Genomic DNA, 144,179 nt, shown 5'->3' with positions numbered 1-144,179 from the left:
TATACCTTTTAATTTGGAAAAACTTCAGATGTACAGAAAAGTTGCAGAGCGTATAGCAAGTTCTTGTATATGCTTCACCAATTTCCTACTAATGTTTACATCTGTAGTGGGCTGGACTGTGGCCCCCAAGATATGTTCATATCCTAAGTCCCAGAGTCTGTAAATGTGACCTTATTTGAAAATAAAAGGTCTTTGTAAATGTAATTCGGTTAAGAATCTCAATGTGACATTATTTTGGATTGTACACTGTGGGCCTTAAATCCAATGACGAGTATCCTTATAAGAGACACACAGAAGAGAAAATTCTGGAAGAAAAGGGAAAAGGCTAGATTTTCTACTGATGTCCCTTTTCTGTTCTAGGATCCAATCCTGGGTAGTACATTGCATTTAGTTGTCATGTCTCCACAGTCTCCCTGTGGTCCGTGATAGTTTCCTAGTCTTTCCTTGTTTTCCATGATCTTGATAGTCTTGAGCAGTACTGGTCAGGTATTTTGAAGAATATCCCTCATTATGGGTTTGTCTGCTGTTTTTCTCATGATTAGACAAGGTTGTGGGTTTATGGGAGAGAGTATCACAGAGGTGAAGTACCCTTCTCATCACATTATATTAGAGAGTATAGTATACCTATCCACATGACTTATCACTGGTGATGTTAATCTTGACCACTTAGATAAGGTAGAGTTTTCCAGTTTTTCTTACAGGAAAGCGACTATAGGTTGAACATTTCCTAATCCAAACATTCAAGATTCAAAACACTTCAATATCTGAAACTTTTGAATGAGAGTATGATGCCACAAGTGAAAAATTTCATATCTGTCCTTATATGCTAGGTCACGGTCAAAATGCAAGCACACAACACACAGCTTATTCAGCATCCCAAAGAGAAGAAAGATACTTGAGCCCCCTTCAGCTGCAATATATATTTTCTTTACATGCCCAGATTCCTCCATGCAAGCACACAAAAAAAGCATAATAAAATGGCACATGTGCAGGCCAGACTTGCCACTGGCAGTTTCCCCCACAATGCCCTATGTGAGGCCAAGACTTATGTGCATTCCTTACTGTATTGTTTTGCCTATTCTATGCTCTGTGGTGTGAAGATATTGTTGAAAATGTCAGAAAAGTCTGTTTATACCCCATGGGCAACAGTGGTAAGGAAAAGAGAAAGCATTTTTACTTATCCATAGCACAAAAAGTCAAGCTGTTGAAGAGACCAGGTAGCAGTATAAGCTTGAAACATTTTACAGAAGAGTATAGTATTGTAATGACCACCACATATGACCTAAGAAACAGAAGGATAAACTGTTGAAGATCTATGTGGAAAGTGATGGACAGAAGTTAATGAAAAATAGAAAAACACTGCATAAAGCTGAACATGAAGATCTTGATCATGTATGAACACAGTGAATCCATCAGCATTGTAATGAACATGTGCCACTTAGTGGTATGATAATTAGGAAACAAGCAAAGATGTATCACAATGAACTGAAAATTGAAAGGAACTGTAACTATTCAACAGGCTGGTTGCTGAAATTTAAGACATTTAAGAAAAGACTTGGCATTACTTTTTTTTTTTTTTTTTTTTTTTTTTTTTTTTTTGAGATGGAGTCTGGCTGTGTCGCCCAGGCTGGAGTGCAGTGGCCGGATCTCAGCTCACTGCAAGCTCCGCCTCCCGGGTTCACACCATCCTCCTGCCTCAGCCTCCCGAGTAGCTGGGACTACAGGCGCCCGCCACCTCGCCCGGCTAATTTTTTGTATCTTTTTAGTAGAGCCAGGGTTTCACCGTGTTAGCCAGGATGGTCTCGATCTCCTGACCTCGTGATCCGCCCGTCTCGGCCTCCCAAAGTGCTGGGATTACAGGCTTGAGCCACCGCGCCCGGCCGACTTGGCATTACATTTTTAAAGATTTGTGGTGATAAAACATCTGCTGCTCATGAAGCAGTGGAGAAATTCATTGACGAGTTTCCAAAGGTTGTTGTTGATGAAAATCTAATACTAGAACAAGTCTGTAATGCTGATGAAACATCACTGTTTTGATGTTATTGACCCAGAAAGACACCGACTACAGCTGATGAGACAGCCCCTAAAGGACTTAAAGATACCATGAACAGAATATCTGTGCTGGGATGTGTTAATGCAGCACGCGCACATAAATGTAAACTTGCTGTGTAGGCAAAAGCTTTTGTCCTTGCTGTTTTCAAGGAGTGAATTTCTTACTAGTTCATTATCATGCTAACCAAAAGCCTGGATCACCAGGGACATCAAAAGAAGCTCTCAGTAGGGAAGCTGGACTGGATGATGACTCCAAGTATTATTCCTTGACAACTGTTCTGCTCAGCTTTCGGCTAAAATTTTCATCAAAAGTAATGTTGTTTATGACATGTACTTTTCTCCAAATGTAATTTTATTATTTCAACCAGGCGACCAGGGTATCCTTAGATCAATGAAAAATGCATTTCTTGAACAGCATGGTTGTGTGGTGAACAGAAGCATGGGTGTGGAAGGTTTTCAAAAAGAGTTTAGCATGAAGGATGCTGTCCATGTATGCTGTTACCAACACTTGGAACACAGTGACTAAAGACACATTGTATATGCCTGGCACAACCTCTGGCCTGTGACTACGTTTAGCGGTGATGGCGAACAATGTGACAACTTCGAAAAATTCTGTATGTCAAATGAGAAAAAAAGATCTCTGACCTCTTTACATATGCAAAAAAATACCTTCAGAGACCATCAGCAAGCTGGAAGAAGTGGATATTGAAGTTTTTAATATTGATAATGAGGCTCCAGTTGTTCATTGATTGATTGTAGCTAAAATGGTTCTGAATGAAAGTGATTATGATAATCATAATGATGATGAAGATGATGTTGTTAACACTGCAGAAAAGTGCCTACAGACATGGCAAAAATGTGTGTTGGGCTTATTGAAGGACTAGAGCAGTCTGCACTCATTAGAGAACAAGAAATCATGTCAGTTTCTAAAATTACAGACAGACTTTTAAGACAAAAACTGTGGTTAATGAGGCAGATGACTTTGGAGGAAACATTTCTTCTTCTTCTTCTTCTTCTTCTTCTCTCTCTTTTTTTTTTTTTTTTTGAGACAGAGTCTCACTCTGTTGCCCAGTCTGGAGTGCAATGGTGGCATCTCAGCTCACTGCAACCTCTGCCTCCCGGGTTCTAGAGGTTCTCCTGCCTCAGCCTCAAGAGTAGCTGGAACTACAGGCGCCTGCCACCACGTCCAACTAATTTTTGTATTTTTAGTAGAGATGGGGTTTCACCATATTGGCCAGGCTGCTCTCGAACTCCTAACCTCATGATCCACCCACTTCGGCCTCCCAAAGTGCTGGGATTACAGGTATGAGCCACTGCACCTGGACCTGTAAAAGCCATTTGGCAGAATGCTTCCTCCTCCCTAGAGGACCCAGTTCATGGTCTGTCAGCTACTTCGGATGTTTCTTCTCACCTAAAAAAAAAAAAAAGAAAAAAGCAGGGGGGGGGAACAGTAACCTTTTAATCAAAACACAGCATCGTGGGTGGAGACTGAAAGCCTGTCAATGTTTGTTGTTGCTGTTGTTTAATAGAGGACACAGGTATTCTGGTGATGCTCATGTGCTGCTTAGTTACTCTGAACTTATTAAATTTTATGCTGTATTAATGTTATATCTTTTTTTATTGGTAAGTACTATGCGAATAAGTGAGAGAAAATGATTGCTTATTGGTAGCATATAAATTTAGAGTCAGGGATGATGATGATGCCAAACAACCACAGATTGTCTACATGGATGGTTGAGGTAGTGACACGTTTGCTTTCTGATGGTTCGATGTACATAAACTTTGTTTCATGCACAAAAGTATTAAAAATATTGTATAAAGTTGCCTTCAGGCTATGTTTATAATGTACACATAAAACACAAATGAATTTGTGTTTAGACTTAGGTCCCATCCCCAAGATATCCCATTGTGTATATGCAAATATTCCAACATCTTGGAAAGATCTGAAATCTGAAACACTTCAGATTGCCAAGCAATTCAGATAAAGGATACTCAACCTGTATTTTCCTTTTACATACTCAGTTCTTTGGAAGTCAGTCTTTAAGTTCAGCACATACTGTAGGAGGTAGGAGATTAAGCTACACATCCTTTGGGGGAGGGTGTGTGGAGAGAATATCCACATTATATTATTTACAATTTGTCTATAAGGAAAAGGTGTCTTTCTTTTTTTCCTCTGTCCCTCCCTTCCTTCCCTCCCTCTCTCTCTTTCTTCTTTCTACCCTTCTTTTCTTTAATCATTTATTTTATCCATATTAAACAATATTGATACATTTATGTCAATATTGATGCAGTCTGTAGTCTACTTCTGCATTATAATCTAATCCAACATTATCTTGTTGCCCAAATTGTTCTATCATTTTTGCCACTTTTTTTTAAAATTACATTGGCTTAAGATTTTTTGTTCCCTAGCCTATTAGAGTTATCTATTTGTGTGTAACAAATTATTCCAGAACTTAGTGGTGTAAACAATAGACATTATCATGTCATAGTTTCTACAGATGAGGAATCTGGATGTGACTTAACTGGGTGCTTCTGGCCCCTCACAAGGCTACAATCTAGTTGTCAGTAGGATCCTCATTGGAGAGGATCTGATTCGAGGCTTATGCACGTGGTTGCTGGTAACCCTCAGATCCTCACTGTCTATTGAATGGAGACATCGGTTCATTGCAATGTAGACTTCTCCATAGCACAGCTCACAAAATGGCAACTGGCTTTCCTCAGAGTGAGAGAGTGAGTGAAAGAGGGTGCCCACGATGGAAATCACAGTCATTTTGTAACTGTACCTTAGAAGTGACATCCTATCACTTTTGCCATGTTTTATTTGTTACAATTGTGTCACTAGTTCAACCCACACTGAAGAGGGAGGGAATTATAAAGGGGAGGGAATTGTAAAAGAGCATGAAGATGAGGAGGTAGGAATCACTGAGGGTCATTTTAGGGGCTGCCCACCACATCCACTATTCTGTAGTTATATCCAATCACTTCGATTAATTAGAATGAGGAAAGGGAGAAGAGGGAGGTTTTGAAAAACAAACCACTGATGGATTAAATGTTTTGTTTGCAATACCTTTTGACATGATGCCACATATTTCATGATGTCACCTCTTACACTTACTGGTAATTTGTACATTTACTTATTCATTTAGGAGTATATTACATGTAGCTTCCAAGCCAAATGTGACTTTTCTGACCCCAGCATGTGGTCTACCTGAGAGTTTTGGAAAACCTTTTCTTTCTTTTATTAAATAGCACCTGTTGCACTTATAGTTTATTTAGGTCCAACCATCTAAGCATCACTTCCACCAGCTGTCATGTGAGCAGAAGTTGAACAATTAGTGACTGTAATAGAAGCTAAATGTAATTACTTTCATAACTTTGAGTTGTTCATATTGAATTCCATAAAAATTATATTATATAACTGGGGAATTATAAAGAACTATTGATGAGAGAATAAATATTAACAATTCCACTTGTATTCAACTTGTTTAAAATTAAGTCTAGCTACCTTTAAGTAAAATTATTTATTTGTTTCTTTTAGTTAAAAAACTAATTTGTGTTCTCTGCAGGTCACTTAAAAAGGACTCAAACCCAAAGGAACACAAGAGCCACCTCAAATTATACATCTTATTGTTAACATTTATTTTTATTTTTACTTTTTTGTTTTTTTACTTTTTAGTGCTAACATTTGGATGCAAAAAGCTTCCACATTATTTTATACATGTGTTATGTATACATATCTTTAACATACATATGTGCACACCTGCATACATATTTATATATACATATATTTAACAAAATTTGTATCAAATTTGTGGAATACCTAGAAATATATTCTGAATATTTTCTCAAGTAAATCCCTCTTTTAGCAAGGACCCTCTTAACCACTGATTGTCACTGGAATTCATGTGCATGTGAGTTTTTACTTTGTGGCCACCTCTGGACTCATCCAGTAAACATATATTGGCTGCTGACTATTGGCGAGGCACTGTGCTGATGGCTAATTTGACATGGTTCTTGGCTTCCCTGCATTATAAGCTCCTGTTATCATTATTCCCCTTTCATCATTGGCTTGACAGGGAGCCTGGCACAGGGGAGAGTACCAGCCAGAAATCTGGAAAACTCAATTTTTGTTCCAACTCTGCTACTAACTGGCACAAACAAAAACTAATAGATAACATATATTGAACATTCACTGTGTGCCAGCTACTGCGCAAAGCCCTGAACTTATGCTCTCATGTATAATCCCAACAACTCTGTGAGGGAGATGCTATCATAACTGTACTCATTTTACAAAGGAGGAGACTGAAGCCAGAGAGATTGAGAAGCTTGCCCAAAGGCACATAACTACTAAGTAGTGGAGCAATGATTTAATCCTGGTAGCTGATTCTAGAGTTCACGTTCTTAATCACAATGGTACTTTTGAAGTGACTATGAAGAGATTGTCTCTCTAGGCCTTCATTTCCTCATTGCAAAAATGTAGAAGCTACCCTAGAGTAGACGATATCCTTTCCAGGTCTAAATTTTTGAGTTAGTCTGTATTAATTTAACCCTATTATTTTAATTTGGGATTGCTTGTTTGCAAGTACAATATGATTTCATCACATGCATAATTAACTTACTCAACTCCAAAGTTTCCCCAAATGAAAAGTGAGAGAAAGCCAGTTAGGGAGAGAACTAGAGAAAAAGTGGAGGCAAGAGTAAGAAAATTTGAAATAGTCAATAGTCAATACTCAAGACATCTTTGTCAAGACACATGGAAATTCGTGTATAAATGATTTTGTTTTAAAATCATTTTGTCACTGAAAACAGAGAAATGGACTGCTCAGGTGACCAGGTGAGTTAATGATGAGATATTTGCCTACGTTCTTGATGAAAATGAAGTATTGACTGGATTCAATGGTAAAACTTTCACAAATGATAAATTAGGAGAACCCATAAAATCATCTTGCAGAGTTGTAAAAAATGCACACTATACTTTTTAAGCAATGTAAAGCATTTTAAGGATAATCTTTACTATATGTGATTTTTTTCACTTACTGACTTTAAAACCAAACCTATAAGTAAGTTGTAAATCCATTTTACAAGGTACCTATTCAAATTAAAATTTATTGGAAAGATGCAGGAGTATATCACAGAATCCGAAAGCAAATATTCATCCAGCTTTGCAAGAGACGGGGTCCATGACCAGGAAAATCATTAGGATCGAAGATAGCAATTTTCTGGCTCTTTTTCTTTATTCCTCTGCCCTGTCCCTTCCCAAAATACTATATAGGAGAACCCGCTTCATTCTTTTTCTCCTTTCACACAAGCTTTCTTTGCTTCTCCATGCATGGGTGGAAAATGGCCACCCTACATAATCTTCCAGGCCAAGCATTCAGTAGAGAGTGACCAGTGTTTCTGAGACTTAATTTGAAACGTTTGAGAGAATGTGCAGTCTCAGGTCTGTGGGGCACGAGAGAGCAGGGCCCTGTGCTGCACTTTCTAGGAGAAGCCACAGGAAAATATCCAGATTCAGAACAGGAACTGCTAGGCAGTGCATGTTAGTAGGCCAGCCACTGATGTCCTGACAGAAGTTTCTGGGTCCCTCAAGTGAGACTCAGAGCATTGGAGAGAGTTGCTGGACTCACAAAGACCCCATAGACAGAAGTGAGGGTCTCTGTGGTGTTGAGAGAGGACCAAATAGGCCTCAGATGCCTTAGTATGTGACCAAGAGTATGACACTGTTGAATCCCTGGGAACTTAGACACAACCAAGGAAAGGAGAATGAGAAAGGAAGAACACCAAGCCAACAGATTAAATTTTCTGCCTTTTTAGTAAAATGGAGCTTGAAATAAAAGCTAAGCTGAATTATAGAAAAGTAATATTACATTGATGGCACACCTACTGTGTGGGCCAAGACTTGTATTTGATATAATGGAGACCTTTCTGAAATTGCTGGGATTCCTTATGCAGCACATTTCTGAATTAGCATTGCTGACATACTCTAGAATTAGGGCCAGGTCACTGGGAGGGCAAGTCATGGTCCTGTGCAGAGACAAAGTATGTGCTCAGAAGGCTTCTGTGATTTCAGGAAAACCAGTGGATTGTAATATGACCAAGTTGAAAAAAGCTCTACAAAAATGCCTTAAAGTTTTCGGGCAACCTGAGGAGGGTGGGCAGAAGGAAGAAAGGACAAATGTAACCTGAATAAAGTCTATGGTTGGATCTGAGTTTTATGCATGCTAGGAAAGTAGTTAAAAAGGAAGGTGCACAAGATATTCTTTTTAAGGCTTTTTTCTTAGACTCTGAATTTAGAATGCACTTTGAAGAGAGAGGAGTGGTTTCAGTAGCAGTGGCTCAGGGCCTGCCAGATGACACAGCTAGGCACTTATCACAGCAGGTCTTTTGGGATGCCCTGTTTGTAAGGCAGCTTCTAAGGTGGAAAGATCCTGGTGCCCTGACAGATGGGTGTCCCCTTAATATGCTGTGGATTGATGTGGTGGCCTGGGATGCAGTCACTCTCTTGGGAAAGGAGATGGGACTACTTAACAAGCTTCAAAAGAGCACTGCTCTGCATGGGAAGGTGGACATTTCTAAGACTCCAGTGAAGCACAAGCACACCCCTATTTTGTTTAGTTTGTAGGAAAAAAGAAACATTTTCACAGCAACTTTTCTTTATAGGAAATCCTCATCCAGGAGGAAAGTGTCTCAGAAAATGGAACAGATCAGAGAATGGAGTCATTTGCACTTTAAGGGTCTGAGCTCAGTAAACCCCCACGATGGCTCATTCTGAGGATCTCTGAAGTTCGGAGACATTGTAGCTTTTGGATATGAGGAAGTTCTGGTGGAGATTGAGGTTAGGTAGCCTGCTTACAACACCTGCCACCTTATTTAGGTCACAACAGCTTCTCACTTCTCAAGTAAAGTGGGTCCCTCAAGGCCTTCTCTCAGTTCAGTGGAAGTGATGGGTGAGTTTGAGGGATGGATGATGAAGGCACTATTTGTGGGAAGTGGGTGAATTTTATGGGTAATCTCAGATAAGGAGCATTACAAGGGGAATAATGCAGCCAAGGTCTATTCTTATTTATCTCATCTTTGGGGAACGTGGAGAAAACATCACTCTGGCAGTCAGGCTGCTTTGTGCACAACAGTTCTCATCCTATTGGGATTTGGACCCAGATTTAGAACAGGAACTGAAGTGTGTGTATGTTTGCAAGGGGTCATTTGGGGAGGGTGAGGATGACACCCAGATGTGAAGTAAGTTTTCCTTGCAGGGATGTAAATATTTAATTCCACAGGAGACTATGATGTAATACCATATTTGGGATTTATTTTTCACTTCCTTTGGCATATCGTTTCTTTCCCAATTGGAGCAGATGGGCAGCTCTGAGCTCATCACCTTGGGGAAGGGAAGTGACAGTGTAGAAAGAGTCTCTCCAGAGTTGTGTTCCAAAATCCTAGGTCCTTAGATAACTAAGAGTATTTTGGGAAGGGACAGAATATTTAAAGAAGCAGAAGGAAGAGAACAGGGCTTCCCCTAAGATTAGAGTAAGATCCCCTGGGCTGGAGAGTGAGAAGAACCAGCTGAGCTACTGGTAGGTCTCAGAGAAGGACTCTGAGCCGTGGTACCTGAATGCTATTCTGGAGAAATGGCTTTATGGAATGCCTCACTAGTGGGGCCACAGACGACCTCTCAGATATTCCCATGCACCAGGGTGGGGTGAGGGGAAGCAGCAGACAGTTTCCTACACTAAGATCTCCAGACCTTTACCTTGTTCAACTTGGTTCATGGTCTTCTGTTCATGTGGGTCTTTACCAACTCATTCTTTACAGTGAGTGATCTACATGACCCCTTCCAGTCAAAGGAAGGGATTGGAATATAATTATTTGATTGTTCATGCATTAGTTCCTTGTGTGCCCCTGGAGACAGAGGTGAAGTTAACTCCATCATAAACACTTGAACTGAACAAGGAAGAAGTTAGTTTCCCAGAGGAAAACTGGGGTAATGTGATCTGGAAAAAGGTGAATGGATACTGGGTGGAAAAATGACATTCTTTAAAAAGTTAAAAGTGTTGGACATTCCTAGGCAGAAGAATGATATTCCACAGAGTACATTGTAAAGCCTTAGACAATTGGTGACCGGGAGGTAGGATGAAAGGAGAAGTCAGATCAAAGGGCAAAGGGCTAAGCTGAATGGAATTAAATCCAAAGGACTAGGGAAGAAAACACTTGGGTCAAGCCTAGAAGTGACATGGATAAAGCATAGAATAGGTAGGCAGTGAGGAAGGCACTAACTTCTGGGAGTCTGAATCTTGGTGTAAAGTTGTCTGTCCATTAGTCCTAGGCCCTTCACTCTTCTAGAGTGTTCACAGAGGACCTGAGACTTTTGAGGGTAGCTAACTAGAAGACATACTATTTAGATGAAGGGTTTTACCTAAGTACGATAAGAAGTTTCCAATGACAATTCATGCAGTAATAGTGTGTTGTACCTTGCTCTCTTTTATTGTCTCTCTTGTTTCCTGCTTAGGGTAATTATTATTTTTAAAAATAATTTAATTTTTAATTTTTAATGTTTGTAGGTGTATACAGGCATACAATGTGTAATAATCACATCAGGGTATAGGGTAATTATTTGAAGACTATGTAGAACAAGAGTAAAATTAGTTTCCCTAAAAGATCACTGGAGTTTTCTCCTGTGATTTTTGCATCACACATGTGAGATTAACTGGAAAATGACAGAATTGAAGTTGTGTTTCACTTGCTTTAAGCAAAGGCCAGCTTTAATATACAACATTTGTGGGTCCTTCCTTCTGAAAATAATTATGAGCCGATTTATGTATTACAGAATCTAATTCTTGCTTTAAAGCATTAAATTATTCCTACAGAGCTCCTGAAAAAATTTGTGAAAGACATAAAAACAAGAATATTTAACATTTTATGTATTATTAGATGACTATTAGTCTTTCAGCAAGTCCTATATTGTTATTGGATTTAGAAATATATGTTATTGTTATTGTTTTGAAATTGGCAGTAACTTGGACTGAAGCGTTTTATTAGAAAAATCAAGAATGAAAGCATGTTTTCTATGAGAGTGCTGGTTAGCCTTGCATTTGTTTTGGAGATTTAATAGTTGCCATATGTTAGAACTATTAAATGAATGATGTAATTTAGGCTGCCTGTTGTCCTGCCAACTGCTTCATGCTGCCTCCTCACTTTTAGTGAGCATTACTCCAACATGTGCATATATCACCCAGCAGTAGTTTCTTATACAATCCTGTTAGTCCTTGGGTTCTTAACCCCATCCATCATCTACATAGGCTCTATCTCCTTCCATCCAGAATTTCAACTAATGAAAAACAATGGTAGATCTTGGCAAAGAGTGTGCTTGGAGGATAATAATCAAGCTAATATTCTGACTAATAGATATAAAACCAATGATAAAGTTGATGCTTTAGGACAAAATCACAATGGATGATTAAGAGAATTCAACTTTCTCTACAACATGAATGACAGATAAATGATTTTTTTGTATGAAACATTAGATGGTACATTTGTTTATTAGAATGATACAATAAGAATGACTAGAGCAAAAATAAAACTCATATGTTGTGTGCCCCTTGCTTGTGCCATCTCTTATGACTCTTACCTAGGAAGATTAAAAGTTTCACCTGAGTATCTCAGATATTTATGTAGCTATAACATATATATATAAAAAATGTAGTTATAGCTCTCTCTCTCTATATATATATATTCCACTTTATAAATAAGGAAGCAGAGGGCCAGAATTAATCAATGACTTGTTCCAGGTTGTCATTTATATCAGTGTTGGTGATAAGGAAATTGCTAGGTATTTCATTTTTTAAAAAATTATGTTAGGAAAAATCTATTATCAATGATTCAATAAAATGAATTGAAATGTATTTATCAGTCTAGGTTTCACAGTGTTACAATCATCTACCATCAATCATCTACCATTTTTACCATCATTTTTTAAAGAGTAAGTCAGTTAGTGAGACTTTTTCAGCATTATAAGGAGATCCTAGGATTTGCCACTGTGAAACTTCAAAGATCTTAAAATGTCTTATATATTATTTTATTTTAACTCAATACCTTAATATACTTTCAATATGGCAGATTTCTTTTTCTACTTTATATTTGAATGTTTTCTTTTTTTTTCCTTTATACCTAGGGTCAGAGAGATAATTTTATTTAATTTACACCTTTTACATGGTTCAGCAGGACCTAAAATTAATCCTTTCCTTTATGGGGAGTGCATAACAGTTGTACTCTTATGTAACCTGTTGGCTCCCACGTGTCATCTTAATGAACTTCCCCATTTCCTACTGTTTTACAATCTGTCTTTTTGGCATCTTAAAACTTCCTGCACTCTTCTTCCTTTGGTGGGTGTATTAGTTTGTGAGGACTGCCATAATAAAGTCACAGACTGAGTAGATCAAACAACAGAAATTAATTTTCTCACAGTTCTGGAGGCTAGAAGTCCAAGATAAGGTACCTGTAGGGTTGGTTCTTTCTGAGGGCCACGAGGGAAGAATCTGTTCCGGACCTCTCGCCTTGGCTCATAGATGATTGGTTTTCCCTTGTGTCTTTACGTCGTCTTCCCTTTCTGTCAGTATCCAAATTCGAAAAGACCTTATCTCCAAATATGGTAATATTCTGAGGTACTGGGTATTAGGATTTCAATAAATAAATTTTAGGGGGTGGGGACACAATTCATAACAGTGGGAAAGAAGAGCACAGAAATATTGAATGTTACATGGCATTTTTGGGTTATTGAGATTTTATGCAAAAATATAAATCTTAATTATCAGGCAAGAAACATATGGATAATCAGTTACGTAGTGATCCTAGTCTTCTGATGGTTAAAATGCTAACTCTGGGGAGGACATATCCCCTCCTCCATGTGAAGAAAACAACACGAGCTGAGTTTGGAAATGTGTGGAGAGTGGGGATCCAAAAACAGAAATGGGAAAACAGATCCTTCAGAGCCTCCCTCCACACCAAGTGGTGATGAAATTTAGATATTTTAAATCATGTAGCCATGTTTTTCATTCAGGTTACAACACACATACAAGACGACACTCACCCTTCCCAAAATTTCAGCGTGGTATTATATTGAATATATGCTGTTTCATGGAAACATATTTTCTACTATTTTTAAGCCTTCAAATATAGGAAGAAATCCCTAAATAATTAAAAAAGATTGCACAATAATTTCAAAATTTTCAAATGGATCAGAACCTATTTCTCTGGAGTCATTACTAAACATAGAAGTATGTAAAGAATCATGTATTACTATTAATAGAGGGCAGATGAGATCAGAAGCTCTGTAAGTACCTTTTGACTTTTAGTGCCATGGTTTCCTCCTCTGAACCAGAAAATGCAATTACACTAGAGATCTGAATGTTTTTCATTATTATCTAGTGAAAATGACTTAGAAAAGACTGGTGGGTGGTGAAATTCTAGAGATGGAAGTTAGCTTGGTGGTCAATCCTGGGGATTATTGTCAGATCAAATCTAGGTCTGTCTGCTGTGATCAATGGGCTTCCAGGTTAATTCTGGGTACAGTTCCTAAAGTAAGGTCTAGTATAGGGGAGGAGAGAGTGGAAGGAAGATGCCCTCATCTTTTTCTCCCTGATAATTGACCTGGCCCCTTAAAGTGCTGCTCTGGATTAAGGACGCCAGACCAAAATCTGTTAGGGGCTAGACCTACTTCCTACACAGTGATCACATTCAGAAGAGGGCAAATGAAGGGAAATGGGGGAACCAATACCTCCACTCAACTGTTTCTAGTAAAGGTTCTCAAAAAGGCCTGCATGTCACATTCAAGCTTAGCATGCTCCTTGAAAGCACACATTTCTGTGTGCTGCCCATTGTGCTTCAATTAGTTGTGGATAAGGAGGATTACATTATGTTGGAGTGTTTTTAGCAGGGTTTTAGCAGCAGTTTCTTACATTAATCTGCTTGCAGTTCTTTAGAGTCACATTTTTGAGTCACACGTAAATTAGGGTGAGTCTACCCTAGAAACAATGGGGATTACTTTCAGGTGGTGTTTTTTGTTGTTGTTGTTTTTGTTGTTCCTAAGCAGAAATTTCTGGAGCTATTATAAAGAACAGTGCTCACTAATATGCTTAAGTCTAGAAATTGCTGTTTCATTAATAAGTAGAAACTGAACAGCTTATCCCTTTTCTCAGAAAGTATTAGTGATTTCCCATGAGAGGCAAAAAGTAGGAGAAAAACGCTTCCTACACTCTTCCCTAGTTTGTATGTTATTTTCTGTGGCCTAAAGAGACATGCTTCCTCTTCTCTTTTCCCAATTTATCACTTTCTATCTTATGTTCAATCCCAGCACACCCACGGGGACTAATTCTCACCTCTGTGATTTTTGTTGTACATTTCATCATTTCTACAATTCTTCCAAATTGTAGAAATAATTTGGGGGGACTCCAAAAAGTGAATGTATATGGATTCTTAGAGCTGTCATCTCACTTGTTTTTAAGTTACAACACCAAACGGAATTTTAATCAACCTTCCTGAGTCAGTTAAATACAAAGTTTGGATGTAGTCCAAGACTTATAGTTTCTGTTATTTATTGAGTTTTCTGCAATGGACATTTTAATAATGGGGAAACAATTATAGTGACTCATGACAAGTCTTTATCTTGCAGGTGAGAGAGTAGAATGATTTAAATGCTCTCTTCTGTCAGTTTCATCTGTGACATGAGTAGATCAATGTGTATGTTCTTCAGATTCTGAAGAGTCTTGGTTCAGCAGAAGGACTGGGCTTTGTGTGTGTGTTTACTGTCAGTCATTGGTCAAGTGGTGAATATCCTGGGCTCTTGTACTGACATTTTGGGAACTTTCTTGTCTTTTTTATTTTTAAGCAAACTAAGATTTGCTAGAGTTAGTGCTTATGTTAGGCTACACAATTTGAGAGGAGAATTGGTAAGATTTGGAAAGGATTTTTTAACGAAAGCCTCAGGAGAAGTGTTCACTTATCTTTTGGAGCGTGGACTGAATGGATTAGTCAGAAAGTGGTCGGAAAAATAAGCGCTTATTTTTCTTAGTGCTTATGTGAGGGCAGAGGACTGAAAGCAAGAACACAGGCATGTTGCCTAGGATCCAATTGGAGCATACTGCTAAGCATAGACTGTTTTTGATAAATGTTAACAATCCTCAAGATGATAAAAAGAAAAGGAAGATAAGCAATATTCTTTCTTTTTATAGGACCAATCGATATCATTTTGTATTTCAACCAGTTAACATGCAAAGAGGGGATTCCAAAGAGATATGCAAATATGTTTCCACAAAGAAATCCAACTTAGAAGCAAGAGATTTTAACGTCCTTGCTGGTCATGAGATCAGGGTTGTATCTCCAGTCAACTGTATCAGTTAGTATTGCTCTATATGTAAAATGACCTAATTAAAAAAACACACTTCCTTAGATGTGGAAAAGGACATAAGTAATGATTCAAAGAGGCTTTGAAAAGTAGGCAAAGCTACTGTAATCCATCAGAAATGTATTGATAATTTAGGGTATATTTATCATATCTTCTTTTCAAATGAGCTAAGGAGCCACAATGTTGCTTGGACTGTAAGGAAGAATTTATATAAGGTCTAATATGTGAAACTTGTCTTGACATTCAAGTAAAAAGATGTTTAAGGCAAATGAAAGTGCAGGCAAAAATAGGACTGGGGAAAGGGATGAATCACACAGCCAGAGCTGTAAAGACCGTCAGAAGAACAAGATGGATGAGGGCAGCTTGAGAGCTAAGTTGGGAGCCTTGGAGTCAAATGGGAGATGCTATTTCTCACCCAAGCATCCCAGGAAGGATTAAGAGTCCAGGATTGGAATCATAAAAGTCTCTAAGTATGATACAAGGTCAGTTAAGAATGAACTAAAACTTGGGCAGGGTGAATATTTGAGTATAGACGTTGAGGGTGGAGATAGCAGAATAAGAACAAACTGCAGAAAAACTACCCAGTGATTTTTGACAAAAAGTGGTGACAGTACTATGAATACCTGGCAATGAAATAAGCAAACCTGTGAAGCACGTTCACTGTGAACTGGATATCAGCTTGTCTGAGTCTGGTGAGACAAAACACACACACAACATGACACATGAAGCAAGTTTATTACTTACAGATAGGCAGGAAGGGACAACAGAAGTGTAGAATTCATTGCAAGTCAGTCAGTCCCCCAAGGCTTAGGAAAGCTTCCTGTGGAAGATGGAGTCTCTACTTCATGTGCCCTACTTGTACTCCAGCTAAGGGACCCAGGAAAGCAGCCCTCACTAGGTTTTATACCCCAGGGTTGCTAGACTCACTGGGCTAAAGCACTGAAGGGCATCCTGTTTCTGGGGGACTGGAACAGAGCCCAGGATGTGCTGGCCAGTATCTCCCTATTTCAGGATGTTACATTCTCAGCACACTGTATCGCTATTTTTGAGAAATACAAGTGAGAAAGGAGGGACCAGCACAGGGCCAGTCCAACGTGCTGAGAGCTGTCCTGCCAAACCTACCAGATCTAATGGACTTACCAACTTGACTCTGTGTCCACATGAGTGTGAACCAGGAGGTAGGTCCAGCATTCAGTCTCACCATCAACTGGGGTGTAGCCACACCCCACATGCTGGCTAAGAAGGGAGACCAGGAAGTGGGCATGGAAACTATAGCCCTTGCTTACTTCACACTTCCCTGGAATCTAAGGAGCATGATAACTCTGTGAGCATTCTTGAAACTGGAATTTCGTCAGGATGATATTTGTTAAACTTTGTTAGTTTCCAGTAGTGAAAATTGTTGGAAAGAAAAAGAAAAGCATCATTTGCTTGTTTCAGGGACAGGTAGTATGGGAGAAGTGGGGTAGAGCAGGGTGTCTGTCTCAGTCTATAGGGAGAATAGGGGGAGAGAAGTGTCTACAACAGTGATTCTCAATGTGGGTGTGGGGTATTTTCCCCATAAAGGAACATTCAGTAATGTTTAGAGACATTTTTTTATTATCTTGACGGTGGGAGGACATGCTACTGACATCTAGTGGGGAGAGGCCAGGGATGCTACTAAGCTACACTGCACTGGACTACGCCTCCTATGGACCCAACAAAAGATTACTGGGTTCGAAATGACAACAGTGTGGAAGTTAAGAAACCCTGGTCTAGAGGAAAGTAGATAGTTGAGCTGAAAACAAGGGAAGTGAATGAGTCTCACCACCAGGCCTGGTGTGAGAAATGGGTGAACTGGGACCCAGTGGGAGGGGAACTGGTACAAAGAAAATAATGTCCCAGGGGTGGGAGTAGGGTGGTGTAGAATGGAGTGGGGAGTATTTGGAGGAACATCCTACATTCCTTAACAAATGTATCTGGAGGAGAAGCCAACATATGTTACTTTAGAGGGGGAGTTAATCTTTTCCCAGTTCCTTTTCTGGAGAGATTTGTGGTCAAAATAATTCTTGTCTACTTAGCTTGCTTTTACCGTCTTCAGAGCCAGAAGGAAGAGATAAGATCTACTTTTTCTTTTAGTTCTCCTCTATCTTGAGCAAAATCTTTGATTAACACTGTTCCTCCCTTTAGCTATGTTTGCTTCTGTATTTCCTTTAATGGCCACTGAGTGTTTTATGCTTAGTGCCTCTAGTTTCTCCTAGCACAGTCTGTCCTTACCTTTCCACTCAGCCTATTCACTGAAGTTCATCGCCGTTCTCCACCCTGCTCCACCCAGGCTCATTTGAATAGTTCTTACCCTGATTGCTTCTCTTTGGCAGTTGGCACTGTTGTTTACACTTTTTTTTTTTCTTGAAATTCTTACCTTTCTTTATTTATCTACACCCTTCTTGCTCCTCTTTTTCATCCCCAAATCCTTCTCTTGCGTCTTTCCTCACTCAGTGCTTACTCCTGGTTCCCATAGCTATAGCTCCTGTCCTACTTTCTTTAACATATTTTGCTGGCAATGTCACTACTTCACCCTCCTCCATCAACTCATTATGGAAAATTCTTTTATCTAAAACCATTAGTCCTGTTTTTCCTAAGTTACAGACTGTTAGTGCCAGCCTACTGAACAATTCCACTTCACTTCCATGCCATGATATCAATATATTTGAGTACAAAGCTTATCATATCCTTTTTCTTCAACTACTGGAAAGTTACATGATACCTTTATGATGACCCAGAGAAGGGCAAACATAGCAGCTCCTGCCTATAATTCCAGCACTTTGGGAGGCTGAGGAGGGAGGATCACTTGAGCCCAGGAGTTTGATACCAGCCTGGGCAACAGTGAGATCTCCGTCTCTAAAAAAAAAAATTATAAATTTAGTCAGGTGTGGTGGTGCATGCCTATAGTTCTAGCTACTCAGAAGGCTGAGTGGGAGAATGGCTTGAGTCCAGGAGGGTCAGGCTGCAGTGAGCTATGTTCGTGTCATGGCACCCAGCCTGAGTGACAAAGTGAGACCCCTTTTTAAAAACAACAACAAACAAACAAGCAAAAAGATGCCCCAGAGAAAAACTCCTCTGACTTATATCTGATTTCTTTCCTTGGCACATGCTTTTCCTGTATCTCCTTACTTGCTTTTATCTCAAGACTTTGTTTTTCTGCTCCAGTAGGAAGATTCCTTTTGTCCTGTTAGGGAACACCCATTACTCACCATGTTACTTCTGCACAAAGGTCTCCGTTTAGTGACACTGTACTTTCTCATTTCACCCACACAAGTTTATTGTACATGAAATTTCCACTTTGGTTAGTCTGGATTTTGCAGTCTCTCACTATTGTGCTGGCTCACAACTCTTACAAGGTCATTCTTTTACTTTTCACTTAAGCCTTGCTATGCTATTATCTTCTAGGTAATATTGATGTTTAGGCAAGAGTCTCCACTTCCTTGGGTCAAAGGGTGTAAGCTATGGAAATTTCTGCTCTGAAGTAGAAACTAGTGGGAAAATTTGGGGGGCATGGAGGCCTTTTGGAATGTTCAAAATCACATCATGCTGGCAGCTGCCCCGTGTAAGCTTGACCATAGCACACTCAGTGCTACTTCTGTTTAAACCTTCCGCTTTGTATGGCCATTACTACCCTACCAAGCGGGAACAGTGAAGTCTTGAAAGCTTGTCAATTAGGGCAAGAGCAAAGGATGGGAGATGGAGAGAAGTAGAAGAAAATTAAACCAAGTGCCAGGGTTTCCTTTTTCTAGCTATTGTGCAAATAATTTAATAAGCTTTGTGTGCTTTACTTTAAATACAGTTTCGAAACTTGCAAGAAATGAATTTTTGCAAATCAAGTTCTATTTCAAACATAGTATTTAAAATTCACTCTGGTAAATTCCATTAGGTTGCAAGGAGAGCTTAAAAAAACCACACTTTCATTTCAGAAAAGCTGTTCCTTTTAATATCAGGTTTGTTTGCATTTACTCCACATTTGATTTCATAATCACAAAGCCAAGAAAATAGTTTCTGTTCTGCCACTGGTCAATAGCAATATTAAAACTGCCTGCTTGAAGCTGGCCCAAAAAGAATGTAATAATCTGATATTTCTTCTGCTTACTTTTCTGTGTTGAAAGCCTTGATGAGCAATTTAGGTTAAAATAGTACTCTGTAGCCCAAATTAGCCACACTATACCAAATCCATAGCAGATTTTCACTTCTCTTTGTGTCATTATGTTTTATTCTTTAATGCCATCCAGTTTCTTTTCTACTCAGAAAAAAAAATTATTGGAAGCTTTTTTCTTTTTTTTTTTGCTTGACATTTCTAGAGGTAAGTAAAGGAAATTACTGAGTGCAATGAGAACGATGTGATATGTGGGATTGTATTTAGGATACAGTGGGTAGGCATTTACCTTTGTGTTTGGTTAGTTCACGAAGAGGGTTATGAACAAAGTCAGAAATTCATATAATTTAAAAAAACACATAATTTCTGTTTTTCCTGGCATTTTAACTATGTTTCTTGAAACACTAATTATGGGGGGGGGGGGGATCAAGCTAAAATTTCTTAGCTGGTGACAACATTGGGTTTTTCTTAGAATTGGCAGAAAAGTTTAGTAAAGATATTTAAAACATCTATAGTAATTCAGTTTTATTGAGATTTTAATGTTATAGAATGTCAGAGTAGATCCTGTTGTTTCTGTAGGTTGATATTTGGCAGGAAAAATCCCCACCACATTTCACCAAATGATATAATAAAATTAGACACTTTTTGGTTTGATTTGTTTGTTTTCCACTTCTGTGGCATATCAGTGTTAGAGGTAACATTTTATTCATCTCGAAAAGTGCTATTTAAAAGGCAGGTGAAATTCCATTACTGCCAATTTATAGAAGCATGAATTTCATAATGGCAAAAGCAAGGCCTAATGCAGCCAGCAGGGAGCCCTGTTTTCTGGCTCTTTCATCTTGCAGATAATGTCACCAAAGTATAATTTTGCTCTTTTGCTTAGAAATTATGTAGTGTACTCAGGGAAAGTCCACAGAGTACAGCATGAAGGCTTGGGATACATTTACCAAGGTCCGTAAAACAAGTGAAAAGAAATGCCATCCTGAATCATCAGGATTTGTTTCATCCTATATTTTAAAATTATTATGATAATAGCAAGCCTTCACTTGCATAATAGAGACATAGGTGATTTTCACATGGGATTTTTTTCTAATGTGAAAAGTTCAACTCTCAGTTTCAGAACTGTTCCTTTTCAGGTGCCCGTGAAAACCTCTGTGGGTAATTATTTGCCAAGTGCTGACAGATTTTCTCATTTCTCTCCCTTTCAGTCCATTCTTCTTACAGAACACCAAATAACCTTTTAAATATTTAAGTCAGCTCCTGGCATTCTGATTAGAAACATTTCAATGGAATTTTGTCCCATTCAATTTAGAATAAGAGTCACATTCCAAACCATGCTCCACAATGCTCTATACCAGCAGTACTCACTCATTTTGATTTCAGGACCCCTTTATATTCTTAAACATTATTGGGGTTCCCCAAAGTACTTTGTTTACATGAGTTATATCTATTGATAGTTATTATATTAAAAATTAAAGCAAAATTTAAAAATATTTGTTAATTCACCTAAAAATATCAGTAATATACAATATACATAACATAGTTAATAAAAAACGACAATTTTCAAAATAAAAAAGTATTGAAAATAATAGTATTTCCTTACATTTTTGTCAACTTCTTTAATGTTTAGCTTTACAGAATTTGGGTGAATTCTCACACCTAGTTTTTCATTTAATTTACTGCAATCCCATATGTCCTTTGCCTTGAATGCTCAGGTCCATTTCACTCAGTCTCCGCAGATGGGTCTCCCTTTTCCATTCACTTATGTAGTCACTCTTCTTTCCATTACCCTGTTTTACTTTCTCTATAATATTTAAAACCATGTAAAATGATATTATCTGTATTTATGTTTATCATCCATCAGTACCCACTCAATTGTAAGCTTCACTTAGGCAAGGACCTTGTCTTATAAACCGTTGTGTATTAGTTTTCTATAGTTGTCTAACTACTCCCAAATTCAGCAGCTTAGAACAGCAGAGATTTATTATCTCCCAGTTTCTGTGGGTCAGGAACCTGGATGTGGCTTAGCTGGGTTCCTCTGGCACAAGACCTCTCCTGAGGTTGCAGTCAACTTAGAAGGAAAGATTTGCTCTTGAGCCCATGCCTGCAGGCTTAGATGATCTGCTTTCAAGCTAATTCACATGGGCCAGGGATGCCTGCCTATATGGTAGCAGACTTTCTCCAGGGTGAGAGGGCATCCAAAATGGAAGCCACAGTATTTTCATAATGTAATCTTGGAAGTGACACCCCACCCCTTTTGCCATTTTGTTTATTAGAAGAGTCACTAAGTCTAGCCCACACTCAAGGAGAGGGGATTACAGGATAAATAATAAGGGACAGAGGATATTGGGGGCTGAAGTGCTACCTAACATCAACTGTATCCTGAGGACACATATAGCATCTGGTACATAGTAGGTGCTTAGTAAATACCTGTTGCATGAGCATAGTGCCCATGAAGTGCTCAGAAGGTTTGGTTTGGCTTTCTGAGCAGAAGTGGGTCATTTGCCTTGGAAGGCTGTTAAAATCTATGGTATTATTCAGGGTTTCTCTAGTATGTTGTGTTATTTAGGTAGTTGGTATAAGCTTATATAGAAAGGAAAATACTAATTTCTTCTATGGGATAAAAAGACTTGTTGCTGGTGCCTTCTGAGACTTAAAGTAAGAAAATGGTTGAATATATTAGTACCAGACTGTGATGTGTTCCTGCAAAGGAAATAGAAAGAATAATATTCGTTTCACCCATTCTTCTTCTTATATAACATTTTATCATCTAGAGAGATTGCACTCTTGTGGGGCCATTGTTCTCTTCTGATATCTTCGTTTGACATCCCCAGGGCAAGGAATACATTGAGTTGTCCGGTTGGCTACATTTGTTCTAAGATGTAGTAGTTGCAAATTCATTAATGTTATACATAAATAATTGTAAGCATTTTCTAAAAAATGCAATATGGCTGAATTTTATTTTATGACATAGAACTGCCATATGTACTTTTATATTGTAATACTATTTTAGGTCTTTTGATGGAAATTGTAGCTGGTTTTCACTCTTAGTCACTATATAATAACTTTTCTTACACTTGTTTCTAGGACTGTACACATTGATCAATTTTTAGTATGAATCAGTCCTTCAAATGTTTTCCTCTGTGATGCTTAGCTGGGAGGATTTGATAATTTCAATAGAGAATGAGAATGAAGGAAAAGATACTGTCAGTGAATTAGAAGTAAGTCTGGGCTGGGTATCTGGTCAACAAAGGGGTGACCTAGGAACAATGTAAGCCTGAAAAAGGCAGGTTTCTAAATCAATCGAGAAAAAAGGGGCTGGAGTATTGAGAGACCAAATACATTGATTTTACTGTTTTGCCTGGGGGTTTTCAAGTGTAGATAATGTAGACATCATGGATAGAGGTTTTTTCTAGCAGGCCTCTTGTGATGATGGGGTGACCCTTTGGGATCTCTCCAAGTGCCCTAACTTAGGCAGAGTGATGTGATGTAAGAACACAGATTTTGGTGTCAGACAGATCCGGACTTAATTCTCTGCCCTGTCATTTTTGACTGTTAGTGGAGGACATAATTCCTATACTTTATAATTGTTGAAAAGATCATGTGGGAAAATACTTGTGACACAAATGCCTGACATATACACTAGGTGTTCAATATTTGTAGCCCTCTAGCCTCAGCTGAGATTTGGCAGAACCCACAAATCTCCCTAACATATTTTCAGTTAGAGAGTTCTTTTTTGTGGACACATTCAGATTTTAATCAAGCCTATATTTGCAACCCAACAAGAGCTCTCCTTAAAACAAAGAAGATGGCCAAAGTTGGGTATTATTCTATTTGCTACTTACAGTCTCTGTGTATTAAAAATATTCCCAGGGAGGTATATGTATGACAAAATCCAGAAAATCTCAGATTGCCCAGCATGGGTGGTCAACTCCACAGTTAAAGTTGTCATCAAACATCAGGCGTTTTCACAGATTATGGAAGTGTTTTGAATAAAACCTCTAAGTGCTATAAGGAGAGAAGTAGTCCCAGAGAGTGAGAATTGATAATATATGGACAAATTACTGAGAGTGTTGTGGCGTCTTCAGGCTGTCTCATTGTTTCAGCTCAGTGAATCTTTAAGTTTCATGAGACAGTGTTTTCCAAAAGTATTTTGAGTAATTGGGTTAGTCTTTATGCTATTTAACAAACATATTTATAATTCTTAGTTATAATATATTTTGAATATATAAAGAACAGACATCCATTTACTCACCCCACACTCAGATTTAAGAAATATTCACAGTTTGCCTTATTTTTATATTTTTATGGGCTTTTTTTGTTTGTTTTTTGAGACAGAGTCTCAGGCTATCACCCAGGCTGGAGTGCAGTGGCACGATCTTGGCTCACTGCAACCTCTGACGCCTGGGTTCAAGCGATTCTCCTGCCTCAGCCTCCCGAGTATCTGGGATTATAGGTACCTGCCACTGTGCCCAGCTAATTTTTGTATTTTTAGTAGAGACGGGGTTTCACCATCTTGGCCAGGCTGGTCTTGAACTCCTGACCTCATGATCCACCTGCCTCAGCCTCCCAAAGTGCTGGGATTACAGGCGTGAGGCACCGCACCCTGCCTGGGCTCTTTCTTTTTAAATTAAATTTGTGTTATTGCTAAAACTTCAGTCTCATCTCTTCTCCCACCACTTCACTACATTGAAATTACATGTTCTTTTCCATCATGTTTTTGTTTTGGATTACAAATGTGTATATCCATGAAGAATGCATAATATTACTTTGTGTGTTCTTTTAAAATTACATAAATGGTATCACATTACATATAGTATTTTGTACCTTATTTGATCCACAATGCTTTTTAAAAAACATTTGCCGTGTTATGGCATTATTTAATTTAAACTAACATGTAAATTTTATTATATGAGTGAACTATTATTTATTTCCCCATTCCCTACTGATGAACATAATTCCTTGCTTATTTATAAACAATGCTATATAAATATCCACCTATATGTCTCCCTATGCACATGTGACAGAGATACTTTAGGTTACATTCTTATTGTTTTTTTGTATCAATAAAGACTCAAATCTTTATTCCTCTGTAGAAGTAGTATACAGTCACATCCTTGCCAAGGTCTCATGGAGAGCAGAATTTACTTCCCTGCTCTGACTTTTGGCTTGGCCTTGTGGTTTGCCTTGGCCAAGAGGATGTTAGCAGATGTGATGCAAGCATTTGAAATGTGTTTGGGTATTTGAACATGCTTTTATGCTCTCTGCCATCCCCATGAGAGAATGCCTTGGGTAATCTGCTGAGCCCAAAATGAGGAAAGACAGATTTGGAACCCAGAACAGATTTGGAATCATCCCACAGCTTTATGTCAAGCCTGGCCATGCCTGGACTTCAGCTGAAGCCTCCTCACCTGCAGATAAAGGAGTAAGAAATAAGTGTCATTGTTCTATAACACTAAAATTTGGTGATTGCTTTTTCTATAGCAAAAAACTGACTAACACATATTATAAATTTTGTTAGGTATTACAGCATGCAATGTATTTATCAGTATTGTTCCCTACGGTCAAATAATTGTTTCAACCATATGAATTTTATCCATTTTTTGGTAAAAGAGAGATTTTAATTTCTTATTTAATATATCTTTTATAATGCATCTGGAAACCATTAGTTTTCTTTTATGGTATTTTATTTCTGCAAACCAAATATAGGTGTTCCAAAAAGAAAGTATCTAATATGAGGAAAGTTGTAATTTCTTCCACCAATAGTCCCATACAAAAGAAATCCAAGACAATTGTGGGTTAGGACCTAAGGATTGGCTTATATAATTCCTCAGTTACCTAAAGGTCCCAAGTATTTTTAGTTCATGACATAGTTTACTTGGCACAAGAACTAGAATAGCAAAGATAAACTCTATCCATATTGTGAAACTATTAATATGGCTAGAAAAACCATCCACTTTAGTGTGTGGTTGATGTACCTTTGGAGAGAAAAATATCATCTAGAGAAATTTTACGGATAAAAATATTTCTCATACCACAGAGGACAGTGTTTCTGAAATGTGAGAAGGCATTTTGAATACTGGGTTTCCTTCTATACATAGGTAACTGATGCTATCTTAGGGGCTTACAAGATGGAACTTATGTGTATTATAAGTATGCAATTACTTGCCTTTAGAAACAAGAGATTTTCACCTAAAACTATACCATTCAGACCAAGAAAAAGAAATAGATAGGTGAAAGCCATTATTGATATTGAAAATGGACTGAAATTGGATTAGCTACTTTTGGATTTCCTTACTAGAACTCATGTGAAAAATAGAAACTAAGTCCAATGAATCATAAGTCATCTAGGAGGCACGTTGTAAGGAATTTCTCTGAAGGGACCATTCAGGCCTGTGAATTCTTGTCAGTAAATCATAACTTCTTAGACACTTTCAGGTCAGAGGAAACTTGGTTGGAAAGAGATGAAGCTGATCCTGGTCATTTTTACTTTCTTGCTGTAGTTGAGGAAAATAATATTTGTTTAGGTGGCTGTCATAGTTTCATCTTTTAGACTCCTGAACTAATAATAATAGCTATCATTTATTGAGTACTTACTATGGTTCATGGCCCAGAAACTGTGCTCTTGTTTTTTTTTTTTTTTTTTTTTCAAAACATGATCTTCACGCTCAAAAGATAGTGAAACTGAGGCACACAGCAGTCACATTGCTGGTAAGTAAAAGAGCCTAGAATGAAGCCACATCTGTTTGGCCCTTGGCTGTCTGTACTCATTGCCCCCTCTGAATGGACAACATGAATTCAGTGTTTGTTACATGTGAAGAATTACATAATATTGTAAAATGTGCAGACCAAAAATGTCTATTTTTAGTTTTTTTTCACATTTATTTGAGAAAAATTACAGTATACCACTCTTTACACCTTTGAATTGAAATGAATATTTCTCTCTCTTATAACAGTATATATATGTGCAACTGCTTATTGTCTAAGAAGAAAGAGCCTTGAGTGTGGTGACATTACTCTTTAAAACTTTGAGAAGGAGATTCAGAAAGAAATTTGCTGAAGGGGATTCCCTGGCTTTTAATGTTAAATATAGCAGAATTGTTTATTGCCTGGATCCGAACTTTGCTTCCACCATCTCCAATTTTGTTCAGCTTTGAGGCAGAGAAAATGGTCTTTGGGAAAATGGGCTTATTTTCTGGCCTGGAGTGGTCATGAGGCTTGGTTCTGACCTGGGTACATTTCCTGGGGGAGCTTGGGAAAGATTTCTTTCCCCAGTGAGAGACAGCTATCGCTTCCTGTGCTTTTTGTCTTTGAAATTCTGGTGGAAACATGGTATTTGGAGCTTCTGCAGCCACCTTGAGATCATGAAGATCTAGAGAATTACAGAGATGCAGCTTAAAGTTATCTGATTATTGACACTGGGAGAGGGCTGGAAATGTAAGCTACTGATCGAGTTTGCTGTTGAACATGATCATTTACTTTCCCATTCTAGTTGTTGATAAAAACTATACCTCAACTCTGTTTCTTAGATGTTTATATAAAAAAGCTCCATCTTGTATTCATTCATATATCAAATTTGATTCTCTAGGTAACTATAATATATGATATATACATTTGCTATGAACTTTTGCACAATAACCCAATTAAATACTGTATTTATTGATAACCAGGTTATCAGACTTTTAGTGGTCTAATAACTGTACAATCTTATGTGATAATAAGTAATGGCAAATCATTTGATGTGAATTTTTCCACAGAGCTGGTATCCTAATTTTATTTTGGAATCTAGTCCCTTGAGTCTTACAACCAATTATGTTCAGAATTGCTAACTATGTTTTCAAGTAGTCTTGACACTACAGGAGCATACTTAAAGATGACCTCTCGACTAATCTCAGACCTGATTGGGACCCTTTGCCTTTTTAGGAACCAGCGCTTTGTCTTTGCCTGGGGAAGCTTAGGCAATAGTCAATACTTATTAAACAAAGTTAAGCAGAAGTAAACCCAAGCTCAACTTATGGAAGATATGAGTCATATTAGCAGATTTGGGGTGGGGGAGAGAGTATGTGTGTTTTAGATTATATTACTTAAAAGAAGAACCTGAGGCAGGGATCTCGGTATACGTGAGTTAACGAGGAAATGCTCCTCAGGAAAAATCTGTAAGGAAGTGAAGGCAGCAGAATTGGCAAAGAGGAGGTGTTGAGCAATGATATGGTCTTGGATAACATCCAGCCTTGGCCAACATCCAGCCTTGGCCTGATTCGCGGGGCTCTGGAGTATAAGTGGTTCCACCCGGAGCTGTCCGGTCTCCAGGCGAGAGGAACCTGCTCTGCACTCTGTGTTAGCCAATCATTGGCCATCCTCAGGGGTGGGCGTGGCATGGTGATAATGGTGATGTGATTTTCCAGGCATCTCCAGCTGAGGGAATGATCTAGAGATGGTCACAGGTATAAGCTATTAGCTAGAGCAATTTCAGCAGCTAGTTGGTGAGCTTATCAGTCCACAAAGGTTATCTGAGAGGGGCAACAACTTCTACTGCTGTTAGTTTACCTTTGGGTGTAAACCTCAACTTTGAGAAGAGTTAAATTCAATTAAAAACAAATTTGTTGGGTGCCTACTATGTGCAAAACAATATGTTGGGGCAAAAGAGGAACACAACGTGAAAGATCTGTTGCCCTCAAGAAGAAAAAACTATCAGCAAGGTATCTCTTCCTGAGGCCGGTCTTCCTCAGCAGGTTTGGTAAGTTGTGATTTCCTATGAAGCTCTACTCTCTATACTGCACTATTCCTATAAAGATAGTCAAATACATTTTAAAATACATACTTTAAAATTAGATATAGGTAAATTCTGTCCAAGGTTATTTCGACTGCTTGAAACTCATTATGAATATAAAAGAACTGACTTCCAAAGTTTAGACCCCTTCCACTCATGTAGAAAGGAAGACATTATATACAACAGCTAAAGGAAAATTGAAATTAAGCACAAATATTTGAGACCTTTATTTGGTTGTACCTTTGCTATTAGAATTACAAAAGCTATAAAAAGGAATCCTGTGTTTCTAGCGGTCAGCATTTGCAGACTGGGGTATTAAATGGAAAACAAATTATGTTTTCAGGCTTTATGAAATATAGTTTGACTTCTCAGCTTTACTGAAAATGAAGCCCCTGTTATTGTATTATTTTATTCATCAAGAGATGTATAATAAAAGCGTTCTAAAGAAACAAAATGAATGCCCACTTTAGTAAACATAGGAAAAATCATTTACAAGGTATGACTCTTTAATTCCACCTGGAATTCATAAATTCAAGAGAAGTATATTTAGAATTTATTTCTTGACAGAGGAATTTTTATTTGAAACAGACCTTTTAATTTCTTTAGGATGTGTTGATAACTACCCCACTCAGAAAAATACCTAGATCAGGGGATTCGAGGATTATTTTGACTGCCTGACAGAGATGACCTACAATCAGATTTAATTATCTCCTTTTCACCAAGAAAATGAAGTGGGTCTATCCCTGCTATTTTTGTTTCTACTTCTATACAAACCTTTTTTTCAAGGCTGCCTTTAGTGTACATGTGGCATCTACTGGGTGCTGGCTCTGTCCTAGCATCCCAGATCTAGCAATGGACAAAGAGGCATGACTGTCGTTATTGTGACATTGCTAGTGTAGTAGAAACAACAGGCATTGACTCATTTTCAAGCATTAATTTGGTGATTATAATTGTACAAAGTGCTGTGAAGGAGCTTGTGGTTTTGAAATACATGGTGCTCTTAATCTTAACAGTACAGAACAGGGCAAGCTTTGGCAGAGGAAGAGGAAGGATGGCCTAAAGAGAATTTGCCCCAATCTGAACCTTCCCTGGGATGGCCCTGATTACTGCATCCCTGTGTTGAATCGAGGAGTTTTGTTTGAAGAGTAATATTGGTTGTGTCTGTGACTGGGCTTCTACAAATGACATTTGGAAAATATGGGAATATCAGGACAGTGGGAATGGAGACAAGGAAAGCTCAGAAGTTTCTCGTTTTCATGCAGTAACCTAAAAAAAAAAAAAAAAAAAAAGTGAAATAACATTTCTATAATAAAACAGACTGTTCATGACTATTTTTACATCAGTATTTTAAAGACATCTTTGTTTTCAACCAGATTAAGGCTTTATACTATTTTGGAATTTCATTGAGAGTCAAGGTCAGAAATACTCAATTCTTCAAAATGAGAAAAAAGTAAAAAGTAACAATAATTTTTGTGTAAGGACACAGCTTTAATTATTTTGTCTCCCAATTTAGTTCTGTGATTTAAAGGTAACTGGTGAATTAGATGAGAATATGCTCCATTTAACCAGAAACCTAGTGTTAACATATTCAGGTACTAATTTATCTTCGTGTTTCTAGAGCCTTTGCTGCTAATTCAAGGCATTATAATCAAATCCTTAGAAATTTTGAAAGCATTAGTTTTGTACATTTTTGGATGAAAATGTTATTGCATGTTCAGTGTTAAAAATTTAGAATATTCAGAATTCACCATGAAAATAAGAATAACCTGTATTCATTTTTTTCTCTGCTTTTATATACCTGTTTGTTTGGTATACCATGAAAATCTTTGCAAAAATGCTATTAGCATGTAATTTATATTGGGAAGTGGTTTTAGGGAACAAGCGTGAGGGACTACGAAGAGTGAGACTGGGAAGGAGAAAGTGTCAATCAGGTGACTGCAATCATGTGTCACTTAATGGTGAGGATATAAGACACGTGTGTTAGGTGATTTCAGCATTGTTCAAATGTCATAAAGTGTACTTAAACCTAAATGGCATAGCCTAATACCCACCTAGGCCATAGGGTATAGCCTATACCTCTTAGGCCACAAATCTGTATAGCATATACGTGTACTGAATTCTGATGGCAACTGTAACACAATAATAAGTATTCATATATCTAAATATAGAAAAAGTATAGTAAAAATATGGTATAATAGATTAAAAATGGTATTCCTGAAACCATGTGCCAAATAGTTAAATAAATGAATGATAGACATTCTTGAGGCAGGATGGCAGAAAAGAAAAGATACAACTTGTTGAAACAGTGAAACTCTCTCCCTTCTGAGATAAAAGAACTGGCTGTAATTTGTCAGAACCAAGGTGGCTGACTTGAGTTTGTGCAGAACAAGCTTGTTGATGTTACAGCCTGAATTTACGCTGCATGTTTCTTACTAATTCCACCCTGAATTTGCACATTCAATCCATAAGGTAGCATGAAGAGATAAGTGTGCATACTTAAGGGCTTTCCAGACCTCCCCCTTCCTTCCACCAATGATCTGCTAATCTCAAAATCCACCCATTAAACCTTTTCTAATAAAATTACTGCCTTAAAGCCAACACAGGGAGACAGATTTGAGCTAGACTCCTGTCTCCTTGGGAGTTAACTTTCAACATAAAGCTTTTCTTTTCTCAAAAACCTGGTGTCATAGTATTGGCTTTGAATACATCAGGCAGAGTCCCTTTTGCTCAATAACAGATAATACACCTATGTAGGACACTTAGCATGAACGGAGTTTGCAGGACTGGAAGTTGCTCTGAGTGAGTGAGCGGTGAGTGAATGTAAAAGCCTAGGACACAACTGTACACTACTGTAGAGTTGATAAACACTATACTTAGGCAACACCACATTTATTAAACTTTTTTCAATGATGAATGAATCTTAGCTTAATGTAACTTTTTTTACTTTATAAACTTTTAAATTTTTAAGCTTTTCGACTCTTATAATAACGCTTAGCTTGAAACACATTGGACAGCTGTAGAAAACGTTTTCTTTGTATCCTTATTCTAGAAGATTTAAAAAATTTATTATTTTTACTTTTAAAACTTTTTGTTAAAAACTAAGATACAAGCACACACATTAGCTTAGGCCGACACAGGGTCAGAATCATCAATATTATCGTCTTCCACCACCACATCTTGTCGTACTGGGTCTTCGGGGCAATGACACGCATGGAGCTGTCATCTTCTGTGATAACAATGCCTTCTTCTGGAATAGCTCCTGAAGGACCAGCTGGAGGCCCTCTGAGAAGCTGGGAGGAATGTGCCTCAGAATAATCTACCTGAGGGTCAGAAAAGGAGAGCAATTATATCCCTTGGTTCCTATACCCCTATGCTTAGGGGCTTCACTATGGACTATTAATTCCCTCCAATTCAGGCTCCTTCATGCATCCAACAGACCACATGGGTTCAGTAAGTGTCCCACAGCAGCAGAGAAACCCTGGGGCAGACAATGAGCGATAACTCCTTCCTTTAAATCCACTCCATTACAGAAACTTCACTATGGCAGCTGGCTACAAGATTTCCAAAAGACTTAATAGAGGAAACTTAGTAAAACAAGCAGGTTGTTGCTGCCATCGTTGTTCTGAGCCTACACTGGGTATTTATCATCTCCCATTTCTACCACCTGTTCTTGTTTCTCCCAGCTTCACCCAGCGCTTCAGCAGGCCTAGGTTTTTATCAGATATAGTGATCCAGACCTTCATTCCTGAGGGATCTGAGTCTTCAATGCTTTGCCCTTATTAATGCTAGGGCCCTTATTGGGCCATAAATTTTTTTAGCTCAAATCTTATTTAAACCTCAGGTTAACCCTGTGAGATGGGCAATCCTTGTTGTATCAGTGTTTTTAATGTCATTTTAATGTTCACTAAGGAAATACCAAGAGATGTCCTAGTGGGTTTCTTGGGTTTCAAATATGCTGTTTCCAGTTCCCGTTGTATAGTGGCAACTCTAGCACCTTATGGTATTTAGGGCCAATTATCTGCACCCCATGGTGATTTTTTTCTTTGCCTGCAATGACAAAGTCCATATAGTTGTCAGAACTCCAGGTTCAGTGGAACCCCGGCCGGGTCTCTTGAAGGAAGTATCTACTAGAGGATAATGTTGAGGGGACAGGAAGCACAAATTCTGCAAATGAGTCATGGAGAGTAATGGTGAGAGACCAATCCTATTTGCATCCTGTTTTCTCTGAAGTATTCCAGTTATGAACAACCTAGCCTGCTATATTGATCATTGATTCCATGCATATAACTTCATCTGGGAGGATGGTGCCCTGACCAAATAGTCTTCTCCTAGAACTGGCCCCTTAGTTGAGCCTTTAACAGGATATGAAATGGGCCATTTCATTGTCCTGTTAGCCTGTGGACATGTGTCCATTGTTGTATCTCCTTCACTGCAAATTACTGCTTTGAATCTTATGCCAGTGAATCAAGAATCTGCCAGCTCTCGGACAGCTGTTTTATATTGACCATAGTTCTAGAAAACCCCTGGTAGAGATGAGGGACATGCTACATCTGCATGCATTTTTTTCCCACAGCAATGGCTGTTGGCCAAAGGTGGGTCATAAGGGTGTGATGTAGAGTATAAGATGTGTAGAATATACTCTGTGTGTTGTTTTGTAACTTGCGTGTTTTTTTGAGAAAGTTTGTGAGTTTTTTTATTGTTTTAACCTGACCTTATTAGTTCTACTCATTTTTGGTTTTTAAAATTCATTAATTTCTGGTTTTACACTTATTATTTTATTTCTTTTGCTTTCTTATGGGATTGTTTGCCTTTTCTAATCTATTGAATGTAACGCTTAGATTTTCTTTTTTAAAAATTAACAAGTATTTGAGGCTATATGTTTTCTTCACAGGCTGTGTAGCATATTGGAGTTTTCTTGGTAATAATTTTCAACCTTTATTTCATTATTGTCCTTTTAAAAAGAAAAAATAAATTTATCATTAATAAAAAATCGTATAGTAAAGAATAAAATTTTGTTGAATAGGGTTGAGCTTTGGTTGACCACAAATGATTTTAATGTCTAATATTTTTCACTTCCCAAGAACCAATTTTCACCTCTTGGGAGATAATATACTCCCTATTGGGAATGCATCATTTAATAAATACTTCCTAAGCACTTTCAAATTTCATTTAAGTCTCAGATTAGCCCTATGAAATAGGCACAATCCTTGTTGTAATATAGTATTTTTAATGTCATTAAATAAAGACATTCTGTGATTTTGGGTTTCTTTTTTGACTAAAAGTTGCTTGACAGAGAGTTTTTTTCTTCAACGTTTTATTTTGAAATAATATCAAACTTTCAAGTAAGTTGCAAGAACAAAGAGCCACCCTGTACTCCTGAGTCAGTTTCACTAATTGTTCACATTTTACCACATTTACTCTATTTATTTATTATTTATTTATTTATTTTTATTTTTATTTTTATTTTCATTTTTTGAGACAGACTCTCGCTCTATTGCCCAGGCTGGAGTGCAGTGGCCGGATCTCAGCTCACTGCAAGCTCCGCTTCCCAGGTTTAGGCCATTCTCCTGCCTCAGCCTCCTGAGTAGCTGGGACTACAGGCGCCTGGCTAATTTTTTGCATTTTTTTAGTAGAGACGGGGTTTCACCGTGTTAGCCAGGATGGTCTCGATCTCCCGACCTCGTGATCTGCCTGCGTCGGCCTCCCGAAGTGCTGGGATTACAGGCGTGAGCCACCGTGCCCAGCCTTCCACATTTACTTTATCATTTATCATTCTGTCTCTCTCTTTGGCACCGCCCCCGGCACCAATCACTGCCCACAATTTCTTTTCTGAACAAATTGAAAGTGAATTGCAGTCAAGATGCCTTATTTCCTCTAATATTCAGTATGCAGTTTTTAAAGTAATCACTATACAACCCAGATAATCACATTATAACCAACTGAAAGAGAAAATTAACATTGACACAATTCTGCCATTTAATCCAGAGACCCTACTTACATTTTGCTAATTGTTCCAATAATACCCTGTAGCAAATAGGTGCAAGACCTAATCTAGAATTACATGTTGCATTTAATTATCATGTCTCTTTAGTTTTGTTTGGTCTACAATAGTTTTAGTATTTTCTTATCTTTTGTGACTACAACGTTTGTAAGGTACACGTTTTTTTTTTTTTTTTGCTTTGGTTGAATGTCCCCTAATATAGGAGTTCAGTATTTCCTCATGATTAAATTACATGTATGAATTTTTGGCAGGAGTATTACACAAGTACTCTGTTCTTCATGATGTATCAGATCAGGAGGCATACAATGTCAATTTGTCCAATATTTGGTGATGTTAAATTGAATCATTGGTTTAAAGTGTTATCTGTCAGTTTTCTACTGTGAAACAATTATATTTTCCCCTTTGTAATTAGTTAAGTACTTTATGTGGAGATATGTTGAGTTTATATAAATATGTTTGTCAGCAAACTATCTCCTATTACTTTTAGTATCCATTGTTGATTCTTGCCTGATTCAATTATTACTATGATGGCTGCAATTTTTAAATTCTCTTATTTCTTTAATATTTATTAAAAATATATATTCCTGCATATTTCTATCAGCTGGGATGCACAGATTGTTATTTAATGGATTGGAACACTTTATGATCACTATTTATTTTGTTGCTGAAATTGATACAATTTTGGCCAGTAAGAACCTTCAAGCTGTTCTTGTGTTTTTTATGACAACAACTGATCATTTGTAGAAAATCACTTTTATTATTTGGCCAATGGATCCAGAAGCCAGATCAGACACCAGTTCAATGCCTTCTGCAAGATGTGCTGGTGTTTACAAAAACTATGGGAGGCACATAATGTCTGGTTGTCTCTATTTTTGTCGTGTGAACATACTATATCTCTTAATTCATTGAGTTCAAAAATAATCATTATGCAGTGGTATAGGGCGTAACAGAAAGGTAGAATTTGAGATAATGAATTAGTTTCTTACAATCTCTGAAGGTGACCAATGACTATTTTTTAGTATCATTATAAACTTATGGCTTAAATATGTTTGGTAGATTTCAATTCATGGCAATTATTGTGTTTATTGAAGCTCATCTTCAACCAGTGGAAGTCTCTCCAAGTTCTTGAATCTTTTGATGTGACCCTAATAATCTTTGATAGTGGCTTCTTATCTGGCATGACAAAATATTCCATATTTATTTTCTATATTTCTTGTTCTAGGCCTGTAATCAGCCATTTGAGGCTGTGTCTCAATCTCTCAAAAAATTATCACCCCCCAGAAAAAATTAAAACGTTTTAATTAAGCAAAAATTAAATTAATATCTAATAACTAAAATTAAAGTAAATTAAATACTAAGGAATAAGATTTTTTTCAGGTTGGGTTGAGCTTTGGAAGATCACAAACAATTGTCAGATTTTTTTCATCTCCCGTAAACCAATTTTCTCCTTTTGGGGGCAATGTCACCCCTATTGAGAATCGTGCTCTAAGAAGCCCTAGTAGAAAAGATATTTTAAGACCACAATCCGAGCACTAGAAATACCTCAGTGCTATAGAGCTTTTACTGAATCCTTTACTTGTTAATTACATTTGTATCTGCTTTCTTCCACACTGAGAATCCCATAATTATTCATTAACTTTATTCTACATTATGCCTAACAAACTCATAACAGCAATGCTAATACTGCTACTGCCAACATGACTCCTCCAAACAATTAAAAATTTTCTCAGAATATGCTCTCCCTACCCTTCCTGTCCCTCTTCCCCCTTTAAAATGATCGCACCATCTATGTTGTCTGAACTTACAGCCATCAATACTAAACTCTCCCTCTCTTTTAATAGTAATTCAGTTTTAGTTTTATATGAACTTAATCCTTACCACTTAATCCTTGCTGTACTTAATCCTTACCTATGCCTTATGGTAATCTCTGGCCATTCAGGTTGTGTGAAGTTTGTTCTTGAGTAGATTCTAGTAGAAAGGCTCATGGGAACACTAATTCCCTGTTTGTTTTTTTTCCTACATTGATATCAATTTGTCTATGCCCTTAACATTTGAATGTTAGTTGGGGCTGAATGACATCCTTGACTCAGTTTCTTTCTCAGAATGTCTTAGCTATGTTCGTTCGGTCGTTCTTTTTTTTTTATTTTTTGAGATGCAGTCTCGTTCTTGTAGCCCAGGGTGCAGTGCGGTGGCCCCATCTCAGCTTGCTGCAACCTCCACCTCCCAGGTTCAAGTGATTCTCCTGCCTCAGTCCCTCGATTAGCTGGGATTATAGACGCCCGCCACCATGCCTGGCTAATTTTTTTTTTTGTATTTTTAGTAGAAATGGGGTTTCGCCGTGTTGGGCAGGCTGGTCTCGATCTCCTGACCTCGGGTGATCCGCCCGCCTCGGCCTCCCAAAGTGCTGGGATTAGGGGCATGAGCCACTGCGCCCGGCCTGTTACCTCATTTTCTTGTGTAAAAGGAAATGTATAAGAATTATGTAAAACAATGCCTGAAGATGATAATTAATGAGATGGCAATTTAGTTTTCTTTCCTCTATAAGTCACTTGTTCTTCTTTTTTTTAAATGCCTAATGGATATTTCACTTTTTCTTTCTTTTTTTTTTTTTTTTTTTTTTTTTTTTTTGAGACGGAGTCTCACTCTGTCGCCCAGGCTGGAGTGCAGTGGCCGGATTTCAGCTCACTGCAAGCTCCGCCTCCCGGGTTCACCCCATTCTCCTGCCTCAGCCTCCGGAGTAGCTGGGACTACAGGCGCACGCCACCTCGCCCGGCTAGTTTTGTTTTTGTATTTTTTAGTAGAGACGGAGTTTCACCGTGTTAGCCAGGATGGTCTCCATCTCCTGACCTCGTGATCCGCCTGTCTCGGCCTTCACTTTTTCTTTAAACTCCAGAGATTCTACTAGCATATGTCTTGTTGTTAGTAATTATGAACCTTCATATGTAGTTTAGGGGATTTTTTTTTTCAATTGATACAGGGTCTTGCTCTGTTGCCCAGGCTGGGATGCAGTGGCATGAACACGGCTCACTTCAACCTCCACCTCCTGGGCAAGCAATCCTTCTACCTTAGCCTCCCAAGCAGCTGAGACCACAGGAGTGAACAATCATGCTTGACTAATAAAACAAAAAATGTTTTTGTAGAGATGGGGTTTCACCGTGTTGTCCAGGATGGTCTCAAACTCCTGAGCTCAAGCAGTCCTCCCAGCTCAGCCTCCCAAAGTGCTGGGCTTACAGATATGAGCCACTGTGCCCAGCTGGGAAAATTTTAAGTAAAGTTTTATTATAGTTTTTAGTAAATGTTCTCAAATCTTGCTTAGGTTTTCTTTTTTCAGGGACTCCTATTATCAGTATGAATTGTCTTTGCTTATGCTGAATGTTTACCACTTTCTCTTAAATCATTTTTAACTCTGTCTTCATTGCTTTTATATTTTTGTCTTAATTACCTTTTAATTTTGAAAATAATCCTCCTTTTCATCTTATAATTCTCATAAGACATTATATACTATGTCTATTTGCTTTTCTGCTCCTTCAAGTTTATTCTTCATTACTAAAATTGTTTTTTAAAAATTTATTTTGAATTATTTTTTGAGCTGTCACTTTATTTGAGTTTTTTAGATTCTGATGCTGTTCTTTCACATCTTATACAATTTCTTAATATCTAATAGCTCATTCTGAACTAGTTTGTCTGATATGTAGGCACATTTTTCTGACATGCTTTCATTATTGGTAGTGTTTTTCTGATGCTTAGTCTTTTTTTTCTTCTTATATCAAGGCATGAAATTTGGCCTCAATTGTTGTCTCACCACATTTTTATGAGAAATCAGTTTTTCTAAACTTTTAAAAGGAGGCATGGGCCAGGATAGTATTTCTAACTTCTCATAGTTTTCCCTATTGTTGTTTTCAAGTATACTCAAACAAGATGGTGTCTTGCTTTCTGAGATTTCCTGGCCTCTTTCCATAAGCCCCTTCTCCTCGCCCTGCTCAGTTTGATGTACCCCCAGGAGTTTCATCTCAATGTGGGGGTTCTGTCCTAGAAGAGAGCTACAGCTGATCACTTCTGAAAGCTCATAGATTGAATTTCCATTCAATTCAAAGCTTACAACATACTTAATTTCTCTCACCTGTTTTAGATTTGGAAACCTGGCTAGTTTCCGCCTCTATTCTCAAATTGGCTCTCCACGCTTTCCAGTGAATACTGGTTGGCTATTTGGAGGCTCTCCCATTCTCAGGTTCCTCCTTTGCTCTGTGATTATTCTTTGCTTTCTCCCACACAGATTTGATACCATGCAGGTCTCTGGTGAGTGTTGGTGACTTGTCCTTATACATTTCCATTTTGAGTTTGGGAACATCTTATCTACTTTTGTCCTAAGCATTGCCAATGGTTTTTGTTTATTTGTTTACTTGTTTGTTTTTTTGGTTTTTACCAATTAGTTGCCCTTTCTTTTTCTGATGCCAGCATTTGGGAGTTTAAAAAACTGGCACTGCTATTGCCATTATTTTTCAGAATTCATAAAATTTTTTTTGACAATTACCGTCCATCATGCAGGCTGTGGCAATATTGCTTCTTACCTGAAAATGAGAAGATACAAATGTACGTCACAGATCTTTTTTTTTGTAGCATGAAAACAGTATTAATCTAACCACTTTGTTTGTGATGAAGAAACCAAAGGCCATGTTGGTTACTTTAATTATCAGTTTATATTCAAAGAGATCTGATAAGGAATGCATTTGGAATTTAATTTAGCAGCATACTTGAAATACTTTAGGACCTCCATATATTTTTATTGTGCATACTCAAATCAAATAGACATTTTTCTATGTTCCCTGAATCCATGAAGTTTGTATTAAAAATATGAAGTTATGTTCTTATTGACCATAACTCAAAATATTCCACTAAGCTTACAATGAAACAGTTTTTCATTATTTAGTTTCCTTCAAGCTGAGCTTGGAAATAAAGAGCTTTTAAAGACAAGAGGAGAAACACTGAAATAAAAACAATAATTAATTTAAAAGCCAGTTAATGCTTGTTTTGGGGGAGTACATTTCTTTAACTGGAGGTTTATCACTAAAAGTTCTTCCAAGTATGGCCTGCCATATTTGTTCATTTTAACAAAATTAAGATAATTAGAATAATGTGAGTAAGAGTTTTCACTTTTTGGTTTGGAGAGAAAAAGTAATTTTAAAACATAAAGGTCAACTTGCTGTTTTCTTTTTATTCTTTTTGGAGAAATGTCTCTTGCTAGCTGAATTTAGAAAATGAAATAATTTATCATCATTTTAACAATAAGTTACCTGAGCCAAGATTTTGGAATGGACATAAAAATAATTTTCATGATTTATTTGTACTTTCATTCTTTTCCTTTTTTTTTCTTTGAGACGGAGTCTCGCTCTGTCGCCCAGGCTGGAGTGCTGGAGCGCAGTGGCGTGATCTCTGCTCACTGCAAGCTCTGCCTCCTGGATTGACGCCATTCTCCTGCCTCAGCCTCCCCAGTAGTTGGGACTATAGGTGTCCGCCAGCCCACGCCTGGCTAATTTTTTGTATTTTTAGTAGAGATGGGGTTTCACCATGGTAGCCAGGATGGTCTCGATCTCCTGACCTCGTGATCTGCCCGCCTCGGCCTCCCAAAGTGCTGGGATTACAGGCATGAGCCACCACACCTGGCCTGTAGTTTCATTCTTTAATGATGCCTACTTCCCAGTTGGGTCATTTCTATAGTTATATGGATAGTTATAGTATTACTAAGCCAAGAAGAGAGAATCTGTGCTGAGGACATATTTATTAATTGGTCCTGAAAGAGTCCACATTTTCCAAGGACCAAAATCTTCAAGGAAAATTATGAAAACTGTTAAATGACCACTCAAAGAACACCATAGTAAATAATATACAGTAAAAAGGAATAGAAGAAGAGAGAAAAAAAGGAAAAATACAGGGAGATGTAATTGTGGAGGTCATTCTCCAGCAGTTTACAACTATTGGGCAAAACTAGAATGCCATTGATGTACTTCCATATTTCTCTTCCACAAGGGAGAAACACACACACACACACACACACACACACACACACACACACAGACCCACACCCCTGGAGTGATCTTTCAGTTTCAAAGCCACATTTAGATATAGCTTTTACGTATATTTCTGAGGGAAAATTTGGGGTGGGAAAAAGGAGGGAAAGAAACCTACTGGTTATACTAGAGATAGTTTACTGGAATTTGGGGACATTACTTAGAATCATATTTTGGCACGATCACTATAGCTGTCATTGATCAGGTCTTCTCAACTCAGAGACGTACGGGATTTTCAATATTTGCATTTTGTATTGCACATTGAGTTGTAATTATTTATTATATTGAAACCTTCCACAAATCATGATGCTGAGGCCTTAAGAAGTCTAATGTCTCTGTAGTGATAATGAATAAATTAATTATACTACTTCTATTGAACTGTGTCATAGAAACCAAACTTGTACAAAGGCAGGCTTAAACTTTCAGATCACAAGTCTGTATCAGCAAGTGTACTTTGATTGCAGGTAACACGAAAGCTGAGGGAAGCAATAGAGGAGATTTAATGGTTTATGTAACTGGAAGTCCCAAGTTAGGGCAGACTTAAGATTGATTTGATTCACCAATTCAAAAATGGCATGAAGAGCCCATTTTCCTACCGTTTTCCTTTTCTGCTTTCTTGGTTTCATTTTTATACTAAGGTGGAGTGCTGAAAAGGATGTTGAAACACTACAAAATGTTATGACTGCCAGCTACTCCCAGGATCACATGCTTCCTCATCCAAATCCAGACAGAGGGGGAGAGAGCTGGCTTCTCAGGGCTCTCTCAGAAATGCGTCCATCAGTTATTTCTGTTATGTTTGAGAAATCACGATTTTTCTAACTCTTTTTTATTATTAGTTGACATTCTACCTCAAAAGTTTTTCCTTTCCTTCCCTCCTTCCTTCCTTTATTTTTTGTCTTTCTTCCTTTTTTATTTCATATGGATTTATAGATTATCCGATGTATTATCATCTGCTATGATCATTATTTTAATGTTTTTTATATTTTAATGTTTTGGTCATATTTTGAGCACTTCTTACTTTCTGAAACAACGAGATGTTCTCAGCTCATCTTGTACTTTTCCTATCCTAGTCTTGGAATCAGTCATTTCTCCAAGGGAGTCCTATTCCTTTGAGTGGAGAATAGTGTTTAGAAATTAAGATCTAGGTGGCCAGATGTGCTTATTGCTACCGAGTTGTTATTAAATCTAGGCCCTCTATCAGAAGGTGGAAGAAGGGAGGGAGGAGGGAGAGGACCAGAAAAAAATAACTAATGGGTACTAAGCTTAATACCTGAGTGAGAAAATAATCTGTATCACAAAACCCCATGACACAAGTTTACCTATATACCAAACCTGCACATGTACCCCTCAACTTAAATAAAACTTAAAAACATTCTAGGCCCTCTTAGAAACTTAAATAAGAAACACACACACTCACACGATTTCTTAAAAGATTGATGATATCTTAACAAAAGTTTTCAGGGTCAATTTGCTATTTAGTTGTAGTTGAAAACGAAAGGCAGTTAATTGAACTTATGATTCTAGTTTGGCAAAATTTATGTAAAATGAACCATTAAATACCTTTAACCAATAATAGAATTTGAGACCCTTGAATGATATGTCTGCACTTAAAAACTCAACAAATGACCTATTTGTGACCTCCAGTCACTAAAGAACTAAAGATGAGACCTGGGCCATCGATGGTAACCAATAAAAACAAAGCTTTGCCTGTATCTATGTATCTATCTATGTATCTATTTTGGTATGTGACTGTGAAATAGATTTGAAATTATCATGTCCATTTTACAGATAGGAAATCAGTTACAGTCTTACTAGGATATGCTTTCTGATCATTAGTTCAATTTGTGTTTCAGTCTTTGCTGCTTTGTGAACAATGTAATTTTCCAGGACAACCCCATCATTTTAAGCAGTGAATACTTTTTACACTCTTTCTTTTGGTAACTGCAAATGTCTTGTCAAGGAGTCTAGCTCACTGAGGCTTTCAGAGGCTAGTTAGTATACAAAGTTGTAAAAAAAAAAAAATCTAATCCTGAAATTTAGGAGACTATATGCATCTTCCTGATAGGTACCTTAACAGTGTTTGTCAAGTTTAGGGTCTTCTACATGGAGTTAGGAAGGTTTCATAGCTTTCTTTCCAGGAACAGTTTCTGATTACTCATTGGCCTAATTCATAATTGTGTGTTCCAGTTTTAAGCTATAGGTGGTGCTTGGTATCAAGTCACAGGACATGCCCTGTGGTGTTGAAATTTGTTAGGAAGTTAGATATGTGGTTCTGTGGAAGTAAGAAATGGCATATATGAGTGATAAAATTAATCACGGATGCATAGGCTTCCTTTTTGAGAGAATTTAAAATATTTTAAATCCACAGGTACTCCTTTCAGTACAGAATCAGTTCAGGATAAAGTTGTAGAAGAATTTCTTCACTCCCTGTGGAGTAGGCTTGGACAGCCTACCAGAGGCAAAGCTGGCTTCCTGTATAAAAGGGAAAATATTTTTCAAAGTCTTGTATTTAGATCTTAAGAATTACCCAGCTGAAACTTTTTAGTTAAAAGCAGGGAGTGAATAATGTGCAAAAGGGTGGTAGAGAGATCCAGGAGATATAAGAAAGGTAGGTATTTATAGCTTTCTTTATAAAAGAAAAAATGTAAACTACTTGAACACTCTTAAAACACTTCAATCTACTTAACTCTCAGCATTATATTTCAGTGAGATTAACTTAGAAATATTCTTAAGTTCTATATTCAAAAGAAGGAGGAAAAAATAAATACACGAATTATGGTTGCCTTGTGTGTTAACTAAATTCATTTAGGGTGACTCTGTTTAGTAAGTATACATTACATCTCTAACAGGTACTATTCACAAGACATTAACTTTTTTATTTTAATTTTTGTGGGTACATAGTAGGTGTATATGTTTATGGGGTACATGAGATATTTTGATACAAGCATGCAATGCATAATAATCACATGTAAAATGGGGTATCCATCCCCTAAAGCATTTTTCCTTTGTGTTACAAACTATCTAATTATACTTTAGTTATTTTAAAATGTACAATTAAATATTCTTGACTAGTCACCCGTTGTGCTATCAAATACTGTCTTATTCATTCTGTCTGTTTTTTTTTAATACCCACGAACCATTCTCACTTACACCCCCAACGCCCCCAATACCTTTCCCAGTCTTTGAAAACCACCCTTCTGCTCCCTATCTTCATAAGTTCAATTGTTTTGATTTTTTAGTTCCTGCAAATAAGTGAGAACATGTGATGTTTGTTTTTCTATGCCTGGTTTGTTTCACTTACGATAATGATTTCCAGTTTCGTGATCCATGTTGTTGCAAATGACAGGCTCTCATTCTTCTTTAAGACTGGATAGCACTCTTTTGTGTATAAGTACCATATTTTCTTTATCTACTAATCTGTTGATGGAAACATAGATTACTTCCAAATCTTAGCTATTGTAAACAGTGCTGAAACAAACATAGGAGTGCAGATACCCCTTTGATATACTTATTTTTCTTTCCTCTAAGATATACCAAGCTTTCCTTTGAGCTGGAGCATATGGCAGCTCTATTTTTAGTTTTTCAGAACCTTCAAATTTTTCTCCATCATGGTTGTACTAAATTAAATTCTCACAAAACAGTGTACGAGGGTTCCCTTTTCGTCACATCCTTGCCAGCGTTTGTTATTGCCTGTCTTTTCGATATAAGACATTTTTACTGAGGTGAGATGATTGCTCATTGTAGTTTTGATTTGCATTTCTATAATCAATGATGTTGAGCTCCTTTTCATGTACCTGTTTGCCATCTGTATGTTTTCTTTTGAGATAGGTCTATTTAAATATTTTTTGCCCATTTTAAAATCGAATTATTAGATTTTTTCCTATAGTTGCTTGAGTTCCTTATATATTCTGGTTATTAATCCCTTGTCAGACGAGTAGTATGCAGACATTTTCTCCTATTCTGTGCGTTGTCTTTTCACTTGGCTGATCATTTCTTTTGTTGTGCAGAAGCTTTTTAACTTGATGTGATCCCATTTTTCTGTTTTTGGTTTAGCTGTCTGTGTTCTGCGGTATTGCTGAAGAAAGTTTTGCCCAGAGCAATGCCCTGGAGAGTTTCCCTGTGTTTTCTTATAGTAGTTTCATAGTTTGAGGTCTTAGATTTAAGTCTTTAATTTTGATTTGATTTTTGTATATGGAAAGAGATAGGGGTGTAGCTTCATTCTTCTGCACATGGATATCCAGTTTTCCCAGCATAACTTATTGAAGAGATTGTCTTTTCCTTGGTGTATATTTTTAGGACCTTTGCTGAAAATGAATTCACTGTCCATGGATTTGTTTCTGGTTTCTCTATTCTGTTCCATTGATCTACGTGTCTGTTTTTATGCAAGTAACATGCTGTTTTGGTTACTATAGCTCTGTGGTATAATTTGAAGCCAGGTAATGTGATTTCTCCAGTTTGTTTCTTTTTTGCTTAGGGTAGCCTTGGCTGTTCTGTCTCCTTTGTGGTTTCATATAATTTTATGATTTTTTTTTTCTATTTCTGTGAAGAATGCCATTGCTATTTTGATAGGAATTGCATTAAGTCTGCAGATTGCTTTGGGTAGTATGGACATTTTAACAATATTGATTCTTCTAATCCATAAACATGGAATTTCTATCCATTTTTTGGTGTCCTCTTCAATTTTTTTCATCAGTGTTTTACAGTTTTTATTGCAGAGATCTTTCACTTCTTTGGTTGAGTTGATTCCTATGTAATTGTATTTGTGACTATTATAAATGGAATTACTTTTTAAATTTCTTTTTCAGATTTTCACTGTTAGCATATAGAAATGTTACTGATTTTTGTATGTTGATTTTGTATACTTCAACTTTACTAAATTTGTCATTTCTAATAGTATTTTGGTAGTGTCTTTAGGTTTTTCCAAATATAAGATTATACCATCTGCAAACAAAGATGATTTAACTTCTTCCTTCCCAGTTTGGATGCCCTTTATGTCTTTCTCTTGTCTGATTGCTTTAGCTAGGACTTCTAGTACAATGCTGAATAACAGTGATTAAAGTGGACATCCTTGGCTGGGTGTGGTGACTCACGCCTGTAATCCCAGCACTTTGGGAGGTTGAGGTGGGCAGATCACAAGGTCAGGAATTTGAGACCAGCTTGTCCAACATGGTGAAACCCTGTCTTTACTAAAAATTAGCCAGGCGTGGTGACGCATGCCTATAGTTGCAGCTACTCAGAAAGCTAAGGCAGGAGAATTGATTGAACCCGGGAGGCAGAGGGTGCAGTGAGCTGAGATTGTGCCACTGCACTCCAGCCTGGGTAACAGAATGAGAGACTGTCTCAAAAAAAAAGAAAGAAAGAAAGTGGACATCCTTGTCATGTTCCAGATCTTAGAAGAAAGGCTTTCACTTTTCCCCCTTTTAATATGATACAAACTGTGAGCCTGTTGTATATGGCTTTTATTATATTGAGGTATATTATTTCTATACTCAATTTTTGGGGGAGTTTTCATTATGAAGGAATGTTGAATTTTATCAAACGCTTTTTCAGCGTCAATTGAAATGATCATATGGTTTTCATCTTTCATTCTGTTAAGATGTGTTATAGTGATTGATTAGCATATATTGAACCGTTCTTGCATTCCAGGGATAAATCTCACTTGGCCATGATGAATGATCTTTTTAATGTACTGATGAATTTGGTTTGCTAGGATTTTGTTGATACAGGCTGGTATCTCAATATTCATCAGAAATATGGTCCTGTACTTGTTTTTCTTTGATATGTCTTTTTCTGGTTTTGGTATTAGAGTAATACTGGCCTTGTAGAATAAGTTTGGAAGTACTGTTTCCTCCTGTATTTTTCAGAATAGTTTGAGTAGGATTGATACGAGTTCTTCAAATATTTCATAGAATTCAGCAGTAAAGCCATTGGGTCCTGGGCTTTTCTCTGTGGGGAGACTTTTTAATTATGACCTTGATCTTGTTACTTGTTATTTGATCTGTTCAGGTTTTGGATTTATTCCTGGTTCAGTTTTGGTGGGTTGTATGTGTCTAGGAATTTGTCCATTTTTTCTAGATTTTCCAGTTCACTGGCATCTAGTTTGTTCATATTATCCACAAATGATCCTTTGCATTTCTGTGGTATCAGTTGTAATGTCTCCTTTTCCATCTCTGATTTTATTTAGATCTTCTTTTTTTCTTCATCTGGCTAAAGGTTTGTCAATTTTAACTTTTCAAAAAACCAACTTTTTGCTTCATTTATTTCTGTATTGTTATCTTCATTTCAAATTTATTTCTGCTCTGATCTTTATTATCTCTTCTGCTAAATTTGGATTTTGTTTGCACTTGTTTTTCTAGTTTTTTAAAGATGCATTATTAGGTTGTTAATTTGAAGGTTGCCTTCTTTTTTGATGTAGTCACTTATAGCTGTAAATTTCCCTCTTAGTAATTCTTTTGCTGTATCCCATAGGTTTTGTTTTGTTGTGTTTCCATTATCATTTGTTTCAATACATTTTTAGTTTCCTTAATCTTCTCATTGATCCCCAGGTCATTCAGAAGCATATTGTTTAATTTCCATGTATTTATATAGTTTCAAAAATTCCTCTTGTTACTGATTTCTAGTTTTATTTCATTGTAGTCAGAGAATATTCTTGATTTATTTCAGTTTTTTTGAATGTTTTGAGACTTGTTTTGTGACCCAACATTTGATCTATCCTTGAGAATAAACCATTGCTGAGGAAAGGAATGTATACTCTGCAGTTATTGAATGACTTATTCTATACATATCTATTAGATTCGTTTGTTCTATAGTGCAGATGAAGTTCAATGTTTCTTTGTTGTTTTTCTGTCTGGAAAATCTATTTATTGATGAAAATGAGGTGTTGAAGTCTCCAGCTGTTATGGGTATCTCTCTCCTTAACTCTAATAATATTTGTCTTATATATCTGAGTGTTCCAGTGTTGGGTGCATATATATTTAAAATTGTCATATCCTCTTGCTGAAATAACCCCTTTATCATTATATAGTGGCCATTTTTTGTTGTCTTATAGTCTTAAAATCTATTTTAGCTGATAAAAGTATTGCTACTCCTGCTCTTTTTTGGTTTCCATTGGCACAGAATATCTTTTTCCATTCCTTTATTTTTAGTTTATGTGTGTCTTTATAGGTGAAATGTGTTTTTTGTAGGCAAAAGATGATTGGATCTTCTTCTTTTTTTGATCCAGTCATCCACTCTATGGCTTTTGATTGGAGAGTTTAGTCCATTTACATTTAATGTCGTTATTGATAAGACTGACTCCTGCCATATTGTAATTTGTTCTCTGGTTGTTTTGTGATCTTTTTCTTTATTCTTTCCTTCTTGTCTTCTTTTCAGTGAAGTTGCTTTTCTCTGGTGATATGATTTAGTTTCTTGCTTTTTATTTTTTCTGTGTCCATTGTATGGTTTTTGGTTTCAGGTTACCAAGATGTTTGCAAATACTATGTTATAACCCATTATTTTAAGTTGATAACAAGTTAACACTGTTTACATAAACAGACAAGCAAAAAGAAAACTAATAAAGACTCCATACCTTAACTTTGTTCCCCCACTTTTAAACTTTTTATTGTTTCTATTTATATCTTATTGTACTGTCTACGTCTTGAAACGTTATTGTAGTTATTACTTTTGGTTTAGTGTATAGTCTTTCTACTTAAGAGAAGTTTACACACTACAGTTACAGTGTTAAAATTTCCTGTGTACTTACTATTACCAATGAGTTTTTTTTTTTTTTACCTTCAGATCATTCCTTACTGCTCATTAATGTTCTTTTCTTCTGGATTGAAGATTTCCTTTGAGCATTTCTTGTAAGACTGATTTGGTGTTGACGAAACCCCTCTGCTTTTGTTTGGGAAAGTCTTTATTTTTCTGTCATGCTTGAAGGATATTTTTTGCCAGATATACTATTCTAGAATAAAAGGTTTTTTTCCCTTCATTGCTTTAATATGTCTTGCCATACTCTCCTGGCCTGTAAGGTTTCCACTGAAAAGTCTGTTGCCGATGTATTGGCGCTCCATTGTATGTTGTTTCTTTTCTCTAGTTGCTTTTAGGATCCTTTCTTTATGCTTAACCTTTTGGAGTTTGATTATTAAAAGCCTTGAGACAGTCCTCTTTGCATTAAATCTACTTGGTGTTCTTTAACATTCTTGTACTTGGGTATTGATATCTTTCTCTAGGTTTGGGAAGTTTTCTGTTATACATTTGAATAAACTTTCTAACCCTATCTCTATCTCCTCTTTAAGGCCAATAACTCTTAGATTTGCCCTTTTGAAGTTATTTTCTAGATCCCACAGGTGGGTTTCATTGTTTCTCAGTCTCTTTTCTTTTGTCTTCTCTGACTATGTGTTTTCAACTAGCCTGTGGTCACCATCACTAATTCTTTCTTCTGCTTGATTACTTCTATTAAAGGACTCTGATGCATTCTTCAGTATGCTAATTGCATTTTTCAGCTCCAAAATTTCTTCTTGATTCTTTTGAATTATTTCAATTGCTAATTGCATTTTTTCAGCTCCAAAATTTCTTCTTGATTCTTTTAAATTATTTCAATCTGCTTGTTAAGTTTATGATAGAATTCTGAATTCCTTCTCTGAGTTATCTTGAATTTTTTTGTGTTTCCCTAAAATAGTTACTTTGAATTTTTTTTCTGAAAGGTCCAAAATTTGTCCCTGGTGCCTTACTTAGTTCATTTGGTGAGGCTATGTTTTCCTGGATGGTGTTGATGCTTGTAGATGTTCTTTGATGTCTGGGCATTTAAGAGTTAGGCATTTATTGTAGTCTTCTCAGTCTGGGCCTGTTTGTACCCGCTCTTCTTGGAAGGCTTTCCAGATATTCAACAGAACTTGGATGTTATTATCTAAGCTGTATTTGCTGTAGGGGGCACCCCAAGTCCTGTAATGCTGTGATTCTTGCAGACTCATACACATGCTACCTTAGTGGTCATGGTAAGATCCAGAAGACTTCTGTAGATTACCAGGCAGAGACTTTTATTCTCGTCTCTCTTGCTTTCTCCCAAATGAATGGAGTCTCTCTCTCTCTCTCTATTCTGAGACACCTGGAGCTGGGGGTGGTGTGACACAAGCACCCCTCTGGCCATCACCACTAAGACTATGCTTGGTCAGACCTGAGGCCAGCACAGCACTAAATCTCACCCAAGGCCTGCTATAATCACTACCTGGCTATTGCCTGTGTTCACTCAGGACCCTAGGGCTCTACAATCAGCAGGTGGCAAAGCCAGCCAGGCCTAAGTCCTTCCCTTCAGGGTGGTGAGTTCTTCCAGGCCCCAGGCATGTCCAGAGGTGCCATTTAAGAGCCAGGGATTAGAGTCAAAAACCTTAGAAGTCTACTTGGTGTTCTATTGCACTTCAGATGAGCTGGCACTTAAACCGTAAGACAATTTTTTCCCCTATTCCCACCCCTTTCCAAAGGCAGAGAAGCCTTACTCTGTGGCCACCACCACCACAGGCCCACAGGGAGTACTGTCAGACTACCACTGATGTTCCCTTAAGGCCCAAGGGCTCTTTAGTAAACTTGTGGTGAATTCTGCCTGGCCTGAGACTTACCCTTCAGGGCAGTGGTTTCCCCTCTGGCCTAGGACATATCCAGAAATGACATCCAAGAGCCAAGTCCTGGAACTGGGGGCCTCAAGGGCCCACTTAGTGCTCTACCCCACTGTGGCCAAGGTGGTACCTAAGGTGCAAGAGAAAGTCCCCTTTGCTTTTCCCTCTGGTTTTCTCAAGTAGAAGGAGTCTTGCCACATAGCGACCATAGCTGAGAATGTGCTGAGTCTCATCTGAAGCCAGCAAGTCTCAGAGTCTCACCCAAAGTCCTTGACATAGTACCTGTATATTGCTGCTGGTTATTCAGGGCCCAAGGGTTCTTCAGTTAGCAGGTAATTAATCTTGCCAGGACTGGGTTCTTCCCTTCAAGGCAATAGGTTCCCTTCTGGTCCAGGGTGTGTCCAGAAGTGTCATCCAGGATTTAGGCCCTGGGAAGGGTGCCTCACAACTTTCACCAGTGTCCGACCCTGCTTTGGCTAAGCTAGTATCCAAGATGCAAGACAAAGTCCTCCCCGCTCTTTCCTCTCATCTCCTTAAGCAGAGTGCAGGGGTCTCTTTTGGAGCCATGAGCTGTGTGGCCTGGTTTTAGTGGAGGGGTGATGCCAACTCTCCCTTAGCCTTCCCAGCTGGTATCTCAGTAAGTTTTGCGCCCCCCTAGTCCACTGTCTCTGAGCGCAATTCAGCACTAGGACTCACCTAGGAGTTGCAGTCCCTTTGGCCTAGACTGCCTTTCGAGTTGATTTAGAGCCCCAGACCACTTCAGCCTGCAGTGGCAAGACTTGCAGGAACTGGAGTTGGGACAGCTGGGATTGGCAATTTCCCTCTGGCTACGGCTGGCTTAAATGCTCCCTCTGTGGGCAGTCATCAGCTAAGTTTGATGTGGTTTTGTTTTCTTTTATGATAAGGCAGCACTGAGTTCAATGCCTTACAAATGCTGTGATCTTCCTCTTCCCAGCACACCAAAACACTCTCTGTACCACACCACTGCTGCCAGGGGATGGGAGAGAGGTGGTGTTGGTGAGTCAAGACTGTTTGTCCTACCTCTTCAGTGCCTCTTTTGGCAATATTAGGTTAAAACCAGGTACTGTGTCTGCTCACCTAATTTTTGTTTCTTTTTTTAAAAAATATTATTTGTGTTAACTTTATTTATTTATTTATTTACTGAGACAAGGTCTCACTCTGTCTCCCAGGCTGGAGTGCAGTGGCATGATCTCAGCTCACTGCAATCTCAGCCTCTCAGGCTCAAGTGATCCCCCTGCCTCAGCCTTCTGAGTAGTTGAGAACACAGGCATGTGCCACCATGCCCAGCTAATTTTTTGTATTTTTTTGGTAGAGATTAGGTTTTGTCATGTCCAGGCTGGTTTCCAACTTCTGGACTCAAATGATCTGCTTGCTTCAGCCTCCCAAAGTGCTGGGATTACAGGCACGAGCCACAGTGCCTGGCCTGATTTTTGGTTCTTATGAAGGTGATTTTTTTGGTGTAGACAGTTGTTGGCATCCTTGTAGGGGAGTAGGGGACACTCAGTGGAAGCCTTTTATTCCACCATCTTGCTCTGCCCCCAAAAGATAGTTTTAGAAGTAGAGATCTTACATTTTTATATTTTATTCCTTTTCATTTTTATTCCACTGTGAATGAGAAGTGATTGGCTGTACGTAACTCAGAGCAATTTATTATACTTCATTCTCTTTATTGCATATACAAAGAATATTTCTTCTGTGGACACTGCCTCAAATGTCTTGATGGTTCTATAGATGACATTTCTTTACATTGAAAATGTTGCTTAGTGGTTTTCTGAAAGAGTTCTGTCTGGTCATCTAAACTTTGGCTGAAAAGGTAAAGCATATATACATAGAATTTTACTACTAAATATTGTTATTGTAAAGATTTATTATTCTATAACATGAGAAAGTAAGAAACTGTTGTATCCCCCTTATTTTTTAAAGTTAGATTTCCTCAATGCTCCATCATAGTAGATTGCCTAGAAATTCTATCTCAATTATTAATAAGGCTCTTTCCCTACCACTCGAATCACCAAAATGCCCTGGGGATTCACCACAATCTACAATATTATGTTCCTCTGGTCTTTAATCTTCATTGCTCCTTTCCTCAGCCACATAGTAGCATTGTCACTTCTGTGCCAAGACAGGGCATATAATCTTTCCCCAAGGCACTCATGGATGCGATTCTTAATATTCTATGCTTGTCTCTCTTCTCCAGTTCACTTTTAAGATAGAAAGCAAGTCATTTTTTTTGGAGAGCGAATGCTGTCAGCACATCTCTGTGGCAATAAACTATGGTTCTCCTACTCTTCAAGAGAAGCTGTCCTATTTCCTTTTCCCCTACACCAAGTCCTCATCTCCCTCCTCTCTTTATCTGGAATGACCCAGTAATCGTTTTTATGACTTTAAGTATTTGGACATAAAAGCCAGGGAAGGATATTAACCCAATAGTTTCTGTTTTACATTTGAACATACCTTACTTGAGGCAAGGCAAGGGAAAACATAAGCTTAGAAACCTGCTTGGGATGGTGGGAGAAAATTCCTATGGGTGTGAGAATAAAAAAAATTGATATTTTGATAGGCTATTTAGCCTCATATTATTTTTCATTCCTTGAAATAAAAAACCGTAATGATATTTAATGTTTAACTATTAATATGCACTCTCTCAAAATATTTTAGGAATCTAAAATAGCTTTGTTGTAGTCAATGTGTCCTAAGCAGAAGAAAGTTATTTATGTAACTTCTTTTCTAAAGAAAGCTAGAGAAGTTGAGCAAATAAATCAGCTCAAGGTAGAAGTAAGAGAGTGAGAGGAAGCCTTCTCTTCATAATGTGTGGGCTTGTCAGAGCAGACCTGCCTTCTGGAGAGGACCTTAGTAGGACTAGCAGTGAGATTAGGTGGACACCAGAAAAGTATAACTCTTAGTCCCAGACCTGGACGACTGGGTTGGCTATTTCTACATTTATTTGGGTAATTCCTCTGGCTCTCTATCAACATGAATCTGTAGGAAGTGATATCCATGGAAATTCCAAGAAAGAATCTACCCTTCAAAGGAATTTAAGGACCTTATGAGACAACCATTTAAAAAATCAGATGATTTATAATATTTCTATGAAGTCTGTAGGGAGGTGACTATTATCTAAATAAGGCCTGAAACTATAAAAATTCTAGAAAAAACCTTCTAGACATTGGCTTAGGCAAAGATTTCATGACCAAGAACCCAAAGCAAATACCAAAAAAAAAAAAAAAAAAAAAAAGGATAAATGGGTGGGATTTAATTAAACTAAAGAACTTCTGTACAGCAAAAGGAACAGTCAGCAGAGTAAACAGACAGCCCACAGAGTGGGAGAAAATACTCACAATCTAGACATCCAACAAAGGACTAATATCCAGAATTTACAAGGAACTCAAACAAATGAGCAAGAAAAAAGCAAATAATCCCATCAAACAGCAGGCTAAGGACATGAATAGAAAATTCACAAAAAGAAGATATACAAATGGCCAACACACATATGAAAAATTACTAACATCACTAATAATCAGGGAAACGCAAATCAAAACCACAATGTGATACCATCTTACTCTTGCAAGAATGGTGCTTATCAAAAAATAAAAAAAAAAAAATAGATGTTGATGTAGATGGTGGTGAAAAGGAAACACTTCTACACTGCTGGTGGAAATGTAAACTAATACAATCACTATGGAAAACAGTGTGGAGATTCCTTAAAAAACTAAAAGGATTACTACTTGATCCAGCAATCCCACTACTGGATATCTACTCAGAGGAAAAGAAGTCATTATACAAAAAAATATGCTTGCACATGTATGTTTATAGCAGCACAATTCACAATTGCAGCATTGTGAAACCAGCCCAAATGCCCGTCAATCAACAAGTAAAGAAACTGTAATACATACACTCACACACACACACACACACACACACACACACACACACACACACACTACTCAGCCATAAAAAGGAATAAATTAATGGCATTTGCAGCAGCCTGGATGGGATTGGACACTATTATTCTAAGTGAAGTAACTCAGAAATGGAAAATCAAAAATCATATGTTCTCATTCATAAGTGGCACCTAAGCTATGAGGATGTAAAGGAATAAGGATGATACAATGGACTTTGTGGACTCAATGGGAAAGGGTGGGAATGGAGTGAGGGATAACAAACTACAAATTGGGTTTAGTATATACTACTCAAAGGATAAATGCACTAAAATCTCTCACAAAGCACCACTAAAGAACTTATGTAACCAAATACCATCTGTTCCCCAAAAAACCTATGGAAATAGAAAAATAAATATTGGGTGGATCACCTGAGTTCAGGAGTTTGAGACCAGCCTGGCCAACATGGTGAAACTTCATCTTTCCTGAAAATGCAAAAATTAGCCTGGCATGGTGGCATATGCCTGTAATCCAAGCTACTCGGGAGGCTAAGATAGAATTGCTTGAACCCAGGAGGTGAAGGTTGCAATGAGCCGAGATCATGCCATTGTAGTCCAGCCTGGGTGACAAGAGTGAGACTCTGTCTCTAAATAAATAAATGAATAATCACAAATGAATAAAACATGCAGAATTAAATTTTTGCTTTAGTTCTAAGTGTTTTTTTTGACATACCATGCTACTACTTCATTGCAAAGCTAGAGAAAGAAATGGGGTTAATAATTTTCTCTTGATTTCTAATTTTCATTTTTACGGAAAGGCATGAAAATCACTGAATAAAATCTGAGACCCACAGTGTAGAGATTGTTTACACATATGTAAAAGGAAAATATTACCACATACATAGAGGAGAACCCCTTATCACATAATTTCATTTTCTCTGTCAGTACCTTAAAGAATATATTTTATTTAAAAAATGAATTCTGCTTACTGAATTTTTTTTTTTTTTTTTTTTTTTTTTTTGAGATGGAGTCTTGCTCTGTCACCCAGGCTGGAGTGCAGTGGCATGATCTCAGCTTACTGCCACCTCTGCCTCCCGGGTTCAAGCAATTCTCCTGCCTCAGCTTCCCAAGTAGCTGGGATTACAGGCATGCACCAACATGCCCTGCTAATTTTTGTATTTTTAGTAGAAACGGGGTTTCACTATGTTGGCCAGACTGGTCTCAAACTCCTGACCACAGATGATCTGTCCACCTCAGCCTCACAAAGTGTGCTTACTGATTTTGTGTTCAACGCCCATTGGGCCTTCTTGGTGGGATAGGATTCCAGCTATGCTTACTAGATAAAACACAGCTGCTCTGCTTATCACAAGGCACAGTGTGTTTATATCCCAAGTCTTGTGATTTGATGATGCAACCGGTTCAGTACCATTCGGATGTTGCCAGCTAGTTGCTTTACATGATTATCCTACTTTACAATATAAAACTGGAACTGGAAATTTAAGAAGTCTTGAATTCATTGATTTCCTTGAAATATCTTGTAGTACCTTTTAAAATATACAGTTGTCTAAATCTCACTGAATCAGAATCTCCTGTTAGCAGAACCCAGGATCCCTCAGCAGAACCCAGGAACCCTCTAGTCTTGTCCGCTACTTGTCTTTAAGAAATGATACCACCTAAACCATCTGCAAACCACTTAGTAAAGTGATAGATGTGGGGGAATTCTAGCTTAACTTTTTATTAATATTTAATTAGATTTAAAATGTGTAATCAGAGAATTCTGAAAAGGGAAAACAGCCTCAAAATAAAGACAATTGAATTTTAAAGGTTTTCTATTTGCCAACTTGTTTTCATTTGGCACAGAAGATCTTGAAGTATTATGATGCTCTGTGAAGTCATTTATGACTAATTAGAATAGAACTGCTGTCCTCAGTTGCATATTCTCTTAAACTGCCAGCCACTCACTGTGAGACAGAATATGAACTTATCCTTCTGTTTGTAATATTTAATGGACTTTTTGGTATTAAGCAATACAAAATATCCACTAATTTAGATGAATAAATTCTAAACACTATCTGTATGTTGGCATCTCAGACGTCAAGATCTTTTTTTTCTGCTTAATTTTCTTTGATAAAGAATGTGGTAAAACGAAGTACAGGATGAAGATAAAGATTGACAGTGTCTTTTTTTTTATTATTATACTTTAAGTTCTAGGGTACATGTGCACAATGTGCAGGTTTGTTACATATGTATACATGTGCCAGGTTGGTGTGCTGCACCCATTAACTCATCATTTACATTAGGTATATCTCCTAATGCTATCCCTCCCCCCTCCCCCCTCCCCCCTCCCCACAGTAGGACCCAGTGTGTGGTGATCCCCTTCCTGTGTCCAAGTGATCTCATTGTTCAATTCCCACCTATGAGTGAGAACATGCGGTATTTGGTTTTCTGTTCTTGGGATAGTTTGGTGAGAATGATGGTTTCCAGCTGCATCCATGTCCCTACAAAGGACACAAACTCATCCTTTTTTATGACTGCATAGTATTGCATGGTGTATATGTGCCACATATTCTTAATCCAGTCTGTCACTGATGGACATTTGGGTTGATTCCAAGTCTTTGCTATTGTGAATAGTGCCACAGTAAACACACGTGTGCATGTGTCTTTATAGCAGCATGACTTATAATCCTTTGGGTATATCCCCAGTAATGGGATGGCTGGATCAAATGGTATTTCTAGTTCTAGATCCTTGAGGAATCACCATACTGTTTTCCACAATGGTTGAACTAGTTTACAGTCCCACCAACAGTGTAAAAGTTTTCCTATTTCTCCACATCCTCTCCAGCACCTGTTATTTCCTGATTTTTTTTAATGATTGCCATTCTAACTGGTGTGAGATGGTATCTCAATGTGGTTTTGATTTGCATTTCTCTGATGGCCAGTGATGATGAGCATTTTTTCATGTGTCTGTTGGCTGCATGAATGTCTTCTTTTGAGAAGTGTCTGTTCATATCCTTTGCCCACTTTTTGATGGAGTTGTTGTTTTTTTCTTACAAATTTGATTGAGTTCTTTATAGGTTCTGGATATTAGCCCTTTGTCAGATGAGTAGATTGTAAAAATTTTCTCCCATTTTGTAGGTTGCCTGTTCACTCTGATGGTAGTTTCTTTTGCTGTGCAGAAGCTCTTTAGTTTAATTAGATACCATTTGTCAATTTTGGCTTTTGTTGCCTTTGCTTTTGGTGTTTTAGACATGAAGTCCTTGCCCATGCCTATGTCCTGAATGGTATTGCCTAGGTTTTCTTCTAGGGTTTTTATGGTTTTAGGTCTAACATTTAAGTCTCTAATCCATCTTGAATTAATTTTCGTATAAGGAGTAAGGAAAGGATCCAGTTTCAGCTTTCTACTTATAGTTAGCCAATTTTCCCAGCACCATTTATTAAATAGGGAATCCTTTCCCCATTTCTTGTTTTTGTCAGGTTTGTCAAAGATCAGATGGCTGTAGATATGTGGTATTATTTCTGAGGGCTCTGTTCTGTTCCTTTGGTCTATATCTCTGTTTTGGTACCAGTACCATGCTGTTTTGGTTACTGTAGCCTTGTAGTATAGTTTGAAGTCAGGTAGCGTGATGCCTCCAGCTTTGTTCTTTTGGCTGAGGATTGTCTTGGCAATACAGGGTCTTTTTTGGTTCCATTTGAAGTTTAAAGCAGTTTTTTCCAATTCTGTGAAGAAAGTCATTGGTAGCTTAATGGGGATGGCATTGAATCTATAAATAACCTTGGGCAGTATGGCCATTTTCACAATATTGATTCTTCCTATCCACGAGCATGGTATGTTCTTCCATTTGTTTGTGTTCTTTTATTTCACTGAGCCGTGGTTTGTAGTTCTCCTTGAAGAGGTCCTTTACATCCCTTGTAAGTTAGATTCCTAGGTATTTTTTTCTCTTTGAAGCTATTGTGAATGGGAGTTCATTCATGATTTGGCTCTCTGTTTGTTTGTTACTGGTGTATAAGAATGCTTGTTGTTTTTGCACATTGATTTTGTATGCTGACACTTTGCTGAAGTTGCTTATCAACTTAAGGAGATTTTGGGCTAAGACAATGGGGTTTTCTAAATATACAATCATGTCATCTGCAAACAGGGACAATTTGACTTCTTCTTTTCCTAACTGAATACCCTTGATTTCTTTCTCTTGCCTGATTGCCCTAGCCAGAACTTCCAACACTATGTTGAATAGGAGTGGTGAGAGAGGGCATCCCTGTCTTGTGCCAGTTTTCAAAGGGAATTTTTCCAGTTTTTGTCCATTCAGTATGATATTGGCTGTGGGTTTGTCATAAATGACTCTTATAATTTTGAGATATGTTCCATCAATACCGAATTTATTGAGAGTTTTTAGCATGAAGGGCTGTTGAATTTTGTCAAAAGCCTTTTCTGCATCTATTGAGATAATCATGTGGTTCTTGTCTTTGGTTCTGTTTATATGCTGGATTATGTTTATTGATTTGCGTATGTTGAACCAGCCTTGCATCCCAGGGGTAAAGCCCATTTGATCATGGTGGATAAGGTTTTTGATGTGCTGCTGGATTTGGTTTGCCAGTATTTTATTGAGGATTTTTGCATTGACGTTCATCAGGGATATTGGTCTAAAATTCTCTTTTTTTGTTGTATCTCTGTCAGGCTTTGGTATCAGGATGATTTTGGCCTCATAAAATGAGTTAGGGAGGATTCCCTCTTTTTCTATTGATTGGAATAGTTTCAGAAGGAATGGTACCAGCTCCTCCTTGTACCTCTGGTAGAATTCGGCTGTTAATCTGTCTGGTCCTGGCCTTTTTTTGGTTGGCAGGCTATTAATTATTGCCTCAATTTCAGAGCCTGCTATTGGTCTATTCAGGGATTCAACTTCTTCCTGGTTTAGTCTTGGGAGAGTGTAAGTGTCCAGGAAATTATCCATTTCTTCTAGGTTTTCTAGTTTATTTGCATAGAGGTGTTTATAGTATTCTCTGATGGTAGTTTGTATTTCTGTGGGGTCAGTGGTGATATCCCCTTTATCATTTTTTATTGCATCTATTTGATTCTTCTCTCTTTTCTTCTTTATTAGTCTTGCTAGCAATCTATCAATTTTGTTGATCTTTTCAAAAAACCAGCACCTGGATTCAGTGATTTTTTGAAGGGTTTTTTGTGTCTCTATCTCCTTCAGTTCTGCTCTGATTTTAGTTATTTCTTGCCTTCTGCTAGCTTTTGAATGTGTTTGCTCTTGCTTCTCTAGTTCTTTTAATTGTGATGTTAGGGTGTCAATTTTAGATCTTTTCTGCTTTCTCTTGTGGGCATTTAGTGCTATAAATTTCCCTCTACACACTGCTTTAAATGTGTCCCAGAGATTCTGGTATGTTGTCTCTTTTGTTCTCATTGGTTTCAAAGAACATCTTTATTTCTACCTTCATTTCATTATGTACCCGGTAGTCATTCAGGAGCAGGTTATTCAGTTTCCATGTAGTTGAGCGGTTTTGATTGAGTTTCTTAGTCCTGAGTTCTAGTTTGATTGCACTGTGGTCTGAGAGACAGTTTGTTATAATTTCTGTTCTTGTACATTTGCTGAGGAGTGCTTTACTTCCAATTATGTGGTCGATTTTGGAATAAGTGCTATGTGGTGCTGAGAAGAATGTATATTCTGTTGATTTGGGGTGGAGAGTTCTGTAGATGTCTATTAGGTCTGCTTGGTGCAGAGTTGAGTTCAATTCCTGGATATCCGTGTTAACTTTCTGTCTTGTTGATCTGTCTAATATTGACAGTGGGGTGTTAAAGTCTCCCATTATTATTGTATGGGAATCTAAGTCTCTTTGTAAGTCTCTAAGGACTTGCTTTATGAATCTGGGTGCTCCTGTATTTGGTGCGTATGTATTTAGGATAGTTAGCTCTTCCTGATGAATTGATCTCTTTACCATTATGTAATGGCCTTCTTTGTCTCTTTTGATCTTTGATGGTTTAAAGTCTGTTTTATCAGAGACTAGGATTGCAACCCCTGCTTTTTTTGTTTTCCATTTGCTTGGTAGATCTTCCTCCATCCCTTTATTTTGAGCCTATGTGTGTCACTGCATGTGAGCTGGGTCTCCTGAATACAGCAAACTGATGGGTCTTGACTCTTTATCCAATTTGCCGGTCTGTGTCTTTTAATTGGACCATTTAGTCCATTTACATTTAAGGTTAATTTTGTCATGTGTGAACTTGATCCTGTCATTATGATATTAGCTGGTTATTTTGCTTGCTAGTTGATGCACTTTCTTCCTAGCATTGATGGACTTTACATTTTGACATGTTTTTGTAATGGCTGGTACCTGTTGTTCCTTTCCATGTTTAGTGCTTCCTTCAGGATCTCTTGTAGGGCAGGCCTGGTGGTGACAAAATCTCTAAGCATTTGCTTGTCTGTAAAGGATTTTATTTCTCCTTCACTGATGAAACTTAGTTTGGCTGGATATGAAATTCTGGGTTGAAAATTCTTTTCTTTAAGAATGTTGAATATTGGCCCCCACTCTCTTCTGGCTTGGAGAGTTTCTGGCGAGAGATCTGCTGTTAGTCTGATGGGTTTCCATTTGTGTGTAACACGACCTTTCTCTCTGGCTGCCCTTAACATTTTTTCCTTCATTTCAACTTTGGTGAATCTGACAATTATGAGTTGTTGTTCTCGAGGAGTATCTTTGTGGTGTTCTCTGTATTTCCTGAATTTGAATGTTTGCCTGCCTTACTAGGTTGGGGAAGTTCTCCTGGATGATATCCTGAAGAGTGTTTTCCAACTTGGTTCCATTTTCCCTTTCACTTTCAGGCACATCAATCAGACGTAGATTTTATCTTTTCACATAATCCCATACTTCTTGGAGGCTTTATTCATTTCTTTTTACTCTTTTTTCTCTACACTTCTCTTCTCGCTTCAATTCATTCATTTGATCTTCAATCGCTGATACTGTTTCTTCCAGTTGATCGAGTCAGTTGCTGAAGCTTGTGCATTTGTCACATAGTTCTTGTGTCATGGTTTTCATCTCTATCAGTTTTTTTTAAAGTCTTCTCTGCATTGATTATTCTAGTTATCCATTCATCCATTCTTTCATCAAGGATTTTAGTTTCTTTGTGCTGGTTACATAGTTCCTCCTTTAGCTCTGAGAAGTTTGATCAACTGAAGCCTTCTTCTCTCAACTCGTCAAAGTCATTCTCTGTCCAGCTTTGTTCCGTTGCTGGTGATGAGCTGCATTCCTTTGGAGGGGGAGATGTGCTCTGAGTTTTTGAATTTCCAGCTTTTCTGCACTGCTTTTTCCCCATCTTTGTGGTTTCATCTGCCTTTGATCTTTGATGATGGTGATGTACTGATGGGGTTTTGGTGTGGGTGTCCTTTCTGTTTGTTAGTTTTCCTTCTAACAGTCAGGACTCTCAGCTGTAGGTCTGTTGGAGTTTGCTTGAGGTCCACTCCAGACCCTGTTTGCCTGGGTATCAGCAGTGGAGGCTGCAGAAGATAGAATCTTGCTGCACAGCGATTGTTGCTGTCTGATTCTTGCTCTGGAAGCTTTGTCCCAGAAATGTACCCCACCATGTGAGGTGTCGGTCTGCACCTACTGGGGGATGTCTCCCAGTTAGACTACTCAGGGGTCAGGGACCCACTTGAGCAGGCAGTCTGTCCGTTCTCAGATTTCAACCTTCATGCTGGGAGATCCACTGCTCTCTTCAAAGCTATCAGACAGGGGCATTTACCTCTGCCAGGGTTTCTGCTGCTTTTTGTTTAGCTATGCCCTGTCCCCAGAGGAGGAGTCTATAGAGGCAAGCCCACCTCCTTGAGCTGCAGTGGGCTCCACCTAATTCGAGCTTCCTGGTGGCTTTGTTTACCCACTTAAGCCTCAGCAATGGCGGGTGCCCCTCCCCAAGCCTCCCTGCCACCTTGCAGTTAGATCTCAGACTGCTGTGCTAGCAATGAGGGAGGCTCCCTGGACGTGGGACCTGCCGGGCCAGGTGTGGGATATAATATCCTGGTGTGCCATTTGCTAAGACCCTTGGTAAAGCACAGTATTAGGGTGGGAGTTACCTGATTTTCCAGGTATTGTGTGTCTCAGTTTCCCTCCCCTAGGAAATGGGATTCCCTTCCCCCTTGCACTGGTTGATGAGGCGATGCCTCGCCCTCATTCAGCTGAGGTGAGGCGATGCCTTGCCCTGCTTCAGCTATTGCTGGTTGGGCTGCACCAGCTGACCAGCACTGATTGTCTGGCACTCCCCAGTGAGATGAAACCGGTACCTCAGTTGAAAATGCAGAAATCACCTGTCTTCTGTGTCATTCACACTGGGAGCTGGATGCTGGAGCTGTTCCTATTCGGCCATCTTGGGCATGCTCCCCTGACAGTGTCTTTTTATAGAATAAGGCCTTCTTTCATAGCAAAATAGTCTTTAAACATTAAAGATTTTATAATGGGGCCGGGCGCGGTGGCTCAAGCCTGTAATCCCAGCACTTTGGGAGGCCGAGGCGGGCGGATCACGAGGTCAGGAGATCGAGACCATCCTGGCTAACATGGTGAAACCCCGTCTCTACTAAAAATACAAAAAACTAGCCGGGCGTGGTGGCGGGCGCCTGTAGTCCCAGCTACTCGGAGGCTGAGGCAGGAGAATGGCCTGAACCTGGGAGGCGGAGCTTGCAGTGAGCCGAGATCGCGCCACTGCACTCCAGCCTGGGTGACACAGCGCGAGACTCCGTCTCAAAAAAAAAAAAAAAAAAAAAAAAGATTTTATAATGGGACAAATTATTAATTATGATGATTTTTTCCCTTTGAGTAATCAAGTCAGAAGAGTTACTTCATGTAGTTGTACCTTTTTGTACTCTATAAATGGAATCATTCTGTGTGCTTCTGTGAGTGCCTCCTGCTGCTCAACAATGTTTTTGAGATTCTTCTCTATTCATGCTCTTCGTATGTTGTTTAATTATTCATCTTCTTTGTGGATATTTCACAGTATAAATATGCAAGTTTATTTATCTGTTCTATTGATGGATATTTAGGTTATTTTCAATTTTCTGTTGTTACAAACACTATTGCTGTGACAATCCTTTTAAAAACACTGGATTGATATATAACTTACACACCATAAAGCTCATTCATTTACAGCATATGTAAAGTTCAATGGTTTTTAGTGTGTTTACAAAGGTATACGACTATCATCAAAATCTAGTTTACAACATATTATCAGCCTTACCAATTAGCAGTCACTCCTTCTCCTCAACCTTGTTTCCCCTATCCCTGGAAACCACAAATCTTCTTTCCATCTGTATAGATTTTTGTATTCTGGATGCTATACATTAATGGGATCATATAATATGTGACCTTTTGAGTTTGGTTTCTTTCACTTAGCATAATATTTTCAAGGTCCATATGTGTTCTTTGTGTTAGTAGTTCATTCTTTTTTTGTTGACAAATGGTATTTCATTGTATCGATACACCACATTCTGTTCATTCTTTCATAGATTGATGGACATTTGGGTTGTTTTCACTTTCTGGTTGTTATACATAATGCTGCTATTCAGGTACAAGTGTTTGTGTGGACTTAAGTTTTCATAAGTTTCATATGAAGATAACTAGTAGTGAAATTGCTTGGTTTTGTGGTAACTCTGTAATATTTTCAGCAACTTCTAAATTGTTTTCCAAAGTGGCTATAACATTTTACATTCTTATTCGCAATGTATGGGAGTTCCAATATCTATATCCTTGCCAACACTTGATTTTGTATGTTTTCTTGATCATAGCCATCCTCATGGTATGAACTGATATCTCATTATGATTTTGATTTGCATTTCCCTAATGACTAATTATGTTGACCCTCATGGCCTTATTTGTCATTCATATATCTTCTTTGGAGAAATGTCTGTTCAAATCTTTTGCCCATTTTATAATTTGTCTGTCTTTATATTGTTGAATTGTAATAATTCTTTATTCTGAATATAAGTTCCTTATATATAATTTGAAAATACCTTCTCTCATTTTGTGGGTTGGCATTTCACTTTCTTGGGGTGTCTTTTGAAGCACAAGCTTTTTAAATTTTGATAAAGTCCAGTTTATTTTTGTTTCCTTTCTTGTACTTTGACACTAAAGAGTTATACCTAAGAAACCACTGCCTATTTTGAAGTTCCCAAAAGATGTATACTGACATGTTGTTCTGATATCTTTATAGTTTTAGCTCTTACATTTAGGTCTTTGATCCATTTTTGAGTTAATTTTTATATATGATGTGTGACAGACAGGGGTCCAACTTCATTCTTTTACATGTGGATATCCGTTGCCCCAGCACCATTTGTTGAAAACTTCTTTCTCTCTTGAATTCTCTTGGTGTATTTGTTGAAAACCAATTGAATGTAAATTTAAGGGTTTATTTCTGGACTCTCAATTTAATTCCATTTATCCACATGTCTATCCATATGCCAGTACCACACCATCTTGATTACTATAGGTTTGTACTAAGTTTTTCTAAAATTGGGATGTATGTGCTTTTTTACACTAAATATGATAACATTTATTTTATCTAAAAAGTTTTACATGTTAATAATAGTATAAAGCTTGTAAATATGAAAATTAACAAAAAATAAATATTACTGATAATTTCACCAACCAGAATTAGTATTTTAAGACCTTCTTTTGATTTCTTTTTACACAGCAGTATGAAGTTGTCAGCTGATCCACATGCAATGTGGTAAGCAGTGACCATATTTTCTTTGTAATACTAGAAGTTTCAGGAAGCTCTCATGTAATATTTAAACTTTAATATTTTAATAACTTAGATCTAATTGACAAATGACAGAGTTTTTTATTTGCAATTTATAGTTCTCAATTCTGTTTGTAAGAGGAGACAGTTTACTTTTTTATATGATACAAAATTTTTATTGAGCTGAAGTTGGATTACCTTGTGTTATGTGGTTATTTCTACTTTTTTTTTTTTTTTTTTTTTTTTTTTTTTTTGAGATGGAGTCTTGCTCTGTCACCAGGCTGGAGCGCAGTGGCGTGATCTTGGCTCACTGCAACCTCTGCTTCCTGGGTTCAAGTGATTCTCCCGCCTCAGGCTCCTGAGTAGTTGGGACTACAGGCATGCGCCACCACTCCCAGCTAATTTTTGTATTTTTAGTAGAGACACCATGTTGGCCATACTGGTCTCGAACTCCTTTCCTCGTGATTCACCCACCTTGGCCTCCTAAAGTGCTGGAATTACAGGCATGAGCTACCGCCCCCGGCCTATTTCTACTTTCAATTACCTCTTATATACCATTACATAATTTCTCTTATACTCATAATCAAAGCTAGAGATTGGCATTAATAAGGTTTCTAAAAAGATCTTATCAAAACTAGTAGTTACTCAATTAAACAAAAAGTCATTATAAAACAAGTGGTTTCAAACAGAATCAACTGGATTCTAAATATAGGCACACTTCAAAGTTATTGTGGGTTCAGTTGTAGAACACTGCAATAAGTGAGCTTGCAATAAAATGAGTCTCTTCAATTTTTAGTTTTTCAGTGCATATAAAAACTATGTTCATACTATACTATAGTCTGTTAGGTGTTAAATAGCATTATGTTTAAAAAATGTACATATCTCTTGGGAGGTCAAGGCGGGTGGATCACGAGGTCAGGAGTTCAAGACCAGCCCGGCCAAGATGGTGAAACCCCATCTCTACTAAAAATACCAAAAAATTAGCCAGGCGTGGTGGCACACGCCTGTAATCCCAGCTACTCCGGTAGCTGAGGCAGAGAATTGCTTAAACCTGGAGGGGCGGAGGTTGAAGTGAGCCGAGATCACGCTACTGCACTCCAGCCTGGGCGACAGAGCAAGACTCCGTCTCAAAAAAAAAAAAAGTACATATCTGAAATAAAAAATACTTATTACTAAAAAATGCTAAAGATCATCTGAGCCTTCAGTGACTCATAATCTTGTTGCTAGTGGAAGGCCTTGCCTCTTCCTTTGCATTCACAACTTGGCTGTTTGTCATAAGAGGCTCAGCTTTTGGCCTATCGCAACTTCTAACATGCCTTCCTCACTAAACTTAATTATTTCTGCCTTTTAAGTGGAGATGTGCAACTCTTCCTTTCACTTGAACACTTAGAAGCCATTGTAGGGTTATTATTTGGACTCATTTCAATATTGTTGTGTCTCAGAGAATAGGGAGACTTGAAGAGAGAGAGAAATATGGGGGAACAGCCAGTTAGTTGGTGGAGTTGTCAGAACACACGCAACATTCACCCATTAACTTGGCCACCCTATATGGGCATGGTTCATGGCATTCCAAAACAAATACAATAGTAACATCAAAGATCATTGACGGAACTAAAGACAAAAGCCTCATGATTATATCAATGTAGAAAAGGCTTTCAATAACATTCAACACCCCTTTATGTTAAAAACTCAATAAACTAGGTATTGAATGAATATACCTCAAAATAATAACCATCTGTGACAAGCACACAGCCAATATAATACTGAATGGGCAAAAGCGGGAAGCATTTCCCTTGAAAACCAGCACAAAACAAGGATGCCCTCTTTCATCACTCCTATTCAGCACAGTATTGGAAGTCCTGGCCAGAGCAATCAGACAAGTGAAAGAAATAAAGGGCATCCAAATAGGAAGAGAGGAAGTCAAACTATCTCTGTTGGTAGATGACGTGATTCTATACCTAGAAAACCCCTAGTCTCAGCTCAAAAGCTCCTTCAGCTGATAAACAACTTTAGCAAAGTTTCAGGATACAAAATCAACATCCAAAAATCACTATCATTTCAATACACTAACAACAGCCAAGTGAAGAGCCAAGCTAGGAATTCTATCCCATTCAAAATTGCCACAAAAAGAATAAAATATCTAGGAGTACAGCTAACCAGGGAGGTGAAAGATCTCTACAATGAGAATTACAAAACACTTCTCAAAGAAATGACAAACAAATGGAAAAACAACACACGTTCATGGATTGGAAGAATCACTATTAACATGGCCTTACTGCCCCCAAACAATTATAGATCCAATACTATTTCTATCAAGCTACCTATGACATTCTTCACAGAATTAAAAAAAAAATAAACAATTTTAAAATTCATATGGAACAAAAAAAGAACCAAAAGAGCCAAGACAGTCCTAAACAAAAAGAACAAAGCTGGAGGCATCACATTACCTGACTTTAAACTATATTATAGGGTGGTAATAACCAAAACAGCCTGGTACTGGTACAAAAACAGACACATAGGCCAATGGAAAAGAACAGAGATCCCAGAAACAAGGCCACAAACCTACTTGAGACAGCTGATAAAAATAAGCAATGGGGAAGGGACTTCCTATTCAAAAAATAGTGCTGGGATAACTGGCTAGCCACACGTGGAAAATTAAAACTGGACTCCTTCCTTACATCATATACAAAAATCAACTCAAGATGGATTAAAGATTTAAATGTAAAACCCAAAACTATAAAAACCCTGGAAGACAGCCTGGGTAATACCATCCTGGACACAGGAATGAGCAAAGATTTCATGATGAAGATGCCAAAAGCAATTGCAACAAAAGCAAAAATTGAAAAATGGGGAATACAACTTAGGAGCTTCTGTACAGCAAAATAAACTGTCAATAGAGTAAACAGACAACCTAGAGAATGGGAGAAAATATTTGCAAACTATGTATCTAATCAAGTTCTAACATCCAGCATCTATAAGGAACTTGAATTTACAAGAAAAAAATGCATTCAAAAGTGGGCAAAGGATATGAACAGACACTTTTCAAAAGAAAACATACATGTGAGCAACAAGGATATGAAAAAAGCTCAGTATCGCTCATCATTAGAGAAATGCAAATCAAAACCACAATGAGATACCATCTCACACCAGTCAGAAGGGCTCTTATTAAAATGTTAAAAAATGACAAATGCTGGTGAGGTTGTGGAGAAAAGGGAGCACTTATATACTGTTGGTGGGAGTGTAAATAGTTCAACTATTATGAAAAACAGTAGGGCAACTCCTCAAAGAACTAAAAGCAGAACTACCATTTGACCCAGCAATCCCATTACTGGGTGTATGCCCAAAGGAATATAAATTGTTCTGTTATAAAGACACATGAACATGTATGTTCATTGCAGCACTATTTGCAATAGCAAAGACATGGAATCAATGTAAATGCTAATCAGTGGCAGGTTGGATAAAGAAAATGTACACATACGTCATGGAATACTAAACAGTCATAAAAAAGAATGAGATCGTGTCCTTTGCAGGGACATGGATGGAGCTAAAGGCCATTACTCTTAGCAAACTAATGTAGAAACAGAAAACCAAATACCACATGTTCTCATTTACAAGTGGGACCTAAATGATGAGGACACATGAACACATATAGGGGAGCAACAGTCATTGGAACCTACTGGACTGTGGAGGGTAAGAGGAGGGAGAGGATCTGAAAAAATAACTATTGAGCAATAGGCTTAGTACCTGGGTTACAAAATAATCTGTACAACAAACCCTTGTGACATGAATTTACCTATGTAACTTCCACATGTACCCTTGAACCTAAAATATAAGTCAAAATGAAAATTTAGAAAAGAAAATTTAAGATAAACAAGAAATAGAGAAACTCTGGGTTATATAATATTAGCTCCCACCCCAACTCCTCTCATCCTTAAAAGTAGGGATTAATTGATAGAATTATAGAGTGCTAGACAGAGTCAGATTCACCTTGAAGTTAATGGAGCATAAGTTTGCACAGGTCCCTTTCAAAGCCTTGGAAGGAGCTCTATAGAAGGTGTTCATTTAGAAATACACATATACAATTTCAATGCTCACGCACGCACACATTAAAACAGGTCGTTTGCAGAAATAAAGTATTTTCAACCAAAACTGTTAAGAATTTTGTCTCTTTCTACCCTGACTTCCCTTCCATCACATATCTAGGTTTGAGTACCATCAGAGTAGAAGTCATTTTGGGAATCTGAATAAGGGGAATTTTAATAGTGGATACATTTAGTTTTGCTTTAGTGGGAAATACTTACATAGCTTACAGTCACTTTGTATAGAATTGTTTTCACTTTCACTTCTAATCTAAGAATGGCTTCCAGGAATGTTTCTTCTGCATATTATGTTGACTCATTTGTTATCTATCATGGCATGAAGATGCAGAACTAATGTCATGGCATAATATGAATGTGTCCTATGGCACCTGGCCCCCAAAGTATATGAGTAGTAGAGGAGAAGCAAGGCTTGAAATATACATACCTATAAGCTAGTCTACGGAAAATTCTTCTAATCATTAGACATTGTAAAATTGTGAATGAAGGATAAAGTTTTCATTGAGGCCAAGTCAAAAGAGAAGTTTCTTTCCTAAAAGAAATATGTTGATAAGAAGGCAAATACAATTATAAACACACTATTTTTTTTTTTTTTTTGGTGGGAGTCACCCAAAATAGAATTAATCAGAACTGTTCTTTTAAAATTTCCTGCTGATTTGACATGAAATACTGACCTTGATGAATGTAATATAAAATTCACATTTAGCTACTAAAATGAGAACATCAATGACAAAATGGTTAATGAGTATTGTCAGTTCAAGGAATACTTATGACTGGTCATTGTACAAAAGTTTCTTTTTATCTTACAACTTCTATAGGAAAAAAAATTTCCAGTTTATATTTAAAAGAAACCAGAAGTTCTCCCAAAGTTGATAACAATCCTAAACACTTACATGATAACCAATAATGAGCTAAAAGAAGCTAACTGGAGCTAAAATAAACTTTCTAAATTGTCACTAATAGAACAAACTTTGATCAACCATACTAAAGGCAGGACTGAATTTTCTTGCCTTGTGTCTATAGAAAATGATACTCATTCTCATGTGAAAAGATGACCAGGGTATGCCTCCAATAATGTAGAAAAAAGTACTATTAAGAGGGATGGCAGGCAGTTAATTGATTTTTAAAAATACTAGGTGCTTGTGATGTTTATGGTATTTTTTGTCTCATTTTCTTTATTGTGATTGAATTCAATTTACAGTAAAATATGAAATGCTTAACATTCTAAAATCAGTATTTGCTGAAACAGAAGAGATCTACACTAGTATTTACAACTCTTTAATTTGTTTAAAAAGGAGGCAATATAACAATTTTAACAGACTTTTAAGCCTTTTGCCTCTAGAAGATATATCAATTAACAGACAATATTCAAGGAAATCAGTACTGCACAGATCTTTTTGGTCTAGTAAGTTACAAAGTGGTAACTCTCACAGACAGTAATTAGAACTACCCTCTCCTATATGCCCCTCCAGATATAGCAACTTACATTCTTTGAGAAAAGTTTCTTTACCTGACTAGTATACTTCATAGGTATTTCCAAACCAAAACACTTTTCCACTCAACATTGGTTTTAAAAACCATTAGAACTTTTAGTTTTACAAGTTACAATTAATAAGTATTCCTTTAAAAAGAAACTTTTTAAAAAAGAATGTATTTTACTTGTTATGTTAACTTATAGTGCATTTGATTTCAGAGATAATTACCAAATATAGCAATTAAAATTTTTAAATATTCAATTCATTAAATAATTGCTACAGATCAATCTTCTAAAAGGCCTCAAACTAGACACTGCAGGGAAAAGAACATTGACCAAAGTGTCAACTTCACTCTTCAGAAGCTCACCTAATGCAACAGTATACATCATTGTTACACAATTTACAGATACTCAGTTATTCTATCAAGAAGAACATTGCAGAATTAAGTTCAGTTATTGAAATCTACATCCAGGTGGGCATGGTGGCTCAAGCTTATAATCCCAGTGATTTTAGAGGCCAGGGCGGGCAGATCACTTGAGGTTAGGAGTTTGAGACCAGCCTGGCCAACATAGCGAAACCCCATCTCTACTAAAAATACAAAAATCAGCCGGATGTGGTGGCATGTGCCTGTAATCCCAGCCACTCAAGAGGCTGAGGCAGGATAATCATTTGAACCTGGGGGGGTGAACGTTGCGGTGAGCCGAGATCATGCCACTGCACTCCGGCCTCAGCCACAGAGTAATACTCCATCTGAATAATAATAATAATAGTAATAGTAACAAAATCTACATCCAGAGGAAGAGATATGAAACAAATCATCAAAATCAAGGAAACAGATAAACTTAAGTCAGAAGATGACAAAATTGTAGCATGTGTTCAAGTCTTAAATGTAGTTATTAAGTTAATGCTTAGTGTCTCCATTTGTACTAGAAAGGGCAAAGGAAACACCACTCTTATCCTCCTTCACTAAGGTTAAAATTAAGATCAAGCTCCACCTGACAAAATTGAGATTGAGGGATATGTATAAAAGGAAAAGTGAGTTTTGCCATAGAAATGGGTTGAACAGTTTATGGACCTATTGGATATATTTATAGGAGACTCAAGTAATTTTTTCCCACAAATTGACAGAACAATGACCCACACAAGACTGCTTCCTGTTTTGCTGCCAAAACACCAGGCAAAACAGGCAACATGTTCATGCCTGAGGGTAGCTCTGACTGCATTGGTACTATGTCATATGCTAGTTTCAAACCTTGTTAATGTCATAAACTGGCAGGCATTGCATCTTGCCAATTATAGCCAGTTCATTATTAACATTACTGAGTGAATATTATATATGGTATAATTCATTACAGTGTAAATAGCCATTTATATCCTGAGGAATTCCTCACCAAGACTATGTGGAATATTTTTGATCAGTGGAGGAGACACATTAAGTAGCTTTATCCCATTGCCCATTACTCTTATATTTCATTTTATTGAAGGTATCAAGCAATGAGAGTTATGGTATTTATCAGCTTTTGAAGATCTTTTTTCTTGTAATTTCTGTTCTCATTATAAATAGATGCCCATGTTCATACATTAAAAAGATCACCAATCACAGATCATCAAAATGGATAATAATGAAAAATTTTGAAATATTGCAAGAATTACTAAAATGTCACAGACATGAAATGAGCACATGCTGTTGGGAAAATGGCACTGACAGATGTGCTCAACATGGGATTGCCACAACCTTCAATTTGTAAAAAACAAAACAAAGAAAAACCAATCTCTGTAAGATGCTATAAAGTGGACTGCAATAAAAAGAAGTATGCCTGTATAGACAAATGTCAGCATACTATTATATTCCCCAAAAAGAACTGTCTCCCAGGAAAGGTGATGACAGCACTTTTTGTTTATGTGTGATTTATTCCTAACTCAAAGCTATAGAGTTTTAATGCTTATTATGTGAGACCTCTGTCTCTCCAGGCCTTTGAGAGAGCCCTTTTGGAAAAATTCCTTTGAGGTAGGTGAGAGATCCTCCATCAGGAGGTGGGGCAACAAGAGCCGAGTATGACTGATGATTTGAAATCGACTGTATTGAAAGATTGATAAAGTTTGGGGAAAATTAAATTACAGGACAAGTGAAGTATACTCACTACACTACAATGACAATTCAATAATTAATCTAAATTAATTCAATAAATTTTTTATATAAAGAAAAAAATGACTCAAAATGAAATTATCCCTAGATGCTAAAATGCTAAAACCAAGAGTTACTTTTTCTTTCTCATCACACATCAAACTTATCTTTAAGTCTTATGGACTGTACCTTCAAATACAGGTTAAATCTTTCTACTTCTCTCCATCTATAGAGCCCTCCTCTACTCCTAGCTATGTCATCTCAACCTTGTGCATCTCCTGGCATCTGTTCTTTCTTCCTTTTATGCCATTCTTCATACAGTGGATACACTTTTTCAAAATATAAATTGAGTCTTGCCATTTCCCCATTTAAAACTCTTGATGATTCATTGTTGCACTTTTATAAAAATCCTCAAATCAGCAAAGAAGCAGTACGTTCAAATCAGACATGTTCAATGAAGAAGTACGTGTATTAAATAAGAACCAATATAGAAACAATACAGAAATATTATTGAAATGAGTGCCAATAAAAATGAGTGAAAGGATAGAAACTTAGCCTGCATTCAAACGTCAACTGGTTATACAACCCACTTAACCTTTTAAGAGAGACTAAAATATCTAGGACCTGTTCAGTTTCAAAATTCTAACGATTTATGTTTTGTCTTTTCAGATGCTCAACAATTAAAGGAGAAAAATATGTCAATTTCTAAATAAATAATACCTTTAATTTGCATAATGCTATATGGCTTAAAAAATGTTTGTACATTAATTACCCCATATAATGTCTTTAGTTTCTCCCTTCTTTTGCTTCTTCCAGATTAAACAGATAAAAAAATAATTGAGCTTCCCAAGACTTCCTGTTCCTTATTCTACCTTGCCTGTTCTAAAAATATGTCATGCAATATGTTTGTCGTAGGATACCACTACCTTTAAAAATAAATTTCCATCTTTAGTTGAATTTGGGAAATAAAAATAGCTTGGAGACACTAATACTTGCTAACATGGTAAACTTTGAAGAATTTTACTATCTACAATCTAGTTTGAATAATTCTATAAAAATTTCACAAAAGATAAATTTATGAACATAGATGAATATTTTCAGGTATATTTATTTTTGTTCCTAGAATTTGTAAATATAACTTGAAATATACCAATGGTCTGAATAATGATTCTGAAAATTCTTTTAATCCAACTAAGAAATTAAAATTTTAGATCAATACTTCATTGTAGTGTGTCATGTCTGGCTGTCTGCAGAAGGAAAGTGGAAATCTAGAGGAAATGAAATGGAGAATGCTCAGGGATAAATTGCCATCATGCACATGTAATATTCTGCTATGTTTCTGATAACCTCTAAGCCCTAATTTTCTAATGGAATGAGATAACTCTGTCAGAGGCAAAATCAGTACTTTGAAAGTACACACCAATGTTCTGTGAAATTAGAAATTGACCTTATTTTCCTTTATAGAATAAATACAAGTGGGCTTATATATTTGGAGCATATATAATATTTGAAATAAATTTTAGATGCTTTAAGTGTGTCATTATATATCTTCTTCCTTATTGATAACAGATTAAAATATAAAAAAGTGATTCTGTAAAATATGGTTACTAATCAAGACCAATTTTTGTTTTAATACTTGCCAGTATGTATTTTTCTAATTGCAACTTGAACAGAAATAATGTATTTCAAATCCTAGATACTTTATCATCAATTAAAAAGGTAATACGATTTTCCCCCACAATCCTTATGCTTAAAATTTATACTATTACTAACTTGGGGTGATTATGCATATCAGATCTTTATGATAAAATTTTTTTCACAAGGAACAAATTGTTGACTATAAATTAAGTTGCTATATTAACTATAAGCTAACTATAAAAAATTTTTAGCTATTAAGATATTTCAGATAGATGCATTGTTGAGATTATTGAGTTAACTCACCCAACCAGTATTTATTAAGTTCTTTATATGTTCCAGCCATTTGGCTAGTTGCTGTTCTAGCTGGGGTCATTTGAAAGGAAAGGTAGATGGATGTTTAGCATAAAATAGTACAAGAGTTTCTAACTAATGTCTTGAGATGTATCTGCAGCTTGATTATTGGATATTCAAGACATTTGCTATTGCTACAATTTCTACCACTATGATTCTTTTCCGTATTTGTTGCCTTGGAGATAGTATATGGTTAAGGGAATGGGCATTGGGTTCTCCATGGGTTCAAGTCCTAGCTTCGCCAATTACTACTCATGTGAATGTGGGGGAAAGTATTAACTTCCCTACCACACAATTTTTTTCATTAGAAAGATGAAGATAAGAAGGTTCCCACTGGCCTCTTGAGAAGTTAGAATGAGATATTGCTTGAAAAACACTTAAAGCTATTCCCAGAGGTTGTATGGTGGTTGTACTTTTAATGAAAAAACAAAGTGATGCCTGAGATTCCTGTGGGACCTTTCTTTTTTAAAAAACTGATTAAAAATATTGTGTCTTATTTTTTTGATTTGTTTAATTGGCAAATAATAATTGTACCTATTCATGGGGCACATAGTGATGTTTTGGTAGATATAATGTATAGTATTTGGACCAGGATAATTAGCATATTCATCATCTCAAACATTTATCATTTCATTGTGTTTGGAATGTTCAACATCCTCCTTTTAGCTATTTAAAGCTATTTAATACATTATTGTTAACTATAGTCATCCGATAGGCTATAGAGCACTAGAACTTATTCTTCCCATCTAACTGTAAATTGGTATCCTTTCACAAATCTCTCCTATCCCTCAAGACCTTTGACACTCACTCTTCTTTTGTTGGAGCCTGTAATCTATGAATTTCTCTTTCCTGACTGATGCCCTTTTTTGCTGGAGCATATCTTTCAAAAGGGGGCATGGGTCGCCCTTTTGTGTCTAGTCTATTTCTAGTTTACCATCATACTTGGTTGATACTATGGCTTCAAACAGAATTTTAAGTAGAGATAATATTTTCTCAGATTTTGAAGCATTGTTTCACTGTCTTCTAGCATTCGGTACTGCTGTTGTGAAATTTGATACCATTCTCAGTCTCACTTTTGTATTCAAGGGCTTTTTCTCTGTGGAAGCTTTTAGGATCTTCTCATTTTCTCTGGCATTCTGAAATTTTGTAAAAATTACGTATGCTTTCATTGTTCTAGTCACTTTATTGGCCCTTTCAAACTCTAGATGCTTACCTTTTAGTTCTGAAAAAATATCTTGTATGATTTATTTGAACTATTCTTCCTACCTATTCTCTCATTTTGAAATTGCTATTACTCATTGGCTATCCTGAATCAATTCTAGAGAGTTTTGTTCTATATCTCTTACTTTTCCTTTTATATTTTCTGTCTCTCTATTTTATTCTACTTTCTTGGTAGTTTCTGTTTTAACTTTCTACCATTTGAATGATTTCTCTATTTTGGATGTTATATGATGATAGTTAATTTCCAGGAGCTCTTTCTTATCTTCTGATCATTGTGTAGCTTTCTTACTTTGTTTTATGAATGCAGTATCTTTTCTTCTCTTATTGAGTTGATTAATTGTACTTTATTTGAATTGTTCTCTACTGTTGCTTTGTTTCTATCTCTTCTTTCAGCTTCTTGTTTTTATCTTTTTCTTTCATGTTAGAGGTAGGTTGAGCAGGAAAGGGTTAAATCAGCAGGCCTGGGTTACTCAAATGCTGTACATTTCAAAGAAAGGCCTGCATTTAGGATTGGCTCTTGGCTGGCTCTTGGGAGATAAATCCTGAGTCCCTGGGATAGTCTGACTGATAAGATGGCATTTGTGTCCCGATGGCCTTGGTCACCGTATACCAGTTTGATCAGATATTTTATGCTAACCATGTGATTTATGGTGAATGCCTCTTTTTGCTCTGAGTGATGGGGGTAGAAGTGTGAGTAGCTGAGATTAATCATACATTGTCTTGCTTGCCTGTATAACTGACTCCTCGATAAAATCCCTGTACCTCAAAACGCAGGTGAGCTTTCCTGGTTGGCAACACTTTCATTGTGTCACATGTCATTACTAAGAAATTAATTGCAGCCCTTTGTGACTCTACTGGGAGTAGACACCTGGAAGCTTGTGCCTGGTTTCTCTTGGAATTTGCCCCATGTGCCCTTTCCTTTTGCTGACTTTTGTATATATCCTTTCATTGTATTAAAATATAACCATAAATGTAACCACTTTTCTGAGTCCTGTGTGTCCTTCTAGTGAATCATTGAGTCTGTAGAAGCTCTTGGGAACCCTCAACACACAGGTTACTTTTAATTGACTCTTCCTGTTTTACATAAGGGACTAAATGCATCTTGGACTCTCAGAACATGAAGACAATATTTGTTTATTTTACTGTAGGGCAATGGTTCTCAAAGTGTTGTTCAAGGACCCCTGAGGTCCCAGAGAACTTTGTAGGGAGTTCATGAGGTCTGTACTATTTTCATATTAATGCCAAGGTTTTATCTGCCTTTTTCACTACGTTAACTTTTGTGCTCATGGTGCCAAACAGTGATGGGTAAAACTGCTGAAGCCTTTGCCATGGACAAAGGAAATGGCACGAAGGTATACTTAGTATACCTTTAGTATATTCTTTACCACCACACACTGTTGTAAAAAAGAAATATGCTAGTTTTACTTGATGTTGGCCTTGATAAAGCAATAAAACTTGTAAATTGAGTATACATCTTTTAATATTTTATGTGAGAAAATGGGAATTATGCCTACTATTCTGCTGCATTCTGAAATACAATGGCTGTCGCAAGGAAAAGCATTAGTGTAATTGAATGGAGAGTTGAAGTCACCATTTTTTTCTTCATGGAAACCATTTTTACTTGAAAGAATGACTGACTGAAAAACTATGGTTATGCAGATGTGGGTATTTGCCAGACATTTTTTGAAAATAAATAAAGTGGCCTTACTGGTAATGATAAAATGTGAGTTTTCAAAAAATCAGAAGTTTGGAAAACTTGTATTGGCAACTAGGAACTTAAGAGCTTTCCAATCATTACAAAATTTTCTGATGAGATTAGTGGTAATATTAACAAATATAATTTTTTGATATTATGTAATGAAATCTGTCAACATTTGGAAGATCTTTATAACTCTGTGAACAAAGGTTTTCCAAATGATAAATGCATGGTGCTACAAAATCCCATGCATGGGTAAAAATACATTCAAAGTGCAGGACAGACTTTAATGTAATAGAATCAAAAAGTTCATTGATGTGGTTTCAGATTCTACGTTGCAATTAACCTTTAAGAAACTACTCCTTTTCAAGTTGGAGTGTAGTTTGAATCTGCAATTATCTGAAAGGGCTATTAAAATACTCTTCCCTTTTCCAACTACATATTGCTGGGAGGGTGCATTTTTTTCACACACCAACAAAATTTACATGTTGCAATAGATTAAATGCAGAAGCAGATATGAGAATCCTGCTATCTTTTATTAAGACAGATGTTAAAGAGGTTGCCAAAAATACCATACTTCTACTACATCTTTTTTTTTTTTTTTGGAGAACATAGTTATTTTTCATGAAAACACTTTTTTATGTTATATAGTGGATTATTGTTATTTTGAAATGAATTATATATTTTTTAAAATTCACAGGTTAATTTCTAATATGGTAAAACTTGATAGACATTACCTGTATAAACAAGAGCTTTTTGGGATCTGTAACGATATTTATGAGTGTAAAGAGATTTTGAGACTAGAAAGTTTGAGAATTGCTATTATAAGTCTTAAGGGAGGAAGCTAGTCTTTTAATTGGGATGAGACCAAATGCTCTTATTTGTGGGTGCATTTCTCTGAAATTCCTTTCTTTTTCCCCCTAGAGAGCAATCCTTCAGTTCCCTGACTTAGAGCTTTATGATGGCATTTTGAGTTTGCAAGTAATTTAGTTCACTGAGTAGACTTTGCATTAATTTTCTAGTTTTCAGTCCTGTGTCACACTTCTCTCCTCCATTCTGCTTTGTGGCCATAACCGGGATCCTTCTGATTTTATTTCTCCAGAGAATAGCCTCTGCTCTCCTGTTGAGTTTAGGAGCAGAATCTAGGTCCATGCTGTGGTTCACTCTTTGTTTCCATCCCCCTCTTCCTTTACTCTGTTGTAGTAGTCCCCACTGTTCCATCTATTTTACTCTTCTAGAAAGCTGTGCTTTCTTAGGCTCTGTCATTTTCCCTCTTGGCATTGTTTTGGGTATGTGCTAAGCTGAATAATGGCTCCTTTCAAAGGTAGCCATGTCCTAATCCCTGGAAACCATGAAGTTTTCTTATGTGGCAAATACTTTACAGATGTGATTAAGTTAAAGATCTTGAAATGAGAGATTATCCTGGATATCCATGTGGGCTCTAAATGCAATAACAAGAATCCTTATAAAAGAGAGACAGGTGGAGATTTGTAGCAGGCAGAAAGGGAGAAGAAAATGCGACCATGAAGGTAGATTAGAATGATGCACCCCCACACCGAGGAATACTGGCAGCCATCAGAAGCTGAAAGAGGTGAGGAACGGCTTCTCTTCTTCCAAAGGGCACGTGGCCCTGCTGGCATCTTGATTTCTTCCTAGTGATATTTATTTCAGACTTTTGGCTTCCAGAATTGTGAAGGAATTAATTATTACTGTTTTAAGCCACCAAATGTGTGGTCATGTTATAGCAGCTTCAGTAAACTAATACAAAGCAAAGGGTTTTTTTTTTTTTCCTTCATTTTATGCATGCAGTGAGGTTTTGAAAGGTAGAGTAGGTAAATGTATATGGCCTATATATGCTGGGTAGAAACAAGCTTTTTAATGAGCTTCTAACTGCCATAAAGGCAAAGCAAGTTTGGGAGAGTGAACATTTTAGCAAAATAGAAATTCTTCTGATTATTTGGGGTGACTCAGATGTCCTCAGAGGGGTCCTAGATTTCAGTCACTCTTTTTAAATTCTCCAAAAAGAAAGCACATCCGAATGGTTGTAACTTATCTGGAGTTGTTAGAACTAGCCAATGACAAACACAAATTGTTTATCCAGTCCTAGAACTTGGAAGGATTGGGGAATCACCAGTTTCAGAAAGAAACTGATGAGTTATACCTCACATTTTACACTATTGCTCTGCTGTGGGGCATTATACAACTTTCTGTCTGAGCTGTGTGACCATTTTCTCTCTGTCTTTTGAGCTTTTGTGCTGTTTAAAGAAGGGAAGAAGAATTGTTGCTTCTCCAGCTTTTCCCATGTTTGATGTTAATGATGCTTCTTAATTATATTGTGTGCACATGTGCCAAAGATCATGGACAGCTGCAAGGGAATATAGGTCAGGGAAAGCTGGAGCTGTAGTAACATAGTGTATGCATCGTGAGGCCAGTGGAGAGAGACTGAATGATGGACGTGGGCACTGGAAGGCGTGCCTTTCTTTCACAGTCAACAAAGATTTAGGTAGCCTTCACCATGTGTGTAATTCAGTACTACAGCTATTTGAGGAGAAGAGTAACCTTCACCCTGTCCTAACTTTTACATGAGGAATCATAATGCACAAGAAATTATAATGCACTTAAAAAGATACATACCTGAAGGGAATAATTTCTGAATTTCTGGAGGTAACAAGAAGCAAAGCAAAACATTTAACATCTAGATTTGCAACATTAAAACAAATAAAGAGGCTATTATTCAAATTGTATCAAGACATGAGAGCTCAGAATTTATAACACAGTTGGGATTCAGATATTTTCTGCAAATTAGATTTTTCTTTTCTTCATATGAATAGAATCACTTGGGAATATTTCCTGATAGATATAGGCCTTTTAAAATAATGATGAATAAGAGAGGACAAATAGAAACTAAATTAACATAATACACCAAATGAACAGAATTATATTAGACAGAAGCAGGAAAATGACCATTTTAGGCAGCATGCCCCCTGGGCTGTAATATGTCTAATGCTGTTGTTTACGGTACTTCATATGCTGCTGGTGGTCAGTGAAAGTTTAAAACACAATCAGAAACATATTCTGCAGTAATAAATTTTACTTTTGGCTGCACACAGACTTGAATATAAAAATTACTGTCTACTAATTCAAAAAGCCACTTCCCCCAAATGAACAATTGCCATTAATCCATTCTTCCCAGTTGCTTGGCAACTTTTAAATAACTAGCAGATATCAAGAGATGCATTTCTTAAAAAAAAAATCACTGAATATTCGATAAGCCACTGATTAGTGTTTATGATAAAACTGGGTGGAGGGGGAAGAATTGGGAAATAAGGAGAGGAAGAATCATAGATGAATACTATGTGGAGTCATTAGGGCATAAGTTAACAAATGGCTAGTATACTAAATCCTGGACTTAGAGAGTTTATAATTCCTTTCTTCCACTGCCTGCCTTGTTCCAGACAGGTCTGATGTTTACAGGGGTGTGTGTGTGTGTGTGTGTGTGTGTGTGTGTGTGTATGCATGTGTGTGTGTGAGAGACAGAATGTAAATAAAAGAGAGTAAAATAATGTTAAAGGAAAAGTAATACAAAGGCATGGATATTAGAATGAAGCAAGAAATGACTTTACTTTTAAAAATGCCAATCACAAAGACCCAAAGGCCCTCAAGCTTGAGTATCAGATTCTAGCAGCCATTTAGAAAAGAGATACATGGGGTGAGGTGTACGAAAGATACATGTTTGTGGCTTTGGAGATGCAGAAGTATTCCTGAGGCTGGGTACAGGCAGGTATTTCCTTAAGTCTTAATAGAAGTGGCATTGTGTGATATAATGAAGGACATTCTTGACAGAGGTCTTCTGTGGTGCATTGTTGACTGTACACATCTCAACATAGGCCAATGGCTTCACACACAATGATTCAGCAAAATTATTTCTATCAAGAGCTGTTACATGGACCATGTATATAGCTGGATGGAAGGACCAGAAATTGCTTCTGAAGCAAAGGTGCTCTGGAAAGGAATGAGTAGAGATAGCTGGGCTTGCCATGTCTTTCTGACCCTCTGTGCTTCTTTAGTGCTTGAGAGTCAAGAAATGACTTAGTGCATCTACTTATACAGAGGAGGAAGTGGCTTTCTGCGTAAAGCAAGAAAAATGGAATGGACTGAGGCTTATTATATACATTTCAGCAGCCTATAACTTCCCCTTTCCTCATTAATTATATAATTCTAGATATGGACCTAGGTAGGCTCTTCATCCTCTAGATGAGCAGTTATTTATACAACTAAAAACCCACAGAGTATGGATAAAATAAAATATGCTTCAATGATCCCTTCTGTCTGAAGACCCAGGGGGGCTAATTCAGAGCCACCCACCTTGCACAACTTCAGAGGGCATCATTTAAATGGAATTTTATGAGAAGTTCCAGGAGTTCTTGGAGTTGTGCTACCTAGACGTTCTGAGAGACTCTTTTGCTAAAGAGTGGCTATAAGAGTTGCTTTTCTCCCATTTCAAGCAGGGTAAAGTGCATATTAATATTAGAGAAGAGATGATGGTGCTGTCTCAAGTAAGCTGAGTCTGTTTTTTGTTTTTTGTTTTTGTCAAGAGAAGAGACAGAATTTCCATGATCAGTTGGCAGAGATGCAAACAAAGCACACACCACCTATATCTGCTAGATGCTCTGTTGGCCTGATGACTGTGGGACCCTCTGGTAAATGTGTTTTTCAAATAGGTCAAAGCATAACTCCTACAAATATAAGCACCTGTCAATGATTTCACTCAACTCATCAGTTAGTGCAGTAATCAGTAATATAGAAAGCTGATTCCAAGAATATTTGAGAAAGTGGGTATTTATAGGAAATTCAATAAGAGAATGTTAAGATGAGATTGCTAAGTTAGATTGGAAACTTGTTAATGGCCTTAAAGGCAATAAACGATAACAGATAGGGTAATTTTTTTCCCCACTAGATAGAAATAATTTGCATACAATTTAATACTCTTTTTACAGAATCAATTGGGTGCAGTCCTGATTCTTGTCAGGAAATGTTAGGCATCCTCATCATAGCAGAGGTGATTTAGGGCTAGGCTGCTATTGGGTTCTTAATATTAATTTTTATTAACTTACCCTGAGTGCACACACAAGGCATACTGGATCAGAGAGAGATTTCTTAAGCATGTCAGCCCCTGCTGCCCCAGACTTCACCTCTGGGATGATGTGATAAAAGCGAGGCCAAATGTTCTACTGGAGTAGCTGAAGACTCCAGAGGTAAAGAACAAGAAAAATGATTTTTATCTGCTTATAATGGGAAAGGAGGTAGCAGTCCCTTCCCTTCCTGAAAAGGCCTCTTTGAAAACATAATGGACCTGAATCTTTACTCCAGTTCTTTGGTTTATAAGTAAAATTTCTCCAGCATCCAGAATTCCCTGTGTGTCTTGACTTTTACCAGCAAGAAATGTCTTCAAGTTCTGAGGCCTGCTTATTCCTCCTTGAAATGTAAATACCTAGAAAGATGACACTCCAGTCTGGGAAATAATCATTTAACACTCTTTGGATCTTTTTGGATGAGAGTAATTAGCTCCACCATGAGGGAAACAAATGTTAGGGAAACAGACCTAATCCCTATAGCATGTAAAAAATGTTTCTAGGTGAAATGAAAGATTAAAAAATTGCCTGTCTTCGTACTGTACACGTTTTTTGGAGGGGTGTCTCAGGAGGGTAGGGCTTTTGGCAGGAACGAATATTATAGGTCAGTGGTTCTCAAAATGTGGTCCCTGGACCAGCAATATTAGCATCACTGGGAAATTTTTAGAAATGCAAACTTTTTAGGTATTATGTTACATCAGACTTACTAAATTAGAAACTCTGGGGATGGGGCCAACAATCTGTTTAATATGTTCTCCAGGTGATTCTGATATAGGCTAGTTTGAGAACCACTGCTGTAGGCCATGTGTTCATGAGCTAGTCTTAATATTTCTCTTTATTTCCTGCTGCTGTCTCTTTGCTCCCTATCATGTATTGTTGATTCTTTATCAATGAACAAAACGTCTATCTGCTGCCATGGTAAGATCTACTTTCACTGCAGTGGGTTTAATGGTAAACAGAAAGAATAAATTTATATGAAGGAAGCATCTTATTATTATGAAGAGACTGTAAGATTCCTATTTCTGAAGGACTTTAAAAATTAGATGAACAACTGCATATTTTGGATTATTTAAATATGGACATCTGAACAGCAAGGAGGCTGGACCAAATCATTGTGGACTATTTCAGTTTCCTCGAGACAAACAGTATTTGGTAGATCAAATTGAGGAGCAACTGAGCAGGATCATGCATAGTAAGATCCACCAGGCATAAAGCTGACTTTCATCAAATTTTATTTTATATTGCATTTGCCATCACCAGTACATGTAGGAAACAATAATGGCTACTCTTACATGTTTCGTGTTTTAATGTTTTTAATCAGTTGAAATTTTGATGTCATCTCTCTCTTTTGATACAGTAATTATTTGAAGTGTTTGGTGGTGTGCAATATTTGTTTTCTGATACTCACAAGGCATACATGAGAATTCCTTTGATGTATAAACAGTGTAGTCTCTCACACAAAAGTTAGTTCAGTCTTATCAGTAATAACTCTAGGAGCTCAAGAGAACCTACCTATTTCTTCAGGTAATCTGCCCTTCTGGAACGTTAGTAAATGATATCAGACGATGTAAAATTCCGTTTTTAAAATCCCCAAATGGTTTCTTGAAATTATCTTTCAGCTTTATGAATCTCAGCAGACAGAACATCTGGGATTGATGACAGACATTTCCAGCATTCTTTTTATATTTCCGTGAATATAAATCTGATTTCCCTGGGTTTCATGACAAATATCAGGAGAATTAACCCAGAACAGAGAAGAAACACACAGTAAGGAACATGTAATTACTAGCACGGTGTTTCTGTACTGTAGTGCAAATGTGACATAAGAAAAATGTGACAAAGGAAAAAAAAGAAATTTAGGTAACACTATGTTACTTAACATTAAAAAGGGAACAATCCAGGTTAATATAAATACCAACCTAGGAACTGTGGATGCTTCAGAAACAGAGAATGTTTGCTTGTTTCGTGCATCACCCATTTTCATAAAGCAGAATTGTTTTTATGAACTGCAGAATGACTCCTTGCAGTGCTATACCCCTTGTTGCCTCTGAGATTGGTTTGGAAGGAGTAGGCATTATTTTTTAAATTGCAGTGTTTGTCCAGGTTTCTGAGATCATTTAGTTGTAGTTTCAGTAGATATTCCAAACATGAATGTCTGAATATAAGCAATGTACACAAATCTTTTTTTTTTTTTCCCTTTCCCCTTGAGGGCTTGCTCTGGAGAGGGAAATTTAAAAAAAAAAAAAAAAAAAAAAAAAAAAAAAAGGCCTACCTTATAGGAAACGTTTCTATGTGATAACTCAGGTAATTTCTCCTTTTATCTACTTTTCTATTCTGTTTTACTTTGATTTTGAAACTGCTCAGCATACCACGTTGTGGAGAATCACTTTAGTTCTTTAGTTTAAGGTGACAATTTTTGACTTGGCTTGATGGGCCCACAGTACCAGCGAGAATAAATGCCTGGACATTCTTTATCAAATTCTCTAAATAGGGAGAACTGTTTCTTCAAACAAAGTCAGTGGAAAACATTTTGTTGAACATGACCCTGCTGTCTGGCATATGCTTGTATTGGTATGGTGCTTTGCCTAAACACATCCCCATCCTTACCTTCCCCAAAGGGGAAGGCAGAACGAGGATCGGCAGTCCTGTGGATTGTGCATTTGTCACTGCTGTGATGTGACCTCCCCTCATCCCCCACAACATGGCCCACATTGTCCCAAGAGCTCTGGCGTTCTTCCTTTTATGTCTTCTGTTTTAACTTTCTCATTGGATGATGCTACTATTTAACTTCTTACTTGTTGTGTGTTTGGTGCAAGGCGTTGGGGAGTCCCCTTTCTCCATGAGTCTGGCTGAGGGCTCAGATGCAGTCCTTCCCTTTTGCTTCCTGTATCCAAAGACAGAACACAGGATCTTTTTATTTTAATTGTTTAACACCTAATCATCCAAAGGGGATAATAAATGAGCAAACTCAGAGAAGTTAAAAGTATTTAAGACAGTTGACAGTTTCTTGCTTCCTTTAGGTCCTTTCCAAATCCTCCATTTTCTTATTGCCCACCTTGAAAACCAATTCCACAGTGGTGTATGATGCTACGTCTTATGTGCTAAGAACCCAGAAAACAAATCCTAACACAGCAAATGAATGAAAGGTGTTGACTACAGAATACATTTACTCAAAACAAGCTCAGCATAAAGATAGAGAGGACACAGAATTGGTTATAAAATTGATTTCTAAAAATTAACTGAAGTCTCCATGTAGTAAGATTTCTTAGTACATAGCCTATAAAATTGAAAAACACATTTCTTTACTGAAACAGCAGAATGTAACCTTGCCATGCAGATAAAAATAAAAGACTGAGGTGGTGACCGAAGGTGTCTTTGTGTATTTCAGTACCATCATAGCTAAGACTTACAAATATCACATTCTATGCCCTGAGAAAACCGGAAGGATTGTTCTCCTGTCTGCTTCCTTGTCCTTCTTACTTGTGTAATTTGTGCACTTGTATACTGTAAGTATTCTTCAGCTAGTACAGTTTCTGTGACTCCTGGGAATACATTTCCCTGAGACCACCTGCCACTGAGCGATATGTCCAAGCCTAATACTGTGCTCCTTCTTAGGAAGAAAACTAATAATGCTGTATAAAATTAACTATAGCACAGTAAACCATCCACATTTTGTGGTTCTAAGTCTTTATTCTTGGCAGTAGAAATGTGCTTGGTGGTTAATTTTATACCATGCTGCTGCAACTGAAGAGTTTGTGTCTGACAGCTTTAAATTGAGAAAATGAGTATTTTTGAAACAGCCCAGTAACTATTGGTATGAATCAAGTAATTTTGGGCTACAAATGGATAATTAGTAAAATTCACTCTCTTCTGTAATTTTGTTGCAAGGATCTGCTCCTGACATGAAAAGAAAAGTGGGCATTAAATCTAAAACACATTTCTTTAGCTCTAGGGGTGCCTATGGTACCTTTTCCTCACTATAGACTGAAAGTAAGATGAGATTTCTTGCCTTAAGTTTCTCTTTGGCTTCCCAGAGCCCCAGGCTTCCTAGGATAGTGAAGCAGGATACAGGAAAGACCTGAGTTTGGCTTCCTGTGCTGGGGATAATAATAGAACCCACCTCATAGGGTTATTGTTGGATTCAGTGAAATATGCGTGTAAGACTCTCAGCACACAGCTGGTGCATAGCACTTAGGAAATGCTACCTCCATTATTAATATCAGCTGCCTCCTTGGTCAGAGTGTCAGTTTCCTTATCAGTAAGATTTGGAATATATGAATCATCCCCATATCCTATATCTTTCCTCAAGGCATGCACTGAGTGTAGGCAAAGAGTCACCTCTCTTTGTTAATTTTCTTGCTTCAAGAGAACAAGGGGATACATGTCTTCTGAGCTGGATCTAGAAATGTTTCCATGTAACTATTTTATTTATTGGTAAGAGGCTGGCAGGAAGAAATGTTATTTCATTATTTGTTTTTACCTTGCTCTTGAACTATTTTTGCCTGCTCTCCTTTCTTCATCCCAGGAAATGGTTTCAGACAGATCCCATAGTTTTCTAATCATATTCAGGAATTGGAGAAAGTCTCATTTTCGGTATTAGAAACTTTGAGAAAGTCTCATTTTCAGATATTAGAAACTTTGATTTTATCTAAATACAAACCTCTATCTCTTACCCAATTAAATTTTTTCCCCTTCCCCGGTCTGTTCCTGCCCCAGGCTTAGAAGGCAACTCACAGTAGGGAAGAGGAGCATAATTTGCCCTTTCATGATCCCTCTTGGATTTTTCACCCCTTCATCCCTATCCTGGAAGTGGTTTCTGGCTCTTGCAGGGTGAGGGAGGGGAAGGAAAAGAGGAGAGGGAATGGGACATGAGAGTCTAAACTGAATGAGCTGGTGTTGCTGCCCCTCTATGGCAGTTGCCCAAATGCTCTTCCTCCCAGGCTGCTTTGGGGGTTTCTTAGGAAGCTTCGGTGTTGGAAAACTTCCATTTGCCATTTCTTGATGTAACTGATATTTTTCTTTTTTTCAGTTTTAATCATTTTATTTTCAGGTTATTCTTTTCTGGTCCGTAAAGCCCTTGCCCTCCCTCCCTATCTCTCTCCCTACCTCCCTCTTAGGCACAAGGGCCAGCTGTCCTTTCTGTCGGTCAGACAAGTTTCCGTTATTAGTCTCTGCATTTTATTTACAATCCTAAAATACAGTTGGAACCAAGAGGTCTATGTCTTTCCCTGGTTCTTTGAGAGAGAAAGGTGGAAGGTTAGATGCCCTCCCCTCTCAAAAGCTGTATGGGGGAGAGCATCGTGCATTTTTCATTCTTTAAAGTACAAAAGGGAACCATAGTGGATTTCCAACCTCAGCTATTTCAACCTGCCTGCCTTCCTGATTTTTTTTTTTTTTTTTTTTGGTCTGACATGACTTATCTAGATCAATAGTTCTCCAGCTTGAGCAAGCTTCAGAATCACCTGGAGGGCTTTTTAAGAAACAAATCCCTGCATCCCACCTGCAGAGTTTCTGTTTCAGCAGATCTGGGGTGGGGCCTGAGAATCTGCATTTCTACAATTACCCAGGTGATACTGGTCTACGAACTACCCTTTGAACTACTACTTGTCTAGAGCAGGAGTTTTTCACCTCTGGCTACGAATTAGCTAATGATAATTCTATTTACGAAAGATCACTATCAGATACCAGCCCCAGAGATACTCATTTAGTTGGTTTGGGGTAAGGGATGAATAATGGCATTTCTAAAACTCTTTCCAGGTGATCCTCCCACCTCTGCTCCAGACCCTGTGAGAAGCTGTTTAAGTGTCAAGTTCCCACCAAAAAAAAACCAAAACTTTTATTTTAGGTTTGGGGGTACATGTGAAGGTTTGTAACATATGTTAACATGTATTATGGGGGTTTGTTGTACATATTATTTCATCACCTAGTTATTAAGCTCAGTACCCAATAGTTACCTTTTCTGCTCCTCTACCTCCTCCCACCCTCCACCATCAAGTAGATCCCAGTGTCTATTGTTTCCTTCTTTGTGTTCAGAAGTTTTTATCATTTAGTTCCCAACTATAAGGAAGAACATGTGGTATTAAGTTTTCTGTTCTTGCATTAGTTTGCTAAGGATAATAGCTTCCAGCTCCATCCACGTTGCCACAAAAGACATAATCTCATTCTTTTTTATGGCTGCATAGTATTCCATGGTGTATATGTACCACATTTTCTTTATTCAGTCTGCCATTGATGGGTGTTTATGTTGATTCCACCTCTTTGCTATTGTGAATAGTATTACAATGAACATTCGTGTGCATGTGTCTTTATGGTAGAATGATTTATATTCCTTTGGGTACATAGCCAGTAATGGGATTGCTGGGTCAGATGGTAGTTCTGCCTTTAGCTCTTTGAGGAATTGCCATACTGGTTTCTGCAATGGTTGAACTAATTTACACTCCCACCAACAGTATATAAGTGTTCTTATTTCTCTGCAACCTCACCACCGTCAGTTATTTTTTGACTTTCTGGTAATAGCCATTCTCAATGGTGTGAGATAGTATCTCATTGTGGTTTTGATTCACATTTCTCTAATTATCAGTGATACTGACCTTTTTTTCATATGATTGTTGCCTGCATGTATGTCTTATTTTAAGAAAAGTCTGTTCATGTCCTTTGCTTACTTTTTAATGGGACTGTTTTTCTCTTGTGAATTTGTTACTTATAGATGCTGAATATTAGACCTTTGTCAGATGCACAGTTTACAAATATGTTCTCCCATTCTTTGAAGTTTCTTTTTACTCTGTTGATAGTTTCTCTTGCTGTGCAGAAGCTCTCAAATTTAATTAGATCCTACTTGTCAATTCTTGCTTTTGTTGTGGTTGCTTCTGGTGTTTTTGTCATGACATCTTTGCCCATTCCTATGTTCAGGATGATATTGCTTAGGTTGTCTCCAGGGTTTTTGAGTTTTGAGTTTTAGATTTAAGTCTCCAACCCCCACCCCTCCCCCCTGCCCATCCTCCCCCTAAGACAGAGTCTTGCTCTCTCACCCAGGCTGGAGTGCACTGGTATGATCTTGGCTCATTGCAACCTCTCAACCTCCACCCATTGGGTTCAACGAATTCTTGTGCCTCAGCCTCCTGAGTAGCTGGGATTACAGGCAGGCATGTGCCACTACACCCAGCTTTTTTTTTTTTTTTTTCTGTGGAGTTTTGCCATGTTGGCCAGGCTGGTCAAACTCCTAGCCTCAAGTGATCTGCCCACATCATCCTCCCAGAGTACTGGAATTACAGGAATGAGCCACTATACTGAGCTTGCATTTAAGTCTTTAATCCATCTTGAGTTGATTTTGTGTGTGGTGTAAGGAAGGGGTCCAGCTTTAATCTTCTGCATATGGCTAGCCAAATATCCCAGCACCATTTATTGAATAGGGAGTCTTTTCCCCATTACTTGTCAGCTTTATTGAAAATCAGTGGTCGTAGATGTGCAGCCTTATTTCTGGGTTCTCTGTTTGGTTCCATTGGTCTATGCGCCTGTTTTTGTACCAGTACCAGGCTGTTTTGGTTATTGTAGTCTTGTAGTATAGTTTGAAGTCAAGTAATGTAATGGCTTCAGCTTTGTTTTTTTTTGTTGTTGTTGTTGTTGTTGTTGTTTTTATTTGCACCTGACTATTCAGGATTTCATTTTGGTTTGATAGAAATTTTTAAATAATTTGTTTTTCTTGTTCTGTGAAGAATGTCATTGGTAGTTTGATAAGAATAGCATTGAATCTATAAATTGGTATGGGCAGTATAGTCATTTTAATATTGATTCTTCCTATGTGTGAGCATCGACTGTTTTTCCATTTGTTTGTGTCTTCTCTGATTTTTTTTGAGCAGTGTTTTGTAATTCTCATTGTAGAAATATTTTACTTCCGTGGTTAGCTGTATTCCTAGGTATTTTATTCTTTTAGTGGCAATTGTGAGTGGGATTGCCTTTTTTATTTGGCTCTCAGTTTGGATGTTGTTGGTGTATAGGAATGCTAATGCTTTTTGTACACTGATTTTGTATCCTGAAACTTTGCTGAAGTTGCTGGCTGGAGGAGCATTTGGGCTGAGACACTGAGGTTTTCTAGATATAGGATTATGTTGTCTGCAAATAAAGATTGTTTGACTTCCTCTCTTTCTATTTGGATGCCCTTTTTAGTCCATTCTCACACTGCTAATAGAGACATACTTGAGACTAGGTAATTTATAAAGGAAAGAGGTTTAATTGACTCAGTTCAGCATGGCTGGGGGAGGCCTCAGGAAATTTACAATCATGGCAGAAAGGGAAGCAAATACATCCTTCTTCACATGGCAGCAGGAAAGAGAAGTGCCAAGCAAAAGGGGGAAAAGCCCCTCATAAAACCATCAGATCTCATGAGAACTCATGCACTATCATGAGAACAGCAGGACTGGATTAACCACCCCCATGATTCAATTATGTCCCACTGGGTCCCTCCCTGACATGGAGGGATTTTGGGAACTACAATTCAAGATGAGATTTGGGTGGGGATATAGCCAAATCATATCATTGCATCCCTGGCCCCTCCCAAATCTCATGTCCTCACATTTCAAAGCACAATCATGCCCTTCCAACAGTCGCCCAAAGTCTTAACTCATTCCAGCATTAACTCAAAGGCCCAAGTCCAAAGTTTGATCTGAGACAAGGCAAGTTCCATCTGCCTATGAGCATGTAAAATCAAGAGCAAGTTAGTTAATTCCTAGATACAATGGGAGTACAGGCATTGGGTAAATATACACCTATTCCAAAAGGGAGAAATTGGCCAAAAAAGGGGCTACAGTCCCCATGCAAGTCCAAAATTGAATAGGGCAGTCATTAAACCTTGAAATTTCAAGATGATCTTCTTTGACTCCATGTCTCACATCCAAGGCACATTGATGCAAGAGGTGGGCTTCCATGGCCTTGGGCAGCTCTGCTCCTGTGGCTCTGCAGGGTACAATGCCCCTCCCGGCTGCTTTCATGGGCTGGTGTTGAGTGTCTGGCTTTTCCAGGTGCACGTTGCAAGCAGTTGGTGGATCTACCATTCTGGGATTTGGAAGATGGTGGCCCTCTTCTCACAGTTCCACCAGGCAGTGCCCCAGTGGGGATTATGTGTGGGGGCTCTGACCCCACATTTCCCGTCCACTCTACCCTAGCAGAGATTCTCCCTGAGGGATCCACCCCTGTAGCAAACTTCTGCCTAGACTGTCAAGCATTTCCATACATCCTTTGAAATCTAGGCAGAGGTTCCCAAACCTCAATTCTTGATTTCTGTGCACCCACAGGCCCAATACCATGTGTAAGCTACCAAATCCTGGGTCTGAAGCAATGGCCTGAGCTGTATGTTGGCTCCCTTTAGCCATGGCTAGAGCTGATGCAGCTAGGAGGCAGGGCATCATGTCCCAAGGTTGCATAGAGCAGAGGAGCCCTGGGTCTTGTCCATAAAACCATTTTGCCTCCTAGGCCTCCAGGCCTGTGACGGAAGGGGCTGCCCTGAAGGTCTCTGTCATGCCCTGGAGACATTTTCCCCATTGTCTTGGTGATTAACATTCAGTTCCTCATTACTTATGCAAATTTCTGCTGCAGGCTTGTATTTCTCTGCAGTAAATGGGTTTTTCTTTTCTATCACATCATCAGGCTGCAAATGTTCTGCTTCCTCTTGAACTCTTTGCCTCTTAAAATTTCTTCTGCCAGATACTCTAAGTCATCTCTCTCGAGTTCAAAGTTCCGGAGATCTTTAGGGCAGGGGCAAAATGCCACCATCTTTTTGCTAAAGCATAACAAAGATGACGTTTACTCCAGTTCCCAGAAAGTTCCTTATCTCTATGAATCTACCTCAGTTTATTGCCCATAACACTATCAGCATTTTGGACAAAGTCATTTAACAAGTCTCTGAGAAGTTCCAAACTTTATCACATCTTCCTGTCTTCTGAGCCCTCCAAGTCTCTAGGAAGTTCTAAACTTTCCTACATTTTCCTGTCTTCTTCTGAGGCCTCCAAAATCTTCCAACTTCTGCCTGTTACCGAGCTCCAAAGTTGCTTCCACGTTTTCAGATATACTTTTAACAGTACCCCACGCCCTCAATACGAATTTACTGTATTATTTCATTCTCACACTGCTAATAAAGACATACCCGAGACTGGATAATTTATAAAGGAAAGAGGTTTAATTGACTCAGTTCAGCATGGCTGGGGGAGCCTCAGGAAATTTACAATCATGGCAGAAAGGGAAGCAAATACATCCTTCTTCACATGGCTGAAGGAAAGAGAAGTGCCAAGCAAAAGGGGGAAAAGCCCCTTATAAATCCACCAGATCTTGTGAGAACCCATTTACTATAAGGAGAACAGCAGCATGTGAGTAACCACCCCCATGATTCAGTTACCTCCCACTGGGTCCCTCCCATGACACCTGGAGATTATAGGAACTCTAATTTAAGATGAGATTTGGGTGGGGACACAGCCAGACCATATCACCCTTTATTTCTTTCTCTTGATTGATTACTCTGGCTAGGACTCCAATATTATGTTGAATAGAAGCGGTGATGGAGGGCATCCTGTCTTTTGCTGGTTTTCAAGGGGAATGCTTCCAACTTTTGCCCATTCAGTATAATGTTGGCTGTGAGTTTGTCATAGGTGGCTCTTATTATTTTGAGATATGTTCCTTCGATAATTTATTGAGAGTTTTTAACATGGAGGATAGTTGAATATATCTTTTCTTGGAGGGTTGTTGAATGTATCTTTTCTGCATCTATTTTTTTTTTTTTTTTTTTTTTTTGAGACAGAGTCTCGCTCTGTCGCCCAGGCTGGAGTGCAGTGGCGCGATCTCGGCTCACTGCAAGCTCCGCCTCCCGGGTTCACGCCATTCTCCTGCCTCAGCCTCCCGAGTAGCTGGGACTACAGGCGCCCACAACCGCGCCCGGCTAATTTTTTGTATTTTTAGTAGAGACGGGGTTTCACCGTGGTCTCGATCTCCTGACCTTGTGATCCGCCCGCCTCGGCCTCCCAAAGTGCTGGGATTACAGGCGTGAGCCACCGCGCCCGGCTTCTGCATCTATTGAGATAATCATGTGGTTTTTGTCTTAGTTCTGTTTATGTGATGAATCACATTTATTAATTTGCATATGTTGAACCAACCTTGCATCCCAGGGATGAAGCCTACTTGATCATGGTGCATTCACTTTTTGATGTGCTGCTGGATTTGGTTTGCAAGTATTTTGCTGAGGATTTTTGCACTGATGTTCATCAAGGATATTGGCCTGAAGTTTTCTTTTTTTTTTTGGTCATGTCTCTGCCAGGTTTTGGTATCAAGATGATAGTGGCCTCATAGAATGAGCTGGGGAGGAGTCCCTTCTTCTGAATTTTTTGAAATAGTTTTTGTAGAAATGGAACCAGATCTTTGTATATCTGGTGGAATTCAGCTGTGAATCTGTCAGTTTCTGGAATTTTTTTTTTTTTTTTTTTTTTTGGTTGGTAGATTATTTATTACTGATTCAATTCCAGGGCTCATTATTGGTATGTTCAGGGAATCAATTTCTTCCAGGCTGAGTCTTGGGAGGATATATGTGTCCAGAAACGTATCCATTTCTTCTAGATTTTTTAGTTTGTGTGCATAGATGTGTTCACAGTAGTTTCTAATGGTTGTTTTTTTATCTCTATGGGATCAGTAGTAACATTCCCTTCAACATTTCTAATTGTGTTTATTTGGACCTTCTTTCTTTTCTTCTTTGTTAATCTAGCTAGTGGTCTATATATTTTATTTTCTAAAGCAACTCCTGGATTCATTGATCTTTTGAATGGTTTCTCATGGCTCGATTTCCTTTAGTTCACCTCTGATTTTTGTATTTCTTGTCTTCTGACAGCTTCAAGGTTGATTTGTTCTTTCTCTAATTCTTTGTTGTGAGATTACGTTGTTAATTTGAAATCTTTCTAAATTTTTCATGTGGCCATTTAGTGCTATGAGTGTCTTTCTTAACACTGCCTTAACTGTGTCCCAGAGATTCTGGTATATTGTTCTCATTATTTTCAAAGAACTTCTTGATTTCTGCCTTAATTCCATTATTTACCCAACAGTCATTCAGGAACATGTTGTCTAATTTTCATGTAACTGCATGGTTTTGAGCAATTTTAATTGTGTTTACTTCTATTTTTATGGTGCTGTGGTCTCAGAGTGTGTTTGGTATGATTGCAGTTCTTTTACATTTGTTGAGGATTGTTTTATGTCCAATTATGTGGTTGATTTTAGAGTCTGTGCCCTGTGGTGATGAGAAGAATGTATATTCTGTTGTTTTCTGGGGTGGAGAGTTCTTTAAAATTCTATTAGATCCATTTTGTCCAAGGTTGAGGTTTGGTCCTTTGTTAATTTTAATGTCTTTGTTAATTTTATGCCTCAATGATCTAATACTGTCAGTGGAGTGTTGAAGTCTCCCACAATTATTCTGTGGGAGTCTATATCTGTTTTTAGATTTCAAAGAACTTGCTTTATAAAGCTGGGTGCTCTTGTAGTGGATGCATACATATTTAGGATTGTTAGGTCACCTTATTGAATTGAATCATTTACCATTATATTGCCCTTCTTTGTCTTTTTTATCTTTGTTGGTGTCAAATATGTTTTTTTTTTTAACCGAAATTAGAATTGGAACCCTGCTTTCTTCTGTTTTGCATTTGCTTAGTAGATTTACCTCCATCTATTTATATTGGGCCTATGGGTGTCATTACATATGAGATGAGTCTCTTGAAAACAGCATACCATTGGGTTTTGCCTTTGTATCCCACTTTCCTCTGTGCCTTTTAAGTGAGGCATTTAGCCCCTTTACACCCAAGGTTAGTATTGATATGTGTGGATTTGGTCCTGTCACCGTACTATTAGGTGGTTATTATGTTAGCTTGTTTGTATGGTTTGTATGGCTTTACAGTGACACTGGTCTGTGTGGTTAAGTGTGTTTTGTATTATCTGGTAGCAGACATTTGAAGGACATAACACACTTTGTCCACTTGAGTCACTGGAGTTCTTGCACAGCTTCTTTCTCATCTCTGCATGTGGGTGTTCCTTTAACTTCAGTGTAGAGTGAGTATAGTTGATAGACTTTTTTTAAATTTCTGGGTGTATTCACTGGGCCAAGGCTTTGTGCAGTCTTTATTTGAAGCTGCCTTTTTGTGTCTGGTTTTAGATGGGGGTATGTTAGTGAGGTATTTTTGGTGTTGAATCTTTGAGGTGTGATCCAGCAGATGGCACTTAGGCTTATTGGTCAGTTTGTAGACTCTTGCTTGGTTCTGTGGCTCCCCTGTTTTCTCACAGTTATAGCCATGTTCCCTCTTAACGTTCTGAAAGTGTGGGTTCTTCTCCCCTTCGAGTGCTGGCTGTAGATCATGACTTGGCACTCCTGGACCACCCACTGCAGCTCTGGGGTGATCTCAGTGTTTACGTTCCTTCCCCAGTTTGTAGGCAGCAGAGGAAGAGATCTTAGTAGTGATTGTGGTCAGGGGTTGTTTGCTTGTCTCCTGGGTGCTCCATACCAGAGAGATTCGGGTCAGCAATTGCTTGGTGCAGTCAGCTCAGGATGGAGGGTCTGTGCTGTGGGCCCAAGCCAGGGGTTCACTGTCTGGTGATGAGCAGTGGGGTGTTTATGGGACCCGTGGGATATGGACTGGCCTCCTCTCCTTGGGTCAACTGCAGCTTGTCGGTGGTGTGGTTAAAGTACCTAGGGTTTTTGCTCCTTCGTTAGTCCAAGGATGGCAAGGAGAGTTCCACTGCAGAGGGTGTAGCAGAGAGGCTGTCTGTTGCCCCTGGAGGCTCCGTACAGGGAGTTGCTGAGTTGCTACTGGCTTAATAGCTCTGGTTGGGGGTGGCTGGAGGCCCAGGCCTGGATGACCCGCCTGGTGAGGAAATATGGAAACAGGCACCCATGTAACCATCTGGCCACTTTTCTGTAGGGCTGCTGTGAAATGCTTAGGGCCCACTCCAGTCTATAGTTGCCTTGGATTTTCTAGTATCTGGAAGTATCACCAGTGAAGTCTGCAAAATGGCAAAGATGCCAGCTTGCCCCTTCCTGTGGGAGCTTTGTCCCAGGGTAGTATAGGCCTGTTGCTGGCTCAAAGGAACCAATACGATGTGACTGGAGACCCCATGTGGGAAGTCCCACCCAGTGAGGAAGAACAGGATCAGGGACCCACTTAAAGAAGCAGTCTGGCCACCTTTTGATAGAGCAGCTGTGCTGGGCTGGGGGTCCACTTCAGCAGCTGGTCATCTCAGACACTCTAAAACCCAAAGGCTGGAATGACTGAGTCACCCAAACAGTAGAAGTAATGGCCAGCCTCTCCCTCTAGAAGCTCTGTCCCAGGAAGCTTACAAATATTTGTTGGTTGGAGAACACTGACAGTGTGGCTGGAGATCCCACTTGGGAGATCCTGCCCAGCAAGCAAGAATGGGATCCAGGACCCACTTAAAACAGCAGTCTGGCCACGTTTTGGTAGAGCAACTATGCTGTGCTGGGGCATCCCTTTTATCCCCAATTGGCTCAGACTCTCCAATGCCTGAAGGCTGAAACAGCTAAGTTGCAGAAACAACAAAGATGGCAGCCCACCCCTCCTTCTGGGAGCACTGTCCCAGGGAGAATTCAACTCTCTGTCGACCGGAGAGCACCAACAGGCATGGCTGGAGGCCGGGGTTGGGAGGTCCCTCCCAGTGAGGAGGAACGAAATTGGGCACCTGCTTAAAGCAACAGTCTGGCCATGTTTTCATACAGCAGCTGTGCTGTGAGTTCCCTTCTGCCCCTGGTCTGCTCAGAATCTCCAAAGCTTGAAGGCTGGAACAGCTAAGGCACCTAAACTGCAAAGATGGCAGCCCACCCCCTCCCCCTCCCCCTAGGAGCTCCTTGTTAGGGAGGTACAATGTCGCTACCAGTGACTGGCTGGGATTCCAAACCGGTGGGTCTTATCTTGTGAGGTGCCAAGAAGTGGGGCCTATGACTGTCACAGCTCAGCACCCTGGATTTAACATTTTTCCTAGGGGTATATATGGGGGTCTAAACTCACACTTAGCCAGAGGGCAGCTACTTTTCCCGGACAGCCTGAGTATCTAGGGCTCCAGGGTCTCCAAATATGCCTAAGCAGTTGCTCTGCCGAGACTTCCCATAGCTCTGTCTGTTAGACTGAAGGCCCTTGTGGTGTGGGTTCACAAGGAGCTCTCCCGACCCTAGGGTTGCAAAGATCCATAGGAGAAGCATGGTTTCCTGGGGTCACATATTCACTCATTGCTTCTTTGGATGGGGGAGGTTCCCCTGGCTCTGGGTTGCTCCCAGATGGGCCGTTGTTCTCCCTCCCCTCCTCACCCCTCCCCTGTTTGCCCTGCCCTGCCCTGCCTTCCCCTCCCCTCCCCTCTGACAGAGTCTCACTTTGTTTCCCAGGTTGGAGTGCAGTGGTGTTAATTCACTGCAACCTCCATCTCCTGGGTTCAAGCGATTCTCATGCCTCAGCCTCCCAAGTAGCTGTGACCACAGGCACACACCACCACGCCCAACTAATTTGTATTTTTAGTATTAATGGGGTTTTGCCATGTTGGCCAGGCTGGTCTTGAACTCCTGACCTCAAGTGATCTGCCCACCTCGGCCTCCCAAAATGCTGAGATTACAGGCATGAGCCACAGCGCCTGGCTGCTGTCTTGCTTTTCTTCATTCTCCGTGGGTCAAGTTGTTTCCTTGATTATTCCCAATGCAAGTACCTGGATGTTTCTGTTGAAGGTATTGTATTTACTCACCCCTTCCATTCCTCTTCATGAGAGTCATGCACACTAGCTGCTTCTAGTTAACCATCTTTGCCCCTCCCTCAAGTGATACTTTTCTTGCTGGGGGTTTTGGGCTTCCTCTTAGGTCTGGCCCCTGTTGCCAAATCCCAGAATTTCTTGTGGAGTAGGTTCCTCTGCAGGCAGTGCTCTTGTTTGCCATTTGTGGATGTGTGCCTGCTCCCACAGCAGGACTCTTCTCATCCTGGGTCAGTTGTAAACCAGGCTGTGTCACCCCCTAGTTCTGGGGAAGTACTAGGGGCAGATCGCACCACTGAACTCCAGCCTGATGACAGAGCGAGAGTCTGTCTCAAAAAAAAAAAAAAAAGAAAAAAGAAAAAAAACCGTTTTGTGGATATAATAAGTTATTTTAAACAGATGAAAATCAAACTTTGATTACAGCAGAAGAAAATAAACAAAGGAAAAACTAAAAATCTATACACTTTAACTTCATCCCACATACATTTTGACTTTTTATTATCAACGTTAAATATTTTTACATTGTCTCTCATCAGGTTGCTGTGGTTATTATTATTTTTGATATATTTGTCTTTTAGTCTTCATACTAGAGATATGAATGTTACATACCACAATTACAGTATTAGAGTATTCTGAATCTGTCTGCTTACCTACTATTACTACTAAGTTTTATTCCTTCAATTGTTTTCTTTTGGCACTTTATCATCCTTTTCTTTCAGATTAAAAAACTCCCTTTAATCTGAAATGGGTCAGAAATGACCCATTTCTCATAAGATGGGTTTAGTGGTGTGATGGTTAATACTGAGTGTCAACTTGATTGGATTGAAGAATTCAAAGTATCGATCCTGGGTGTGTCTATGAGGGTGTCGCCAAAGGAGATTAACAGTTGAGTCAATGGACTAGGAAAGGCAGACCCACCCTCAATCTGGGTAGGCACAATCTAATCAGCTGCCAGTAAGGCCAGAATAAAAGCAGGCAGAAGAACATGAAAAGACTAGACTGGCTTAGCCTCCCAGACTACATCTTTCTCCCATGCTTGATGCTTCCTGCCCTCTAACATTGGACTACAAGTTCTTCACCTTTTGGCCTCAAACTGGCTTCCTTGCTCCTCAGCTTGCAGATGGCCTATTGTGGGACCTTGTGATTGTGTGAGTTAATAGTCCTTAATAAACTCTCCATATATATACATCTATCTCATTAGTTGTGTCAATCTGGAGAACCCTGACTAATATAGAATTTGGAACTAGGAGGGCTTCTAGAGGAACAGAATATTAAGGATGGAGTTCTTTCATTGGTTTTGGGGTTTCTGGAATTGGTTGCTTAATATGATTAGACCCAAAGATGCTAAGGACTCTACTTCTAATAGTATGGAGAACATTGTTAGCCTTTGGCATGAACTCTTTAGAGAGTTATGCAAAATAAATGCATTTGACACTCGTGATTCACCAATCATGAGAGGCAAGGAGTTTAGTGACTCTATACATAATACCTTTTACCATATGCAGAGAAGCAACGAACAAAATGAAGTTGGTTGGTTGCTCCTAAGTTCACTGGACAAAGTGAAGAAAGGAAATGATGAACTCAGGGATTCTAACTCCCTGCTTCAGAAGCAGATACTAAGCCTCAAATCTTGTAAGATTGCCCTGAGTGAGAGTCTTATCTCCTGTACAGAAAGAGCTGGAATTGTAGAAAATCAGACACATGCTTTTATCATGAGAGTGGCTGACCTGCAATGAAAGGTGTGTGCACAGCCTTGCCAGGTGTCTACTGTTAAAGTGAGGGAATTGATCGAAAAAGAATGGGACCCAGCAACTTGGAATGGGGATGTGTGAGAGGACCCTGATGAAGCTGGGGACACTGAGCTTGTAAACTCTAATGAACCTTTTTTGCCAGAAGAAACAGCTTCCACATTCTCAGTAGTAGCAACATCCTCTCCCTGACCCATGCTGCCATCAGTTTTTCCACCATTGTCTGAAGAGATAAACCCCACACTGCCTGAGGCAACAGTGATGGCCTCCCCCAAGGCAGTTGCCAGGCAAGACAATGTTGATTCTTCTCAGGACCCACTCTCACACCCCTGTTTGCTTCTAGACCTATAACTAGACTAAAGTCTCAACAGGCCCTTAGAGGTGAAGTTCAGAGTGTAACCCATGAGGGGGTGAGCTACACTTAAAAAGACCTATTTGAATTTTCTAATTTATATAAGCAGAAATCTGCAGAACAGGCATGGGAATGAATATTAAGGGTGTGCAATAATAGTGAGGGGAACATAGAGTTGGATCAGCCTGAATTCATTGATTTGGGCCCACTAAGCAGGGATTCTGCACTTAATGTTGCAACTTGGGGAGTTAAGAAAGGTTGTAATAGTTTGCTTGCTTGCTTAGCTGAAATATGGATTAAAAGATGGCCCATTGTGAGCGAGCTGGAAATGCCTAATCTCTTTTGGTTTAATGTAGAAGAAGGGATCTAAAGGCTTGAGGGATAGGGATACTGGAGTGGATTAGTCACTTTTAACCTACTTATCCCAGATGGGAGAGTCCAAAAGATACACCCTTGACCAATACTTTGTGAAATAGATCTGTGAGGGGAGCACCTGCATCCTTGAAGAGCTCTGTGATTGCTCTTCTCTGTATGCCAGATATTACAGTAGGAACTGCAGTCACTCAACTACAAAATTTAAATGCAATAGGAATAATTGGATCCTGAGGTGCCAGGGGCCAAGTGTCAAGTGGTGGCACTCAACCATCAAAGGCAAGGTGGGTGTAGCTACTATAATGGACAGCAGAGGCAAAGCAGCCATCAGAATAATCTGACTCATGTAGAGCTCTGACGCTGGCTAATTAATCACAGTTTTCCTAGAAGTGAAATTGATAGGAAGCCTACTGCATTCTTATTTATATAAGCAACAAACTTCCAGGTTGAATGGACAAAAGACTAATTTGAATTATAAAAACAGAATCACAGTCCCCTCAATCAATTTCCAAACTGAGCCAGTTTACAGACAAGAAGCCCTTGAATGAAGGGGAGGCTGGGTACCCTTGAGGAAGGACCTCACTATATTACTGACAATTTATGTAGTGAATCTTTCTCCCATCTTTCCCCAAAGAGATCTCTGGCATTTTACCACGGTAACTGTGCACTGGGGAAAGGAAAATGATCATACATTTCAGGGACTACTGGACACTGGCTCTGAGCTAACATTTATTTCAGGGGACCCAAAACGTCATTGTGGTCCTCCAGTTAAAGTAGGGGCTTTTAGAGGTCAGGTAATTAATGGAGTTTTAGCTCAGGTCTGACTTACAGTGGGTCTAGTGGATCCCCAGATTCATCCTGTGGTCATTTCTTCAGTGCCAGAATGCATAATTTGTATAGACATACGTAGCAGTTGGTAGAACCCCCATATTGGCTTTCTGACTAGTAGGATGTGGGCTATTGTGGAGGGAAAGGCCAAATGGAAGCCATTAGAGCTGCCTCTTCCTAGAAAAATAGTAAATCAAAAACAATATCACATCCCTGGAGGAATCACGGAGATTAGTGCCACCATCAAGGACTTGAAAGATGCAGGGGTGGAGATTCCCACCACATCCCCGTTCAGCTGTCCTATTTGGCCTGTGCAAAAGACAAATGGATCTTTGAGGATGACCATGGATTGTTGTAAGCTTAACCGAGTGGTAACTCCAATTGCAGTGGCTGTACCAGATGTGGTTTCAATGCTTAACCAAATTAAGACATCTCCTGGTACCTGGTATGCAGCTATTGATTTGGCAAATGCCTTTTTCTCTATTCCTGTCCATAAGGCCCACCAGAAGCAATTTGTCTTCAGCTGGCAAGGCCAGGAATATACCTTTATAATCCTACCTCAGGAGTATATCAACTCTCCAGCTTTGTATCGTAATTTTATTCAGAGAGACCTCGATCACTTTTCACTTCCGCAAGATATCACACTGGTCCATTACATTTATCGTAATATGCTAATTGGATTCAGTGAGTGAGAAGTAGCAAACACACTGGACTTATTGGTAAGATATTTACGTGCCAGATGATGGGAAACAAATCTGACTAAAATTCAGGGACCTTCTACCTCAGTAAAATTTCTAGGGGTCCAGTGGTGTGGGGCCTGTCGAGATATTCCTTCTAAGGTGAAGAATAAGTTGCTGCATTTGGCCCATTCTACAATCAAGAAAGAGGCACAATACCTAGTGGGCCTGTTTGGATTTTGGAGGCAGCATATTTGTTATTTGGGTGTGTTATTCTGGCCCATTTATCAAGTGACTCAACAGGCTGCCAGTTTTGAGTGGGGTTCAGAACAGGAGAAGGCTCTGCAACAGGTCCAGGCTGCTGTGCAAGCTGCTCTGCCACTTGGGCCATATGACCTGGCAGATCCAATGATGCTTGAGGTGTCAGTGGCAGATAAGGATGCTGTTTGGAGCCTCTGGCAGGTCCCCATAGGTGAATCACAGCGGAGGCCACTAGGATTTTGGAGCAAGGCCCTGCCATCTTCTGCAAATAACTACTCTCCTTTTGAGACAGCTCTTGGCCTGTTACTGGGCTTTGATGGAAACTGAATATTTGACTACAGGTCATCAAGTCACCATGCATCCTGAACTGCCCATTATGAACTGTGTGCTTTCTGACCCATCTTGCCACAAAGTGGGGTGTGTGCAGCGGTGTTTTATCATCAAATGGAAGTGGTATATATGTGATCAGGTTTGAGGAGGTCCTGAAGGCACAAATAAGTTAATGAGGGAGTGGCTGAAATGCCCATGGTCTCCACTCCTGCCACCCTGCTTTCTTTCCCCTAGCCTGCACTGATGGTCTCCTGGGGAGTTCCCTATGATCAGTTGACAGAGGAAGAGAAGACTAGGGCCTGGTTCACAGATGGTTCTACACAATATGCAGAGGCCACCCCAAAGTGGACAGCTCCAGCACTACAGCGCCTTTACAGGACATCCCTGAAGGACAGCAGTGAAGGAAAATCTTCCCAGCGGGCAGAACTTTGAGCAGTGCACCTGTTTGTGCACTTTGCTTGGAAGGAGAAATGGCCAGATGTGTGATTATATACTGATTCCTGGGCTGTAGCCAGTGGTTTGGCTGGATGGTCAGGCACTTGGAAGAAGCATGACAAAGAAATTTGGGGAAGAGGTATGTGGATGGACTTCTCTGAGTGGCCAAAAACTGTGAATATATTTGTATGACCTCAGCAGAGGAGGATTTTAATAATCAAGTGGATAGGATGACCTGTTTTGTGGACACCACTCAGCCTCTTTCACCAGCCACCCTTGTCATCTCCCAGTAGGCCCATGATCAAAGTGGCTATGGTGGCAGGGATGGAGGTTACACATGTGCTCAGCAACATGGACTTTCACTCACCAAGGCTGACCTCGCTAAGGCCACTGCTGAGTGTCCAATTTGCCGGCAGCAGAGACCGGCACTGAGCCCTCAATATGGCACCATTCCTGGGGGTGATCAGCGAGCTACTTGGTGGCAAGTTGATATATTGGGCTTCTATTATGGAAAGGGCAGCAGTTTGTCTTCACTGGAATAGACACTTATTCTGTTTTTTTTTTTTTTGAGACGGAGTCTCGCTCTGTGGCCCAGGCTGGAGTGCAGTGGCCGGATCTCAGCTCACTGCAAGCTCCGCCTCCCGGGTTTATGCCATTCTCCCGCCTCAGCCTCCCGAGTAGCTGGGACTACAGGCGCCCGCCACCTCGCCCGGCTAGTTTTTTGTATTTTTTTTAGTAGAGACGGGGTTTCACCATGTTAGCCAGGATGGTCTCGATCTCCTGACCTCGTGATCCGCCCATCTCGGCCTCCCAAAGTGCTGGGATTACAGGCTTGAGCCACCGCGCCCGGCCTAGACACTTATTCTGGATATGAGTTCACCTATCCTGCATGCAATGATTCTGCCAAGACTACCATCCGTGGACTCATAAAATGCCTTATCCACCATTGTATTCCACACAGCATTGCCTCTGACTAAAGCATTCACTTTATGGCTAAAAAAGTGTAGCGGTGGGCTCATGCTAATGGATTCACTGGTCTCACCATATTCCGCATCGTCCTAAAGCAGCTGGGTTGATGGAATGGTGGAATGGCCTTTTCAAGTCACAATTACAACACCAACTAGGTGACAATACTTTGCAGGGCTGGGGCAAAGTTCTCCAGGAGGCTTTGTGCTCTGAATCAGCTTCCAATATATGATACTGTTTCTCCCATAGCCAGGATTCAGGGGTCCAGGAATCAAGTGGTGAAAATGGAAGTGGCACCACTCACCTTCATCCCTAGTGACCCACTAGCAAAATTTTTGCCTTCTGTTCCCTCAGCATTATGTTCTGCTGGCCTAGAGGTCTTAGTTCCAGAGGTGAGAATCCTGCCACCAGAAGACACAACAATTATTCCATTAAACTGGAAATTAAGATTGCTACCTGTACACTTTGGGCTCCTCCTACCTTTAAGTCAACAGGCTAAGAAGGCAGTTACAGTGTTGGCTGGGGTGATTGACCTGGATTATCAAGATGAAATCAGTCTATGAAGAGTATGCTGGAATACAGAAGATCCATTAGGGTGTCTCTTAGTATTACCATGCCCTGTGATTAAAGTCAATGGGAAACTACAACAGCCCAATTCAGGAAGAACTACAGATGGCCCAGACCCTTCAGGAATGAAGATTTGATTCACTCTACTAGAAAAAAAAACACGACCTGCTGAAGTGCTTGCTGAAGTCAAAGAGAATACAGAATGGGTAGCAGAAGAAGGTAGTCATCAATACCAGCTATGACCACGTGATTGTAATTGTCATGAGTATTTCCTCCTCCTTTTGTTAAAAACAGGTTTGTGCATGTAGACACTTGTACTAAGAAAATATCTTCATTTCCTTTTTTTCTTTATCACGTGATGTAAGATTTATTGACTTCATATCATCATTTGTGCTGTTACCTTTAGGTGTGTATACACATCATAGTATACATATAAATGTATCATATATAATATAGATATGCCTATAATATAATACACATATTAATGTGTATCATGTATTTGTAGATACACATATATCATGTGTATATATGTGTATATATATACATACACGTGTGATGTAGGTATGTATATATATATATTTAAAAATATTGATGTGATTTCCCATTATGTAGGGAAAAACTGACTGCAATTGATTGTTTACATGGTGTCTATTTCAGGCAAAATTGTTTATCTTTATTAATCTTTTGGTTCAGTAAGCAATAGGATAGCTGACACAGGATTCTTAGCTAAAGAACTCTAAAGAAATGGATGACGTATAAAAATTAGAAAATTTGATGAAGGATCAATTACAAATGTGTTGGTGGGTATAGGAGAACCACAGGTTAGTGCAAGAATCCAGACCTACATGGGTGGAGTTTTACCAACCCTACACTGAAAGGAACAAGGGAAGGGAGATGCTACTAGAAGCATGGAATACTATGCAGCCATAAAAAAGAATGGGTTCATGTCTTTTGTTGAGACATGGATACAGCTGGAAACCATCATTCTCAGCAAACTATCGCAAGAACAGAAAACCAAATACCGCATGTTCTCACTCATAGATGGGAATTGAACAATGAGCTCACTTGGACACAGGAAGGGGAGCATCACACACTGGGTCCTATTGTAGGGAGGGGGGAGGGGGGAGGGATAGCATTAGGAGATATACCTAATGTAAATGATGAGTTAATGGGTGCAGCACACCAACCTGGCACATGTATATATATGTAACAAACCTGCACGTTGTGCACATGTACCCTAGAACTTAAAGTATAATTTAAAAAAAGAAAAAAAAAAAAAAAGAATAGATGGTAGGAAACACAGGTTGAGAGAACCAGTGACTTTCTCTTCATGGATACTGCCAGTTTTAAGTGACCCCTCCAAGAAGAGAATCAGAAGAATAATATCCTGACTTCATTTTCTTGCATCTTTACTTTTTCTTGAGCTTCCCCATTGGCTGAACCCAACCAGAAGCTTAAATTCATAGATGCCTTTTGGGTAAGAGCAGAGTGTAAAGGAGGCATAATGAATCTGTATAGGGCAAGTAGAAAATATCCAGTACATTTGCTAAATGTTTCAGTCTAAGCATGTATCCTTATGTTGTTTGACAAATCTTATGGCTTAGAAGCATGGTATGCTAACTTAATAGCTTCTTCCCTCTACTAATATAGAGAAAAAACACCTTTGTTCCCTGAGTACGTGTTGCTAACTAGATAAGGGTGAATTTAAATTTTTATTCCTATCCTCTATTTTTAAAAAATAGAGATTTTTTCTCTCTATTTTTCTCTCTAAAAATATCTCTATTTTTAAAAAATATTACTCATTAAAGTATATGGAACCAAAAAGTAAACAAAACATCCCTAATTATTAGTCTAGGTAAATAATCTATAACATTTCTTTTATCTACCCATATATATTTTATATATATATATATATGAATATTACATATAATGAACAATACATATTAAGGTACATGAACTATTCTAGATTTGAACTGATAATAGTAAGTTCCCAGCTTAACTTTGCTGGTCATAATGATGACATCAAAAAGATCTTTCCTCCACTGTTATGGTAATTGAGTAAGTATTTGTATCAATCAAGACAGGTTGGGTTATAGAGCTGTAACAAATAATCCTCAGATTGCAGTGGCTTGAAACAAGAATACACCCAAAGATGGCCAGCAGCAGGTCTCTGCTCTTCACAGTCACTCAGAGACCCAGAACAAAGGGGCACCCCATCTTGTGACACTGCCAACTCATATGATCATATTTATGTGATCAACATGGCAGAGTGGAGCACTAGAAGGCCTCACAGCAGCAATTAAATGTTTCTGCCTGGAAGAGGCACCCAGCAGTTCCACTACTAACATTGATCAGAATTAAAAATTTGCCAGGAAGTAGAGTTTTTTGTTTCCAGGAGGGAGATCTGAACATTGGTGAACACTGATAATGTCTACCACAGCATGAGGTTCATTTCTGTCTAGTTGAATGAGATGAAGACACCTTATGAATTAATATTCTTTCTGTTTCATATATTCTTTCTTGATACTCAGCCACAATCTGCCTCTAATTTTAATCTTTGTATTTTTATTTTATTTTATTTTATTTTATCATTATCTTCTCCATTTCTTCTCTTTTTTGAAATTATACTTTAAGTTCTGGGATACACGTGCAGAATGTACAGGTTTGTTACATAGGTATATATGTGCCATGGTGGTTTGCTGTACCCATCAACCCATCACCCCATTACCTACACTAGGTATGTCTCTTAAGGCTATCCCTCCCCTAGTCTTCCACCCTGTGACAGACCCCGGTGTGTGATGTTCACCTGTGTCCATGTATGCTCACTGTTCAGCTCCCACTTATGAGTGAGAACATGTGGTGTTTGGTTTTCTGTTCCTGTGTTAGTTTGCTGAGAATGATGGTTTTCACCTTCATCCGTGTCCCTGCAAAGGACATGAACTCATCCTGTTTTATGGCTGTATAGTATTTCATGGTGTACATGTACCACATTTTCTTTATCCAGTCTATCATTGATGGGCATTTGGGGTGGTTCCAAGTCTTTGCTATGGTAAACAGTACTGCAGTAAACATACGTGTGCATATGTCTTTATAGTAGAATGATTTATAACCCTTCGGGTATATACCCAGTAATGGGATTGCTGGGTCAAATGGTATTTCTGGTTTTAGATCCTTGAGGAATCGCCACACTGTCTTCCACAATGGTTGAACTAATTTACGCTCCCACCAACAGTGTAAAAGTTTTCCTATTTCTCCACATCCTCTCTAGCACTTGTTGTTTCCTGACTTTCTAATGATCGCCATTCTAACTGGCGTGAGATGGTATCTCATTGTGGTTTTGATCTGCATTTCTTTAATGATGAGTGATGATGAACTTTTTTTCATATGTTTGTTGGCTGCATAAATGTCTTCTTTGAGAAGTGTCTGTTCATATCCTTCGCCCACTTTTTGATAGGGTTGCTTGTTTTTTTTCTTGTAAATTTGTTTAAGTTCTTTGTAGATTCTTGATATTAGCCCTTTGTCAGATAGATTGCAAAAATTTACTCCCATTCTGCAGGTTGCCTGTTCACTCTGATGATAGTTTCTTTTGCCATAGAGAAGCTCTTTAGTTTAATTAGATTCCATTTGTCAATTTTGGCTTTTGTTGTCATTGCTTTTTGTGTTTTAGTCCTGAAGTTTTTGGCCATGTCTCTGTCCTGAATAGTGTTGCCTAGAGTTTTCTTCTAGGGTTTTTATGGTTTTAGGTCTTACATTTAGGTCTTTAATCCATCTTGAGTTGATTTGTGTATAAGGTGTAAGGAAGGGGTCCAGTTTCAGTTTTCTGCATATGGCTAGCCAGTTTTCCCAACACTATTTATTAAATAGGGAATCCTTTCCCCATTTCTTGTTTCTGTCAGGTTTGTCAAAGATCAGATGATTGTAGATGTGTGGCTTTATTTCTGAAGCCTCTGTTCTTTTCCATTGGTCTATATATATCTGTTTTGGTACCAGTACCATGCTGTTTTTGTTACTGTAGCCTTGTATTATAGCCTCTAGCTTTGTTCTTTTTGCTTAGGATTGTCTTGGCTATGTGGGCTCTTTTTTGGTTCCATATGAAACTTAAAGTAGTTTTTTTCTGATTCTGAAAAGAAAGTCAGAGGTAGCTTGATGGGGATAGCATTGAATCTATAAATTACTTTGGGCATTATGGCCATTTTTACAATATTGATTCTTCCTATTCATGAGCATGGAATATTTTCCCATTCGTTTGTGTCCTCTCTTATTTCCTTGAGTTTGTATTTCTCCTTGAAGAGGTCCTTCACATCCCTTGTAAGTTGGATTCCTAGGTATTTTATTCTCTTTGTAGTGATTGTGAATGGGAGTTCACTCATGATTTGGCTCTCTGTTTGTCTATTATTGGTGTATAGGAATGCTTGTAATTTTTGCACATTCATTTTCTATCCTGAGACTGCTGAAGTTGGTTTTTAGCTTAAGGAGATTTTGAGCTGAGATGATGGGGTTTCCTAAATATAAAATCATGTCATCTGCAAAAACAGACTCAATTTGACTTCTCTCCCTATCTGAATACGCTTTCTTTCTCTTGCCTGATTGTCCTTGCCAGTACTTCCAATACTATGTTGCATAGGAGTGGTGGGAGAGGGCATCCTTGTCTTGGTTTTCAAAGGGAATGCTTCCAACTTTTGCCCCTTCAGTATGATATTGACTGTGGATTTGTCATAAACAGCTCTTATTATTTTGAGATACATTCCATCAATACCTAGTTTATTGAGAGTTTTTAGCATGATGAGGTGTTTTATTTTATTGAAGGCCTTTTCTGCATCTACTGAGATAATCATGTGGTTTTTGTCATTGGTTCTGTTTGTGTTTATTGATTAACCTTTGTATTTAAGTTTGTTTTTGTGGTAGCAGATAACAGTCTTTTTTTCATGTTCAGCACTCCCTTAAAGACCTCTTTTAAGACAGGTATGGTGGTAATGGATTCCCTTAGGATTTGCTTGCCTGTGAGGGATTTTATTTCTTCTTTGATTATTAAGCTTAGTATGCTGTCTTAAGGAGAAAGACAGGACTCCCAATTCAGTAAATGATGCTGGGATAATTAGCTATGCACATGCAGAATATTGAAACTGAACCCTTTCCTTACACCACATAAAAAAATTAACTTAAGATGGATTAAACACTTAAACATAAACCTAAAACTATGAAAACCCTGGAAGAAAATCTCGGAAATACCATTCTGGACATAGGCCTTCACAAAGATTTCTTTATGAAGACTCCAAAAGCAATTTCAACAAAAACAAAAATTGGCAGGTGGGACCTAATTAAACTAAAGAGCTTCTGCACAGCAAAAGAAACTATCAACAGAGTAAACAGACAACCTACAGAATGGGAGACAATATTTGCAAACTATGCATCTGACAGTTGTCTAATATCCAGTATCTACAAGGAACGTAAGCAAATATACAAGAAAAAAAAAACCATTAAAAATAGACAAAGAACACATATACCTATGTAACAAACCTGCATGTTCTGCACATGTATCTCAGAACTTAAAAATTAAAAAAGCAAAGAACACAAACAGACACTTCTTAAAAGAAGACATAGAAGTGGCCAACATGCTTATGAAAAAATTGTCAACATCACTAATCATCAGATAAATGCAAATCAAGCTACAGTGAGATACCATCTCATAGTAGTCAGAATGGCTATTAAAAAGTAAAATAAATAAATAACAGATGCTGGCGAAGTTGCAGAGAAAAGGGAATGCTTATAAACTGCTGATGGGAATGTCAATTAGTTCAGCCACTGCAAAAAGCGGTTTGGAGATTTCTCAAAGAACTACAAACAGAACTACTATTTGAACAGCACTACCCAGCAATCCCATAACTTGATATATACTCAAAGGAATATAAATTATTCTAACATAAAGACACGTGTGTGTATGTTCATCACAGCACTTTTCACAACAGCAAAGACATAGAATCAACCTAGGTGCCCATCAACAGTGGACTGGATAAAGCAAATGTAGTACATATACACTATGGAATGCTACACAGCCATAAAAAAGAATGAAATCATGTCACTGGCAGCAACATGGATACAGAAACAGAAAACCAAATACTGTATGCTCTCACTTGTAAGTGGGAACTAAACATTGAGTACACACGGACACAAAGAGGGGAACGATAGGCAGCAAGACTTACTTGGTGGTGGAGGGTGGGAGCAGGGTAAAAGATTAAAAAACTACTTGCCAGATACTATGCTAACTACCTGGGTGGCTAAGTCATTAGTACACCAAACCCCAGCAACATGCAATGTACTCACATAAGAAACCTGCACATATACCCCTGAACCTAAAATAAAAGTTACAAGAAGATTAAATAAATAAATAATCCTTGGAGGTCTGTTAATAGGATTTCTTTCTTCCTGAGGTCAGCTGCAGTGGAGTTTCCTCATAAAATAGTCATCATTTTGAATTTTGGATCTGTCTTGAGATGACCACACACTTCACTTGAAGAAGAATCTAGAAGTAGACTATAGGAGGAAAAGACTATCTTGCTCTAAATCCATATATAAGATTTGAATTAAAGTGACTGTCAGGTACCATTATCTAGCAGTTATGAGGACTGTCATCCAGAATATAAAAAGGGTATAAATAAGCAAGCTGTTATTTTTTTTAAATGAAGGATGCCCAGAGACACGTAAGGTGTGCATGTGTCCATCAAATATACACACCTCTAAATGATTACCAAGTTACAGAAGATGGGTTGGTGCTGACTGCCATTTCTGTAACTCATCTCTATGTTTAGCAGTGTAACGAAAAATAAATTCCTCAGGGAACTTTAGCTCTCTGTCTTCGAAATAATTTATGTGTTGATTGGGAGAGTTGGTTATTGACTATATTTTTGTAAGCTCCCTTCATCATTTTTATTATTGCCTACACTGTGGAAATATAAATATGTAGAAAAATACAAAAGAATATGTATAAAGCATTTAATATATTGTTTATTATGTAGTAGTCAACACTGCATAAAACTGAATTTTTATAGTACTGATCCAATGCAAGGAAGGATTCAAAAATTTAGTTCAAAAGGTAAAAACTCTCATCTTTACTCTGCTGAGTAAGGATAAAAATTCCTAGGAGGCCTTCTGCTGATAAGACATTTCCAAAGTATTAATAAGGAGTAGGTCTGTCCAAGTAAGTTCTTTGATTTTTAGTTTTATTGGAAACATCACAAACTGTCTTGATATAAACAAGTTTCTGCTGCTTCCCCAACAGAGTTCTTAGATTGCTGATTTGGCAAAGTACAATCATTTCCATTTCTTTTACATCATTATTTATATAACTCAGTACTAGCTTTCCAACTTTTCTTGCCTAATAGCTCTTAAAATCAACAATCTGAGCACTTTAGAGAGAGAGATTGTGTCAGTGTTGGGTGTTAAAGGTAAAGCTTTGATGGAAACCATTCCATTCTCTTCTGTCTTTTCAGTCATTGAGCAAAGAGGGAGAGGCCACAGCTGGGATGGAAGTAATAAACTGTTTCTATGGGGGGCTTAAGATAAAGACTGGGTAAGAAAAAAGTAAGTGAAACCAATGTGGAAGAAATGCTGTCTTTCTAAGCTTGCTTGCATTTTCATTTTACTTTGAAATATTTGATCATTTCAAAAATCATATATACTTGTTATAAAAAAATAAATTCTGTGCAAACATTTAACAATAAGATGAAATTCTCTATAACCTTACTCTCCAGAAGCAACTGTGACCAACAGTTTGTAGACATTCTTCCAGAACTTATTTTTCATATTTTTATGTAGCAATTCTTTTTTCTCTTTCTGCTATTCTTTTTCCTCATCTTTGGTTTCCTCTTTTCCTTTCTCTTCTTCCCTTTCTCCTTTCTACTTATCTCCTATACTTTTCATTCTCCTCTTCTTATTTCTCTTTCCCAGAACCCTTTTCTTCATTTGCTCATATCCCTATTTCTCATTTCCCCCTGTTCTTCTTTCTGTTTCTGTACTCTTAAATTAGTACATACAGTATTGCTGGATCAAAGATTCTTAATTTTTAAGATTTTAATAGATTCCTAATATTTTGCTGGTCAATGTATTAGTAATTGCTCTACCAAGTAAAGTTGTGTTAAGCCTCTCCAGACACTCATCAGTACTGGCTAGTATCAATATAAAGATTTAAATTAATATTTGCCAATCTTGTTTTAATTTGAATTTATTTCTTCTTTTCACAAGTTTATTAGCCCATGATATTTCTTCTATGAGTTGCCTGTTCATGTACACTTTTTCCCGATTGGGCTATTTGCCTTTAATAACCCAGTAACTCAAAACAAGGTTTGCTTTGTGAATTGTTTTATTGTTTGCCTTTAAACAATACTTATTTATGCATATATGCTAATATAGTATATATTAACATCTCAGATATATTAATATGTAGTAACAAAGTATAGGCCTTAGTAAGTTATTTGATTCTTAGTTTTATTGAAAATATCATAAATTATCTTGATATAAACAACTTTCTGTTATCTCGAGGAAAAAGAATAGGGGAAAGAGAAAAAAGAAATTGCTCTATGAAAATCTAAAAAATAAATTTTGGAAGAGGGTTGCTGTTTCTGTGCATTGTCTATACTTTCTCCTTATTGTCTCTATTTATTTTGCTTATGCTCTATTTTGCCTTGGAGAACTTTCAAATTATCTGAACATATGTTTTCATAATTTCTTTTGGATCTTATGTCATGCTTATAAATATATCCTCCCTTCTAAGTTTATAACAAATATCTACTTTAGTTTCATTTAGTTTTTTGTGAATTTACTCTTTAGCAATTTTGTGTACATTTTTCATCTTTCTGGAATATATTTTGTAACAAAATATAAGGTAATGGATTCAGCATAATTATTTTCCAAATTGCTGTCTTTTCCCAAGTGGCTGCTTTATTGTACAACCTGCTTCTTTGAATAGTTACTTTTCCCCTCTGCTGATTTGAAATGCTGTCCTTATCAAAGATGGTATTTCCATATACTTGGGTCTATTTTATTTTGCTAGTTCTGGCTATTTCTGTGCTAATACTGTGATGTTTTTATTTACTGTAGCTTTAATATGTTTGAGTATCTAAGAGGCTTTTCACTTTCCTTTTTGCTAAAATACAGAGTCATTTAAAAAAAGTAGAGTGGAGATATTACTGACTTTTATAACATTGAATTTGTAGATTAATTTGAGGAAAAAATAACACTTTTAAACTATTGAGTCTTTCTATACAAAATTAAGCTAGTTTTTCAAGTCTTATGTTCTGCAGTAGAGTTTTATACTCTTTTTCTTTTAGAAACTATGCATTTCTTGCTAAACTCTCCTGGAATGTTTTATAGTTTTTGTTTCAATTATTGATATATTTTCCTACTATGTTCTATAAGAAAATATAAAGCTATTTTTGTATATTAAATTTGGGTCCAGGTAAATGCTAAATATCTTGTTTTCTTCTAGTACTTTCTTACTGGCTTGGCTTACCTTTGATTTCCAGATAGACTATCATATAGTCTACAAATTATTAAATTGACTTTTTAAAAATGTTTCTAGATCTTACTCCAGTAATCTGTTTTCAGAGTTCTTCCAGAGCAAAGCAAATCTCTAACTGTGATATTGGGCATCCACTCATCTTGTTCCTTATTTTTAACCATTATGCTTCTAGTGCTTTAACATTAAGCATGATGCTGGCTTTTGGTTATATATGCTATTCTTAATTTAGTAACTAGACATTTTTACTATATTGACTTAAAAAAATCAGAAATCAATAACTTTTTAAACCAACTTTTATAAAGTAAGCTTTTATAAATGAATTTTGCCATTTATTTAGAGGACTATAAAATTCATTTTATAAAATGATTTTTAGCCATTTATTTGGATGACTATATGATGAACATTATTTACAGAATTCTTAATTTTGAACCATCCTTGTCTTCCTGAAAATATGAACTTTGTTTTTTATGGTGGCAATGATATGCTAACTTTACAAATAATTTGGGAAACATTTCTTTGTGTGTGTGTGTGTGTGTGTGTGTGTGTGTGTTCTGGTATAGTTTAAATAGCATGGAAATTTTATCCCTTGGAGATATGAAATAATTTATTTGTGAAACTGTGAGACTTGGTGAAGTTTGAGGAAATAGCTCTATAAAAATTAAAATAACCTACAATCATGGATTATTTAATGAATATAATCCAATTATTTAATATAGTCCTATTAATATTGTCCAGATTGTTATTTAAATTTTTATAGAACTACTTCCTCAAACTTCCTTCACCCCAGGAGTTGAAAGCCAAGTCCAGGCAACATGGAGAAACCCTATCTCTATCAAAAATACAAAAAATTAGCCAGGTGTGGTGTCGTGCACCTCCCTCCAGCTACTTGGGAGGCTGAGGTGGGAGGATCCCTTGAGCCCGGGAGGCGGAGGTTGCAATGAGCTGAGTGAGATTGCTCTACTTCACTCCAGCTTGGGCAACAGAGTGAGGCTCTGTCTTAAAAAAGGGGCAGGGGAGAGCATTAGGACAAATACCTAATGCATGTGGGGCTTAAAACCTAGATGATAGGTTGATGGGTGCAGAAAACTACCATGGCACATGTATACCTATATAACAAACCCGCACATTCTGCGCATTTATCCCAGAACTTAAAGTATAAAAAAAAAAAAAAAAAGAAATTTTTAATTTGAATTGTCCACTTTATTTTGGTTTAAGTATTTATTAGCTCAAAATTAGGCAAATCTTTCCATACATAGGCATACCTTGGAGATAGTGTAGGTTCAGTTCCAGACTATAGTAATAAAGCAAATATCACAATAAAACGAGTAAAAACTCACATTTTTTTGGTTTCCCAGTGCATATAAAAGTTATACTATACATTAGCCTCTGAAGTGTGCAATAGCATTGTATCTAAAAAATGTAAATAACTTAAAAATGCTTTGTTGTTTAAAAAAGCTAATGATCATCTGAGCCTTCACAAATCAATCTTTTTGCTGGTAGAAAGGCTTGCCTCGATTTTTTTTTTTTTTTTTTAGACGGAGTTTTGCTATTGTTGCCAGGCTGGAGTGCAGTGGTGTGATTCCGGCTCACTGCAACCTCCACCTCCCAGGTTCAAGCAATTCTCCTGCCTCAGCCTCCCAAGTAGCTGGGATTATGGGTGCATGCCACCATGCCCAGCTAATTTTTGTATTTTTAGTAGAGACGGGGTTTTGTCATGTTGGCCAGGCTGATCTCGAACTCTAGGCCTCAGGTGGCCCTCCCGCCTCAACCTCTCAAAGTGCTGGTATTACAGGTATAAGCCATTGTGCTCGGCCTGCCTCGATTTTGATGGCTAGTGACTGATCACAGTGGCGGTTGCTGAAAGTTGGGGTGGCTGTAGCAATTTCTTCCAATAATACAACAAGGAAGTTTGTCACATTGATGGACTCTTCTTTCATGAAAAATTTCTCTGTAGCCTGCAGTGCTCTTTGATAGCATTTTACCCATAGTAGAACTTCTTTCAAACTTGGAGTCAATTGTCTCAAACTCTGCTGCTACTTTATTAACTAAGTTTATGTACTCTTGGGAAAACTTTTTGTCATTTCAACAACAGCATCTTCACCAGGTGTGAATTCCGTCTCTAGAAACCTCTTTCTTTGCTCATGCATAAGAAGCAACTCCTTATTCATTCAAGTTTTATTGTGAAATTGCAGCAATTTAGTCGCATCTTCCAGCTCCCTTTTAAATTGTAGTTATCTTGCTATTTCTACCACATCTGCAGTTTCTTCTTCCACTGAAGTCTTGAACCCCTTAAAGTAATCCAAGAGGGTTGAAATGAACTTCTTCAAAATTCCTGTTAATATTGATATTTATGTCCACATATAACTCGTGGCAGCTTCTACATCAATGCTTGCTGCTTCACTTTACACTTTTAAGTTATGCAGTTGGCCTCTTTCATTACATTTTATGAACCATCCTCTGTTAGCTTCAAACTTTTTTTTCTGCAGTTTCCTCACCTCTCTCTGCCATGATAGAATTGAAGAGAGGTAGGGCCATGCTCTGGATTAGGTTTTGGCTTAAGGGAATGTTGTGGCTCGTTAAATCATCCATTCACATCACTAAAACTTTCTCCATATCAGTAATAAGTCTGTTTTGCTTCTTATCATTCATGTATTCACCAAAATAGTACTTTCCTACAAGGGATGTGAAAGACCTCTTCAAGGAGAATTCCAAACCACAGCTCCACGAAATAAGAGGACACAAACAAATGGAAGAACATTCCATGCTCATGGATAGGAAGAATCAATATCATGAAAATGGCCATACTGCCCAAGGTAATTTATAGATTCAGTGCCATCCCCATCAAGCTACCGATGACTTTCTTTACAGAATTGGAAAAAACTGATTTAAAGTTCATATGGAACCAGAAAAGACCCCACATTACCAAAACAATCCTAAGCCAAAAGAACAAAGCTGGAGGCATCACGCTACCTGACTTCAAACTATACTACAAGGCTACAGTAACCAAAACAGCATGGTACTGGTTCCAAAACAGAGATATAGACCAATAGAACAGAACAGAGCCCTCAGAAATAATACCACACATCTACAGCCATCTGATCTTTGACAAACCTGACAAAAACAAGAAATGGGGAAAGGATTCCCTATTTAATAAATGATACTGGGAAAACTGGCTAGCCCTATGTAGAAAGCTGAAACTGGATCCCTTCCTTACACCTTATACAAAAATTAATTCAAGATAGATTAAAGACTTAAATGTCAGACCTAAAACCATAAAAAGCCTAGAAGAAAACCTCGGCAATACCATTCAGGACATAGGCATGGGCAAGAACTTCATGTCTAAAACACCAAAAGCAATGGCAACAAAAGCCAAAATTGAGAAATGGGATCTAATTAGACTAAAGAGCTTCTGCACAGCAAAAGAAACTACCATCAGAGTGAACAGGCAACCTACAGAATGGGAGAAAATTTTTGTAATCTATCCATCTGACAAAGGGCTAATATCCAGAATCTACAAAGAACTTAAACAAATTTACAGGAAAAAAACAACCCCATCAAAAAGTGGGCAAACAATATGAACAGACACTTCTCAAAAGAAGACATTAATGCAGCCAACAGACATGTGAAAAAATGCTCATCATCACTGGCCATCAGAGAAATGCAAATCAAAACCACAATGAGATACCATCTCACATCAGTTAAAATGGCGATCATTATAAAGTCAGGAAACAACAGGTGCTGGAGAGGATGTGGAGAAATAGGAACACTTTTACACTGTTAGTGTGACTCTAAACTAGTTCAACCATTGTGGAAGACAGTGTGGTGATTCCTCAAGGATCTAGAGCTAGAAATACCATTTGATCCAGCCATCCCATGACTGGGGATATACCCAAAGGATTATAAATCATGCTGCTATAAAGACACATGCACACGTATGTTTATTGCGGTACTATTCACAATAGCAAAGACTTGGAACCAACCCAAATGTCCATCAATGATAGACTGGATTAAGAAAATGTGGCATGTATACACCATGGAATACTATGCATCCACAAAAAAGGATGAGTTCATGTCCTCTGTAGGGAAATGGATGCAGCTGGAAACCATCCTTCTGAGCAAACTATCACAAGGACAGAAAACCAAACACCGCATGTTCTCATTCATAGGTGGGAATTGAACAATGAGAACACTTGGACACAGGGTGGGGAACATCACACATTGGGGCCTGTCGTAGGGTGCAGGGAGGGGAGAGGGATAGCATTAGGAGATATACCTAATGTATATGACGAGTTAACAGGTGCAACACATCAACATGGCACATGTATACATATGTAACAAACCTGCATGTTGTGCACATGTACGCTAGAACTTAAAGTATAATAATAATAATAAAAGGCTTTGTAAACCTAGAATTCTGATTCTATGGGCTGTAGTTTTGCTAAATGTCCTGGTTACCTCATCTCAACCAACGAATACTTAAGGAGTGCCAGCTATGTGTAGAACATTGTGCTTGGACCTGCAGAAGGCACAGTTCCTATGCTTTGGGGATTAGTTCTCTCTCTATCTAAACAAATTAATAAAAACAAACAGAAGTAAGATAAAAAAATTCCCTTCAAGAACTTCCCCTTTGCATTCACAACTTGGCTAAGAGTGCAAGAGGCCTAGCTTTTAGTGTATCTTGGCTTTCAAGATGATTTTCTCACTAAGCTTAATCTTTTCTAGTTTTTGATTCAAAGTAAGAAACATGTGACTCTTACTTTCACTTGGGACACTTAGAGGCTATTGTAGGGTGATTAATTGGCCTAATTTCAATACTGTTGTGTCTCAGGGAGTAGGAAGACCTGAGTAGGAAGAGAGATGGGGAAACAGGTGGTTGGTGGAGAAGTCAGAACACACACAACATTTATCCTTTCAGTTTACCATCTTATATGGACATGGTTTGTGCTCCCCAAAACAATTACAAAAGAAACACCAAAGATCACTGATCACAGATCACCATAACAGATATAATAATAATGAAAACGTTAGCAATACTGTGAAAACTACCAGAATGAGACACAGAGACACCAAGTGAGCAAAGTATGTTTGGAAAATGATGCTGATAGACTTGTTTAATGCAGGGTTGCCACAAAGCTACAGTTTGTAAAAAAAAAAAAAAAAAAAAAAAAAAAAAAAACCCCAAAAAAAAACAAATCTGTGAAGTGCAATCAAGGGAAGAACAACAGAATGAGGTATGCCTATAATTTTCTTACTTCATGGAATATTTGTGTTTTCCCCTCATTCCTAATTTTCTGCATATTGATTGTGTTATATTTAACTGTTTAGGAATTAAGTTACTTAATTTTTCACTTTAGGAGTTGCCTCTAGGATTATTCATCTATTGTATGGCATTGCTATTTTCTAATTAATTAATCTTGCTTTTAAAAACTATTACTGTTTCCTTCTACTTCCGTTAGATTTATTTTGTGGTTAAATTTCATTGGATTAATGAGTATTTTCATTTTATATTTAGCTATATTGTGGTAGATTGTGAATCTTGTTCAATTTTTTCCTTTGTTTTTATTAGGCCATTTTGAAAGTTTTACATTGATCACTTAGTGTATTATTATAACTAATAGTTATATAGCTTTTTTTTTTCAAGATTGGTAACATTACTGTCAAGGTCATTGTGAATATTTACATTATGAGTCAGTGTGTGCCATGAGTTCTTTCACAGTGGGTGTTCTTCACTTGTGATTTTTTTGTGTTGAATCATTTTCAGACTGGCTCTATTAAGACTTCACGCATGTTTCTTTTTCAGAAAGAGCTTTTAAGTGAAGTTATTCTAGAAGAATTGCAAAATTGAACATTTCCTCCTGCTCTGTAAATGTCAGCATGGCTCAATATATAGTTCTTGAGTTCCATCCCCTTTCTTTCAACCTTTTGGAGATGTAATTCCTTTGCCTTTTTGACCATGAGTGTTTCTGAAGTGAAGTCTGAATTTATCCATTGTCTTTTTTTTTTTTTTTTTTTTTTAAACATTTGTAGGGGATCTGATTCTTCTCCTTCAGTGTTTATAAGAGGCTGTCTTTCTCTTTGGAATTCAATAATATCATTAGGAAATACCATGATTTTAAAATTATTTGTTCATGGAACACAGCAAGCCCTTTCAATATGAACATACAGGTTTTCTTTTAGAAAAGAAATGTTTACTGATAAATAATTTCACGTTTTATTCTCCTCTTTACGTAATGACTGCCTTCCGAATCTACCCTCTTCATTTCTGTGTTATTTTCTTGAGCTATCCTTCCATGTTACAGCTATGTTTCTACCAGGGTTGGCTTATCATATGGCTGATTCCAATTTGGATTTCATTTCTGTAATGGTGTTTTCCCTTAGCTATCCTGGCTCACTTTTAAATCTTCCTCAGTCAAAATAGCATCTCACCTTTATTCTCTTGCATGTTTCTCTTTGATATAACTATGCATTTGGGATATTTTGTCTAAAATTTTCTTCTGTTTCCTGTAGTATCTATTTCAAAATATTTTCTTCACCTGCCTTTTATTAGGTATGTTTCATTCTTTTTTATCCTTTATGCTATCAACCTTATTAGATTTTTTTTCTGTATATCATTAATTTTTGACTGAGTTATCAGTCAGGGTTAAGGTGCAGATACAGGAAGCTACTTTAGCTATTTTAAGTGCAAAGCATTTACAACTGGAAAGTTTGTGTTACAACATTACCAGAAGGACAGGAGGAACAAGATCTAACCTGGACTATACAGAATGATTCCTAGAACAGTGCTCCAAAACTGGTATACCATGGTAGCTACTTCCTCTGCAACAGTTAAGCTGCCTTGGTAACAGGTGGCAGGTACAGGCACTGGTGGTTGGGTAGATGTGGTAGTAGTTTATAAAAGTTATCTTCTGATTACTTAAATTTTCATAGTGAAGTTGGAAGCAAGCTCATCATTTAAGAGTGAGGAAGCAGGAGGAGATGATGAAAATTTGAGGCAAAAGAGAAAAAGGAAAATTGTTTTCTATGAGAGTAGCAAATGAACAAGCTAGGGAAATGTAGTATGAGAGTCAAGGAGTATTATAGGGTGGTTTGAGATTTGCATCTATGAATTCAAAGTGAGACCAGACAGGGTAATTGTGTGTTTTTCTTCAGCCACGTCCTGCTACAGGGGCACAAGTATGGGGTGGTTGAAAGGTTACATTTAACCAGAGTTAGACGTTTCCAGGTGTTTACAATGTTGGAGAGAAAGGGGAAGTAAGTTAAGGGTGTATAGTAGGAAGGGTTATAATGATTGACCATGGAAATAAAGCTTACCTAGAAAGAGAATATCAGGAAGGTTGGGGACAGTAAAATGTTGGTAAGACGAATAGACTGTAGTCTGACGGGGTCAAAGGATTGTTGGAGTTGGGGTGCGAAGTGGAATGAGAGGAATAAAATCAGGTAGTTATTCAGCAGTAGGGTATGTGAAATTATGATTATGCAGAGATATAAGTTATAATATTAAGGTTTATGGTATGACAACTAAAATAATGTTGAAGACAAGATCATTGGAGGAGAAGAGTTCAAGCAACTGAGAAAGCAGAGAATTTGAAGGGTCATCTACATGTATATTAAAACTCCAAAAATTAAGGAAGGAATAGTCATGAGGATATGGACAATGAGCTAGAAGTGGAAGTATTTGAAAATCAAGAGGGAGTAATCTGGAGGAAGGTCTGGAGATGGGGCAACGTTGAGGGATAGGAGGTGATGTACTATCGTGCCAAGAAATGTCAAGTTGGAAGTTTTTAGGTGGACGGAAGTGAGAAAGTAGCAATGAGCAACAGAGAAGATCTCCAACCACTCCCATGCTCAGTGATAAGAGGACAGGGAGAAAATCAGCCTTTGCTTGAAAGGACTGTGTGGGGAAGCAGTGCCAAGTTTCCCTTGTGAAAAGGTGAGAGGAGGCTGGGGATGGGTACAATTGTGCTGATGATGGACAGATTATGGGAATCTTAAGGTCTAGTAGGAAGATTTCAAGAAGGATGAGAGAAGGTAATAGAAAAAGAGCTATCAGAGCCTTACGGAGATTATAGGGTAGGAGATGAGTGTTGAACTAGACATTTGGGACTGTTTAAGATAAAAAGGACTAAAGGTCACAATAAGATTCACCTTGGTTAATTCAAGGTGAATGGTAGCAAGGTTGAGTGTTATGGGCAGGAACAGTTATGTGCTTGAAGCTCCCTCAAGAAATGGGGAAGTAAGTCTTTGACTCAGTAGATGAACCCCAACTGGACTTTATACTATAGGGTTAATAAGCCTGGGGGAGGCATTTTCCTGACTTTGACACAGTCCATGGGTTTACTGTGGACCCCAGGTCAGGGAGGGGCTCTTTTCTGAACCTTAGTGGAGTTGAAATTCTGGGGAAGCTTGATGCTACTTTATGTAGCATCTTCATCACTGGTAATCTAGGTAGAAGGCCTAGAGGAGAACTGATGTCAGTCTCTGTGAACTGGCCTTATTGATTTCTGGTGATTGAGAATAGGGTTATACATGGGACCATTGATTTGCTATTTGTCAGAGAGTAGGTGGGATCTCAATCAGGTTTACACGGACATTGTTTGAACTGTCTTCTTAAAACTTAGGTGGCAGGCTAGAAGATTTTATGTATGTACACGTGTTGGGGCAGTGGTGGATGAGCTTGGACAGTAGGCAACTTGTAGCCTTGGCTTAGGTATGTTGTTTCTAACACTTTCTCTCGAGATCTGATTAATCATCTGCCTTGAGACATGTGTCACTGTGTGTGTGTGTGTGTGTGTGTGTGTGTGTATAGGGGTGAGTTTAGGGTAGTATACAGGAAAAAAGGACTGTCTTCTAATCTTATTTTTTTTAAATACATTGATGGATTATCTCAGGTTCACACAAAATGAAGATGTCACAGTACATGTATGTGGTACATGTATGTATGTACGCATGTGGGAACAGTGGTACATGGTACCTTCTTCAAATTTGCCTCATGATTTGTCCTTGAGTATGCAAATCTGACTCAAGTTGGGTGCTTCTTTTTTCTCTCCATGGTTCCACCTGGCCATTGGTATTTTCCATGTCTACTTAAAGGATATTGGCCTTTCTATTTATTTATCTATTTGTTAATGTTAAGATATTTAGGTGACAAATAAAGATTATATATATTCAAAGTATACAACATGATGATTTGATGTATGTATATATTGTATAATAATTATAAAATCAAATGAACATACCCATCACCACACATGCTGTACCTTAGATCCCCAGAACTTGTTTATTTTATAACTGAAAGTTTGTACCCTCTGATGAACATCTGTCCATTTCTCCTATCTCCTAGTCCCTGGTAACCACTGTTTTAGTCTCCGTTTCCATGAGTTTGACTTTTCAAAATTTTCACATGTATGTGAGATCTTTCAGTATTTGTCTTTTTGTGTTGGGCTTATTTCACTAAGCATAATGTCCTCCAGGTTCATCTGTGTTGATAAATACATTCCATGTTCATTGCAGCATTATTCACCAAGATATGGAATCAATCTTGGAATGTGATGGACAAATGGATAAAGAAAATGTGGCATACACACACACACAAATACACATATACACATATACATACTATATATAATACATTAGAATATGATTCAGCCATTGGAAAAAAGGAGCTCTCTTTTTAAAAAATCTACACTCTGATCAAGATTATGGAGATAGATTTTATCTCTCAGTATTCTCCTGCAGTTCAGTTTAAATTATATATGGAAGAGTAGATATTACTGGAAATCTTTATGTTGTGGTAGTTCCCTAGTATTATTAAAGATGACATTTTTGTCTTTAGGTCAGGTTTACGTTATTTTAATAGACCTCAAGAAGAATGGTTATGCAGGTATATTCTCATGGTGCCATCTTCTTGTAAGTCCTTGCTTGTGTTTCTTGCTTTCTTACTAAGTAACTGAGTATTATCTTTTCAAAAGCTTTCATTTATATGTTGCTAGAGTATGTGTTGACTAAATTATTAATAATTTTGTTGATGTCAACAAAGAACATGAATCACTAGGTGATACTGATGTCTGCACATATCCATGCTACTCACAGTTTTTCATGACTTGAGGATAGAATTCAAAGCACATAGTACCATGAACACAGTCACAAATATTAAATATTTTAATAATGTTCAAAATATCTTGAAGTTAAAATATTTTGGATTGTATTAGTTTTCTATTGCTGAGTAACAAATGACCACACATTTAGTAGCTTAAAACAATATTCGTGTCGTTTTGCTCACCCTTCCATGGGTTAGAAGTCTGGCATGGCATGACAGAGTTCATTTAGATTATCACAAGGCTAAAATCAGGGTATTCGTTTGGATGAATTCTCATCTGAAGACTCTGGAAAAATTTGTTTCTAAACTCTTTTTTTTTTTTTTTTTTTTTTGAGACAGGTTCTTGCTCTGTTGCCCAGGCTGGAGTATAGTGGTGAGAATATCTGCTCACGGCAGCCTCAACCTCCTGGGCTCGAGCAATCCTCCTGCTTCAGCTTCCCACATAGCTGGGACCATAGGTGAATGCCACCACTATACACAACTAATTTTTAAATGTTTTTGTAGAAATGGGGTCTCATTCTGTGGCCTAGGCTGTTCTTGAACTCCTGGGCTCAAGTGATCCTCCCTCCTTGGCTTCCCAAAGTACTAAGATAACAGATATGAGCCACTGCATCTGGCCTAAGTTCATTTTTTTGTTGTTGTTTTTGGAAAAATTCAGTTCCTTGTAGTTGTAGAACTGAGGTTTGTCTGCTTTGTCTGACTGTCAGCTGGATGCTGCTCTCAGCCCCTATAGGCCACCCACATTCTCTGCCACATGTGTTAGTCAGGGTTCTCCAGAGGAACAGAACCAATAAGATATTTATATTTATATTACTTGAATATTTGTTAATGTTTACTTATTATAAGGAATTGGCTCACATGATTATAGAGACTGAGAAGTCCCATGACATGCCATGTGCAAGCTGGAGACTGAGTACCCACAAGAGCTCGTGTTACAAGTTCTAGTCTGAGTGCAGAAGACCAATGGTCCAGATTGAAAACAGGCAGCAAGAGTGAATTCTACCTTACTCCGCTTCTGCTCAATTCAGACCTCCAATGGATTGGAACAGGCCCACCCACATTGAGGACAGTAAGCTGCTTTACTCAGTCTATTGATTTAAAGGAGTCACAGTTTTAAAGTGTCTTTGGAGTCAGCAAGAAACATCCTCACAGACACACCCAGGGTAATTTTTAACCAAATACTTAGACACCTGGTGGCCCAGTCAAGTTGACACATAAATTCACCATCATGCCATGTAACTTCTTTCATCTTCAAAGCCAATGTGGTAGGCTGAATAATGCCTCACCCAAAAGATTTCCATGTCCTAATCCCTGCAACCTGTGAATATGATATCTTATATGGCAAAGAAGATTTTTGCAGGTGTGATAATTAAGATTTTTGACAGGGGAGATTAGCCTGGATTATCTGGATGAGCCTGATGTAATCACAGGCATCCTTTTATGGGAGAAGGCAATATGACAACAAAAGCAGAGATTGCTGCGATGCAGCTAAGAGCCATGGAGTGCTGAAGCCTCTGGAGCTGGAAGAGCAAGGAACAGATTGTCTCCTGCAGCTTCCAGAAGGGATCAACCCTGCTGACACCTGCATTTTAGCCCCTTAGGACTAATTGTTTTAAGATTTCTGACCTCCAGATCTGTGACAGAATACATTTACATTGTTTTAAACCACCAAATTTGTCATAATTATTTACAGTTCAATAGGAAATGAACACAGTCTGCAAAGGGGAATTTTCCCCTCATTAAATCTCACTTGCATCTTGAAACTCTCTTAACTTCCTTTCCTGAAACCATAGGGAGAAAATTCTCTGCTTTTAAAGGGCTTATGTTATTAAGCCTAGCTCACTCATAGTTGAGCGCTAACTTAACTGATTAACTGATTTGGGTCTCTAATTATAATACAACTACAAAATTTCTTCACAGCGGCACTAGTATTTGATTGAATAACTGGGAGAAGATGTATGAACACAAGATGCCAGAAATCTTGGGGGGCTGTCTTAGAATTTTGCCTACCACCAAAGATGGAAAACTTTTAAGGTGTCTTGGGAGTAATTTAAACTTTAAAATAATTTAGAATTGAAATATACTTGGTCTTATGGTTATTAGAGGTTAATTAAAATTTTTCTAGTTTTTTTATTTATTTAGGAGTTCCACTGCAATTCTGAATTAACATAGGAACATATTACATCTAGCAATTTTTATGACAGGAAAATTTATAGCCTTCCACAAATACTGTCTTTCTTTGCTTTCTCTAAGTTTTCTTCCTAATCACAAGATCTACTGTCTTACAATGCATGAACACACAAGAAATGATTTTCATGACTCTATCTTAAGTTAGCTAAAAGACACATGCAGTGGCTTTACTTTGGAGACCTGCTTCTGGATTTTTTCTTGATTGCCACATCTCTTTTTGTTGTTGTTTAGGGATATGTTTTATTTTTTCCACTGTCATTTTTAACTCTCAGCCATCTCAAGAAAATTGAATACTATGTCTATTTGGTCATCTGTATCGTTTATCTATCCTCAAGCATTACTCCTAACTCTCATAAAGATTAAATTCCTTTTTTTGGAATGTGTTTCTTAATGAACACTGTTTCATTTTTTTCTTTGTGTATTATTTCGAATTTTTTTTTTTTTTTTTTTTTACTAGTGGCAGAGAGCATCCAAAGGAAGTAAAATTTACTTCCATTAGATGTTCTGTTATAGTTTGTAAACACTGTTTATCTAATAAACTAGCATTTTATTAGGAAAAGATCCTGGAGCTCAGTAAAAAATTAAAACTGAATTATGTTTCTTTAAGAGGCTCACTTAAAAAAAAATAAATGCCTTCTTAATTTTCACTGTGAGAACCAAGTGTAGTGTGGTTGATTTTCCACCTAGAACAATCGAGGGACACAGGTTAAATGAATAACATCATAAGGTTTCTGAATGTGCCAAATGCTTTCTCTACAAATGTCTTGGCTATTCTATAAAGAAAATCTCACAAGAAAGGAAACACTGCTTTACAAGCCCTGCCTGAGATCTGAAAACAAGAAAATTAGGAATAGAAATGTCTGAAATGGAAGAATATTGGGAGGATATTTAATTGAATTACATTCTTTCAGTTATGTCCTTACACACACATTTTCATTTAATGTGAAACCTAAACTTGCTAATTTGCCAAAAGAAAATGTCAGATTAGTGATTAATTTGCTTTCATCAAGATGTTTATTGGAACCTGATTATATTAGCATGTATTCAGCAAATAGAGTTTTTATATTTCTTAACATCCGAGTAATACATCCTTTCAGATTTTACCAGTTACACTGCTAATAGATACAAGTTAGGCTACTTAGTTTAAATTTTCATTTTATATAGTTAACAATTTTTAACACTAAATCTATAACTGAGTAGGGAAAATTTAGTTTATTATTGATGGTTAGCTTTCTAAGTGTTTTTTAAAAATCATACATTGTGAAAGAATTCTGGGGTTTATTTCAGTGCATGGGCTGTATTAATAATAAGCTATTACCAAAATAATGCTCTATAACCTCCAAAACTTCATGATTTACAAAAATGTGAATTTATTCCCCTGCTCAAGGGTGTACATTTGACTGCAGTTTGATCTAGGCTGGAGGAGTTGGGCAACTCTTCTTCAGCTGCCGATTGGGGTTACATCGGCTTTACATGTCTTTCAGTGTTCTTGGACCAGTGTGTCTACTCAGCAGTTCCTGTGTAAAGAGCGAGAACACAAGAGCCAAACTTAACTGTGCAAACACGTTTAAGGCCTCTATGCCTATCATCCTCTAAGGTTCTGTTGGCTAAAGTTAGTGTGTGCCCGAAACCCAAATCCATGGGGCAGGGAAATACACATGCCCCCAGAGGGGTGGTGAAGGGTAGAAGGAGTATTTACTGAACAGTAATCCGATAATCCAAACTATTTCATGTGTTTTGTTCTTTAGATTAAACACTGTATAATACCGAAAGGATCCCTTTCTGTGAATTAAGGTGCAGGCAAACTATCTTTTTTTTCAGGCATCTAATAATATTATGGTTAAGTGTTAATTTAAGTGTAAATTTGCCAATCCTTATTTTAGAATCCCAAGATGAATTCTTATGTGTTTAAGCAGCTATTTGACTTGTTTTTGGTTATTTTCATTACAGATATATAATCATATATATTATATACATATATATATGATAGATTGATAAAGCTCACGCGTTACTTTTTCCTCATATTTTTCCTCTAAGAGCAAACATAGCACTGGTAGGAGAAAATAAATGGAAGAATGGATGCCCTGTTAAACTGTCTGCTCTGCCAAGGCAGAAGCCATATCTGTCTCTGCTGCTGTGTCTCAGGACCTAGACTAGTACATTGCGCTGAGTAGGCTGTCAATGAATACTCAACCAACTGATTACCGACTTGCAAGAGAATCAACCACTGTGGTGTCCTGTTTTATCTTGGCTTCACTTTGCATTAGTACATACAGTACCAGAGAATACAAGTAATATTTTCCTTATTGTGATAAAATACAAATAACATAAACTTTATCATTTCAACAGTTTTTACTTATTTGCGTGTTTGCTGTAATACATGCTTCAGCTTTCCTTTTTGTAAAACAATAATATCCAAATGGTATTTTCCCATTTCTTCCCATGCTTTTACTACATTCACAACTGTTGTACAATCATTGCCACTATGCAGTTTCAGTAGTTCATCATCACCCCAAATAGAAATCCTGTCCCTATTAAGCAGTTGCTCCTCGTCCCTCTTCCTCCAATCCCTTGGCAAACACTAATCTGCTTTCTGTATGGATTTACCCATTCCGGACATTTCATACGAATGGAATCATATAGTATTTGGCTTTTTGTGTCTAGCTTATTTAGCATCATGTTTGCAAGGTTTATCCATGTTGTAGCATTTAGTACAGTCATCGCTTGGTATCTGTGGGGGGTTGGTCCTAGGACACAACCCCACATACCAAAATTCACGTGTGCTCAAGTCCATTATATACAATGGCATAGTATTTGCATATAACTTATATCTTCCTGTATACTTTAAATCATCTCTAGATTACTTATGATAGCTAATACAATGTAAATGCTATGCAAATAGTAGTTATACTGTATTTTAAGAATTTGTATTATTTTTATTGTTTTTATTTTTTTCCTAAATATTTTTGATCTGTGGCTGGTTGTATCTATGGGTGTGAAACCTGTGGATACAGAGGGTTGACTGTACTTCATTTGCATGGCCAAATAATATTCCATTGTATGGATATATCTATTTGTTGGTTGATGGATATTTATGAAAATGTTTTATATACATAGTAATTGATTTAAGATATCATTTGAGATCTAATACATTAACAATCTAAGAGGTTTTGTTTGATTCTCTCTGGAGAACACATCAGTGAAGTGGGACTGTTCTATTAAGCTGAGTTGGAAATGGAAGAAGAGAACTGGAAGATTTTCTAGCAAAATAATATTAACAGTGAATGGTGAACTTCCACTGCCCAATTAAACTGTGATAGTGTGATTTATTTTTTAAGCTTCAGTCAAGATTGTTATGATCAGATATCACAATCACTTGACAGCAATTTGGTAGGGAACCAGGAATTGCAGCTGCTTATTTTAATTGTGACTTTGATCTTGTATCTTTTACTTATTTGCGGTAACACATGCTTCAGCTTTCCTTTTTATAAAACAATAATATCCAAATGGTACTTTCCCGTTTCTTCCCATGCTTTCTGTGCCAATTTTATGTGCATTTTCCAACCTCCTTCTGCTCTCCAGAAATGTTTTAAATCTCAGATCATGTGAGATTCTGATTTAAGATTTAAAAATACTTCCCTCCCTGAAGGTTTATTACCCAATTAGTATCTGAAAGGATCTGCATAACTATTTCATTATCCATAGAGTCCAAGAGGAGTGCAATGAAATTAATTTAAAAGCTTGGAAAATAAGATATATGAGTAAAATGAAAGGAATTGGCATTATGTAACTTGGAGAAATGAAGGCCGAAATCTTTAATACATGAAAGACTATAATATAGAGGAGGATGAATGATTTTTCTCTGTCTTTCAAGAGAATAGAATAAGAGAAAATGGATTTAAGCAATAGCAGCCTGGATTTAGATCAGAAAAAAAAAAAAAAAAAAAAAGGTTTCTAACTCTAGGGAGTGTCAGGTGGTTTATCAGTGTCCTTGTTAAGCCCCAGCAAAGATTTAAGGAAAAGAAAGTGGAGGGGAAGAATTACTTTGTTAACGTTGTTTATTAAGAGATGTTCCTAAATACCCTTCCTTGTGAATGTCTAGACTATGATAGATTACTACCTGTTTTGGATGATCACAGTCCCTAAGGAAAACAGGAGGCACCAGACTCCCATGTTTCTCCTCCACAGAAGTGCCTACTACATTCTTTGCAGCAGGAAACCATTTAATACAATTTAGTTAAGTGAATAATCCCCTCTTCTTAAAGATGAGACAACTGAAGTAGTATAATTGTCTGCCCTCAGATCAAGCAGCTAGGATTAAATTCACACAGTTATTTAAGACAAAAATGTAGATTTGTGGCAGAAAATAGATTTCTACCTGTTTTGGACCTAGAACGCTGGATGACAACCCGGAACTGAAACGGGGGGAAACACTTCCTGCAATGGCCTAGATGCCTGGGGGGGTTATAGATCAACAATTCAGTAACCTTCAATCAGTGAAGTCAGTCGGAGACCTGGTTCTAGTGAGGAAGATACACCTAATACAGAGCCATTTATTTTAAAATGATTTAAAATAATATGTTTGGTAATATTTACTGAGTTCCCACAGTATATGAGGCATTGTGTAAGTTCTAGTGGGAAGCAATGCATAAGATAAAAAAGATGCCCATGGAATAACTTGGAGCTGAACTATCCCTCCTTTGTAAGGCAGCCATGCAATATGAAGGTTAAATGTTAGGGAGAAAGTAAACAGGAAAAAGTACAAAGCAAGCAGCTTTGTGTTTTCTCTGAAGGTATCGGAGGGCAGGCTCACAGACTTATCTCTCCACCTTTTAGTCCAGCCCAGGTTGACCTGCTCCCCTCAGCACTTCACTGTATTCTGCTTCCAGCATGTACTTGTCAGATCCCCAACTAGTCCTATGCAGACCTATAACCTACATTTTCATTCTCTTCGTGCCTCAGACATCAGGACTTCCATGGTTCTGAAGGGAGGGAGAGCAGTTAAAATGGCATTTGAAGGACTGCTGTTTTGGTCCAGGGTGGGTTAGTCACTGGCAGGGCACAGACAAGAGCCCTGGGCCTAACTCTGAGGTGCCAGTGTAGAATCTTGTTTTAACTTGTGTGAGACTAGTAAAGTAGTGAGAATTAAAATTTATCATGGAGTGAGGGAAACTGTCAAGCAGCATTGACAGTAGATGCCGAGAAGTAAAAAGGAAAAAAAAAATTGTTAAAATACTAGTTATAACAAATATTTAAATTGGCAATTAGGTATAATTGCTATGTACCACAACAATGATCACCATTAAATGTCATATTCATTTAGCATATAGTTAATTTCATTTCAATACAACCTATTCCTTTGCTCATTTTTCAAAATTTGCTTTTGTGCCTGGTTGTTTGGGGCATATAAAACAATATAGGGGACGACACCCATTTATAGAATAAGATATCCATCTCTATAATTGTTCCTGACATTTGGGTTGCTGTTTCATAGATAATGCTGGTTAAAAAAAGATTGTTATGTTAAAATAGATAATATTTCAATGATATTTCTAACCTGAAACAATTGGCATATTGTTTTAGTTGCCTTACTGCCTTCCCTAAAGAAAACATACTTATTTTCAGGGCTGGCTGCTGTTGGCATAATAAAAAATTGTTCTTAACATTAAGTTGAGAAGAACTTTAATCAATAAGACTGTTTTACATTTGGCAATTTCAGAGTTTCTAGTTTCTACCTCCTGCTTCCTTAGCAAAAACTGAACAGAGAACTGGGTTTTCTGTTCATGAGATACTTTACTCAAGCGTTGCCTAAAATTGTGTTTTTTTAAGGTAAGATTTAACCAAAAGATAATCAAAAGTAGTTTTCTCTTGGTCATGTCTCATCCTTGCTTGGGCATTGCTTTTAACCTTGATGAAAGTAGTATTAAGTTTGTATTTTGATTTTAAGATAGAAAAGTTAATGTAGGCACTAAGGAAGTCAACTAAAACAAAACTTGGGAATAAACTTTTACAATTATGAGAAAAAAGGCAATTAGTTCCTTGATATCAGATAGGCCCTGGGCTGACCCACTTAATGAAACTTCTTTAACCCTCTATTGTCTATGATCTGAGTTGAGCTGTAATTCTTTGTCATCAATTTGATGTTTGTTTTTTTTCTTTTCCCTTGAAGGAATTATCCCACATTCTTGGCAGCCTTCCTAAACTGCAGTGGAACCAAGGACTTTGTGTATTTGAATTTTTAATTGTAAACATTGTGACAAGCATTGGCAAACTGGGAGTTGGCAGAGTTGGTGTGATGTCATAGAAAATAATTTCCTTTGTTTTATTTAAAAAAGGTTTCCAAGTTTCCCCCAAGTAAGTCTGGCTTTTATCTCAAGCTATGAGAGAGCCGTTTACCAGATGTCAGAACCAAGACATTGTCTTTGATTTCTAAGGACTTTACCCAGGGCGACCTGGATTATTCCTCTCTGTGAATTGAATGCAAACCTCTTAAATATCACTCCATTTCTCCAGGCCACTGCACTGACTCTTTCTTCCATTTATCTTGCCCTATTTATCTTCAACCTTTGTCTTAGGCAATACTTTCTCCCTCTCAATTCCCTTAGCACAAAAGTGATTCTCAAACACTGTCATATCCTTCAAATATATTCAGAAAAAGATACTGATCTCCAGACTGATTTCATCCTTTAGAAACATGCAAGTTACAGATTCATGAGTCTGATGTCTGTTAGTTGCAAAATCCTGTACCAGGTTATTAAACAAGTGGTTTGTTAGCACTTAGGATAAAAGTCAGTGATTAATTATGAGGGTCTACCTAAATTTTCTAGGAACAAATGGCAAACCAATTTCTCCTTTAAATAGGTTCCCTGATTGGGAGGTCTGAGAAACTAGATAGGGCGTTTTGATTCTGGCAAGGCATTAGAAGTAGTTGCTTGAGATGGCTTCTTGGACAAGATGGAGAAAAACAGATCTGTGTGAAATGGCTGTGTCTGGTAGGAACAGTTGTAGCTACTCAGTAAAATTATATAATTTAGGAGGTGGTCTTTAGGGGTATGCAGAAGGTTCTAGTTTTACCCCAACCCCAGTAACCATTTTGATTTATAATTTGGATGGGTCATGGAAAGCCCTTTTTCATTCTCTTGTTAACTAAGTTCTATTTGATCTTCAAAACCCCATTCCAGTGTCCCCTCTTAATGGAAGTTTTCTGTCACCCTCAAGTCTGATTTAGAGGTCTTTCCTCTGTACTCCTAGAGAGTTTTTCATGGTGTTTCCCACACTGTACTGTGGTTCCTCATTTACCTATTTTCTTTGCTAGGCTATAAAGTCCTTGAGGTGAAAGACCAATCTTATTTAATTTTGTATCCCACAGCATCTGGCACTTAGTATCCATCAGTAAAATTTTGTTGAATAGGTAATTGGATGAGTGGATTAATGCTATACTTATCCTTATTTTTACATGACACAAAAGTACATAATGTGACAAATAACAGAATGAAGATTCTGAGAGAATTAAGTGGTTTTAAAAATGGGTCCAATTAAAAAGATTTAGTATCTCTACTTCATTGATCCTACCATCTTTTATCGTCTGTTATCCCCTTGCTATTCTCTGTTACCTGTTCACCAAGCTTAATTTCATGCTTTATCATTATAATCACTCTTTCATGCCTCTCTGGATTTGCCTTTCACACATGCATAACTCTGGATAAATACAACTCTTTACTTACATCATGGATAAACATGGTTGGGGAAAAGCCCACCAGCGTGCTGACTTGCTGCACTTTCAATTCATGACTGCCCACATGAAATGGGCTCCTAGCACAGCCAGCAATCATTGTCTACATCCCTAATCCATTTTCTCGCCAACTTACTCAGATGGCCATTTTAGACTTTTCCCCCTCTCTCCAAATGCTATCACCACCTCCTCATTCTTGCTCTCAGCAGATGACCATTCTTCTTCTTCACTGAAGTAATGTAAGCAATCCGATGAGAATTTCCACATCATCAACACTTCCCGTGCACCCACATACTTTGCCTTCCTTCATTTTTTAGACAGATGAATTGTCTATTGACCCAGTACATAGCCACCATTATACACTGGATCCCACTTCTCTCATTTCCACAAGAATATCATCCCAGCAATTACAGCACTCCTTACAGTCATGTTTCTTCCTCTCTGCTAAGTCATATTCGTAAGCATATAAACATGCTAATATTTCCATGGGATTCATGAAATTTTTACAGCATCAAAGAGCCTCATTAGAATCATTTTCTAATGATTCTTTATAATCAGCACCACATTGTCCATTTTGTCATCACCTGCCTGTTATTTGCAGCCTTGGAGATCACACCATCTCGTAGCACAGCATATTGTAACAAACTGATCTTCTCTTATTACATGGTGTGACTAAACATGTCTAATCCTAAAAAGCCTTCTTTAAAAAATGAAAAATAAGTGATTCGAATGCTTATAGTATTTAAACTCTCAGATAAATTATATTCCATTGTACCATAAACAATTGTTATGAGGAATTTAAGAAAGAGTAATGTGTATAAAGAACTTAGCATAATACATGGCATAGAACAATTGCTTAATAAATGATTTCCATTATTATTGTACAACAATTTGATATATATTTAGAAAATCGTGAAAAGATTCAGTATCATGTAAATAATTTTGCTTAGCTTAAAGAGAATACTCATCAGCAAGTGAGATCTGTGTCCTCAGACATGAAAAGCTCTTATAAGGAAAGGGACTTAGAGTTTATGTGGAGCATCATCATGCCCAAAAAGGACAGAATCACCTTTTTAATATATAGACAAAATTCCTAGATGTGTGGCCTTGTCAACAGTGCTCTGGCCTGCCTTAAGAGGAGGTGACATCTCCAGGCCTGCAGGTATTCGAATGCAGAGGGTACTTATCTGTCACAGATACATCTGAAGAATGCTTTTACAAGTTGGGAGACTTGAGCAGATGATAATAATGTTCCTTGCTCCATAAGTACATGTTCATATATATATTATATATATTATTTTTATATATTATTTAGATATTTATATATATTATATATATATATCTCCACATTTCCATTAGAACTGTTCCCATATACTATCCATATTAGCTGATAAGTTCCTAGGTAGCAAGAGCCATGTCAGTTTTAACTGTTTTTTTCCAGTCTCTAACCAAGTGCTAAGAATATTGTAGATACTTGGTATTAGGATTAGAGCAAGCTAATTGAATATTTTTCTTTCCATTGAAGGAGACTGAGAGTTTCCATCCATTCCTGGAAATCATTAAATTAGGATTAATGATTATCTATACAGAGAATCTATACTGCACGGCTTGATGTTAGACAAGGTGAGAAATTCGTTTGCTTATTCAGCCTGTCACTTTCAAATCATTCAATAAACATTAAGTGCTTCTTACTTTGCATTAATAATACTTGATGTTAGGGAATCAAAGGTTATAAAGAACTTTTCAGCTCTTTTAATGTGATTTGTATTTATGCTGAAAGACTAGATGTGAAGAATATTTAGATGTGAGATATATGGGGACGGTTTAGCCTACTTGATGAGGAAACTAAATTATACTATAAAGTTTTATTTTGAATATACTTATATAAAAATTCATGGTTGTATTAGTTGGAGTTGTTGTATTTTGATAGAAAACCCAATCTAGGGCTGGGCATGGTGACTCACACCTGTAATCCCAGCACTTTGGGAGGCCGAGGTGGGTGGATCACCTGAGGTCAGGAGTTCAAGACCAGCCTGGCCAACATGGTGAAACCCTGTCTCTAGTAAAAATACAAAAGCTGGGCGTGGTAGCACGCACCTGTAATCCCAGCTACTTGGGAGGCTGAGGCAGGAGAATCACTTGAACCTGGGAGGCAGAGGTCACAGTGAGCCAAGATCATGCTATTGCACTCCAGCCTGGGTGACAGAGCAAGACTCTGTCTCAAAAGAAAAAAATAAAAAGAAAAGTAAAGAAAAGAAAACCCAATTTAAGCTAGCTTAAGCAAGAAAGGGAACTCATTGGATCATGTTTCTGAAGTCTAGGGTATTTCTTGTTTTCAGCACTGCCAGATCCAGTTGACAGACATAATGAGAGTGAAACCACCCTTTTTATCTTGGTCCTACATCCCTTCAGAATTTGGCTTCCTTCTCAGGTGAGTTTTCTCCTTGGGCTGTCCCGTAGCAGTGCAGACTTGAGTCTTCCCAAATTCAAGCATAGCAGAAAGGAAAGAAATTCTCACTTAGTGTCTACAGCCAAAGGTCTGCAACCATCTCTGATGTGGTCATGCGCTCTTTGCTTAATCAATTGTTGTGCTTGGGGACAGGGGAATGATGTTCTGATTGACTCTTAAGGATCAAATGTTCACCTCTAGACCTAAGGATGGAGTTGATTCTCTCTGAACCACTTGGTTTGAGAGTTGGCAAGAAGTGTCATCTGGGTCCTGTTATTCAAGGAAGAGGGAGTAACCAGTGAGCAGCCTCATAAGTATCCACAGCAAAGATACCTGTGTGAGGTGTAGAACTGTTAGAAACCTCTGGAGTTGGTAACAGGGAGGAGAACATTGGGGATCAGATATTCTATTTAGAAATGTGGTTTACTGTGTTTTCTCTGATTGTGTTATGAGACAGTTCCTTTTTTCAGTATTACAGGGCAAATATATTGTTAATTCATATAATAAGGTATTATCTGGTTTGCAACTTATTTATATTGACCCAGGGACTATTTTGAGAAGCTTCAGATAGACAGAAGGGGTTATGATGCAAACACCTCTAAAGTGGAATGTGCCTTTAAAGATTTTTAGTTTCTTTGTGTTGCTAAATGTGTAACTACCCATGAATGTGCATTACAGATAATAAATGTTCCAGTTTTTGTAGCATCTATTGCTTTCAGCTTCCCTCATGAAACTGCCAAGTCCTTCCTCTTTATTGAAAAAGAACTGCAACAAGGGCAGCAGCAACACAGCTAAATGTTCCAATGCTATCCTTAAAGATTTATTGTGAAGATGAATATTAACTTATTTTCAGAGGGGAAAATATATATAATTTTAATTCCATATTATGTAAGAATTCCATGGATGCATTACAGGTACCTTCACTCTGCCAGATGCTGTGAACTTATAAATTCATGTAATTATCACAAAGCCCAGCAAGGCAGATCTTATCTCCATTTTTCACATTTCTCAAATGTCTGATTACCCTTGCCTATCTATTTATATTTCGAAGAGAAGCAGCAAAATACTGATTGGAATCAGTGTGTTTGGATGGGACATATAGACTGATGGATATTATCAAGATGGCTAGCAGTCTTTTCCCTCCAAATATGAGTTTCTGTTGATTTTTATTCTGGAACGATGCTCAGAAAAAGGATTTTCCAACGTCCTTCCTGTGGGGTGCAGCGATGACTTTTAGCATATTGACTCTGGGCAGGCAGAGGGGCTTAGGGATTTTATTATTTTTTATGCAGATAAAATGGAATCCTCCAGTTTTCAGTAAGGCACTATGCCCTAGCCCCCTCTGTCCTTGATGTCCCATTCGGGCACTGGGTTAGTAGTTGGGTGGAGATGGGAGAGGTATGGTTGCTCAGCTGTAGAGACAGGTACCTGAAGTTTTCACTGCTCCTTATATGGACTTTCAAACTGGCTTAAATAATGACGGCCACCTCCATTTCCTGAAACTTTCCAGGGTTCTGAGGATCAGATTGGCTTGCTTCTCATTCATATTGTGCCAGGAGCTTTGATCTTCCTGGTGAGTAATTTACCATTTCCCCATATGCTTTCTGCAATCGTATATTTGGCTCAGGGTTATAGAGATCTCCTAGTTGCACAGAAGTTAAAGTTTTCGTTACCCGTGTCTTTTGAGAGTGATTTTTAAAAGAAGTGGGCAAAAATGTCTTTACTATCTTGAAACCAGATGTCACCTAACTTATAACTCTGTCAGTTTCTTCATTTGTAAAATGAGCTAGTGGCTTCTAAAGATGTAAATTCTACCATTATTATTGTTTTTATACTTATATAGTGGAGTGTGTGTGTATTAAATTACTACTTTTATTGATGCAGGACAAATTTTTCCTGTAAACAAGGTTTGAAAAATAAAATCTTTTATGTTAATTAATTTCATATCATGTATATTAGTACAAGTTCAGATGTATGTGCAGTAATGTTACAGAGTGCCTCATATAAAAGTTATTAGTTAATTGAAGCATGTGTTTGAAAATGGGGCATCTTCTAAGCAGACTAAACTAGATATATGAGAAAATGTGATTGTTTACTAACTGCCCTAGTATAAGAGCCTTGTGGCTTTGAACAGTAACTTTTCAAAATGCAACCAATCTAAACCTGTTTTTAGGTGATACAATTACTGATTTTAAAATAGTTAAAAATATATATATATTATATATATAAAAATATATAAAAAATATATATTTTAACTATAGTTAAAAATACAATAGGAACTGTAACATACCTTTCTTTTTGGAGTGAGTCATTTATTCTATTATGATTCAGATGCTAACTCATGAATTGGAGAAATAATAATTTTTAAAACAATGTTTAAAACTTCCATGCTCTTCTATTGTATAATCTTAGGATGTAACAATTCCCCTTTGGAAATTCACTCTTAGAAAGCCAGTTACAAAATAATACAATATAAAAGAAATTTCAATCTACATTTAGGATTTGCCTGTAACACATCAGTCTGATTCATAAGCCAAAAGAAACATTTTTATGTTTCCATTTCTCCTTCCCTCTTTTCTCTCTCCATTTCTCCATTTCTCTTCTAAGTGCCTTTAGTTCTGTGTTCTGTTTTGTCACTAAGAAAAAATTTTTACATGTTTGACCAAAGGCCAAAGGTGAATGCCAAGTAAACTCAGTCATTTCTTTGAGGATTAATGGTGAGATTTCTACCCAGCATGCCCCAGGTTTGCTGTGTTCAAGTTTTGCCAAGATAAATCTCTGGGCAGTCCAGTACTTGTTTGGAAGAGGACTTGAGAAAAGTTTAATCATTTGTGGGGTTGGTTTTTTGACAGGTCAGCAGAAAACTGCTTTATTGAATCCAGATTAATGTATTTGAGTAAGACTCAGGAAATAAAGAATATTGGCTTTGGCAGCAGGTTTGGGCAATAGGCAAATGCAGGGCGTTCTCGGGAAAGCCACCAATAAACATATGTATCTCTCAGGAAACAAAATCCCAGGAACCCATAAAGTAGCCAGTTTTCTAGCTGGGCAGACATCAAGTATCAATTGTTCTTAGACACAGTTGGATAGAGAAGGAAAAACTGGGCCCTGGCCTAGGTTCATCAGATGACCATGATCTCTAATGGCAACAACTGCAATGTCAGCAAAACCATGGGTTCCCAGAAAACTCTCTTGGAATCTCTAGTGAAGACCTAGGAGTAGAAGGATAACTAGAAATCAAATTATTATGAAATAGGGGTGAAGAAATAAAAATGGGAACATCAGGCACAGAATGAACGTACAAAGGGAAGAGGAAGGAAGTGAAAACATCCTAAAAGAGTCCAAAGGGACATGTGTTCCTATATGCCATGTCATCTAAAAAAGAGACTGGCTACATGTGGTTGTCTTTTAAAGCCCTAAAAATTTGCATTTCTCAGGAGTGATCAGGCCCTGAGAATCTGACTCATGCTCACCAAAATACTTTCATGACTGAGGTAAACACAAAAATGATGATTTATTAACAAAGGAAAATATAACTACTATGTATCCTGGGAGTACATGCAAGAGCATGAGCAACACAGTCTTTCCTTGGAGACCAGCCTCCATGAGAAGCTTCATCATGGCCGGAAACCATAGACAAAGTACAATGATTTCAGGAATAAAATCTGTATCATTAGTCTGTTCTTTCCTCAAAGTCAAGCAACTTAGGAATCAGAAGTTGTTTGGTGATCTTGGATGCAGAACAAAGGGTCTTTAAAACCAAACCAGTCTAGGGACACATGATGCCTCTATTTCTTGAGAGGGATGGTTTTTCTGAACAGGCCAGGGTAGTCACAGTGTGATGGCAGTGACTCTCAAGTTCCAGTTCTGCAATACAGCAGCTTTGCAATTAGACCAGAATAAGCATAAGCAATCTCCCTTTTTGATTTACTTGGATTTTCAGGCTTGTTCAAACCTTAATCCTAAATGTACTTTTATTTGATGATGGAGTCCTTCTCTGCAAAGGTTTACTTCACAGCTGATGTTCACCCACTGTATTCTCCAGGATCTGCCTAGCTCTTTCATCAACCAAGTAGAGAATCAAATGACAATGAAATAGAAGTAACCGTGCATATACAGTAGTCCCCGTTTATCTGTGGTTTTGCTTTCCATGGTTTCAGTTTCCCACTAAAACAGGTGAACACAGTACAATAAGATATGGGGGTGGTGGTTGGGGAGAAAGTGAGACCATATTAACATAACTTTTATTATAGCATATTGCTATAATTGTCCTATTTTGTTATTAGTCATTATTGTTAATCTCTTACCATTCCTAATTTATAAATTTAACTTAATCAGAGGTATGTATGTATAGGAAAAGAACATAGTATATAGGATGCAGTACTATTTGCAGTTTCAGGCATCCACTGGGGGGTCTGGGAATGTGTCCCCGGCATTTCCAGTCTTCATTCTTGCTATGACACTAGTCAGTCCTCAGAGTTGCAGTTTGGTTTTTGGTTAAATATAGGGAGGGAGGGATGTTTGGTTAAATATTGGTAGGGAGGGATGTTTCAGAGTAAATCATTTATTACTTATTTCCATATTCTTTACTCTTTGAATTAGGAAGCCTATATGAGCGGGGCCTCTGTGGTTGATTAAGGGTATCAGTTCTTCAGCTCCTGAGTGTGTTATTGTGGATAACCACGTAATTGATTGCAGGGGGACCCACTGATGAGGCTGCTACCATTCCATTTTAAACCTGAATCCCCTATGCCCTTAATCTGATTCATAGACTATAGAGCTATTCCGGGTCCCCAGAAATTAGTGTTAGCTCAGAGCCAGCATGCAGTAGTGCAAAGGGTGTATTTCACATTCACCAGTGCAAAATTATTCTATTTAATGCTGTACGTTCCTGTGTAGATGGACAATATAAATAGAGAACATTTAGTGAGCACTTACTATGTGTCAGGCACTATTCAAATACTTGTTTCTAAATGTTCTAAATGCTGGTATCTCCATCTAATATCTAAAGGCCTTGTTATAAAAAATATTTTTCCTGGGCTCACACAGGAACATATATAAGGGATGGGCAAGCTATACATGTTAAACCCTCCATGTATTCCATCTCTCCAAACAAGAAATGGGTCTCTAGGCTGGATGATAGCTAAATCAAACAGAGAGACCTGGTAAATGTCTCTTACATACACGTGGATCCACCTCATTTTTTGAACTGTCGCATAGTATTCCATTGATTCGATAACCCATGGTTTATTTATTCTCTTCCATCAACAGACATTATAGTTTCTCTGTTTGTTGCTACTTTAAACAATACTTCAATGAATAGTTTTATATGTCTCTGAACACCTGTGAAGGTTTCTCTAGAATTTCTACTGAAAGGAGGCTTTTATTAAGTTTGTTTACATTTTGCCTCTGTGTTTAGAGAGGCCAAGTCCCTATATCCCTTCCCACTTAAAGGGACGACGCAGTAACTATAGTTATGAACTATGAGGAGCAGAGATAGAAGGCTGTTCAGGAAAATTCAGTGAATGGTAAATAGAACACTTCCAAATAAATGAATAAACAAACACATAGGCAAAACCCCCAAGGCCCCAAACACCTTAACCAATAATCTTGTCCTAATAATGAAAATCGACTTCTGTGTAGATACCAGAAAACTGAAAATAGGACAAGCAAATCTTGGCCCCCAAATCTGAGCAGGGACAATTAAAACTTTAGAATAGACTCCAACTTTCAAAAGACAGATTTAAAAACATAGTTTTCTAAGCCAATTATATAGAGTTTTACATAGCCAATGCTCTCATCTATTTTTTCCCCTCCAAGCTTACAGGAAAACACTGTTTATTTCTGACATTCGGAAAAGCTGTTTCAGCCTCAGTGTTGATTGATAGTAATAGATATAAGAATTAATAAAAGAGATGTGTTCAGTGAGTCACCAGCACAAGAGCTAAAACAGGCCACATCCCAAGGTAAATGAAACAGAATCTAGCATCATCCCATGGTGTTTTGAAGCTATGATTGAAAGTCAGAAGGGAGGAATATGTGTTTGCCAAGAAACGTCAATGCTTTTGACTTCTTTCAACCTAGACTCATTGGTTGCATTTCCAGGGAACTGATGATGTCTGGAGGGGAGAGTATAAATCTAAAGTCAAAAGCCCTCCTGAAATGGATTTGCTATAGCTTCTTATTTTAAATGCATAGATGTTTCATGGTAAAAATTTTGAAATGGAAGATGTTAGCAGGAAGTGATAGGCTAATCTTCACTCATATCCAGGCAGGTCTGCCTGGTTTTTCAGTAAGGGTAAAAAAAAAAAAAAAAAACCCAGGAAATCTCATGTTTCTCATATTTCTACTCATATCCTCTTACTAATACTAAAAAGTGACAAACCTAAAAACAAAAAAAAGCCAAATACTTCAATCAACAATCACTCTAATAATGAAAATCAGCCTATATAGATATCAGAAAACTGAAAAAAATGAGAATAAACAATATCATTGATTTGATATTCCATATCATTATAATCACAATACTTTATCATATTTTCCAGTAAAGAAGTTTCATACGTAATTGACTCTAATTTCAACATAAAGAACCCTAAATTTGTCTGTTCACTTTGCAATTAAAAGTGTTTCTCTAATTTATTGATGAATCTCTATCTTTGGATAGTATTATTGTTACTATGAGGTAGGAAGGGCCAAATGCATGGACCAAGGTGTCTCCTTCAAATTGCCACTGCTTCTTTTCTAGTAAAGAACATGTAGAATTTCTTCCTTCATCTACTTTGGGCTCTTGCTTGACATTTAATTCAGTTACTTGGGTTCTGGTGAACTTACATATTCTGAATTATGTGGAAAGGCTTTACTCCTCCATTCACTGTTGCTCTTTAAACAAACTAAAACAAAGACTCAAAAACTTTGCGAAAAAATTTAGCAAAAATACGTAGCATGTATATATGGGCTGAATTATGTTCCCTCAAAAATCCATATGTTGAAGTCCTAACTCCCAGTACCTGAGAATGTGACCATATTTCTCGATAGGGTATTTACAAAGATAACGAAGTTAAAATGAGGTCATTAGGGCCAGCCTAATCCCACATGACTGATGTCCTTATAAAAGAGGAAATTTGGACACTGACACAGGGAAGATGATGTGAAGGCACAGGGAGAAGACAGCCACCTAGGAGCCCAGGAGAGGTGCCTGCAACAGACACTCCCCTCACAGCCCACAGAAGAAACCAATGCTGTTGACATCTTGGTATTGGACTTCTAGCCTTTGGAAAAGTGAGAAAATAAATATCTGTTGTTTAAGCCACCCAGTCAGAGTTTCTTTTTTGTGGAAGTCTCAGCAAATTTATACTGCATGGATGCTTTACTCCTCAGACTTCCCTGCTTGAAACCCTCATACCACTTCAGATTTGAAAAATACGTATCTACACACTAAATAAAAAGTTATTATGTAATTGTTTCTCTCCCTGAACTCAACATGAGTTTCGTGTCTTCACTGAAAAATATTTTAAATTTTTTAAAAAATGTATGTAAATATTAAATATATGTTATATAAAATATAT

This window comes from Theropithecus gelada, chromosome 6 (genome assembly GCF_003255815.1).
Source record: "Theropithecus gelada isolate Dixy chromosome 6, Tgel_1.0, whole genome shotgun sequence".
NCBI lineage: Eukaryota > Metazoa > Chordata > Mammalia > Primates > Cercopithecidae > Theropithecus > Theropithecus gelada.
This window is presented reverse-complemented; position numbering follows the sequence as displayed.